The following is a 144,179-nucleotide window of genomic DNA, read 5'->3' on the forward strand; positions in this document are numbered from 1 at the left end:
AAGTTGGCAGGAATTATGCCCTGCTAGGCTTGTGTAATCCAGGTATACTGCTATCCATTTCGGTGTTCCAGATTCTGGTGGAGGTCTTGATTTATTTTTGGGAGCCTCCTGAATTCAAGAGGACAGAAATCCATTTTCGATCTGGGAAGCCGAAAGATTCATTTTTTATCCAGCCCATTATTGGGGGAGGGGGAGACTTCCCAGACTCCCCTTCCAGTCATTTTAGGCATTGTTTGTTCTTATATCATTCCTTAAGACCTAGAATAAAAGCACTAGTTAAGATACCACTCTTTCTGTGATCCTTTCCCTTCTGTCTGTAATGGAGACCTGAGAAAGTGGTCCAGAAATGAAAATTGTTATTATTACTATTATTACTACTATTATTATAGAGGGATCAACCTGGAGGTATCTTACCCTGGGCTTCCTTAAGAAAAGGAAGCCCGGGGTAGGATTTGGAGGTACTAGAAGGGAGAACTACTGGCTCTTTAGAATGTCTCCCCCCCTTGATGCTTTAATCTCCTTTCTGCTCCCACATAAAGAGAGAAGGGAGGCTTAAGAAATCCTGCTTTCTGGGATCCTTTCCCTTTTGTCTTTAGAGACGACCTGGGTTTAATGCTTCATTGAAGCTGTTTTTACTGTAGAGGAGACAGGAGCTGCACATGTGCTCAACTCTCTTGCTGCAGGAGGCAGTTTTTCAAGACATTTTAAGGGTGCTTCCCATTTCCCAGGGAAGGAAGAGGGATCGACCTGTAGGTATCCTACCATAGGCTTCCTTAAGAAAAGTCCTTGCTTCTCTCTTGATTTGGAGGCCACAGAAAGGAGAAGTGGTGCCTTAGCATCTCACGCTTCTATCTTCTTTCTGCTTCCAAATCAAGAGAGAAGAGAGAAACCTCACTTACTCAGATCCTTTTCCTTCTAGTGGCTGCCCCCCTCCCCTCACTCCACATGTAACCAAAAGAAACTGAAAGCAGTCGGTTTTCGACAGCCACTGTCCTGTTGTGGCCAGTAAAAAAAATGTCTACGGAGCCCATGCCATTATAGACTTCCAAACAAGCTGAGCAAGTCAAACAAGCTGAAGGCAAACATCCAAAATGAATATAACTACAAGACAGAAAATGTAAATCCTTTAGATTAAATAATGTAGATTGTTGTTGTTTTTTTATGACTAGTATGTAGTAGTATTATTCTAGAAAAACTTTCTCCTCTTTTGTTGTTGATGTTATTTTGTTTTTTGGGGGGTTGCATGCTTGTATTTATGTTTTGTTTTAATCTGTCTAAAGAAAAATAATCAAGAAAAAAGAAAACAGAGAGAATTCTCTGAGACACTACTAGTAAGATTCCTAGGACAAGAAAACATGTTGGAAAACAAGAAAGAGCTAAAGAATTGCTGCTACAATTTCTCAATCTTTTTAAAGGCATGTAAAGAGGAGAGAGCTCACTGAAGTATTACAGGTAGGGTTCCTGATATTGAAATCAGGACAGGATCCCTTCTACCCTGGCCATCTACCTGGTGATTGTGGATGACTGTTAATGTCAATAATGCTGGCACAAGAATATTCTGATCAACAGCATAACTCTGAATATCGCAAAAGCAGATATACCCTCACTCAGGACCTGTTCTAATGGCAGCTCAGGACTGTAACATGAAACAACTTTTTTTTTGGATGATATCATCCATACATACTGTAATGAACTCATACCTTTTCCGTAGGCCGCAGCCTGGAAGTCAGTGAGCTGGCCTCCATGTCGGGAAGGCAGCTCAGGATGGCTGACATGATGGTATAGGCAGAGAGGCAAGGGGAGGAGTCAGCTAACTCCTGATTGGTACAGGCCCAAGGGGAGGAGTTGAAGGAGAGTGTAAATAGGCTGTCATTTCTGACAGAAGGGAGAGAGAAGGATTTGATCTAGCAGATAAAAGATTAGGATTTCAGACAGGGAGAAGAGAGTTTATTAGTGAGCCAGGAGTTAGCCTGTTAGGGAATAATTAAAGAGCAAGTGCTTCTGTATAGTTTGACTAGGGCAGTCAAGTGAAGGCTTGTTTACTTGTATTAGGACAGAATACAAGTGGGTTTATTTCCCTAAAGTTCAGAGTAGTCCAGGGGAAACCTAGATACTCTGGAAGGCAGCCAGGGGCAGCTGCTCAAAGAAACGCACTGTTACATATTACAGGACAGTATGAGGAAAGTAGCTCATGTTAAGGAAAAGTTACTCCTTCTAAAGAAACCATTTGCTTAATAAGTCTGTGCTTCAGAAACAAACAATGTGTGTGTACCTCTCAGTAGTCAGTTGTTTGCTTCAAATATTTCAATAAACCTGTTCTCTAGTTTACTGTTAATCTGCCTCAGCCTTGTTTCATCATATAAGGTTAGATCCAGCAATCCTCCACATCTCTACAGTTCAGTCACCAGAAAGGGAGCCAAAAGGAAGAGCCGGTGTATAGGAACATTTTACCTCAAGTACAACAACAAGACAATTCCTCAAACTGTAATTTGGGGTGGTGGCGGCAAACCTACCATTACACACTCATGTTATAACAACAACACTCGTGTTGAAGCGCTTTGGGTCTGACAGGAGGGATAAGAGACTGTGTGTTGTCTCTCCTGCCTGTAAGAATGCACGATCTTCTTTACAGTGGTGGCAGCGGTGGGATTGAAAAGAAAAGTTCCCCCCTGTCACGTGCAATAAGACCCTTATTTTCATTGCACATACTTTTCTATTTTATTTTTAACTTTGCTCATTTCAATATCAGAGATATCAGGCCTTGTGTGGTTGAATGTTTAAGTTTACACTTCAGTGGTAGAACCTATGCTTCACACAGAGATGCTAATACAGGCAGTCCCCAGGTTACAAGCATTCCCCTTACAAATGAATCATAGTTAAGAATGGGGATGTGAAGACAGGAAGCGAGATAAATCTACCCCTAGGAATGGAAAATCACTTCTGAAAAAGTTATCATAGGAAAAAGGTGTCCCAAACAAAGTTTTCTCACCAATCCTTGTTTCCACAACATGCCAAATTTTTCAAAATCCAATTCTCACATGGATAGAAAGTGAGGTGAAATCTGTATCTTCTATATATGTTTGGCTTACTAAATGTGCCTGTTCCAACTTACATACAAATTCAACTTAAGAACACACCTACATAACCTATCTTGTTTGTAACTTGGCGATTGCCTGTATAGTAAAATGCCCTATATGTAAAGCTATATCTACATATGATTGCTTCTGCATAAGGTACCACCCTCTTGTTTCTGTGGTGAGAAGATACACTTGAATTGTTTCTTTTAAGACAAGATACACTTGATTTTTTTTAAAAAAAAACTTTTTGCTTTTAAATATCCTATCTTTTATGAGATAAAATGACCCAGTTTTCAAAATGGTTGTGGTGTAAAAGATGAAAGTCTCTTGGAAAAGTCTGAAGATTAAACATGTACAGGCAGCCTTCCAAGTTCACTGAGGTTGGGGTCATCGAAACCTCACAAAAGCAAAAAACAAAAACAAAAACAAAAAAACCTGCAAATAAAAATGCTTTTTTAAATTTGGGATAAACTGTGCTAGGTCCTTAGCACAGTTTTGAGGTCAACTGACCACAGACCACACTAGGAGAGCTAGGGATTCTTTAAGAGGTGTTCTCCTTAGAAATCTTGTCACATGGACCAGTTGGGCTGTTCCGTCCTGCTGGCTTTTGCAAGCAAAAGGGAAGGTGCGATGGGCGAATTATGGTGCCCCGTGCACCCTCCCTCCTCTTCTCATCACACATGAAAGGATGGCACCCTTTCCCACTCCCCATCACATGTGCATTGCCCCACCACCCTTTTTACCATCACACAGACTTTTGGGGCCAAAAGTGTGGGTATCTCCATCAGAGCTACTTGCATGACATTTTCCTTCCTGCAATGGAGGGCTTCCATTTGGGAGGAAAGAGGTTGCGGCCTGCCATGTGCAGGCCCGTAGCCAGGATTTCATTTCGGGGGGGGGGGGCTGATTTTTTTTCAGGGGGGGGGGTTCAGGGGGGTCTGAGTTTTGGGGGGGGCTGAGTCCGGGTGAAAGAGTGTCTAGCCTAGCAAACCTTTTGTATTGTTACCCCAATACCCCCATGCACATGGGATATATTGAGTATGGTGATCAGATCTTAATATGAATAAACATAACAGTTTAAATAATGCACCAGTAAGGCCTTTTCGCGAACCACCATGAGAATTTCGGGGGGGGGGGGGCTGAAGCCCCTCAAGCCCCCCCCCCCCCCCCGGCTAAATGCCTGGCCATGTGTCATGTAATGGCACATGGTAGGCCCCATCAAAACCACACATGAAGGCAGCAAAATGGGGCATTTTTGTCCCTTGTGAAGAGGTCCCAGGATGTCCTAGATCAGTGCTTCTCAACCTTGGGTCCCCAGATGTTTTTGGCCTACAACTCCCAGAAATCCCAGCCAGTTTACCAGCTGTTAGGATTTCTGGGAATTGTAGGCCAAAAACACCTGGGGACCCCAGGTTGAGAACCACTGTCCTAGATTGTTGGTCAACCTGTGGCAGAAAATGACTACAGAGTCACACTTGAGGAACTAGAAATTCCTAGAGATAACATTTTAGTCAAATCCATGAATATTGAAATTTGCAAAAGTCAAAGTCACAAATGTTGAGGGCCAATCATAATATGAAATATGAATAACAGCTCAAAGAATCAGGGATGTATAACTTTTTGGCAGCCACTTTGTCCTTTTGTGGCGGTAACTTTCAAGCAGCCCTTACTTGCCCTACTCCCAGGAACAGTAGTTTCTCCTTCCCCTGGAAATATTGGGCAAAAAAGTGCTGTTTGGCCTTGAGAATATAAAACAACAGACTTGTGGGTCACTGAAGGAGGTCAAGGAGCAAAACTGCTTGCCTCTCCAAAGGCTCGACAGCTGTTCAGCCAATTTCCCCTGCACACAAAATACTTTCCTGACAGTGGCAGCAGTAGCAGCTGCAAATGACAGCCACAACATCCCCTATCTCCCACTGTGATAATTAATGTTCTGTCAAAATAGGGAAACTCGCCATCAAGGCTACAGGAAGTTTTCCGTGTGGCTGAAGGTGCTCAAAATATTGTTGAGTTTTAGCAGAAACAAGAAAGAAACATACATTCAAATGTGCCAAATTAAAGGGGGTTTTTTTTACATGTATAGGAGATGTGATATTACCAATTTTAAATCACATTGTAAAACCTACTTTTGCTCATAAAAAGAAAAGGAGTAGAAAAAGAAGACAGAATAAGAGAAGATGAAGGAGGAGGGGAGGAGAAAGACAGGAAAAGAAGAAATTGTCTGCCTTTTACTTTTATATGCAAAGAATAATGTAGGCTGTGGAAAATTAGGGTTTGTCTTCACTCCCTCCTTTAATCCAAAGCTGCTTTTGTGGTATATTTTATCTGTCCTGTAGAATGGCAGGCAGAGTAAAGCTGTTTAACCACTTTTACCACTCAGTATTTTCTCCTGCTCAAAAATTATCTGCTTTTTTTTCAGCCAAAGAGAAAGGAGGTAGCTCAAAAGTGGCATACTCACCTTCCTTTCAAAAAGCCCATGTGAAATCTGGCATCTCCAGGCACATTTACGAAATACCCTGAAGAAAATTGTGGAGACCCACTGTCAGTAAGTTTAGAACAACACTGAGCTAGATAACAAGTGTTATATGGTATGCATCAGCTTCCTATGAGCCCCATCTCTTGACATGGATACAAAATATAATGAAAAAGTGTGATATTAAGACTATTCCAAATGTTTTGACATGAGCAACATTGACAGTTTTCACATTGTCTGAAAAATAAACTTTGAAAAATATTTATAATTCTAATATTTATCATATTATTTACTTAATTTTCTCTATTACATTTCTCTCTCTCTCATACACACACAAAAGCACTGTGCATATCTTTTCTTTCAGAGAGATTATGATTATTTAGTAGGGCTGGGCGTTTTCGTTTCGTTAATTCGTAATTTGTTAATAATTCGTTAATTTTTTAAATTACAAAACGATAACGAACCATTCTGGAGCAATTTAAAAAAACGAATTTTTAAACACGTTTTGTAAATGCTTCGTATTTTGTTATTGTATTCGTTTCGTTATTGTTCTGAGGTCGTTTCGTTATTATTTCCGCATGTCTGGGGCAGGTTTTTTGTTTAATTAGTGAAAAAAAAATATAATATCACACCAACAGTCAACAACAGAGGGAGAGGGAAGCTTCAGAAGTTTTTGGAGGTTTTTTAGCGTATTTCGCGGTCGCGTCCGCCATTAACGAATCAATTCGTTATTGTTTCGGAAATCGATTAGTTAATGTTTTGTAATTTTTTCACATTTACGAAATTTCGTAAATATCGAACTTTTTAAAAGGAAAATTTTGTAATTATTTTAAATAACGAAATGCAAAAACCCCCAAAAAACGAATTGATTTTAGAGACAATTTTTTCCGTTGTTACCCAGGCCTATTATTTAGTAATGTCTGAATATATGACTGAACTCTTTGTCTCTCTTTACATATTTGAAAACAGAAAGGCAAGGAGAATCTTATGTAGTCTTGAGACAAAGGCCTAGACTTTATAAATAACAGCTTTCATAAGAAACCTATTTCTCCATTGCTTCTCCAGCACACTCCAAGGCAGAGAGTTCAACTGTTGAACACCATCTCCTTCAGTCTGGAAGTTCTACCTAATGCTCAGATGGAATTTACTTTTCTGTAATTTGAAGCCATTGCTCCAAGTCCTAGTCTCCAGGGCCACAGAAAAGCATGCTCTCTCTTCTTTATGACATCTTCTCAAATATTTAAACATGGTGATCATGACTAATAACAGATTCAGCCAAGAAAGAAAATCTTGCCAATCTGCATGTGCCATTAGGTTAGTATACTAAAAAGAGAGTTCTATTTACCAAAAGAAAATCATGTAGGTCAACAAGAGAAATGTACCAAATAGCATTACTTCAACTGGCTCCCATATCCCCTCTGTTTTGTACATTTTTTCATTTTGTGATGGCATCCTGCTTGCCTTGTTTTTCCTGTCAGAAGCCGCCAAAAAAATAGAGTGAGAAGACATGTCATCTTGTGAATGACAACTCAACATGCAGCTAATTGTACAAGAACGAAGAGGAAATTAGTTTCATGAGTGTCATTTGAAGTGACAGCTGCATACAAAAGCTGGAGTTCTATTGCAACCCTTTGCTATTGCAACTCCAAGTTTTGGCAGAGGTTATATTTTTAATGTTTGTCTAAGGAGGTATACAGTACCCACTAACACAAGCAGTTTGCTAATCAGTTGTAATGAAATGTGTGAGATTAAAAGCCCATGTCTCATATGGCATATTTCTCTGCTATGGTCTGAAATGGTCATCAAAAGAACTTTTGCAGTGACACTATCATTGAACAGAACATTGGTGATATCAGTATGTGGATCTTGCCAGGACAATTACTACATATTCCTCAGGCCCATGCCTTAAACACTGAAAACTGGCAAGACTAAACTTCACAGGACAGCAGCAATTATTGTCTTATGGAAGTGTAAGTCTACTTTCTTCTTTTGTGTGCTTTTTTGGTCATTGTGAAAGTTTGTATTCTCATTCACCTTCTGCAGCAATAAGAGATACCACCCCAGGAATCATGGTTTGGTTGTGATTGCCCTCCCCCCTCCACAGCCATTCCCCATCTGATTAAGAACATGGAAGATTGAATAAGTGTCTGTGTCCCGTAGCTAAATGCAAACCAGTGATATCATCTGGCAAGATCCTGCTGGATCTCTGTGTCTGGTGATAAGACATAGCAGCAAAGCTTTTCTTCAATCCCTCTTCCTCCACCATCCACAGAATGGGCAATTAGAGAAGTTCTCACAGCAAAACTGCCAAGTTCTAAAGATAGAGAGTTGTGGTCCATAATAGAGTTCCTCCATTCTTGCCATATAGCCTTTTGACCATAGTTTGTGTTGTGGTTAATACAAAAACTTGTCCATCAAAGACACAGTAGCAGCATACAAAAGAGGACATGTAGATTTACTCTTGTTCAGCAGAGTTGAAAACAGTAAAGTAGGCTTGTGGCATTGCATCAAAATAACAGTCCTTTAGAGTAACAGAACTCCCCTAGTCTTTGAATGGAATCATACCAACACAGAGGATATGGCTTCTCCAACTTCCATCCCCAGAGAGCAAGTGAGGGAGAACAAGCCAGCATGTACCCCAAAAAATACCCCACTGGGAGTGGCCCAAATTTACTGGTGTTAAAGAGCATATTCATGTAATCTGCGTACAATAACCATCAGAATGAGTCCTTTCTCTCTTAATCCTCCTGGTGCAGGGAAGGTAGTAATCCCATACAAAACTTACTGCGAGTTGTACAGTAACGTTAACCATTTGTACGCAACTTAGAACTTTTTAATGCATCTTTAACAGAATGTAGCAGGCAAGGTGAGTCCCCTTTCCCATTCCATATGCAGAAATTGACTGGACAGATAGTTCTTCCTCAATATTGTCAGTGGAGCAGAAACTTCCAATAGCTATGAGATAAACAGGCTAGTTTAGGGGATCGGGGCTGCTATTACAAACATTTCATAGTTATTTGCAAACATCATGAATATAATCCACTTTTTATTATTTGCACCAAGGATCCTTTTGCACATTCTCCTCCCTAGAAGGTTAGCATTTGCTCTTGCTCATGTGTACTTGCCTATGATTCCTGCTGAATACAGAAGCCCTTTTTGCTTGTCTTGCTTGTTTAAGGAGTGAGCAGGATTGAAGAAAAGAATCCTTTGCATCCTTTTCCTTCACCTTGAGTTAAACAGGGGAATTGGAGACTTGATGGCATCAGCAGCAATGTGGTCAACAGAAAGACAGCATGTATTTCACATTTTTATAACCAAAAATTATATTTTTATAACCTAAAAATAATCAGGCCATGAATCATATGTCAGGCCACAAGGGGCTCCATCATATTTCTGTATTTTGCTGGTTTTTTACAACTCCAAACAAAAAGAGTTGTTAAGTAATTGAAAGGTCACAATATAAAGGGCTTGCTGAGATCCCTTCATCTTGGTAGATTCATATTTTTTTGTTTGCACATCACCTGTCAGCCCAAAAGTTGTACCCAAGGCAATTAAAAACAGTAAAATAATACTTTCTGAAAAGGGCTTGTAGTTCCTCTAAAAGGTTCAGTTCATAGTCTGGCAATACACTTTGCCTCTGTTGACTATAACCTTTACAGTTCTAACTAGTTTTGACCTGCATTACCTGAAGGACCACTTGTCTCATTATACATCTGTATGGTAGTTGAGATTCTCAAGAGATATATCCAAAATGTGCACATTTTTCTACTCTATCACTCCTAGACTGTTGTCATCTGATACATTCTCACTACTTTTATGAAGAAAGTAAACACACATCACTGAAGACTGCCTTTCTAAAACTGTTTTGATATTAAATAATTATTATTAAGAATTGTAATGATTTTTACAGTAATTTATTTTACTGCTCAAATTGATTTTAGTAACATCATCTATTTTAAACACTATCTTTAGATGGAATAATTTAATAATTTAATAAATAAATAAATAAATAAATAAGAAAATTAAAATAGAATCATAGAGTTGGAAGAGACCTCATGGGCCATCCAGTCCAACCCCCTGCCAAGATGCAGGAAAATTGCATTCAAAGCGCCCCCGGCAGATGGCCATCCAGCCTCTGTTTAAAAGCTTCCAAAGAACGAGCCTCCACCACAAAATAAGAATAAGCATAATTAAAACATAAAAGGAGATTAAAAATACAATTAGAAAATACAATTAGAAAAAAAATGAAGTAACGTTCCCCTTCAATAAAGGTCCAGTTTAAATGCCAAAAGTTAGTCTAAATAAAGGGAATAATCAGTTTTCATAAACTCAGATTTTAAAGGTATTTTTCTAAATCAGTTTTATACAATGTTTTGTGAGTAAATAAAGAATCCTTAAAAAGATTTATTAGAGCAGAGGCCCAGTTAGGTAGGCTTGAACTTATGGTGATCCTGTTATTGAGATACATCTAAGAGTCCCTGTTATTAAGTCAGGTCTTGTAAACTCAAAGCCGTGAATTTCACAATTAAGTAAATTATTCAATTATTCATTGTTTATTTTGAGAATTAATTTAGAAAATAATTGCATTCCTAATTGCTGATATTCTGACCATTATGTTGCACTGGTTCTCATACCCTTTTTCCAATCTTTATTTATTTATTTATTTATTTATTTTATTTATTTGCTGCATTTGTTAACCGCCGCTCTCAGCCCTAGGGCGACTTGCGGCGGTGTACAACATATAACAACATATTTTACAATATACTAACGGCAAAAAACAACATATCACTAATACACTATCATCTAATTACACTAAAATAATCCGCTTCGTCTTATCATAGAATCATAACCAATCTCGTAGTCTATATTCCGTTCCAGTTGTCATTTCCAGTTACTGTAGCATTTAGTTAAATGCCTTCTCGAATAGCCATGTCTTCAGGCTCTTCCGGAAGGACATAAGAGAGGGCGCCTGTCTGATGTCAACAGGGAGGGTGTTCCACAGCCGGGGGGCCACCACTGAGAAGGCCCTATCCCTCGTCCCCGCCAGGCGTGCCTGTGAGGCAGGCGGGATCGAGAGAAGGGCCTCCCCAGACGATCTCAAGGTCCTTGTGGGCTCATAGGCCGAGATGCGGTCCGAAAGGTATTTTGGGCCGGAACCGTTTAGGGCTTTGTAGGATAGCACCAGCACCTTAAATTGGGCCCGGTAGCAGATCGGCAGCCAGTGGAGCTGGAACAACAAGGGCGTTGTATGCTCCCTGCGTCCTGCTCCTGTTAGTAACATGGCTGCCGCGCGCTGGATTAGCTGAAGCTTCCGGGCCGTCTTCAAGGGCAGCCCCACGTAGAGAGCGTTGCAGTAGTCAAGGCGGGATGTGACCAGAGCGTGTACCACCGTGGCCAAGTCAGACTTCCCAAGGTACGGGCGCAGCTGGCGCACGAGCCTAAGCTGTGCAAATGCTCCCCTGGTCACCGCTGAAACCTGGGGATCCAGGCTCAACGATGAATCCAGGATCACACCCAAGCTGCAAACCTGCGCCTTCAAGGGGAGTGCGACTCCATCCAGCACAGGCTGTAACCCTATACCCTGCTCGGCCTTGCGACTGACCAGGAGTACCTCTGTCTTGTCTGGATTTAATTTCAGTTTGTTTGCCCTCATCCAGTCCATTACAATCTTTATTAACATTTTTCAAGAGACTGTGACTATTTGATAAAATCCTTTCTATCATAAGTTTTCTTTGTTTTCTTGTTTTCCCATTTCGACCATCCATGAGTTACTTCTTTGTTTTGCAGTAGTTTCCATGAAAAATATCTGTGTGAAGATTGGAGGTGAAGACCTAATTTCCTTATGTCTACCTTAAAGTCTCATTGATAAATATCCATGGGATAGGCTTCTGCAGATTTCCTGTAGAAGCCACGTTTGATTCCATTTCAGAGTAATTATGTATGGAGAGCACCTGTTAATCAACCATGGGCTAATTTACAAGGAAAATTTTCAATCTGACTCTGCTATGTTTTTTCTCAATCAGAGAATATGACAAGATTTAATTAACATCTTAATTAGATGTCATCACTCAATGTGCCATTCCATTAACTCAACACAGTACTTTGTCATAGTGTTCCTTAACATCATATATTTTGTCCTTTAATAATATCTTCTCACATGGAACTTAAAGCAAATCTAGTTTCATATTAACTGTCATGCAAATGTAAAACCAGTGTTGGTCTGCATTGTCATTAGCACTACACATGTGAGTGTATCCTGCATACACACACTTTTAACACTGATTGTACAAACACAAGAGGCTAAATAAAACAGAATTTAAATGTATACTAACAAACATACATACAAAGTCAGGTGAGACTGGCAGATGAGTCCATAAATTTTTTTAGCAAGATTTCTCCTTACCACATCATTATAGCATTCCCATGTTTTTCCCAGTATCTTTTTCTAACCCACAACTGTGTTGTTTTCATTTTCAAAAATTGCAGCACAGAGAAATGTGTGCTGGTGGAGCAGTTAAGGTAAAAATAGTTTCATTTGGGGCTAAGAGCACCACATTTGCTATAGATATACAACCATTAAGCACAAACCTCTCATAGATATAGCTTTGTTTTGAAAGAAATTAATTATTCATTTGTAAAGCACAAGATGGAGTCTTTGAAAACTGCTCTACAGCTTGATCAGAAACTACATGTTTATTATCAAGGCCTATTTGCTTTGCTAGAATAAAAGTTCTGATAGAATCAGAGATCAAGGTTGCTATATTGTTAGTGTAAAAATACTTGGCCAGTAAGTGGAGCAAATGGGTGGAAATATTGATTGGTTGTGGGACAGAACTGGATCATTTTTGGTCTGGCCTAGTTATGACTGTGCTTTCCAATCTGGGGCAGAGACTGGCCAATGGAAAGGGGAAGATTTAACATGCACACACAATGCATCATATTTCAGCATTTCTGATTCACTTGACAAATATCTAATGTTCAACAGAAAACAAAAAATAACTAATGGCCTGGGAAAGCATCATATAACTGCCATCCTCTTTAATGTTCTCCAGTGCTGAGATTCTTCAGCTTGACACAACAGCTTTTCTTTGAGAGACAGAGCTTCATTTCACACTGGCTCCATGTGTGTGTAAAATATAAGCAGAAGAACATGCATTAAAAGCTCATTATGGGTAAGAACCCATGAGGTTTAATCTGCCCGTTCAATATTAGCTTCACCACCACCCCTCTTGTACTGATGTAGAAATAATAAGCAATAAAAGAAAGAATTGATTTCTTTCGCTTCAGCCTTTGAGAGCCATCAACCAGTACTGCTAGGCTGACATCCAAGTGGGAAAAGCTGAGCTCTGAAGTTTCCAAACCTCCTCGCCCTGTTGCTTGTCACTCTTCCAGCTTTGTTCACACAAATAGCGCTGCCAGTCACAACAGAAGCTGAAAATCCTCTGCAGAATTAAGCCAGCCGGTGTTAGTTTTTCTGACCTCGCTCTGAGGAAACGGAGACAACGTGCATATTCCCCTTGGGAAGTACATGTAAGCTGGTATTTGGCTTCTTTCCAGGAGCTTAATGTTACTGAACGAAGAGCTTTTAAAGCACTTGGGAACAGACTGAATAATTAGAGACTGTAATATTTCCAAGAAGTTCAACTCGGGGGGAGGAAGTGAGAGGAACATGGCATAGCATTGACAAACTGCTGTCTTTGTTTCAACTGATTAGATACTAAGCTGGCATTTAGTACATCATAAGTAAACATCATGCATTGCTTTGGAATGGCAGTTAACGAGGGAGCCCATCTTGCTCACAAACAAAAGGAATTTCTTATTTGGGATGAGAAGCAACAATTTAGACATGGAAAAACAGGCTTACTGGCAAGGTAATTCCATATAGCTTGAAATCAGAAACATTGCAGATATGTGGCACCATCTTAAATCAAAAGAATGTTGTCTTTTGGGTTGTTGTAGGTTTTTTTGGGCTATATGGCCGTGTTCTAGAGGCATTCTCTCCTGATGTTTCACCTGCATCTATGGCAAGCATCCTCAGGTTGTGAGGTCTGTCTTTTGCTTAAGATCAAACATAGCAAAGGGAAAGCCAGGGGATTGAGTAATGCTGAAACTAAACCAAGAATAGGAGGTAAAAATGGGGAGAGGGAAATCACGCACACATATGTTGGTGATTATGTATTATTTAAAATATGAGAAAATGGTTGAAACAGGCAATAAAATACCAGAAACAGTCCAATATTTTTCTTCCCATAATATGTTTATAATAAGGTTTAAATTACAACACAATAAATATCCTTTGAAACCTTTTTTGTAAGCAAGTGTAGTTCAGTGGCACAGAACATGTTTGGTACAGAAAGCCACAGCCAGTCAGAGTAGTACTAAGCCAGAGAAATCAGTTTCTTGTTCTGTTATAAAACAGATTATTATGTCATTATGTCCCTGCAGTCTAAGAACACTGCCATAGAATGGTCACTCCATAAGCAATAACCATGTTACGTCCAAAGTACACATTGAAAGGCATAAATAACTCCCACTTTTCTCAGCAGGCTCAATCTGTTCGATTTCCTTAGATACAAAGTTTTTCAATCTCAATCACATAAAGGACCTGCTACTTTATAAAGAAAGTCCAAACAGTTTGCTACATTTCCATTTTCGAAAAAGCCAGAAATATTCATGAGAAAGTCATTGTGCTTGCAAGAGACCCTGATCAACCATCAATTGGGACCTGATGCTCATAGATACATCATCTATAAAGAAATACAGACTGTACAGAGCATGACTGTCTAACTAAGTTGCCAAACCATTCCCATGGAATTGGTGATCATAGTAAACAAAGGCTAAAACAATGGTTTAGTAGCCAAAGACAGGAGATGTAATAAAATAGGTGGCACTGAAGTACCACTGGACTATGAAACAAGATTAGTTTCTGGTGAAAAAAAGCATTATTGATTTTTGTCTCCAAAGGCTGGGGGGAGGGTGGGGAGCAATGGGGAGCCTAGCTTAGAGCAGTATATTCCTCTTTTATTGCCATGGCAACATTTCATGAAATTCTGGGATTGGCAATTTAGGGAGGAGGGCATTAAGAATTCTCAGCCAGGGAGCTCCTCTTGAGGCCATCAGGCTACAATATGAATATCCCAGGTCATACAGCAGTTAAAGTGGAATCACAGCAGTACAACTGTGTAGTGTGGAATAGACTCCAGTTATGCCTTTAACGACTCCATTTTGGGGTTGGTTAAGACACTTGTTTCCATTTAGTCCAGAAAACATTATTGGTGGCCATTATTTTCTAAGACTATGGCACAAAGAATACATACCTATTGTATGTGTTCATACACACACTGCCTATCAAAATAAATATGAGACACTTCTACAAATGGAGCTAGAGTTGAGGCAGAAAGTGCTTTAGAATGGACCATGAAAGAATATAAGGTAGTAGAACTATACTGATAGGTTAAGTAGGAAAAATAGTATCTCCACTCTGTAAGGCCTGATGTAGTATCCCAAAAAATGCAAAACAATTTCAAAGATTCAAACTGTCTACCTCATCACATTGACTTCTGGCTCTGTCCTAGGACACATCCAGGATGGAGCCAGAACGGAGCCCACCAGAGCTCTTCACACAACACAGTGCTACTTCAGGTGGGGTTCCATCCTGGAAGCATCCTAGGATGGAGCCCTGAGAACACGAGTAGCTACCCATGTTCTCATAGCCCACAACAGGGCTAGCGTTGGGAAATGCCAGGTGGTGATGCTTTCCCCTGTGTGATGGGGAAGGCAGTGATGTGGGTTGCAGGGTGATGATTTCCCCTGCTGTCCCATGGATTCAGCATGCTGCCCAGAGAATTCCCCCACAGTTGCTCACATTAGAGGTCTATAGTGAGTCAGACCCTAGTATTGCCTGTTCCATCTGACAGAGATTTTATAAGACATGAAATTTTCTCATCCCTGCTCAATCAGGTAGCCTTTGAAATTGGGCTGGACCAGACTGGGAGAGAAATGTGAAAGATATACTCAATCATTTTGGCCCTTCACTTCACTTTATTTCTTAATTAGTCGCTCTTCACCAAGGTGCTCCGAGCAACTTACAGTTTAAAATAGCACTTCACAAAATAAAAACATTCAACATAAAAACATACAACAGTGACTATTTGGCAAATTAGATCTGATTAAAACCAAACAGCCAAGTCTTGAGCACTTTTACAAAAGGTTGCAACTCCGACATTGCTCTAACATATGGAGGCAATGAGTTCCACAGAATTGGAGCATAGATCGAAAAACTACGCCTTATTGTTTCCAGGTGTACCTCCCTAGGGCCCAGTATGTATAGGAGATTTTCCTGGGTGGATCGAGGTGACCATTGATGGAAAAAAGGAATGAGGAATGTATAGCAGACCCTAAGATATGAAGGTCCTTGGCCATTTTGAGCTCTAAATGTCAGGATCAGTATCTTGTAAGAGATCCGATGTTCTATTGGTAGCCAATGCAGTTGTTGCAGAATCGGTGTAATATGGGATCTTACAGATGATCCTGCTAGCAGCCTGGCCATCGCATTTGTGACCATACGAATCTTCTGGGTTGTTGACTTCAGAAGGCCAGCATATAAGGCATTACAATAATCCAACCTAGTGGTGACTGTTGTGTGGATTATCGTTGCCAATGCTTCTACCGAAATGTAGGATGCCAATTTCCTTGCCTGGCGAAGATGAAAAAAGAGATGGATACTCTGTACTTCATTTAGAAGTCTTTGAAATTTACTTACTTGTTTGCCTACTCACATACCCATCATTCTGCTGACATTAAATCTAAGGCAGCTTCCAGGAAAACTGAAACAAAATAAAGTTCCATCATTGGCTCATGGGGCTGAAAGTTAAAGGAAATTATGTAGGGGAAAATCAGCTCCCATGTCTGCTTCTGTATAGCAGACCCTACACATCAGAATGTATATTGTTAATCCCATAATTTCCTCCTTTCCCCCCTTGTGTTCTATTGTGATTGAGCCTCTACAAACATTTTCACAGTAATTTTGAGAAAGATCTGAAGAAACAGAGCGTACCCTTCACACATCCCTGGCAGATTCCATTTCTCTCACACTTCCCTCTGTTCTCCCATCAGTTTGCAAACTACTTCTCTGAAATCCACTCTCACATTGTTTCTTGGGTTTAGGCACAGCCCCCACTTACATCATTATCCAACTTCTGAGGGTGTTATCTTCTTTTATCTGCTGGAGAAGGGATAAGAGGAATCAAACTACAATCTCCGAAGATGTGCCCATGGATTTCTTCACTCAATTACTTAGCAGCAGCAACCTGACTGAGCATAAGTAACTCACACATCTCTGCAATGTTTCTTTTCTTTTCTTTTTTAATCTCTTACAAAAAGGCACAGAGGTTTTAAGGACAAGAGCAGGAAAGTCTGGCCTAATTATGTAGCTACCAGTCTTGAAAAGGAAAGCTTTTGACAAAAGATGCCCTAGCTAAAAGTTCAGAGTTTGCAATTTGAGAAGCCTATGAATTTCTAGATCATACTTTCCCCCTTCCTCCAAGTAAATCCCAGTCACACTATGACATGAATGCAAAGCTGTTGTTTGAGCTTTTAATATCATTTGTTCATAATTTCTTACACTCTTACAAGCACTGCTGAGATGGGACATCCTGGATGAAGCCATAGCTATAGTAATGTACTCTGAATACAAATGGATTTTGTAGCACCTCTGGCTGATGTCAAACATGTCTAGTCTCTCAACCTCAGGGAGAGGCAAATAATTAATAATAATAATAATAATAATAATAATAATAATAATAATAAGCAAAAGCAATGCCCTTCTGAACAAAGCTTGCGAAGGTTTGCCTTCTGACACCATGAGTCAGAAATGATTTCAATACACACAACAACAACAACAACAACAGCAGCAGCAGCAGCAGCAACAGCAGCAACAACAACAACAATTTGAGGTACTTGCAAGGGAAAGTCAATTACTTTTCCTATCCATTATCATTAAAACATTTGTAAATAAGATACTCACAAGAACAGTGTGTACTTAAGCCCAAGTACACGTGGATGGGCTAGATAGTAGTTAACCTGTATTACTACATTTGCATATGATCGATTGTATGCAATGACAACAGTTGCTTTAGCATTAGTGCTAGGAGCCTCCGGTGGTGCATTAGGTTAAACCCTTATGCCTGCAGGACTGAAGACTGACAGGTTTCAGGCTTGAATCCAGGGAGAGTGTGGATGAGCTCCCTCTGTCAGCTACGGCTCCCTATTCTAGGACACGAGAGAAGCCTCCCACAAAGATGGTAAAACATTAAAACATCTGGGCATTCTCTGAGCAACATCCTTGCAGACAGCAAATTCTCTCACACCAGAAGTGACTTGCAGTTTCTCAAGTCACTCCTGACATGAAAAATTAAGCATTAGTGTTTTTATGATGGCCGAAAGCGAGGAGGAGTTGAGGAGCCTTTTAATCAAGGTGAAAGAAGAAAGCGCAAAAGCCGGGTTGCAGCTAAACTTCAAAAAAACCAAGATTATGGCAACAAGAATGATTGACAACTGGAAAATAGAGGGAGAAACCGTGGAGGCCGTGACAGACTTTGTATTTCTAGGTGCAAAGATTACTGCAGATGCAGACTGTGGCCAGGAAATCAGAAGACTCTTACTTCTTGGGAGGAGAGCAATGTCCAGTCTCGATAAAATAGTAAAGAGTAGAGACATCAGACTGGCAACAAAGATCCGCCTAGTCAAAACCATGGTCTTCCCTGTAGTAACCTACGGATGTGAGAGCTGGACCTTAGGGAAGGCTGAGCGAAGGAAGATCGATGCTTTTGAGCTGTGGTGTTGGAGGAAAGTTCTGAGAGTGCCTTGGACTGTGAGAAGATCCAACCAGTCCATCCTCCAGGAAATAAAGCCCGACTGCTCACTGGAGGGAAAGATACTAGAGACAAAGTTGAAGTACTTTGGCCACATCATGAGGAGACAGGAAAGCCTAGAGAAGACAATTATGCTGGGGAAAGTGGAAGGCAAAAGGAAGAGGGGCCGACCAAGGGCAAGATGGATGGCATCCTTGAAGTGACTGGACTGACCTTGAGGGAGCTGGGGGTGGTAACGGCCGACAGGGAGCTCTGGCGTGGGCTGGTCCATGAGGTCACGAAGAGTCGGAGACGACTGAACGAATGAACAACAAGTGTTTTATCCATGGGGGAGGGCATTCTCTCCAGCCCAGTTTTAGACATTGCTCACGCCTCTGTTTACTGTTCCATGCTTCATGTCATCCCAGAAATAATGAAATCAATGATTATATGTCGAGGCGGGATCCTCCATTGTGTTTCATATTAGCTGGTGAATGAAGTCATGGCATCAATGATAATATGACTTCAGTGGAATGACAGATTTGTGAAATAAAGCCCTTGGACCCTGGATATATAGTGATGTAAACTATTTTTTAACCAGAGAAAGCTCTGCCAAACATGAGATGATTAGCAACATTTATTATAGCTATTCTGCATTTCAAAACTATAAGATTGCCACCGTTGTTATCTTTCATGGTATCCCAAAACTCTAAAATGACATTAATAAACCATACATAAACAATATTATATTTCACACTTCACAACCCAAATGTGAGTTTCATCAGCATAATCCTTTAGAATTAGGATATCTATGCCAACATTTACTAGAGTATCTAATATATGTTTGTCTCTGATCTCAGCATTACTTTTATCCTCCCTCTTGAGATATCTGGGGGATTTTCTTCTTCTTCAAGTATTCTATTCTCTTTTGCATAAGCTTCTGTATCCTGCTGAGGTTTGCAAAACTGGTTATTACCTAATATTTCTGCAATAGAACAGTCACCAGAAAGTGACATCAAAGCAGTTTTGAAATGTTTTCCACTACCTGTATTCAAGATGCATTTATGAGAAAAAATACTATGACTTCTTGAGACAGTGAAGCTGATGCCATCTACTGTGATCAGCTGGATAACGCTAGCTTTTTAACAGATGAAAATTCCTATACACTGCACTAGTGGTGACAACCTTTGTCACTTAGGATTGACTATATGTCGTATTTACCTGTCACAACTAGTTATACGTGAATTCATACTTAGAGGCTTCACTTAGGCATTGTAGGAATATAAGACAGAAATTGTTCTGAACTGTGTTTTCAACTTGTAAATAATAGATCCGAATAATTTTGTATCACAGCTATTTTTCCCCCACATTTGTGATAAAAGGGTCCTAAAGAAGAAAACATGGAGATGGACAATATCAGACATGTTGAGATAGGAGATATTAACAACTGTTTGCAGTAAACTTAATCAGGTGGATACTGTTAATTAGTTTATGTATGAGGTCATCAGAACCTTTACAACCTTTGGCTTACATAAAGAAATGAGAAGCTTTGCCACGTGGGAGAAAGAACACAGGATAATTAAATAAGAAAGGGACCGGTGTGCCAAGAAATAGAAAATAATGCTTCTTTGTTGTCATTTGTTTGTTTGTTTCTTCACATGTGAGCACTCTGATCTAAATACATAAACCTTCTATCTGTAGGCATCACTGAATCACACCATCTTCTTGACTTTTGGGCATTTGGTCAGCGACAACATAAATGTGTTGAATGCAATTAATATAATAATTAAATCAATTGCTGCCTCAGATAAATTTTGTCTCAAAAAAAGGGACCAGCATAGTTTTAAGAAATAGAAATCTAAGATACAGAATGAAGAATATGTCATATCCGGACATTAGGAAAACAGGAGGGTTAGTTATCATAGCATAGAGAATTTACAGTACAAAAATGTTTTCTTTTAAGTATTTTAAATGAATATTGATTATTTATATATTTTGTCCATAATAATGTATTTTTATAGCACTGGATTGTTATCCTAAAAATGTGAAGTCTGTGACTGGTATGACAAAAAAAGTAATAAAAATACCATTAAGGAATTGCATGCTGCATTCTGCCATGAGGTGATACATTACCCAATAAGTGATTCTCTGTAGCATCAGGCTATATCTGATTACAAAATGATATTTGAGTTTTGGAAACAAATCCCCATCTTCTCCAAGCCACAAACAGCATGCGAGATTCCTATATTCTGGTTTTAATTGTATCATGACACCTGAGGTTCTGTTTATTGGCCCAGTTGCACAAAACTAGGTTATATTTTCAAATGCAATAACAGAATGGTCACACTTGTGTTATGCTGCTGACTGTGCTTGACTTTATCTTTCATTTTGAATATTACAAAAGCCTGTGTGAGCTCATGAGGCTAGGCTTGTGAAAGAGACAGAAAGAATACACCCAATAACAGCAAAAGAGGCTTTAGGAGATGCTAACTAATTTTCAACATGGCAAATGGACAGTAGCCAGCTAGCACACCATTTACCATGAACATGGACAAGGTTTATAGCATGGATATGTATTCTGCATGGAAAGCAAATGGCCTTTGATTGTCACAAATACAGTTACCAGTTTTGATTCAGGATAAATGGATTTAAGGGATGGTGAGCTGAAGAAAGAGGGAGAAATTAGGAAAGAGAACACCTCATTTCTAAAGAGATGAGCCACCTTTAGACTTATGTCAAATTGCTAAATGCCCCTGATAGTGCTCAAATGTTAAGAGCACTTGATGTCCATCATAGCAGTCAACTAGTCAACTAAGCAAGTGAAATGGAAGATAAAGGGTGAAAGAGGAAGGGAAAGGAAGGAAGGAAGGAAGGAAGGAAGGAAGGAAGGAAGGAAGGAGGGAAGGAGGGAGGGAGGGAGGGAGGGAAAGATGATAGGGGATAGAAAATAGATGGATGGATGGACAGATGGACTGACTGACTTTGGCCTTGTTGTTGTTATATATTATATTGTTATATATGTCAAGAAATACAGAAAAGTGTGTATTTTTCTTTAAAACAGAACATTTGTTCTGTTGAATGCTCATGTGCACACTACACACAATCCCCCAAAGTCATTTGTCTGATCTTTGTAAGAATAATTCCCTCCAAAGGGTTCTCTAAGTCTGCAAATTTCTACCAGCTCTACCAAAAAATAAAAATCTATTGGCAGTTCATTTACCTAAGGTACCAAAGTCCCATCCTAAGGTGCAACTAAGATTTCAAGGTTCAAACAAATGTGTCAAGTAATTCATCTTCTTACACATTGTATTTATTCTTATCTTTCTCCCTCTTCCTCCATTTTTTGTTTAGAAAATCAGAGGGGGGGGGGGAGAGAGAGAGAGAGATTTACATCACATTATGTATTCCCAGTGGTAGTCAGTAGGAGGCACAAGCTTTTGAATTTTTGAATTTCGAACCAAGGCAAATGCAGTAGCTTCAAATCAGGCTATGCAGAAGCTGTCCAGATGCAGTAGTAACTAAATAGCAATGTATAAATATTTGAAAGGACGGCATAAGGAAGAGGGAGCAGGCCTGTTTTCTGCTGCCCTGGAAACCAGGACTCGGAGCAATGGGTTCAAATTACAGAAAAGTAAATTACAACTGTTCAAAGGTGGAACTCACTACCTCGGAGTGTAGTGAAGGGAGGCTCCTTTTTTGAGGCTTTTAAACGGAGGCTGAACAGCCATCTGTTGCAGGTATTTTGATTGTGCTTTCCTGAATGTCAGGGGGTTGGACTGGATGGCCCCATGTGGTCTCTTCCAGCTCTCTGTTTCTATTGGCCCCTAATCCGAATTCTGTCCCGAAAATGAAATTTTAATTCCGTTCCCACATTTCTAGCATTGCAAATTGAAACAGTAACAGATTTAGATTGAGTGAAACAGTAACAGATTTAGAACTCTTCCATTTGATAAGTTTGCATTCTATTCCTAATTCTGTCTCCCCCTTTTCTTTGAATGCTTAAACTCTACTGCTAAATTAGACTGAAGAATATAGGAAGATTTCATTTGGAAGACAATGTCTTCATTATGCTGCCTTTTGTGCCATCCATGTTCTGAAACAAATCTGGAGCCCTGTGACAATAATTGGCATTATTAATTGCTGCTTAGCCTACCTTTATTTAACTTCAGGCAGTATATTTCAGGCTATTTGGTCCGTTGTGATTCAGGTACTGTCCAGACCTGCTTTTCATCAGCAAGGCCACCACTTCATGTATCTTGAGCCTACATCTCTGCAACCAAAGCAGATTCTTCATATTAATTCCTGTTAGTGGAGTTCACCTTATGGCACAGCTTTCAAAGTAAGCTGACAGACCAAAGAGTAGCACCATTTGCAAGTGAATGTGGAACCTATTTGTATTCAATTTCTGATAACCTTGTAACAAATCACCATCAAAGGGAATTGGCTCCCTCTCAGGAGAGCAGTTTCATCCCTGATTTGTATAGGAAACATGAATGTACCATAACAGAAACAGACTGCCTTAAGACAGCCACATGCTTCTTCCTCCTTTCTGTGAGTTTTCCCCTCCTTTATGATACATTGGTGAATTAGAGCTTGCTTCCCCCTTCCCCTGCTCCATTTGTAATTAGAAGCAAGAACAGATGGTGATGGCTTAGTTCAAAATGTTTTTGTCAAAATAACTCTTCAGCAAGCTGCCAAATGGCCCTGCCCTCCAACTGAGGGCTTGTCCTAGCAATGGGTAAAACTCACAAGGATTTTCCAATCTTTTGTCCTCTTAGACCAAGGCAATGCACCAAAGCTCAGCATTTAGATGGAATAGGAATATCCAGAATTGAAAGTTTAAACTTCCAAGGGACTTCCATGGACTAATATAAGCCTTTCAAGAAAAGATTTAGGTTAGTCATAAATAATTAAGTAATTCTCATGTTCATGGGCTTGTTAAATTCATAATTATTTTACCTCATCTGCTTCATAAAACTTCTAATCTACTTCATGCTGTAGATTGCAATCCTTCCTAGAAAGTAAAAAAAAATGTTCTAGGGCTCATATTCACTGGTTACTTAATCCAGGGCCGGTCCAGAGCAGGATATAGCGCCCTTCCAGACAGGACCCAAAATGTGGGCCCTGTCAGACTTTTACCTGAGGCATCCAAATGACACCTAAGGTAAAAGTGGATTAATTTGGGAAAAAGCAGGAAAACCCTGCTTTGTCCTGAATTAAACAGATACCCCATTAGACCCAGGCCTTCCACAGTCCCAGGAGTCTTTCCCCAAAGCCTAATTTGCTTCTTCAGGCCCCATGAGCCTGGAAAAGGCGAAGAGGGCACCCACCCCCTTCCCAAGACCCCCTCCCCCTCTCTAAAAAGTCTTAAAATTAAGAAAACAGTCCTGGTGCATAAAGATGGCATGCCAAAAGGTTGGAGGGAATAGCTCACCTCACCTCCTGGTGCATCTTTTCCAGAGCAGCCTCATGGCGACCCTGTAAGGATTTTAAAATTTTAAGACTTTTGGAGGGGGGCATTCCAGCACAGTAGTTACCGTGCTGAAATGGAGACAGCCCCCCAGGAAACTCTGGGTCTTTGGGAAGGGCACGGGTTTAAGACTTGTCTGGAAGTGCCCATAATTGCCCCACCATGGGGTGCCCATGATGACCAGGATCTCTTACAGAGCTCTATGCCTGTCTGGCAGTGATGACAATGGAAATATGGGCCCAATCCATCCTCTTTTCCCTATTCTGATGAATGCAAGAAAAAGAAGATGGAGGCAGTTCTCATGTGGACAGCAGGGCAGTCTGATTCAGACCTGACCCTGCTGTCCACAGTGTGCCTGAAGCTGTGAGGCTTGCCCACAATAAGCTCTGAATTTGACAGAACACCAGCCAGGAACAGATGGACTATTAGTCCCATAGAATTAAGCCCCTAGGAAGCAAATTCAAACAGACTTAGGTTACACTTCCCTAAAAATAAATCTAATTTATGTTGATGGGGCTTACTTCCTGAACTACACTGATAAATAACTTTGTACTGAAATATATATTGCCCTGTTGTGGTGGTACATGAACCCCTACTTGGGCTCACTCAAAAGATGGTAATTATCCCTTCTCACCTAACCCAAAATCAGTAATGCCCTATTTCCAATTTGGAATCAGCCACACAACGAATTAAAAACTTAAATAAAGATTTTAAAAGTGGATATGGGAAAAAGATAAACGTAGCAAAGTAAATTATGGGGGTGAGTTATAGAAAATAGAAAAGTAAAGAGAGCAAAAAATATAATGCTGCAGCAAACTACATTTCAACCCCTTATCCAAACTCAATAACCACAGTTTCACTTACACTCCAAAAAATATCCCCCATCCCCCAAAATATTTGTACACCTCTCTAAGTCCTCTAGTGCTAAACTATGATATCCATCATCTACATATGGTGACTTGAAATGTACCCCCTTCAGAAATTGAGATCATACTGTAACACATTTACCAAAAGAGCAAGGTATGTTGAACTGAGTTGTGTTTTATATTTCAGTAGAGATCTATAATGCTGTGTGGTTAACAAGGCTCATATCGTAAACACATTTACTAGAGAGCATGCTAATTGAATACAGTAAATATGAAGACAAAATTGTATGCAAACCATGGCTTCCACTGTTACAAATGTGAATCCAAGACTTACATTTATTTTGTTACATTTTATATTCAGCTGTCCTTGATGGATTATTTCTTTTAGCTGTACCTACCTACAACATAGGTTCCCCTGGTGGTGTAGTATGTTAGACCGCTGAGCTGCTGAACTTGCTGGCCAAAGCTGTTAGCCTTAGCTTCTGCCAACCTAGCAATTTGAAAACATGCAAATGTGAGTAGATCAATAGGTACTGCTTCTGCAGGAAGGTAACGGTGCTCCATGCAATTGTGTCTACAGACAACAGTGGCTCTACGGCTTAGAAATGGAAATGAGCACCAGCCCCCAGAGTCAGATACAACTAGACTTAATGTCATGGGAAACCTTTACCTTTAGTACCTACAACAAGGGGTGCATCCAAACAGCACCTAAAATGCATGCCCTCTCACATTTAATCCTGGGGCATCCAAATGAAGCCTCAAGTATAAACACATTCCTTTGGGACAAAGCAGGAAAAACTTGCTTTGTGCTGAAGTAATTTGACAGCTGAAAAGAACCGGGTCTTTCAGAAGACCCGGGTCTTTCCAGCTGTGGGTGCTGTGGGGATGTGGCCTTGGGATCACATCATGCAACTTCCAATGCCCATACACACAGCTGTCTTGGGTTTCTTGAGCTCCTGGAGCCCAACGAACCCAAAACAACAGCTACCCCCCTCACCCCCCCCCCCTTTAAAGCCTCAAAAAAGAAAATAACTTACCTGGCTGCCATTCCCCCTTCTATGGAGCTCTCTTTGCATGTAGAAATAACACACAAGAAGAAGGAAGAAAGAGGAAATTTGTCTCTGCCCCCCCCCCCCCCCCCCCCCCCCGCTCCTGGAACATCATTTCTATGTGCCAGGAGAGCTTTGGAGAAAGGGGAATGGCCACCTTTTCTTTTCTCCAGAAGGCTTTTCTGGGGCGGTGGGTTGTTTTGTTTCCAGGTACCCTGCTGGAAGGCCCAGCAGTGCATCTGGTAACCCCCCCCCCCCCCCACACACACACACACACAGGGAAGTACAGATGTTGGGGGTAGGTGTGTGAAATTTAACCTGGACCCAATAGGGTTTAAGAAACGGGATTGTACCTGGGTTAAAGCCCTCTGTGGAACCACCCAAGAAAGGAAGAAAAAAAATCATGATTCTGGCAATTTCTAATTGCTGGTATGTGCTAGGAGATTACAATAAGGATACTACTGCTGTGGTAAAAAGAAAGCAGATATTATTGTTTAACCAACTACAGCTCTAGCACCAAAGCATATATTGTGCACATCTGTAGAAATGCTTAGAGAATAATTTGGTTTGTTTAAAGGTAAATTGTGCAGTAGCATATACCCACATCCACTTTGCTGCCAAATAACAGTGCACCGACATCATTGCCAATACACTTGCTAAAATTGATAGCCTGTATTCCAAACACCTGCATTCTGGTGGTGGTAAGGATTTTTATTTTATGCAAAACATTAATTTTGAGGTTTTATTTTATTTTACTTACAGCTTGTGTGATCATCACATGTAATTTGTTTCTTATTCTTATTGCAGAGCAGGCTTATTATTGTACAGCTTTTTTGTTCCTTTGTTTTGGAAAGAAGCCACAAATTAAAATGTGAATGCTGAGTACCAATGGAGGGATACACAAAACATTCGAGATAAATGCATAATAATGAGGCCCCAGAATTGCTTCTGTGGATATGCATCCAAATTAAATTACTGAGCATTTCCAGAATATTGGGATGTTAAATGACTAAAATGGAACCACTCCAACTAATATTTTTGTTTTCAAAAGGGTCCCCTTGATGAAACATTAGCACACAGACAAAATGGTTGGATTTCAGACTTGATTTTCTATGCAGAGCTGGTTTTGTGACTTTTTTTGCTATTGATTGTGCTGTTTGTTTAAGGTTGGGGAAAGCAATTTATTGAGGGTTAAAGTAGAATTTGGAGGGGGGGGGGTATAATGGCATTTCCAGACAGCAGCAAATTAGGGATTTTAATCAGGGGGGAAAAATCCCAGGACTTCAGAAGAGGTCTACATACAGACCTGTTGGTACCAGAATTTCTGCCTCTGTTGTCCACATCTGCTGTTTTATTGTGGGATTTAGAGGCTCCTAAAATGGCTGCTGTGGAACTTCTGCCAGAAATTTCAGCAGTTTTTTTTTTAAAAAAAATCTTAAGGTGTGAACATGCAAAGATTTGAATAATTGTATAAGTTCTGTTCCTGGGTTATATAAGCTGCAGGGCCATCTGTGCAGACAGGGCATTGTTCCTGGGTTATACTGGTCTGTTCCTGATTGCTCTTATTGTGACAAGATGTACAACATTGATTGGGGGGGGGGGCACAACTTTGTCCTGGCCCTCCACGTGTTTCATGAAATTTCTGGCACACAAACAAAGTTTTTGTATTCTACTTCACTGTCACCTTCTTTCTAGGAACTTACCAATTAGGAACAAACACCTAAAACCCGGGAACAAACCTTGATAAAAAAAAATCCCATGGTTTCTGAGTGCAGGGATATACAGACATTCAAAGATGTTGATTTTCTGCTCAGAACCAGGATATTCCCACATCTGAAAATCTTGTGTTTTTTGCTCCTTTGTAGCTATTGCTTCTTCATTTACAGGGAACAGCATCTGTCCACCCTCCTGTCTGCTGCAGAATATAGGTCCTGTCTGGCTGGACCATAAGCCTCTTAATACTTCCCCTGCCATGATAGCCTACCCCAGATACAAAATCACAACTCAGCACACTTTCCTTGCTACAGGGAGAAATCTAGAACACCATCACCCAATATAATGGCATTTTAAGAGAGGGCGTGAACATGCCACAGAGCAAGTTACTGAGCTCTTTTGCAGGAAGGAAGTGCAAAGGCAGGTGGGAAGTGAAACCTTCTAGGCGTTGGGGAAGCCATGCAAATTTTCATCAACTTCCAATTCATTAGCAATGGGGATACGAAGCAGAAAAGAAGATACTCAGCAGATATATGCACCCCACAGCGGATGTGTTGCCCACTGCTGGGTTTAAAGGTTTGATTTCCAAAATAAATGTTTATTTTTCAAATGATAGCTCAGTCTTGTTTTTAGATCTGTTCCCAACCCACAAGAGTCATGGCAGCTTGTACAATCTTACATTTGACTTATTCCATTTCAAGGATATGCATACTCATTCCTCAAGATGAGATTTAACATAAATTAGCCCAGCTCAGATATGTAATTGATTTTATCCAGTCCTGCCCTTCTGTAAACTTGGAGTCCTTCCAGACAGGCAAAAAAGATCCAAGAAGAATTGAAATTTTAAATCCTAGCTCCTCTTGGGATAGAGGCCACACAGCTGCCCTAAACTCAATGGTTTTGCAGGGGTGGTGTCCAGGTACTCACTCCTGCTGATCCAAGATCAGCAAGGGTGGGCATTAGGACTGCCAGCTTCCCTATCCCTGCCATCCATTTTCCCCAGCACAAACTGGCAGAATACTCTGACAAGGCCTGAAGCCTGCCTCCCTCTATCCCATCTCCCTTGGAAGAGCTTTGGGTAGGGGAGGGGGAATTTCTGTTGGATCTTCTGTTGGAGGAAGAGAGGCAAACATTGCATGCCTGCATGGGAGGCTACCTTCAGTAAGTTGAGAGAGGGTGATCCACACAGGGAAGAACATGTGCACCCTTTCACATTTTTACCTGGGACATCCACGCGACACATCAGGTAAAAACGAATTCCCTGGTTTTGCTGAAGTAAACCCTGGTTTGTGCTGAAGTAATTTGACAACTGGAAAGACCCGGGTCTTTCAGAAAACCCAGGTCTTTCCAGCAGTGGGCACTATGTGAATTAGTCCCCGGGAATGCGTTGCACAATTTCCAGTCCCAATTCGCAAAGCTGTCTCGGGATTTTTGGGCTCATGGATCCTGAAAAATCCAAGACAGCCCCTACCCCCTCCCAAAACTCATTTAAAAAATCTTTAAAATAAAATAAATAACTTACTCGGCTGGCATTTCCCTGCTGCCAACCCTCTCCAGGCATATAGAAATGAAGCACCAGGAGAAGGGGGAGGAAGAAAATCACTCCTGCCCTGTCTTTCTCTGGCTCATCATTTCTACATGCCAGCTGAGGGCTGGCAGCAAGGAAATGCAACACAAGTAAATTATTTTTTTCTTTATAAGGCTTTTCTGGGGATTTTCTTTTGTGTCCAAGTGCCCTGCCAAAAGGTCTGGCACTCACCCCCCACCCCAGAAAAGCACAAGTTTTCTGGGGCGTGTGTGGACTGTAATGCAGGCCCTGGAACTGCCCAGGGAAATGGGGAGCAGGAGGGAGTCTAGACAAGGGGGAGGGAAGGAAAACATGTGTCTTCCATGCCTGCAGGTTTACACAAGCATAGAAGGGTGCATGTTTCTCAGGAGGAATCGAGTTTAAAAGACTGCTTTTAAACACATGTTTTCCATCCTCCAGATTCCTCATGCATTTTGGCTAAATGCTGTTTAGCAACTCTCCTTTTTGACCTGATTCAACCCGAGTTATAATGCATGTGTAGAAGGGCCCTTGGAGTTCCCTTCCTTTCCCTTCTGTTCTTTTATTATTATTACTTAATTCAAAATCCTTTATGATAGGGGTACATGATATCCAAGAAGTGTGCTGCCTTTCACTCAAAACCTTTTCCAGTCTTTTACACTTCAATGCATTCTTTTACACAACCCAATATTTTATGCAAGCCTAAAGAAGATGCAATTTAGCAAAATATACACAATTGCTAAAACACTTTTACAACATTATGTTGTTGTTGTTGTTGCTTCTGTTGCTGTTATTTATTTATAGTCTGACTTTTTCCCAGCCCTAGGACTCAAGGCAGCTTATAAAATAGATAGAAATATAAGTTCATATTACTAAAACAAGCCCTCGGGAGAACAATATGCTATTGGCTTGGACAACTATACGAACTGCAAAATGGCTTTGGGGTGCTTCCTCACTGGCATGGTATTCCCATGATGTATCCAGGGCAGACTAAAGCAGACTACTTTGGACTTTGTCTGGTGTAGGCCCCATCTATGCTTACCATTTAATGCAAGCCCAAGCCTAGTCACATGCCAGATAGGTGAACCAAAAAAAAAAAGAATAGAACCATAATGCTATTAACTTAGATCTCGCTGAAACAGATGACTGTTTAGTAGTGCCTTTGTTCATCTCTCAACAGTTTTCTGTGAAATGCCATTGCTCTAGGCTTGCACTGTTAATGGAGAGATTTTAGGCGATCAATATCTCCATCACTATTTGTCATTGGAAAATAATCTATCCTCCAAATAGGGTATGGCTCTGCTGAGAAGTGGATGAGTGGGTAGAGATAAATAGCTAGTTTCCATGCTCATAAATAAGGTTTTTAAAACATGAAGCAAAAGCTGCTGCTTTTGTATTGATCCAGATGCTTCTCTGTTCTTTTCTACTGCTTTCATTTTGACTTTAACATTAGGGTGAAACTTCCCTGTTTTTACAAAAACTTGGTTTGCAGAAGTTATGCCAGTGTGTTATCTCCTGCTGCAGTTTTAAATAACACATCTATCCAAGAAATTACTTGGTGAGATGACTAGGAACTCATGCCATTGTTGAAAATTAAAACCAGTGCTTCTGATGGGTTTCCTTACATGATCATGATTGATTTGTACTGGATGGAGGTATCCATCTGGAAATATAAGTAGTAGAAATAGATGAATATAGCAATTTCAGCTTCACCACATTTACTCCTCTTCAACTGGAAGTTGGCAAACAAATAAAATCAAGTTCATATCAATTTAGTAGGTCACATTTTGGTAAATTTGGTAAGCTAGTGTACTTTCCACGCTGTTATTTATCCTATATCCCTGATAAGTAGCCCATATAACCAACATATGAGTCTGCTCTGGTGCTTAAGATATTCAAATAAGGCATTCCTCTGTAATCAATGGCATTCACAGTTGAGAACATTAGAGATGGCCTTCTTCTCTATGGCTGACCCCAGACTTTAGAAGCAAAGATGGTTCCTTCTTTGCTGTTTGAGAAAATATGAATAGTAAATGCAACATACTACAATCTGATTCTTAAAATAACCCTTCCACACCTGCTATATAAATCATGTCAAATTAGTGATATTCACTTGGGACATTATGTCAAAGAATAATTTGTTCCAAATCCTGAAAAAAAAAACAGGCTTTGCCCTTTGGCTGTCCACATGCCATCTGAAGGAATGACATGTGGCCATGCAAAAAATCCTCCAAAAATCTTTAAAATGAAAAAGAAACTCACCATGAACCATTTGATTTCTCCTCCTGTCAGAAGGAACATACCAATGACACGCAAAAAACTAGGGGGAGACAAGAGCAATTTGGACACCCCCAATGGGTGTCATTGGTATGTTCCTTCAGACAGGAGGAGAAACCAAATGGCTTCTGGTGAGTTTCCTTTTTTATTTTTGAGGGTTTTGTAGGGGTGGGCTGGGGAGGGAGCTCCTGGTGGTGCAGTGGGTTAACTTGCTGACCGAAAGGTCACTGGTTCGAATCCAGGGAGTGGGGTAAGCTCTGGCTGTTAGACTCAGTTTCTGCCAACCTAGCAGTTCAAAAATATGCAAATGTGAGTAGATTAATAGGTACCACTACAGTGGGAAGGTAACAACACTTCATGCAGTCATGCAGTGTCTATGGGCAATGCTGGCTCCTCTGCTTAGAAATAGATGAGCACCAATCCCCAGAGTCAGACACAAATGGACTTAATGTCAGGGGAAAACCTTTACCTTTACTTACTAGGCTTGGGTAACCACAGAAAATTTGGTTCTAAACTCGTTTCGTTTTTAGGGGGCCCTTGCATTTTGTTTTTTTAAAGAATTCCGAAATTTTCCTTTAAAAAAGTTTGAAATATACGAAATTTCGTAAAATTACGAATCGATTCGTTAATGGCGGACGCGATTGCGCAATATGCTAAAAAACCCTCCATATGGGACAGGGGGAACTTCTGAAGCTTCCCTCTCCCTCTGTTGTTGACTGTTGGTGTGATAATTTATTTTTTATCACTGATAAAACAAACAACAACTATAAAACTTGCACCAGACATACGGAAATAATTACGAAACAATTTCGAAAAAAATTCGAAACAATTTTGAAACAATTACGAAACAATTACGAAACAATATGAAATAAATTGGAAAAATTGTTTCAATTTTTAATTACTCCTCACAGTAGTCCTGCATGGCTCAATATTGGATCGTAAGCTAATTTAAATACGAATTAATAATGAATTACGAAATTAACGAACGAAACCGCCCAAGCCTATTACTTACCTTGGGGAGGGAATTGCTTAACTCAGTCTGGAAAAAATGTGATCAGTCTGGAAAAACGTGAGAGAACTGTCTGGACTTCCCTCTCTGAAGTCCAGAACTTCTGAGGGAGCAGTCCAGACAGTGGAAATAGTGGATTCCAATTGCATCTTTCAAGAAGGCATGCATTGAACCCACTATCAGATTAATTTGGGACAAAGCAGAATTTTTCTGTTTTGTCCTGGATTAATTTGTTTTGGCTTCCAAAACAAGAGTCTTGTAGTTTTTTTAAATTGTTTTTAAAAATGTCATTAGTTAGCTATTATTTTGTTCATTATTTTGGTTTTTGTAGTTGATTAATAATTTGCTAGTTTATTACTTATACAAGATATTTTAAATATATGTAAATCTCAATACAAATTATTTTATAAATCTGGTTATATGCAATATCTATTAATGTACTTAACAAAATCATATCCAAATCTTAAGATTAAACCAATTACAAAATCCTGATTCATCTACAAACAAAATAGCACTTATTATTCCTTAAAGCTTTGCAGAACATGTGTTCCCACTTTTTCTAAAGCTTAACCAAAATCATTGAGATTTTCTTTTATACTAGGAGCATTCTGTGTCTGCAAGAAGATACAACCCTAAATCCCATTGAGTGCATGTGTTTAATAGCAAGAGGGACAAGCAATATTTTTGAGGGAGAATAATTCTACTGAATAAGTTCATATCAGAGAAGCTGGTTCTGACTAAAAGAGCCCCAGTTAATCTAGGGGGTGGGTTACATCAGTCTTGATTTACTATTTAGCAACTGAATCAGGAATCAACTCTAGTGGGGGAAAATCTTCAAGGTTCAGATCTTAAGTAATATTGCTTAATTGAATTGTCTAGTGGGAACCAATATGTGGATATGATTATCATCAATGTGTTTGATCATAATCAATTCTATCTTGTCGCAAACTGTTATCTACTTTGAATTCAGCACATCTTTGACCAGCCCACTATTTTCTGCAAGGATACAGAAGAAAAAGATAGTCTTATGGCGTCTTCGAGGATAACAGATTTATTGTGGCATCACTTTTGCAGACTCTAGTCCATGAAAACTGATGCCACAATAAATCTGTTATTATTTAAGGTTGCTCAAGGATTTGTTTTCCACTGTGTTTTCTGCAATAGACAGACCCAGGCACTTCCCTTCATTTAGTTGCAGGAACTCCCAGAGTTATCAAAACCTTTTTCAAAAAGTGTGTGGTCCCATTTCTATATAGTGTTCAACAGTCCTCCCACATTTTAAGTGTTTATTTGGGTAAAAATTTCCTAGAGATTTTGAACTTTGGGAGATGTGGGCCAAACACTTGGGGAGCCACAGACTGAGAACTAGCACCTTTGACATTTCACAACTTTGGAACAGCGGAAAATGGTTAAAAAAATAAAGAAAAAATATCTATCTTGCTTGAAGTCTCTTTATATTCCATAAATCTTTGTAGAGGGAAGTGCAGTGGCTCGACAACAATTCTATGAATCTAGGCAATCAAGATTAGAGAATAACATGATGAACAATCCAGGATGATGACATTAGGAAATGATCCCACTAGATGTATCTTAAGTTACATTAAATATGTGCAGCAAAACTTTACTTTATTTTTTTATTAACTTGCAAGTATGTATGTGAGGCCCACTCCATATATGGACCACTACATCCATTTCCCTATTAATTTGAACTTTCTTCATAAATACATTTATTGACCCCTAGTGCGGCTATTTTATTTCTGCGGATGGATCTTAGTGAGGAGAAATTCTGAAGGAAGTAAGGTGTTGATGGTGATTATATCCCAAATTCTTCATAATAGTATTCTCCTGGACTAGAGTTCAGTATGTCCATTAATAAAGAAAGCAAGGCTTTCCTAGATGTTATGTATTTCCATCATCTAATGTCTATTTTAACCCCAAGACTTCTGTTTCACAAGAACTATATTTATCACAAATCTTTGCAACATGATAGCTTGGGAAAGTATTTGCTCTAAAACCTCTGTGATTCATAGAATGCTTAAGACATGGAAGCAGTGGAATGAAGGAAATGTCATCTTCAGTGAACTATCAGAGGAATAAGATGCTGTACCAAACAGACTTCTGAGGAGGAAGATTATGGGTCTCAGAAATCAGGGAGGAAAAAGTATGAGGTTTAAATGGTCAAGTGCCAATGATAACTTTGAAGAACAACATCAAGGACAATGTTCTCAAACAGTTTGCTTAGAATTGGAAGAAGCCTAATTGTTCTTAATTTACTCTTTGACTAACCTATCTTTTAATGTGTAGGGAAAGTTTTCATGTCACCTCTACTGGCTTCCTGACTTATACTCCAAAATCCTTATGGCCAATATATTTATTTCTTCCTTCATGACAATAAATTGAAATTACAAAGCTTAGCAACTTATAAATTAATAGACAAACATCTTGTGGAAGGCAAGACATGATCTACATGCTTCAAGCTTGAGTTCCCTTTGCAACCTCAAACTAATGCATAAAGTTTCTGTTAATTTGTTGACTGGAAAAAAGATTAAGAGTGCTGAGTCTGTAATAAGTGAAGCCAGTGATTTGTGACTGCTACAAAGACTGCTGAGTAGCTTGGAAAACATTTTCCTTGCAAATATATCACAAGTAAGTTTGGCCTGAACACCATTTGTTATGTATTACATTTCTGATCCATATAAAACTTACTAAAAAGAAACTTGTACTGCAGTACAAAAGAGGGGTTGTATCTGGACTAGGGCTAAACAAAAGCTATTTACAATACTTCACAAAATATTTTTAGATTTATTAATGACATCCTACTTTGTACCATTTTTAAAAAAGAAAAACAGTTTTGGGGTGCATTTATTGACTTATCTTGTTCCCTCTCCCAACTGATTTCACTTGTGTTCACTGATGTCATCATGCAACCCAATCTCATTTGCTACATAAGACCTTGATGGCATCATTTTTACTACATTCTACATTATCTCTGATGGGTTTGGATCATGCTTGTGTCTAATATAGAAAAAAGAATTAAATGGGGAAATGATACAGAGCAGAAAGAGTATGCTAAAGCCATGTCTACACAGACCAAATAAAACTGGTTCCTGATGGTACTGCCGCCAGCAGTCAACATGACATCTGGTTGATTTCACAACAGAAGAGGTGTTCTCAGCCATTAATCTTGCAGGAGATAATCTTCGATTTACTCCAGAATTTCCAGGTAGCTCTGGAGTGTTTTGGGGGTGTGAACAGCTGGATCAGGGTGCATCCAGCCCAATGCAGCATCCACATGTCAAACTGACCCACTGCTGTTCTAGAAGCACTGCTCTACTAGGAGCGCCTTGCTAGCAGAGCCATGTGGGTGGCATTGTTTCTGGTGATCACATGACTGGACAACCTTTTGTGACCTCACCATCAAGGCTCTAACAAGAAGGAGTGGCAATTGCTCCAGTGGATTTTCACCAAGGCCATTCATCTGTACTCAAAAAGAGCTCTGCGCTGTATTCAGGGCAGCTCCAGAGCACAGTACTATGGGATATTTTGGTAGATGTTACAGACATCAAACAAAACTGGAAAAAATAATGAAGATGTTTGTTTGTTTTCATGAAACTCATATCACATCAAAATAACTATTGTTGTCACGCAAATATAAGCTACTTCTTAGACATAACAATTTCACATTAGTCAGATATGCTATTTTGCTTGTGCAGCTAAATGTTAATCCAAAGAATTAACTTCCAGAATTGCTCGTGACATTTGAAAAGATGAGTTTTGCTCTATGGGTATAAAATCAACTATAAGTTATGGATATTTTTGCATGTAGGGTACACACTCTCTAGTAATTTCACATGTTGTTGTTGTTTTTACAGGTGTAAGACTATGTGTGTAGGTGATCACATGGCTGGACACTCCATTAATCTGGGGAGGGGAGAGAGAGAGAGAGAGAGAGAAGAAAAAAAGACAGAGCCAGCCAGACCAGTCAAATTTTGTGACCATGAATGATCTAAAGTCCTGAAATTAACTCTTCTCTATCAGTCTTGCTCTGACTAGATGTGCTACTGACTACATTTTTAAACTCTGGTCATTTGCTATGGCTTTGAGTCATTTATCAGTTTTTGACATCATTGTAACTAATGAAGACTTTATCTGTAATCCTAATCCCTTGTGGCTTTTTGAGGGATGGTCATCATCTACCATTTCCAAATTATATAACCAAACAGATTTTTAAGTAGGTGGCAATCTTCATGCCCTGCACATTAATCATTGCTCAAATTCCCAGCTCACAGATGGCTTCAGATCAGTGCTCTGAAGCAATCTGTGAAGCAATTACTGATGTTCCTAAACATTATCTTTTAAAATTCATTCTGTAATGTTAAGTGAATAAGGACCCTATATTTTGTTATCTTCTTAATCATGTTTGTATCAGTTCAAATAATTAAAGAAATTAGTCACCAAATTTTCAGCCGCCCTGTATACAGTAGGTTCATGGACAACAAATTGCAGATTGCAACATTTAACTCTATGTCATCAAGATACTAAGGACTTTATCATGTGAACCAGGCAGACTGGCAGATGGACTGTCATCCTATTGCATGATCCTATGCGTATCCTACTGCCAGTCTTCCCATGGTTATCCTGTCCCTCACTATTGATGAATAACCCATCAATAGTTCACAATCTGATAATGTTCTAATTAGCAGAGTTGATATGATTGGTCTATTCTGCTACTGTGCCAGCATGTCAGGAGGTTGGATTCTCCTCCTCTCCCAAGCTGTTCATTTTTCACTAGCATATATACCCAGCATTGCATGAGTTAGGCATTTCGTATTGCTATTTATCAAAAATACTCATTGCTCATTTTTCACTGTTATAAATTGTTACATTAGAAAATGCATATCATTCTCAACTTCTGGAAAGATTCCATCAGCATTGCCTCCAAAAACATCTTGCAAATCTCTTGGGAAGACAAGCAGACAAATATCAACATTCTGGAAGAAGCAAGGACCATCAGGATTGATGTGATGCTTCTTCGCCTTCCTCTTTGCTGGACTGGCCACATGGTCCCAATGTCTGATCACCATCTCCCAAAGCAATTGCTTTATTCTCAACTTAGGAATGGGAAATGGAATGTCAGTTTATAAAGAGATTTAAAGATGGGCTTAAAGCTAACCTTGAAAAACTGGGAAGCCCTGGCCCTCAAGCGCTCTTACTGAAGGTCAGCTATTATCAATAGTGCTGTGGACTGTTGCACAACTAGAGGGCAAAAGGGAAAAACATGCCAAGAGGAAGGCATGTAAAAAAAAAAAAAGCCTGGCTGGGCCGCAACACCCATCAGCTCCAGATCTGACTGGCTGCAATGCCCAGTAGCCCCAGATCTGAGCTACTAGAACTCCAGCAGCCCCAAATCTGTCCAAGCTGCAACTCCTAACTAGCCAGACAGCCTGGATTTTTTGTTGGGTCTGCATCTCCCAACCATCCCTATCCTGCCTTGCAAAGGGGTAAGGGTGCTGGGAAATGCAACCTTGCAAGTAGCCTGAGTTGTCTGACCATTTAAGTGGGGAGTCACTCCTTTGATCATAGGTGAGAATCAGGTGGCTCTCCAGATGAGGCTGGACTCCAACTGACATCATCATCTATCAGTCCCCAGAAACTCCACCAGTATTTTAAGTTGCATCATGATGAATATGTGTGCCAAGTTTAGTTCAATTCATCCAGCCATGTTGAAGCCTTTGTGTTACAAACAAACATACATACATAGAGGCAGTCCCTGAATTACAAACATCTAGCTTACAAATGACTCCTAGTTGCAAATGGGGATGAGACAAGAGGAAGTGAGAGGAAATCTAGTCCTAGAAATGAAAATTCACTTTTGGAAGAGTTATCATGGAAAAAGCTTTATCTGAAGCTTTATCACCAATCCTGGATTACACAACAACAATTACAGGGGTATTAACCCTTCCCTATGCTATCCACAATACACATACACATATTGCATATACATATTCACGTTATATATATGGCTGGAGGTACTCTTGAAATGTACCTGTTCTAACTTATATACAAATTCAACTTAAGAACAAACCTACAGAACCTATCTTGTTTGTAACCTAGGAACTGCCTGTACATTCCTTTATACTCTGACTTCTATATAGAGAGATTTTAAAATTATATCTGCCTTTTTGTTTGTTTTTCAAAACTGAAATTACAGAATCCCCCCTCCCTCTTTCTCCCTCCCTCCCTCCCTCCCTCCTCTCTCTCTCTCTCTCTCTCTCTCTCTCTCTCTCTCTATATATATATATATATATAATGGAGCAGTGGAAGGGTGTTAAAATTATTCAGAAGTATCATTTCAGAAGCAGAAACTGTTGAATTAGTATGATCTGTTGCATGGTTGAAGAGAGATATGATATTGAAAGTGCTCGACCTGGTATACAGTAGCTATCAATAGTAATGGAATTTCAGTGGAATAATGTCTTTGTACAATAAAGCACTAAGTTTTTCCTGCTAAGTTACTGAAGGTACTGCTACAGATATCAACTAAAATACTGACTGGAACAGAAACAATTGCCTTTATGTGTGTATAAGAGCAAGAGAGAGAGAAGTAAACAAAAGGTATTCAAAACCATATGTTTAAACCTTAATGTGTTGCAATATTAATTCCCATGAGCATAAATAATTCAACACATGTTTTGCTGTATATTTCTTTATTAGTTGCTATTTTCTGATCCTTACTTTTTCCCTTTTTTCGAGAAGGGTATTATTGTATGCATGCATCTATATCCCAGAACATGTAAATCATTTTTGCCTGGATTCTGTGTGGAACTGATTTAAAATTAATTGGTTATTGTTGCAGTTAGAGCAAGAAAATAAGAGAAGATACTTTCCAAACAAGTTCAGTTTTACTCTGTGAAAATTCAAGAACAACAACATCTCCTCTCATCTCCAAACTGCAAAGCTCTAGCCAGAAACTGGTCAGGTTTCTGGCTAAGAGTTCATGATGTATGGAAGTTTATGAAAAGGAGTTAACGATGTATGGAAGTTTATGAAAAGTGAGATACCGGAGGCACAATTTCAAACAATTCTAATGGGGGAGGGGACAAGAGATGTCTAAAGAAATCACAATGGGTGTCTAAGGAGTATTCAAATGAGCTAAGATATAAAAGGGACATGTACAAGAAATGCAAAAAAGGAGTAATCACCAAATAGGAATTCAAATGAATAGCTAGGTGTAGGGATAAAATTAGAAAAGCCAAAACACAGAATGAAATCAGGCTTGCTGGAAAGGGTAAAAACAGTTGAAATGATTTTTTTTTGTTATGTCCATAGCAAAAGGAAGAACAAGGAAATGGTAGGGTTGCTGTGTACAGGTGATGTTGAAATGGTAACCAGGGGGCAGAGAAGAGACAGAACTACTCAATCCCTTATTTGCCTCAGTCTTATCTCAAAAGGTCAACAGTGCTCAGTTTGGGGATAATAGAGCAGAGGACACAGTAGGAGAAATGTAGCACAAAATAGATAAAGAGGCAGTCCAGGATTTTTTTTTTTTCACGAAGACAGGTGAATCTAACTAAATCCAGTTCTCCAGAGCCAGATGAATTACATTTAATGGTATTAAAAGAACTTGCAGAAATACTTTCGGAACTAATGGCAATCATCTTGGAGAATTCCTGGAGAACAGGAGAAGTTCCTGAAGACTGGAGGAAGGCAAATTATGCCCCCCCCCTCTTCAAAAAGGGGGTAAACAATTATGTCCCAGACAGCCTGACATAAAAACAGTGAAAAGTGTAGAGCGGATCATTAAACAGACAACCTGTAATACTTAAAAAGAATGCTGTGATCACAAAAAGCAAACACAAGTTTCTCAAAAACACATAATGTGAAACAAACCTTAGCCCCCTTTTTATAGAGTTAAAAGCTTGCTAGATTAAGGGAATGCTGTGGATGTAGCATATCTTGATTTCAACAAGATGTTTGATAAGATCCCCCAGGATGTTGTTGCAAACAATAAAATGTGGGCTAGACAATGCTACTGTTAAGTGGATTGGGAATTGTTTAAGTGTTGAACCCAAGAGTGTTCACCAATGGTTCATCTTCATACAAGAAAGAAGTGACTACAGATTAGTGGAGTGTCACAGGGTTCTCTCCTAAACATTTGTATTAATGACTTGGATGAAGGGCATGCTTATCATATTTGCAGATGACACCAAATTAGGAGGAATAGCTAATACTCCAAAAGACAGAATCAGAACCCAAAGTGACCTTAATAGATCAGAGACTAGAGCTGGACCAAAAGTAACAAAATAAATTTCAACAGGAATAAATATAAGGTACTACACTTTATAATAAAAATGAAATACACAGATATAGGAGGAGTGACACCTGGCTTGATCAATAGAAATATAGTGCTGAGATCAAGGGAAATCATAGTTCCACTGTATTCTGCTCTGGTCAGATCTCAACTAGGATACTGTGTCCATTTCTGACCACCCTAATTCAAAAAGAATATTGACAAGCAGGAATGTATCCAGAGAAGGGTGACTAAAACGATCAAATGTTTGGAAATCAAGCCCTATGAGGCACTGCTTAGGGAGCTGGATATGTTTAGCTTGGAGAAAAGAAGGCTGAGAGGGGACATGACAGCCATGCTTAAATATTTGAAATGATGTCACATTGAGGAAGGGGCAAACTTGTTTCTGCTCTTCTGGAAACTAGGATATGCACCAACTGATTCACTTGCAGAAAAAGAGATTCAATTTAAACATTAGGAAGAATGGTGTCATGGTAAGAGATGTTAGGCAGTGGAATATGCTGCCTCACAGAGTGGTGGGGTCTCCTTCTCTTGAGGTTTGTAAGCAGAGGCTAGATAACCATCTGTTGGGAATGCTTTGATTCTATTCTATATTATTCTATTATTTTAGTCATCCCTCCAATACATGCACATCTGCTATTATTTGGCTACTGAATGGTTATGGGGCTGTTCTCCCCAACTGCAGATATTGACGTCTTCATGATCAGAAGGGTGATGTATGGCAGGAAAAAAATGTAAGGCAAATATATGCTTCTCATATAGTTACTAACAGAATGAGAGCCTTGCAAGAAAAATAATGATAAATACTAGGCCTGGGTAACAACGGAAAAATTTGTTTCTAAAATCGATTTGTATTTGGGGTTTTTTTTGTTTCGATATATAAAATAATTACAAAATTTTCCTTTTAAAAAGTTCGATATTTACGAAATTTCGTAAATGGTAAAAAATTAACGAATCGATTTCTGAAACAATAACGAATCGATTCGTTAATGGCGGACGTGACCGCGAAATACGCTAAAAAACCTCCAAAACCTTCTGAAGCTTCCCTCTCCCTCTGTTGTTGACTGTTGGTGTGATATTATAATTTTTTTTCACTAATTAAACCATAAAACTGGCCCAGACATGTGGAAATAATAACGAAACGACCTCAAAACAATAACGAAACGAATACAATATCGAAATACGAAGCATTTACAAAACGTTTTTGAAAATTCTTTTTTTAATAATTGCTCCAGAATGGTTCGTTATCGTTTTGTAATTGAAAAAATTAACGAATTATTAACGAATTACGAATTAACGAAACGAAACCGCCCAGCCCTAATAAATACTAAAAACACATTTAAACAATTGTTCCATTGTTTGTTAGATTTGTATCCTACTCTTCCTAAGAATCTCACAATAGCATACTGTTTCTTAGTCCATTATATTCTCATGACAGTGATGTATTAAATCATGTTTTAAAAATAAAAACACATAATTTACATTTCCTCCAAGTGAAAATTAGCAGTGAACAAAATTACAAAAATCCTTGTCACAGACTTGTTTGCTCCTAAATGTGGGACAAGAAAAACCCTCCTCTTTGTACTCTGATCAGCAACTTGATTTTGGGGCTGCAGGATCAAGGCAGGAAATATTAGAAAGTCACCAAGGTAGAATGCAGGTGTTCATCTTCTCATGTCTTCTTTATATTCTTTGCATTTTTAGCCATAGCCCTGCTCTCAAAAACCTGAAACATAAAGAAGGAGGTGGAACAATGTAATCAATGAAAGACACATCTCCTTCTCCTCAGAATTATATTAAATTTAATTTGGCATAAAGTATTTTTTTTCAAAATGATTTAACACAATTGATATTTGTGGAAGTTACACTCTCAAACTAAAAACAACAACAAAGATGCAGAGAATGAAGATCGTTTATTAAAATTTATTATGCTCAAAGACTTTTTCCAACTTGGTCACATCACACATCTACTAGATTCTATGGGGAATGCTTGGTGAGAATACTCCTGCATACTTCCGTTAATTTTGTTTTGGTAACACTGTGTCTGTAGTATACAAGAATCATCACAGTGAGTTTTCCCCACTCCACAAGTACTCAGATGGAGAGGACTGTCAGCTGTCAGCAGCTAGTCCCCATGCACTGATCTGGTGACATATAATTAGAAGCTAGCTAATTACCAGGTAATATTCTATCAGATGGCTTGGCTACTCCAGCTGCTCTAAGCACCTGCTAATAGCTCAGTTTTCCCTTTGAACCCCCTGTTTCTTGAAACCTGACAACTGTGCTTGAAAGAGTAGCAAGAGGAGGACATTGCTTACTGATGTTTTGGGAGCAGACATGAAATAACATACACACACAGTGGTCCCATCTACATTGCCATATAATGCAGTTTGAAATTGCATTATATGCTCAGTGTGTAAGGAACTGAACTATGGGTTTTCATTTGTTAAATTTGAGTGGGCAGCACATGGTCTATGAATGACATGTGCACATGTACCCTGTCTCTTTTACATCTTCTCACAGCCTTGATGCCCTGGCAGATGCTGAATTTGCCACCATGGTAATTGCAAAAGCAAAAAGTAGTGGCCACAATCTTCTATCTGGATATGCTACAAAACACAGCTACAGTAGTCTCCAATCTAGCCCTCTCCACCACTTTTTCTCAGTTGCAACCTCTTGAACCCAGTTATTTGATTGTGCTTTTCCTGCATGGCAGGAGATTGGACTGGATAGCCTGTGTGGTCTCTTCCAAATCTATGATTCTATTATCTGATGGTAAGTGGAGGACAGGGAGAGCAGAAGACAAGCATCAGATGTTCTGTGAGAGTTGGATAGATTGTGTCAGACAAATGTAGAAAGTTGTCTGCCCATGTTTAGATACACCAGGATTACCCTTGTAGCCTGAATAAACAAAATGAAAGGCAAACCAGTACACAGCTGATCACATTGAATCTGACAGAAATTGGCTGAACCAATAATGTACACGCACACATTACAGTATCAGTCCCACCATTAAGCTCTTGTCCATCAGGTTTGGGCAAGAAGTGGTTCTTTAGTGTGTGTGTGAAAGTAAAATTGAATTTGAATACAATTTTTCTGGGATCACAGGTTCCCAACTACAACAAAATACAAAATTCACAAAAGAATGATGCCTTTATTGGCCAACCAAAATGCATAAAACACATAATAGCGTCTGCGAGCTCATACCCAGTGCAATTATTTAAGATTATTAGATCCCTGACAACAATCCCTTCTGTCCCAAACAATAATGATCTGGCCCCTTTTGCTGAGGTTTTCCAGAGCTATTTCGCAGATAAGATCTCGCTTCTCCACCAGGATCTCCCTGCCACGATTGATACAGTAAGTGAACTTGAGACTCTGTGGCCATTCGCTGGGCCCATCCTCGACCGGTTCACCCCGCTGGATGCAGAGGCTGTCGACAGGATCATGACTGCAACTAGGCCGACCATCTGCTCCCTTGATCCGTGTCCCTCCTGGCAAGTAAAATCTTGCCTGGAGGGATTACGTGAACCTCTGTTGAATATAATAAATAGCTCCCTTGAGCAAGGAGTTTTTCCAGAGGGTTTAAAAGAGGCGATGGTATCTCCGCTGCTGAAAAAACCAGACTTATACCGTTCGGTTCCCTCTAGCTACCGCCTGGTCTTGAACCTTCTGTTTCTGGGCAAGGTGGTTGAGAGGGCAGCAGCGGAACAGTTGCAGCAGTTCCTTAATGACACAGCCGGGCTCGATCCTTTCCAGTCTGGCTTCCTTAGGGGGCACGGGACGGAGACTGTGCTGGCGGCCATCACAGATCAGCTTCGCTGCCAGATGGATCAAGGCAGATCAGTGCTGCTTGTGTTATTGGACCTCACAGCAGCATTTGATACGGTCGATCACAATCTATTGACCTACCGCCTAGCCATGACTGGGGTTAGGGGGATACCCTTTAAATGGGTGTCCTCCTTCCTCCAGAATCGGGGACAGCGTGTGGTGAGGGGAGGAATGGTTTCCGAGAGATCTCCACTAACTTGTGGGGTCTTGCAGGGAGCTATTCTCTCTCCTCTATTATTTAACATCTATATGCGACCGCTTGCCCGACTGGTGCAGAGCTTTGGGCTTGAGTGCCACCAGTACGCTAATGACACTCAGCTCATTCTGAGGATGGAGGGTCAGCCGGACTCTGTAACCAAAAATTTCCATCAATGCCTTGAGGCCGTTACTGGATGGTTGCGTGCCAGCAGGTTGAGGGTGAATCCAGCGAAGACGGAGATCCTTTGGCTGGGCCGTCTGGGTGGGAGAGAGGTCCAGCTGCCTACCCTGGATGGTGAGACACTACGTCCATCGTCTTCTGTAAAAAGCCTTGTTGTCTTATTGGACCCTCTGCTCACAATGGAGGCCCAGGTCTCTGCTGTGAGCCGATCTGCGTTTTTCCTCCTACGTCAGGCTAGGCGACTGGCTCCCTTCCTATCTAGGAACAACCTGGCTACGGTGATCCAGGCGATGGTCATCTCGAGGACTACTGTAACGCCCTCTACATTGGCCTTCCTTTGTCAGTGATCCGGAAACTGAAGGTGGTGCAAAATACGACGCCAGCGAGGTGTCGTATCACCCCAATTCTACAACAGCTGCACTGGCTTCCGATTGAGTACCAGATTACTTTCAAGGTGCTGGTACTAACCTTTAAGGCCTTATATGGTCTGGGGCCGGCGTACCTGAGGGCCCGCTTATCCCCCTACCAACCCCAGAGATTACTTCAGTCCGAAGACCAAAATTTGCTTGCATCCGGACTTATCATTTGTCCTCTACTAGGCAGAGAGCCTTCTCGATTGTGGCCCCTTATTTATGGAATGCCTTGCCAGTTGAAACCCGAACCATCTGAGAGCTACATGCTTTTCAGAAAGCCTGTAAAACCTTTCTTTTCCGACAAGCTTTCGGTGGGTGAATAACTCGGTACTATGTCTGTTCTCGTTTTTATTGTATTTTAAAGTTGGTTGTATTGTTTTAATCTACTGCTGTAAACCGCTCCAAGCCAAATTGGGAGTGGTGGTATACAAGTCAAATAAGTAAATAAATAAATAAATAAATAATGCAACCTTTTAAAGCTATGTTGGCTTTTTAATGAGACAAAGATGTTAAAAATCCCACAAGAGAAGAAAAGTGACAGTGTTAGAGTCACAGACCTACATTTGTTTCAGATGTTCTTTTGTTGTTTGTTCTAGCTTCCAACAGACTCCCAAAGGGCTCTGTGACCCCAGAAAGTTAAAAAAGTAAAACAGAAAAACACATTCAAAATCTGCTGTTGCTTCATGATGTCCAAAATCTGTTCCCTTGAGCAGCTGTCTCATTCTGCCATGTACAGCAGATTTTGGATGTTATAAAAGGGCAGTGACTTATTACTCATTTATTTTGTTGTTAATTTTTTACTACTTGGGATGTGGAAAGTTGCTTGAGGGATGCTGTGCCCTAAGGTTGGCTTTGTATGATATGTATCTTGATTTTGATGGGTCATGGGGAAAGCCATTTGCTACTCTTCCTAACACAGTAAAACACTTTCAGTCAGTTCTGTCAGATACAAATCTTTGCTTGTTTTTAGAACAGAAGTCTTACACAGTCACAGGCACATGTGCTTTTATGCATTTTTGGTAGCCATGTGAGATCCTTTGTGACAAAACCTGCTATGTACTTCATTCTAATTGTGAATCATAATGAGGAAGAATGTGCTAATCCTTATTTGTGCTTCTAGGCTCCTCTTCTGAAATATACACAAGGGAGATATTAGCATGACTAGGCTGTGTTTACATTCTAGTGTTAAAAGAGCTTTGTTTAACTACATCTCCACAGCTGCTCATGAGCAAAGGCAGTAAAAGCAATTCACGGCAAACAAATATTTCAGAACTGCTTTTCCCCTCCTCCACCTCAATAAGCTAGAGACCTGTTCACCTTATTGTAAAGAGCAAAGCAGACATCTGGAAAGCTTTGGGTACTTTGTATCATTCAAGAATTCCTCTCCAGGTTTGGAACAGAGGTCTGAGAATTGTCTTTCATGTGGGAGGGTTCAACAATGGCAAACAAGTTATAATTCATTTTTGTTCTTTGAAGGGACATCTTTACAAAACAATGAAAATGCAGAATACATGGCATCATAATCATCAAATTAAAAGAAACAGGCAATTGAACTAGCAACGGCAAACCAACAGATAACATTTTACAAAAGTGAGTTAATAAAAACAAATGCAATTGCTATACTAAGCAAAAGGGAAAATATATGTAAGTAAAAGGTGTCTCCTAATATAATATGGAATAAAAGTTGTGGAGATGTTTGAAGACAGAGATTGCAGGCAAAATACTGCATGACTCTATAGCTATGGTGGATATTTTCCAATAATACTAGAAGCATGGATAGTAGTGAATCTTACATTAAGGGTAGATCTTGACAGTCCCTTTAATGTGGAAACTTCCACAATAAAAAGGGGGCTGTCCAGACAACATCCTGGACAAACTCGCATTAACCCGCTACAAACCAGGAAAAACTAAGATCAAGTTCTATTAAGTATAAATTTTGCTTGCAGATTTAAGCTGTTCTTGTGATTTTTAGCTATCCCTGAACTGTGGTACCCTTGAATCTGTATGAGACATTTGGATTCCTGTTGGATTATCACTTATTGCTAAATCTGTCAAGACCCAGAAGCCTCAGTAAAGCCAAACACAAAGTTAAAGGTCCAAACACAAATTTATTGTTCACAACAGAGTCTTTGGAGCACTTCATTTCAGTGCCCCAAGCTCAGCCAACAATTTGGCACAAAAATAAGACGATATAAGTAACTGAAATATAATCAGGATTATACTGGCGTTTAATCCGGTTCAACACAAAAATACAGCAATCCGCTTGAAATTCTCACAGTTCAAAAAGCACAGTACAAGGAAGCAAAAACAGAGTCCAGAAAACGTTCAAAGGTCGAAACACGTGGTAGGCAAGTAGTCCAAATCTGAGTGGCAAAAAAGTGTTGGTCAAAACAGTCCGGAGTCAAACAGCAGAGTAGAAGTAAACACAGGAACACAGGAATGCAGGAACACAGGAACACAGGAATCTGTAGTCCAAGGACTCAAACTCGAAAATTGGCAGCAACAAAGATTCACACCCCAAAAGAGACACTTTGCCTTCTGCAAAGATCCATACAACAAAACCCCACTTTTATCCTAATGCTCCTCATCGGAAGCTGAGGAGCTCCCCACCCTTTCATCATCGCTCTCAGCTGCCCCATTCCTTGCAGCTAAACCCGAGCGCCCATCCCTCGACCTCTGCCAGTGTCTGTCAAGACTTAGATCTTGCCAAGTGCTTCCCGGTTGCCATTCCCCAGTAAACCCCTCAAGGTCCTCGCTAGAGGTGGGTTGATTACAGATATCCCTAATTTCTTGTACATGGGTCCAATCCATCTCATCCTCCTCCCCCGTGTCACTCCCAGAACCATCACTCCCTTCAAACCCCATGAAGTCCTCGTCCTCTGTAGGAGCGCTAACTATATCACGGATACACTTCCTTTGAATCTCCTCATCGGACTCTTGTTTGCGAGTAGCCCGCTTGACTCACCTGCTTTCCTCCCCAGCTCCCATTTCACTGTCGGAGAAACCCTCAAAGGTTTCAGAATCACTCGGAGCCATGATTATCTCCCTAATCCACTTTCACTGCTGCTCCTCTTCCAACACCTGCGGAGCCCTCTTCTCCCTTCTACCAGTAGTAGCAACTAGGCCTGGGTAACAACGGAAAAATTTGTTTCTAAAATTGATTTGTAATTGGGGGTTTTTTTTGTTTCGATATTTAAAATAATTACAAAATTTTCCCTTAAAAAAGTTCGGTATTTATGAAATTTCGTAAATATTTACGAATTGATTCGTTAAAATGGCGCCCGCGTTAGCGCATGCGCAAAGCGTTTACGAAATTTCGTAATTTTGCCGGGAATAACGAATCGATTTGTTAAGATGGTGCCCGCATCAGCGCATGCGCAAAAAGCATTTACAAAATTTCGTTATTCGTAAAATCGTTAATAACGAATCGATTCGTTGAGATGACGCCCGTGTTAGCGCATGCGCAAAGCGTTTACAAAATTTCGTTATTCGTAAAACTCGTTAATAACGAATCGATTCATTGAGATGGCGCCCGCGTCAGCGCAATGCAAAACAAAAAACCATGCAAACAAAAACATTTACAACATATACAGCTTCATAATGGACATGAGGTGGATCTGTAATTGGTTAAGTGGACGAACACAGAGAGTGCTCACTAATGCTTCCTCTTCATCTTGGAAAGAAGTGACAAGTGGAGTGCCGCAGGGTTCCGTTCTGGGCCCGGTCCTGTTCAACATCTTTATTAATGACTTAGATGAAGGGCTAGAAGGCATGATCATCAAGTTTGCAGATGACACCAAATTGGGAGGGATAGCCAATAGTCCAGAGGACAGGAGCAGAATTCAAAACGATCTTGACAGATTAGAGAGATGGGCCAAAACTAACAAAATGAAGTTCAACAGTGACAAATGCAAGATACTCTACTTTGGCAGAAAAAATGAAATGCAAAGATACAGAATGGGGGACGCCTGGCTCGAGAGCAGTACGTGTGAAAAAGATCTTGGAGTCCTCGTGGACAGCAAGTTAAACATGAGCCAACAATGTGATGTGGCGGCAAAAAAAGCCAATGGGATTTTGGCATGCATCAATAGGAGCATAGTGTCTAGATCTAAGGAAGTAATGCTACCCCTCTATTCTGCTTTAGTTAGACCACATCTGGAATATTGTGTCCAGTTCTGGGCACCACAATTCAAGAGAGATATTGACAAGCTGGAATGTGTCCAGAGGAGGGTGACTAAAATGATCAAGGGTCTGGAGAACAAGCCCTATGAGGAGCGGCTTGGGGAACTGGGCATGTTTAGCCTGAAGAAGAGAAGGCTGAGAGGAGATATGATAGCCATGTATAAATATGTGAGAGGAAGCCACAGGGAGGAGGGAGCAAGCTTGTTTTCTGCTTCCTTGGAGACTAGGACGTGGAACAATGGCTTCAAACTACAAGAGAGGAGATTACATCTGAACATTAGGAAGAACTTCCTGACTGTGAGAGCCGTTCAGCAGTGGAACTCTCTGCCCCGGAGTGTGGTGGAGGCTCCTTCTTTGGAAGCTTTTAAACAGAGGCTGGATGGCCATCTGTCAGGGGTGATTTGAATGCAATATTCCTGCGTCTTGGCAGGGGGTTGGACTGGATGGCCCATGAGGTCTCTTCCAACTCTTTGATTCTATGATTCTATGATTTAGATGGGACATGGAACTCATTTTCTGTTTTTTTTTTTTCATATCTATAATATAAATCTGTAAGGGGCGTCGTACGGAGCCGTATAACTCCACAACCCCCCAACGAAACTGAACCACAATTGCCATGCCCCTAGGACAACCCACTCGGTACAAACTAATGTACTCCAAATTAAAAAAAAAACACCACAACAACGACAAAAACACCGCAAAACAACTGAACATGCGCACTGGCGCAAACTCCCCGGCACGCGCGCACGCACGGCCCCTCCCCCCCTCCCCCCGCGCGGCACACACACACGTGCGCGGTGCAAACTCCCCGCCACGCGCGCACGCGCCGCCCCTCACCCCCCCCCCCGCGTGGCACACACAAAGGGGTGGGGTGAAGGGAGGGGGCGTGTCTAACAGGAGAGGGAGGGAGGAGGGAAGGAGTGAGTCACGGAGGAAAGGGGTGGGGCGAAGGGAGGAGGCGTGTCTTCAAATTCGCCCCCTCCGTTCTCCCCACCCCTTCCCTCCCTGAGTCACTCCTTCCCTCCTCCCCCCCCCTCCGGAAAGACACGCCCCCTCCCTTCGCCCCACCCCTTCCCTCCCTGATTGACTCCTGGAAGGAAAGGGGTGGGGCGAAGGGAGGGGGCGTGTCTTTCCGGAGGGGGTGGGAGGAGGGAAGGAGTGACTCAGGGAGGGAAGGGGTGGGGAGAACGGAGGAGGCGTGTCTTCAAATTCGCCCCCTCCCTTCTCCCCACCCCTTCCCTCCCTGAGTCACTCCTTCCCTCCTCCCATCCCCTCCGGAAAGACACGCCCCCTCCCTTCGCCCCACCCCTTTCCTTCCAGGAGTCAATCAGGAAGAGAAGAGGTGGGGCGAAGGGAGGGGGCGTGTTTTTCCGGAGGGGGGGAGGAGGGAAGGAGTGACTCAGGGAGGGAAGGGGTGGGGAGAAGGGAGGGGGCGACTTGGAAGACAACAATGATGGATCCGGACCAAAGCATTCAATACGCCCTAATATCCACACAGATGGAGTTTGAGGGAAATAGACCTTGACATTTGGGAGTTGTAGTCACTGGGATTCAGAGTTTACCAAAACTCAAAGAGCATCCTGAACCCCACCAACGACAGAATTGGGGCAAACATGCCACACTGAACCCCCATGACCAACAGAAGATACTCAAGTTTACACACAAGCATAAAGAAGGGGGAGGACGGAGGGATGCCAGAGAGAGAGAGAGAGGGAGAGAGAGGGAGAGAGAGAAAGAGGGGAAAGGAAGGAGTGTGAGAGAGAGAAAGAGGGAAAGAGGGCGAGTGAAGGAAGGAAGAGAGGCCAGGCACAGACTTCAAAACTCTTACTAAAAGCCACAGCAACGCGTGGCAGGGCACAGCTAGTACATTACAAAATGAAAGATATTGCATGAGCAGAATAGAAGGGAATAGAAGGGAGCGCACTGGTTGGAACTACACAAATAATGAGCGAGCACTGTATTATATAGCACTTTGTGTTGGCAAAAGGAGCGCACTGGTTGGAACTACACAAATAATGAGCGAGCACTGTATTATATAGCACTTTGTGTTGGCAAAAGGAGCGCACTGGTTGGAACTACACAAATAATGAGCGAGTACTGTATTATAGCACTTTGTGTTGGCAAAAGGAGCGCACTGGTTGGAACTACACAAATAATGAGCGAGCACTGTATTATATAGCACTTTGTGTTGGCAAAAGGAGCGCACTGGTTGGAACTACACAAATAATGAGCGAGCACTGTATTATATAGCACTTTGTGTTGGCAAAAGGAGCGCACTGGTTGGAACTACACAAATAATGAGCGAGTACTGTATTATAGCACTTTCTGTTGGCAAAAGGAGCGCACTGGTTGGAACTACACAAATGACAAACGCACACACAGGCACACAAGATTCTTTCCTTTTTTTAGAATATTTTTTGATTCTTTTTAAGAATAAAAGAAAAGCTATTTTTCAAAAATATTTTAAAATGGAAAATTAGCAAAATGCTCTCCCCGCTGTGGAGCCAACAGCCACAAGACAGGAGGAAACGCACACACAGGCACACAAGATTCTTTTCTTTTTTTAGAATATTTTTTGATTTTTTTTTTAAGAATAAAAGAAAGGTATTTTTCAAAAATATTTAAAAATGGAAAATTAACAAATTAACAAAAACCGCCCTCGCTCTCCCAACAACAGAATTAAGGAATTAAGGAATCAATGCAAGGAAATCCAGCTTAGCCAACCAAGCCAAGCCAATGCAAGCCAATGCAAGCCAATGCAAGCCGCCCTCCCGGACCTCCCTTCTCCCTCACCTCCGCAACAATGAGCAATGCGGCCACGCGGAGCCGCTTTTAAAGGGCTTCCCGGCCAATCAAAATCAGCCACGGTGCACTGCTTGGGTGCTTGGGAGCGCCGGATTGGCTCCCAGGCACCAGCATCCTCCATCCCATTTCCGAAACGGGCGGAAGCTCGTAAAAAGGATGGAGGATGCCGTTTCGTTATTGAAAAACCCTTCCGGGTTTGAAAAAATGTTATGTATTACAAAATTAACGAACGAAACCGCCCAGGCCTAGTAGCAACGTTACCATCACACTGAACTACAACAAAATCTTTTTGGATATACATCTTCTTTCTTTATTCCTGATTTATTCCTACACTTTTGATATGTTTTTACAAGAAACTGTTTGCTTATATTCTGGACTCATGCATGGCGCTGTGGTCATAGGTGTTTCCAAGCAGTTTAGATGCAATTTAGAGATGCAATCCTTTCTAATTTTGCCTAAGAGGCTAAATTCTGCACAAAATTTAAAATGCAAATTATATACAGAAATGTTATTTATGTGCATAAATGTGAATATACATATTTGCTCAGAAAATTTCCCATAAACAACTTTTAGGCTACCATGTGAACAGAAATGTTGGATTCCATTTTATCTGGTATGAGTCTTTCTTATACCCTTAAATAAAACCTAGTCTTGAAGAATAATGCCCCAAAAATCTATGAGGATTTAAAAGAAATATTTAAAATACATAAAATAATAAAGATAATAGAAAAAAATAGCTTTTGTAGAAGCATATTTTTGGGAAGAAATAGGGCCTCTACTTGGCCTTGGTAAAGAGATGCCCTTCTCATTTCTAATGAGAAATTCTGTAATCCTAACTAAGGCCCTTTCAACACCGCTCTATAACATCCACATTGAACTAGATTATATGCAACGTGGACTCAGATAATCCAGTTCAAAGCAGATATTGTCGATTATCTGTCTTGATATTCTGGGTTATATGGCTGTGTGGAAAGGTCCTAAAAGCCCTTCTACACCGCTCTAAAACCTGAGAGGAACTGTGTTATTTTAACCCAGTTCCTCCTGAGTTTCTGTCCTCACCCAACCCTAAACCCCAGGCTTCCTGTAAGTGGGTGGCTAGATGTCATCCAGCCACCCATTTTCCCCTCCAAAAATTATCTCTCCCCCTCCCAACTTCCTGACACATCATTTTTGCACATCAAGAGTATATTTCGTAGGGGCCTGCACTGGCAGGAGATCCCTTGGGAAAGTTTTTGAAGGAATAACAGGAGTTGTGGGGAGGCTATCCCATTCCTTCAGGTTCTAAGAACCCAAAGAACTGGAATGGCTGAGGGGATTGACCCACCAGGACTGTGGAAGCAGTCCCAGGAGGAAATCTCCACAGGCCTGGCACTTGCAAAGATCCAGACTTTAGTGTAAGGTCCAGATCTTTGCAGGAGACAAATTAATCCAGAGAAAATGGGGATATTCCAGTTTTCTCCAGATTATCTGAGTTTACCTGAGGTGTTGTTTAGATGCCTCAGGTAAACCCATGATCTATCATGGGGTTTGGACCTGTGCAGAAGGGCCATAAAAAGAAAAGGAAATCTTTTAATTGGCTAAAATAAGAAATAGGGGAAGGTAACCCTTTGTTTGGGTTCCAATCACAACCTACTTGCCAGTGTTTCTCCTTCCAGTGCTGACAATTACCAAAGTAGAGGAGAAATATAATGCTCACCTGCATTTTGCCAGCCTTAATTATTTGGAAAATATGTGAAATCTGGGATATCTTGGAGATGATTGAGAAGTAATCTATGCATTGTGATTTATTTGGTATTGCGGAACAACTGCTTGTCAGTTAGAAGAAAGACATTATTTGAAAACATATCCCTTGACTTTAGTTCTACATTTAATGTACATTATTTCAGCACAAGGAAAATTGTGTTTCTAGTGATTAAATCTTGACTGAGACAGCATACCCGAATCAATATATAGAAGATTTAATCTTATAAGCTGTCAGGATCACAAACAGAGACAGCACATTTTAATGACAGGGAGACAAACATATTCATTGTGAGAAAGGTTACCACTGAAAGGACTAATCTGACTTCTCTGAATCGCATGGAAGAGATATTGCATGCTGACCTTAAAAGATGTCAATGATTGTTCTTTCACTCCAAAATGTATGGAGTCCAAACCTTCTCAGCCATAAAACACTTTGTTTCTCAGAACATCCAGCGTCTCACCTCTTCTACTCTGGCCTTTGCACAGAAAACATAGAGGTAAAACATAGCCTCACCTGCATCAAGCCTACCAAAGGAATGCAGTTACATTTCTGACAAGATACCTTCATCTTCCAAATTATCTACATTTTGAGCTGCCTTTATATCTTGATACTCCTGAAGGAAGCCAGATTTTTCTCTTTCCCAGCAGATTTGGAGCTGCACAGAAGAGAATGTAAACAGGACTTACTGAGGAGTGGGGGACATCATAGGCCGAGTTAAGGTTTGGGTTCCTCTCTATTCCACTCTTGTATCTTCTTTGTGACAGTTTGATCCATTGGACTCATATGTTATGCACCCATCTTTCTTGATGAACTGAAAAATACAGCAATTCACAATTCATAAAATATACAAAGCAGGTAACAAGCAAGAGAGAGAGGAAGAGAGCAGGAGGCAGGGAGACATATGGAAGATAGATTATTTCTCTTTGTAGACATCTCTGGTTTTTTTTTTTAAAAAAATGCAAATCAGGCACCATAACAGAGACTTTGCTTTATCTACATGCAGAAAACTAGATGAATTATTGTGTAAAGTGTGCAAAAAGTTATTTATTCTGGTCCAAGCAAGAGGAGTTGGAAGAGTGTATTGGCTTTCTTGCCCGAAGTGAGGAAATGGAGAAATCTACATTGTAGTCTTTAAAAAGCTAATTAAAGTTCAGCCAAAACATTAAAAGAGCTTCTCCTGCCAACACAAAACTACTGTGTGCAAAAGCCTATTACTGCCTATAAACAAATATAGTCATCAAATTTCAGATATCAGCTTTTGGGTACATATATGCTTGAAACATGCTTTGCCTGGGATGCATATTAATGGGATGCAATTGAAAACATTAGCCAGGACTCTTCTGAATGAGGGAGATTTTTATCACACTTTGTTTGCACCATGAGTATTCCCAGCAAGTGGTTTACCACGTTTGTTATTTAAAGACTTAGCCATATAACATCATTGTGCAAAGGGATCTTGTAGCAAAAGGACCTTACAGACTAACTGAAGTTAAGAAGTTGGTAGCATAACTCAGGGCTTGTTCACACCAACAAGAAAACCTGGACAGTTGGATTGGGCCCATTTCAGTTCCAAATGGATATTACTGCGACCATATTTTCTTTGTGCTTATAAACCCCTCATTCTTCCTTGTCACACAGACACTCTGTTCTGAAATCAGCAAATGTGACCATGATGGTGCATGGACAGAGCTTTGTGATTGGTGAGCAAAGGCAGCAGTAAGATCGGGATGAGGTAATGGCCCATCGGGGCCATGGCACATCTGGACCTCAGACCTGGATTCAGCATGTCCATGCCGGATCTGGGGCTGTTCTCAGTCGGATATATATCAGAATAATCCTGCCCAGTTTAAGTGTATCTTAAATCTACTTCCTTGGGTTTGTTATTATAGACAAGTAACTGTGCCCATTTTTTCACTTGTAACTCAATTGCTTTCATATTCATTTGTTTTGTCTCCAATGAATTACCCCACAGATCCTCTGAAGACATTAGTATTGCTGAATTGAAGAGTCTTGCTGCATTGAGGAGTTTGCCCAGATACTCCAGTTCTGTCTGTGGGAAATGCAGCAAGTTGTAGGGTTCTCATACTATGCAGCTGGCCAAGTTTTACTTAGTTTTAGACAGGCCACTCACTACAGGTTTGGACTATCATCTGAACTGAGAGCCCTTCTACTGGGATAGAAGAGGGGTGGATAAATGCGAGACAGTTTAATTTGCCATGTAAAATGGCACAAATGAAAACTAAACTGTGTTGTCTTGAACAAGAGATAGACACATGCACAGGGAGCAATTTGAGAGTTAGTGGTCATTGAATTCCCACCATGGAATAAAGAGATGAAATACAAGAAAATTGATCTAAATAGCCATTTCCTGACCTATTTATTAGAACTTCTGGAATAATCTAAGAAGAAAAAAAAACACAATTAAAAAGATTTAATCTGTTAGATTTAACATGTGGTGTATTAGCCACTAGGTATGTGTGGTCGATTAAAATTGTTCCAAAAATCATTACAAAATTAGGGGGCACTTGTGTTTCTAAAGTATTGTTAGCAAACATTTTGTTACTACAATGAAAGTAATGAAATGTAACTTTTTCATTATAGTAATTGCGCAAGTGGGGAAACTTCAGGGACTCCTTTCTACCTTATTTTTGCAAATATCAGGATAAATCTTGCTACAACGGTAGAACACATTTACAATAAACATTTAAAACAGAATTATAAAGTACATACAATAAAACATTTTAAAACATATAAAAATACTATCTTCAATATTAGCCTCGTTGTCCAAAAAATCATCTAAGCCATTCCAGTATTTGATTTCACATAGTTCCTTTTTTATCTATTGCACTAGGTTTCCAAAGGCTTGTTCAAAAAAACATGTTTTAACTTTTCTGTGGAAGGGCAGGAGGGAAGGGGCTGATCTAATATCTCTAGGGAGAGAGTTCCACAGCTGAGGGACCACCACTGAGAGGCCCTGTCTCTCATCCCTTCCAGTTGTACCTGCGAAGAAAGCGGGACCAAGAGCAGGGCCTCTCCAGATTATCTTAAACTCCCTAGTTCATAGTGAGAGATACATTTGGACAGGTAAGCTGGGATAGGACCATTTAGGGCTTCATAGGCTAAAGCCAGCACTTTGAATTATACTCAGTAGCAAACTGGCAGCCAGTGGAGCTGGCGTAACAAGGGAATTGCATGCTTCTTGAAGATGCTCTGGTGAGCAATCTGACTGTTGCCCATTGGACCATTTGAAGCTTCTGAACAGTGTTCAAAGGCAACCCCACATAGAGCACATTGGAGTATATATGGGATGTAACCAGAGCATAGACTACCATGGCCAAGTCAGACTTCCCAATGTATGGGCATAGCTGGCACACAAGTTTTAATTGTGTGAATGTTCCCCTGGCCACCACCGAGACCTGGTGTTCCAGGCTCAGCAATGTGTCCAGGAGAACTCCCAAGCTGCGAACCTGCATCTTCTGGGGGAATGTCAACCCATCCAACACAGGCTGTAACTCTATGCCCTGTTTGGCCATGTGACTGACCAATGGCTCACGGTTATGGAATCCCGAGAGCTGTAGTTTGGTAAAGCACCAGCACTTTTTGGCAGAGAAGGGGAAAGTACAATTACAACCCCTATAAATCCACAACATTGAGCCATGGCAGATGAATGATGCCAAATTACATTAATTCTACAGTGTAGATGCACACTAAAATTCCCTATCCTGAAAAGGTAACTCTGAATAGTTTGAATAGATGAGTGATACAAATTTTCTCTGGTGTTTTTCTTCCTATGCCATCAATCTACCTATAAACAGTCATAGTACACAACAGCATCAACAGCAAAATCAGTGGCTGTGAGTTTACTCACCAATGAGTTTACTCACCCTGCAATGAACCTCAGGGTACTGCAGAATATGAAAGTGCCCAATACCTCACTGTTGGAGCTGCCACACACAGGCTGATTAAGCCAGCCAGCATGAGATCTCACAACAAGCATCACTGTTGTGCCAAGCAATTGCAGTAGGGCCTTGACAATTGTCTAAAGATGCCAGATTCAGACGCCAGCCCTGCCTACTGCTTTTCAGTTCCTTTCCCTTCCCAGCAATATAGACCCGTAGGATCTCATAGAAGCTGTTCACTTGCAAGGACCATCTAGTCCACTCACCTGACCTGCAGGAATATATAGCTACAGTACTTCTGAAAGCTGTTTATCCAGCACCCATTTAAAGACCTTAAAGGAAGAAGAATCTGAGGAAATCTAGTCCATTGTCGAACAGTCCTTACATAAAAGAGGTCATTTTTAATATTTCAGTGGATTTTTTTCTTGTAATTTCTAAATTACTGCTTGGATTTTTTTTAATCAGAAAAAGGACTGCTTTGGGATTCTATCCTGGACCTGTTACAGAAGAATTATATTGAGAAATTGGACTATATATGAGGCCAAAGCCTCCTGTACATCACTAACTTGTGATCAAACACAACAATCAACTAGCAATAGGAGAACTTGTGATTTCACCTGAGGAAAAGTGCCAATGCTTCAGGAGGTAAAAGCAGTTGCTCCATCTACCCAGTTGAATACTGACACATAATGGGAAGAGGCTTGTTAAAAATGCTCTCATACGTTTCCATGACCAGATAGTGCCCGGAGGCATGAAAAGGCAGTAATTCAACCTCAGTGGGTAAAGTTATAAATGTTACTAGCTATCATAAAATTACCCAGCACTTTTAAAATGCAGGTATGGTATTTGACATCTTGACCTCCTCTACAGTGTGAATAAATGCTAAACGAGGAAGTATTTCATTTCATTTGTTTTAAATTTGCCTGCCATTAACTTTGAGTAACCTCTTGTTCTCTAATTAGGGAAAGAGCATGAAATGCAAGGACTGGATGAATCATTTCCCCATTTGAGGCATTCAGCATTTCAACCAAGGTCCCTTCTGCACTGCCATATAAAATCCAGATTATCTGCTTTGAACTAGATTATATGGCAGTGTAGACTCATATGTTGCTGTTGTTCTTATAGCCCACTTTTATCTCCCCAGAGGGGCCTCAAAGCAGCTAAGGAGACTCAAATTCAGTTCAAAGCAGATAATATGGATTATCTGCTTTGGTAATCAGAATTATATGGCAATGTAGAAGCGGTTCTGGTCACTTCTTTGTGGGGCAAAATAATCCTTAATTTTATAAAATGTCAGTAGGTACTCCATTTTTTATTTAACATTACAACAGACATTCAAATCTTCACAGCAACTTTGCAATATTGGTATAAATATATTGTACATAGCATTCCAAGATGCACATTGAATTCTACATTTCTGAAAGAGTTTGCTGAAGAGGGCAACAAAATTAAATTAAAATTGTTGTTTTGCATGCAAACCACAAACAATTTACAGAGTGACTTCCGATTTCCATTGTTGTTGTTTTTTAAGTGTTATTTTTGATTAAACCTGGAGCAGGACATGCTTCCAAAAACTTTCTAAACTCATGTTGAGGGGGTCACCTCAACATGAGGAATTGTATTAAGGGGTTGTGGCATTAGGAAGGTTGAGAACCACTGCCTTAGATTGTGGTGGAGTCTCCTTCTCTGGAGGTTTTTAAACAACGGTGTAATGGCCATCTGTCATGAGTACTTTGTGTATTCCAGCATGGCAGAATGCAGTTGGATTGCTTAGAATCAGGCTCTTCTGATTCCCTAGTTCAAGCTGGACAGTTAATGAGAGACCAGTCTACTGCAATCAGGCTTCAATCCCTTTGTTCATCCAAATTGTCTTTGACCCTCTGTAGAAAGAGGGATACTTTCAGTATGGAATGTGAGGAAGACAAGGGTTTTTTTTTAATTAAAAAAAAGTCAGGGAAAGTGTAACTTGTTGTGGTCCTAGCCAAGAAGAGTTCTCCCTTGTCCACTGTCTCAATGGCATCCCAAAGTGTGTATGTGTTCTCCCCATACACATATACGTTCTCAGGAAGCTCACATAGCTAAATAGACAGTGCCTCAACCTAGAATGACAACTTTACCAATCACCATGTTGTAGTTAAATTATAATTACAGTGTCTTATCCCAAACAGAGAATCCAATTCACTTATGTGAGCAGGCCCAAAGGAAAGCTCTGAGGTCCAGCAAAAATAAAAACACCACTTATATTACATTGGCATTCTCCCCAAAGCAATGATCCTTACATTGCAAAATATTTCCACTCTTATATTTTTATCTCAGCAATCTTGTAGCATTACAAATTGAAGCTCTATATTTGGATAATTTCTATGGGAAAAGTGGGTTTAGATGTGATTGACTGTTCCTTTCCATGTCCAATTAAAATTCAGTATAGAATCTTATTATAAAGTGTAGTTTCCAGCAGAGGAAGCACTTGGCCTATTCCATATACTTATTGAATGGAAATATATGGATTTAAACAGTGGGAACATTCACAGAAAGAGGCCGTGTGAGTGTTGAACCAGAACTCCAAGAGATAAGAGTTCAAATTCCAACACAGCCATGCAAATACACTGAGTTACAATGAACAAGTAATACTTTCTTGTCCTCATAGAGGAGGAATGGAAAACATCCTCTGAATAAACCTTGGCAAAATAAACCTACAGTAAGATCATCCTAAGTTAGAACTGATTGGGGGCCATTTACATTGTAGAATTAATGCAGGCTGATACCACTTTAACTGCCAAGTCTCAGTGCTATGGAATCCTGGAAGTTGTTATTTGGAGAGATGCCAGCACTTTTGCACAGAAGGCTAAACACTGTGTCAAACTACAACTCCCAGAATTACATATCACTGAGTCATGGCAGTTAAAGTGGTATCAACTGCATTAATTCTACAGTAAGAGTTTTTTTTTCTTTATAAGACAAATATTACTAAATGCATCTGTGAGTAAAACACGCACAACTGCCAGTGTCTGGCACTTGCACCTGAATTCCTAATATTGGAAAAAATATGTCAAGAATACAACCAATTAAAAGGACATCTCCTGCTTTAGGACTTGGCATTATATTAGTGATAGAATTTTGCTGTCAAACACAGATCTAAAATGCATAGAAGAATCCTGAGCATGCAAACATCTACCTAACCTATACATAGTGAAAAATACAAATCCATCATAAAGTACATGTTCATACAGAGATAAATCATTCTATACTTTGCCATATTGATACTTTCTCTACTTGTCACAAGTAGATGCCAAACTATGAAATAGGAATAACTTGGTAGTGACATTCATAGAAGAAACATGGGGAGCTCAGCTGCCTTACATTTAGAGACCATTGTTCTATCTAACTGAGAACTGCAGGAAGCAGACAGAAGACAACTCCACAAAAACAGGCTGCTCACTTGCTTGGTTAACCTTTTATGCCACTTAAGAGTAAAGGTCTAATGGGATTCCAGCAGAACTATGAATAAAGAATTTTCCCTCTTTGTTAACAGAGCAGGCAAGAGATAATCTGAGGCATATTTGTCAAGGACTAACTGAAAGACAGGAGACATGCTGGAACATCATCTAAAAGTGGACAATAATTCGCACTATCCTATTGCTCCTTTCCTTCATGCATCATCTAATAAGATGACATTTAAAAGAAAATAAGAATGATGAAGGTTGCTTGAATTTGCACAATTTATTATTGGTGTCAAGCCATATTAGTTTTGCCAAAAGTTGACTTAAATTTTGCTTAGGATAACTGTCTACCAGAATCAAAAGTTATTATTACCTAATGGTATTTCATTTTGCACTGCAACTAATACAATTAACATGGAGCTAACTGTAGATTTGTCTCTGAGCCTTAAATGCAGAATGGATCATTTCTTGGGAGGTATCCCTTGCATTTTATGCACCCTAATATAATTGTGGTGGCTGGAGATTTATTTTAATAAGAAAGCACAGGCAATGCAACCACCAAGATCCCTGCTGTACCTGCCAGTGCTAGGATAGGATGTCTTGCTGTGTGAGATGAACAGCCAGCCATACTTCACACACATTATTGTCACTGTTCTGCTCTACCTGACAGTGCAGTCACCACCAATGCAGCTCAGTGTTCCTTCTTTAGACAGGATTGTGAACAAAGTATTCCAGAAAAATCAGCTGTGGTGCCAGAATATAGGTTTTAAATTATGCAAGTGTCCTAGCTAGTCCAGTCTAAGGTAATATTAGTATCCATATAAACAGACACATTCTGTAAGCAGTCTAAAGTTAAACAAAATGAACAGTCTTAAGTTAAGTCCAAAACCAAGAAATAACTTGCCAGAAAGATTAGTCTAAATTCAAGCCAAGGGTCAAAGACACAGGAGAGGAAATCATACTTATGACCCGACTGGAGACCATCACCAAGAGAACCCTTTCATCGGTCACCCCAAGACTGTGGAATGACCTGCTACTCTCTCTCTCTCTCTCTCTCTCTCTGTGTGTGTGTGTGTGTGTGTGTGTATAGTATAAATGGTTTTTAACATGTATATTTTATATAATAATAATGCATTTTTAGCTATGCTGTAACTTGCATTGAGCCACGAGTAGAGGAGGGTAAGAAAATAAAATGACAATGATGATGATGATGATTAAAATGATTATACAAAATTGTCAGAAAGCTCATTGTTTTCCTTGGTTGAGTTAATTTCTATTGATATAGCTGGCACTATAAACTTAGCAGACTTTACTTATGGTGGAGGAGAGCATGTGGCCACTCTAAACAAATTGAAGTCCCCAGGACTGGTTCAACTACATCCAAGAATATTGAAGGAACTAGAGGAAGTCATTTCGGAACCACTGGCAATCATCTTTGAGAGTTCTTGGAGAACGGGACAAGTGCCAGCAGATTGGAGGAGAGCAAATGTGGTCCCTATTTTTAAGAAGGGAAGAAAGGACAACCCAAACAATTGCTGTCTGGTCAGCCTGACATCAATACCAGGCAAGATTCTGGAAAAGATAATTAAGGAAGTAGTCTGCAAACACTTAGAAATAAATGTAGTTATCGCTAATAGTCAACATGGATTTATCAAAAACAAGTCATGCCAGACTAATCAGATCTCTTTTTTTCGATAGAGTTACAAGCTGGGTAGATGCAGGGAATGGAGGCTAGGATGCAGAACAATGGTTTCAAACACTAGAATATGAGATTCCACCTGAACATTAGGAAGAACTTCCTGACTGTGGGAGCTGTTCAGCAGTGGTACTCTCTGCCCCGGAGTGTCTTGGAGGCTCCTTCTTTGGAGGCTTTTAAATAGAGGCTGTCAGGGGTGCTTTGAATGCAATGTTCCTGCTTTTTGGCAGAGGGTTGAACTGGATGGCCCACTATGTCTCTTCCAACTTTATGATTCTATGATTTCTGGTGTTTCAGGTCTTATGATTTCATCACATTTACTTTTGGAAGCATCCTATGGAGCTTTCACTCCAGCTGAATGATGGATTGGCCTGCCACTCCTCCAACTTGGAAAGAAAGTGTCATACAATGTTTTCCTCTCAGCATGGAGGCTTCACCAGGAGGGTGATGTTTCCCCAATGTGATGGAGAAAGAGAGGTAGTAGCATGCGGCATTAACCCCAGCTGCCCCCCATTTCAGCAGTGACGTCAGGCAAAGCTTGGCTAATATGATAAAGTCCACAAGTGTTTGGCCTGTCAAATTTTAGAAAAAGTGCAGAGATTGTTTCTACCTCCAAATCTGCAAATACAGCCTGAAATGGACCTGATTCTCCTTCTGTCGGGACTGCCAGACTCTTCTGGCTCTGGCTGGGACGTATTCTCCTGGCACTCCTCATTTCCTTCTAAAGAGGCCTCCTCCATCAAGGTAGAATATATAACTTCCATGGTAATCTCATCAACAATGCCGCAGGCTGAAAAAGGATCATCTCATCTCAGATCAAGACATTGGTGGACCTCACTTTCTCTGCAGACAGGGACACATTGGATGGGCTATCTCTAGAGAGAATGCTTATCTCAGGTCTTTCCTCTCAGAAGCATCAGGCATCTCTCTTTGCCACAGCAAAATAATGTCTAGAGCAGCTTCCTAAAGCAACTGGCCATTCTTCTGTCTTTCAGAGTGAGATTCACCAGCCTGATCAGACAAACAACAGAAGCAGGGGATATAACACACTTCATGGAGAGCCAGTATTTTTTTATATCTTATGTCTATCTCGCTCTCTAACAACCTCATCACAAAGGCTGCCAGAATTGCCATGAATTGTGGTAATTCTGGTGGTGCCCATCCATGGGTGAGGGGAACCTGTTGCTCCATGCCACACATCACCCGACTTACTAGTATCCCCATGTCACAGGAGGAAGCCTCAACCACCTGGCTTCTGCCTACTAATCTATGGCAACACGGGAAGCCTCCCGTGTTGCTGTGGTGGTTGCATGTGCTGTTTCACCTTCCCTTTTATGATGGAGCCCCACCAGAAGTTGCAGTGTATCATGGGATAAGAACTTCATCATAAAAGGGTAGGTGAAGCAGTGCATGCTGCCACATTCTCCCTAATGTGATGAGGTAATTAGTCAGACAAACTAGCCTCAATCTTTCTCCAGAATTCTAATGGAGTTACAGCACCATGTCTTGCTTTTGGAGGACCATTGTAAGTATTATTTATTTATCGTGTCATCAGCAACCATTGTATTACAATTCTAACAGAGCAAAACAAACACAGAGATTAAAAAGAAAAAGGAAAAAAAACACACAGATTTTGCAAATTTGGTATTTGGTTAAATGTCCTTTGACCAGTATCTGACCACTTGGAGTGCTTCTGGTGTTGCCGCAAGAAGGTCCTCCATTGTGCATGTGGCAGGGCTCAGGGTGCATTGCAGCAGGTGGTCAGTGGTTTGTTCTTCTCCGCACTCGCATGCCGAGGATTCCACCCTGTAGCCCCATTTCTCGCAGTCTGTTCATCTCGTGGTGCCAGAGCGCAGTCTGTTCAGCGCCTTCCAAGTCGCCCAGTCTTCTGAGTGCCCAGAGGGGAGTCTCTCATCTGGTATCACCCATGAATTGAGGTGCTGGGTTTGGGCCTGCCACTTTTGGACTCTCGCTTGCTGGGGTGTTCCAGGCAGTGTCTCTGTAGATCTAACAAAACTATGTCTTGATTTAAGTCGTTGACGTGCTGGCTGATACCCAAACAGGGGATGGGCTGGAGATGTCTCTGCCTTGGTCCTTTCACTATTGGCTGCTACTTCCCGGCGGATGTCAGGTGGTGCAATACCGGCTAAGCAGTGTAATTTCTCCAGTGGTGTGGGGCGCAGACACCCTGTGATAATGTGGCATGTCTCATTAAGAGCCACATCTACTGCTTTAGTGTGGTGAGATGTGTTCCACACTGGGCATGCATACTTAGCAGCAGAGTAGCATAGCGCAAGGGCAGATGTCTTCACTGTGTCTGGTTGTGATCCCCAGGTTGTGCCAGTCAGCTTTCGTATGATGTTGTTTCTAGCACCCATTTTTTGTTTGATGTCCAGGCAGTGCTTCTTGTAGGTCAGAGCACGGTCCAAAGTGACTCCCAGGTATTTGGGTGTGTTGCAATGCTCCAATGGGATTCCTTCCCAGGTAATCCTCAGAGCTCGGGATGCTTGTCTGTTCTTAAGGTGAAAGGTGCATGTCTGTGTTTTAGATGGATTAGGAATCAGTTGGTTTTCCCTGTAATAGGCAGTAAGAGCACCTAGAGCTTCGGAGAGCTTCTGTTCAACCATCTCAAAGCTCCCTGCTTGAGTAGTAATGGCACAATCATCAGCATAGATGAAACTCACTGTCCCTTCTGGCAGTGGCTGGTCATTTGTGTAGATGTTGAACATGGATGGAGCAAGCACGCTCCCCTGAGGCAGGCCGTTCTTCTGTTTCCGCCATCTGCTTCTCTGGCCCTGGAACTCAACAAAAAAGCTCCTGTTTTGTAGCAGGTTTCCTATGAGGCGGGTGAGGTGGTAGTCCTTAGTGATATTATACATTTTTCTCAGGAGGAGGCGGTGGTTCACAGTATCATAGGCTGCCTTGTTGGAAAACTATTACAGGCTCCACAACGAAGACCCATTTAGTGAGCAGACTCTTCAGGCAGCGCAGAACATTGTGTCCTCCATCTCTGAAGCCAAGAAAGAACAGTGGATCAAGCTGATCACAGAGGTCGACATGGGCAGGAGCAGTCAGAAGGCGTGGAGGTTGCTAAGACGGCTGAGCAGTGACCCCTCACAAACTAATACCCATGCCAACATAAAGGCAGATCAGATAGCACACCAACTCTTGAAGAATGGGAAACCCAACCTTGCCACCAAAGTAGGAAAGAAACCAATAGCCAGACAACAAGAGATTGAGAACAACAACCTTCATGAACCCTTTACATCTACTGAATTGGACACGGCTCCCAACAAATGTAAGAATGGCAAAGCAGCTGGCTTGGATGATCTATGGATGGAACAAATCAAGACCTTTGTCCAAAAGCAAGGCACTGGCTGCTGGAGCTGATGAACAACTGCACTGCATCCTGTAAGATACCCAAAATCTGGAGGAAAGCAAGAGTCATCGCCATCTTGAAGCCAGGCAAAGACCATAATGACACAAAAAGCTACAGACCAATCTCCTTGTTGTGCCACCTCTACAAAGTTCTGGAGAGACTTATTTTGCATAGAATTATGGAAAATATAGACCCCTGTCTGATCCCACAGCAAGCTGGCTTCAGAAAAGGCAAAAGCTGCACATCGCAAGTGCTGAACCATTGTAAGTATTAGGGAGATAATACTTCCCACAAAGTAGCCTTTAAGTGCTGGGCAGGGGATTACCAAGGAGTAATTATTGAAGCCTATGAAATGCCTGTGAAGGGCTGAATTTTTACCCCTGCCTGTTCCAATGGCGCTATACAATTCAGGTTTTCTAAAGAAAACTGATGAAGATAAAAAGAAGTGTACTATACTCTTTAGAGAGCCACCGGTTGAGTTTGCAGAAGACTACAAGCACATGCCAGAAGTGAGACAGAGACACTTGTATAATTCATTTTACAGATCGAGGAAAGATGTAACCCAGAGGAGCAAAGCATTTTCAAATCACTCCTGAGAAAAGGACACATCAATTTTGAGACTGCCAAGAGCCTCTTGAGTTCAGATATTTCCAGGCTATTTTCCCTAGACAACCCCTCCTACCCCCACTGTGTCAAAATGAATCAGGATTCAGCTGGTTTATGCATGTCATGCTGTCAAGCCACAAATGCATTAGAAAAGAAGTGGAGTAACTGTTAGAAAATGCCATTGAAAAGAGAGAAATCTGTCTGGTTTGGGTGGAATGTAGCAGGTGGATCATCCAAGTGTCACTGTGAGTGGGGATGATAAGAAATGTTCCAGGCAGAGTCACCCTTAAAAGATCTTAGATATTTCCTATACAGCACATAATGAACAAAGAAGGAAGATTTTCTGTACGAAAACTGTCTATTCCCATAGAAACCTGCCTGTGTTTTAAGACCATCTTAGGTATGGTAATTAACAATCACAGAATAGACATTTGTAACATGAGACCTCATAAATGGAATTCCCTCTTCTGGAAAGCTTGCCTTACCCTAACACAATTTCCTTTCAGGATCAGTAGATTTTTTAAAGTCTTTTGAATATCCTTTACTGTATTTCTCTAATGCCATTTACTACTATCTATTTTACTTTCTCATATTATAAAATATCATACAAATGCAGTTCCCAAATTTTGGTCCTCCAGACTTTGGACATCGGATCCCCAAATTCCTGACTGTTGGTCAAGCTGGCTGGGGCTTCTGGGAAGTGAAGTCCAAACACCTGGAGGGCCAAGGTTTGGGAACCACTGTCATAAAAGATAAATATCTGTATAGATGTGTGCAGGCACACACAAACACAAAACCCTATCATCTCTTCCTCTCTTTCTATCAACTACAATATTGTCATTGACAGTACTATCCTTGCTCCTCCATATAATATGTTCTATGCATGTAGTATTTTTTTCTGTGGATCATTCCAGACATATTTCATCTCTCTCTTAACTAAAAAACTGTTATTTGAAGAACAGGCCCAATTAATACATTTGTTTCTTTAATTTATATCACACTTTTCTTCCAGTACGGTTCTTAAGGCAGTTAATGAGGAGTTGAGTAAATGATGAGGTGTCACATACAGAATTATTGTTTTTCTCTTTGTCATATTATTAACTTTTACCTTAATATGTCATTCATGTCAGAAAATTCAGATAAGGTGATCATAAATCAGCTGGCTTTATCTTCTCTTCTCAACCTTTGAAGACTATGTCCTTAAAGGCACGAGGTATTGGAAATCACTTCAAACAGACTCTAAAAATCTGTTCTGGAAAAGAGTGGCTCTTTTGCTTTATTTACAAAGTATATACAGCACAACCTGAAATGCATGTCCAATCTCAGTCACATCATGGCATCTTCATTTCCATTTCGTCTTCTCTTCCCAGAAATTACATAGCTTGCATTCCCTCAATGGTGCTCCCCTCTATTGCATTAACTCATGAACTATTTATTTATTTACTGCATTTCAATGCCGTCCTTCTCAGCCTGAAGGCAACTCAAGGCAGCTTATACTGGCACGATTCGATGCCACAATGAACATAAACAAAATTAAAACAAAATTAAAACATTTAACATACATTATAAAAACGCTGTAAACTACTGTAACTTCTCTTTTATTTTATTTTATTTCATTTCCAACTAAATGCTGTTTTCACTCAAAGATCAAAAACACAGACAATTCAGACCACATCTCCTTCTGCCTGAGTATCAGGAAAGGTCACACAAGATACTTGTTTCAGAGTAGGGAACCAAATACTGTTTTTTTTTTCTTTTTTAGGTAGACCGCTATCCAAACAATCCTATTTTTACCTGTCATTTTTCCTCTAGGAAGAAGGAGGAGGGAGGGGAGGAGTTTATTTTCACTTTTAGAAGTCATATCATTTCCTTCCAATTAGTATTCTTGTTGTTTTCCATTTTTAAGCCACTGGAATTGGCTGCTGTTCTAATTTATAAAGAGACAGCATCTTTAATTGATTTCATTCCTTGGTCTTTCAAGAATATCCATTGCCAGGCATTGATTCCTGTTAACATATTCAAACACAGGTCCACGGCATTAACAAGACATTGTTAGAATACACTTCCTATTTTATTGTAACTCCTGCCCATGGGCATCTTTTATTATGAGACTACTGTTAAGATGTTTCACTAGGATTGCTGTCCACCCACTGAATTAAACCTGCAAGGCATGTAGCAAAAATAACATTTCCCTCATTCTTTCCCTGGAGGGTGCCAACAGGATACAAGATAATTATGTATATGTGATTGGCATTAAATATTGGTATTGAAATACCTATATGGACTAAGGAAAATTGGTTATTCTTTTCCAGGGTTACCCAAACTGAATATAGCATTTAGTTTCATTATAGCCTTGGGCTCATAGCTGATTGAGAAAAGGGATATTGTACAACCCTTTTGAGAATTTAACATGTCACAGTTCAGATGAGGGTTTCCTCATGTAAATTTTCCTCCATTTACAATTGAATACAAGCTAAATTAGTTAAACTCTGTTTCCAATGTAACCAATATACCAAAATAGTCAGCTTTTAGCTTAAACCTGATTTATATATAAATTGAAACAAAGTGAAACTATTATTATTTTGTTATTTATTATTTACCATATTTGTATACCGCCTTTCTCAGCCAGAGGTGACTTAGATTCTGGATGTAGTAAAGGTAAATGTTTTCCCTTACATTAAGTCTAGCTGTGTCTGACTCTAGAGAGTGGTGCTCATCTCCATTTCTAAGCCAAAGAGCCAGTTTTGGAGCATCATTGCCTTCCTGCAGAAGTGGTACCTATTGATCTACTCACATTTGCATGTTTTTGAACTGCTAAGTTGGCAGAAGCTGGGGCTAACAGCAGGAGCTCACCCTATTCTCCGGTTTCAAATAACCAACATTTTGGTCAGCAAGTTCAGCAGCTCAGCGGTTCAACCCAATGCACCACAAAGGGCTCCTATTGTGGATGTAACTCATAGAAAATTGGTGCATCAAGAGAAAAGCTGGAATAATTTTCATATGCATGCTAGTTTTCTAGAAGCAAGACATTCTTGATAATTCTTCGAACATATTTATAATATATTTTACACTCCAAAGCATCAAAGGGATATAAAATCAAGATATCAATCTAAATATAATAAAATAATTAAAACATTATGCATCTTGGAAAAATTACTTTTGAAGACTACAGTTTCTTGAATGCCAGTTGAAATATTCTGAGCGTTGTACCATTGAAAAGGAACTTTTCCCAATTCTTGTTAATGGAAAACAGCAAACGCAATTAAAATTATACCTCTGGAAACAAAGTTTTTCCTTTAATAAATAAATACATGCTATAATATTAATATAAAAGCTAGTAATTAAATTTTAATTCAAAGGTGGGAATTGTGAAGCCATGCAGATGTTGTTAAATTATTCCTTGCAGTGTTCCTCATCAAATGCTATCTAGTAGACATGTGCAATGGATTAAACAGATGTTTCAAAAGTCATTACAAAATTAGGGGGCATTGGAGTTTTGTTTCTAAAGTATTTCTAAAGTGTAGTTAATAAACAATTCATTACTATAATGAGAGTAACAAAATTCTGTTACTTTTTCATTATAGTAATTACGCAAAATTAGAATTATTGGGGAAACTCCAGGGGCTCCTTTCTCCCTCATGTTTACAGCTATTGGGGTGAAACTTGCTGCAATGGTAGAACACATATACCACCGTTAGCCCATCATATTTAAGAACATTTCATTTATTCACAGATTTTTGGGGAATTTTCAAAATAATTATAAACAACTTTTTAAAAAAGCTACAAGAGATATCTCCCTGAATTTTCTATATAATGACACAAGATAACAGGGGATCATTTCACCCAACTTTCAGAAATATTCATACATCTACTGATTATAGGGAATTTTTAAAAGTTTTCACAAAAACATTTTTTTAAAAGCCACAACAGCTATGGCACAGCTATTTAGTAACCAGCTGCATTAAATCACTACTTACCAAGAAGTCATTATTTGAACATCCAGCCTGGGTCGGAGTAAGCTCCCAACCATTAATAGTAACTTGTTGTCGACCTATGCAACCCAAAAGACAGTTGCATCTGTCAAGTAGGAAATTTAGGTACCGCTTTATGAGGGAAAGCTAATTTAACTAATTTACAACACCATAAAACCTTCCAGCAGCATATGTAAGTCTCCGGTTGCTTCTGGGTTGAGAGAATCGGCCGTCTACGAAGACGTTGCCCAGGGGACGCCCGGATGTCTTGCAATCCTGCGAGGAGGCTTCTCTCATGTGCCCCTCTGCACTGCATCCTGTCAGATCCCCAAAATCTGGAGGAAAGCAAGAGTCATCGCCATCTTGAAGCCAGGCAAAGACCGTAATGACCCAAAAAGCTACAGACCAATCTCCCTGTTGTGCCACCTCTACAAAGTTCTGGAGAGACTTATTCTGCATAGAATTATGGAAAATATAGACCCCTGTCTGATCCCACAGCAAGCTGGCTTCAGAAAAGGCAAAAGCTGCACATCGCAAGTGCTGAACCTGACCCAGCACATAGAAGATGGCTTTGAAAGGCAGCAGATCACAGGAGCTGTCTTCATAGACTTGTCAGCAGCCTATGATACTGTGAACCACCGCCTCCTCCTGAGAAAAATGTATAATATCACAAAGGACTACCACCTCACCCGCCTCATAGGAAACCTGCTACAAAACAGGAGCTTTTTTGTTGAGTTCCAGGGCCAGAGAAGCAGATGGCGGAAACAGAAGAACGGCCTGCCTCAGGGGAGCGTGCTTGCTCCATCCATGTTCAACATCTACACAAATGACCAGCCACTGCCAGAAGGGACAGAAAGTTTCATCTATGCTGACGATCGTGCCATTACTGCTCAAGCAGGGAGCTTTGAGATGGTAGAACAGAAGCTCTCCGAAGCTCTAGGTGTTCTTACTGCCTATTACAGGGAAAACCATCTGATCCCTAATCCATCTAAAACACAGACATGCGCCTTTCACCTTAAGAACAGACAAGCATCCCGAGCTCTGAGGATTACCTGGGAAGGAATCCCACTGGAGCATTGCAGCGCACCCAAATACCTGGGAGTCACTTTGGACCGTGCTCTGACCTACAAGAAGCACTGCCTGAACATCAAACAAAAAGTGGGCGCTAGAAACAACATCATACGAAAGCTGACTGGCACAACCTGGGGATCACAACCAGACACAGTGAAGACATCTGCCCTTGCGCTATGCTACTCTGCTGCTGAGTATGCATGCCCAGTGTGGAACACATCTCATCACACTAAAACAGTGGATGTGGCTCTTAATGAGACATGCCGCATTATCACGGGGTGTCTGCGACCCACACCACTGGAGAAATTACACTGCTTAGCCGGTATTGCACCACCTGACATCCGCCGGGAAGTAGCAGCCAATAGTGAAAGGACCAAGGCAGAGACATCTCCAGCTCATCCCCTGTTTGGGTATCAGCCAGCACGTCAACGACTTAAATCAAGACATAGTTTTCTTAGAACTACAGAGACACTCGCTGGAACACCCCAGCAAGCGAGAGTCCAAAAGTGGCAGGCCCAAATCCAGCACCTCAATTCATGGGTGATACCAGATGAGAGACTCCCCCCTGGGCACTCAGAAGACTGGGCGACTTGGAAGGCGCTGAACAGATTGCGCTCTGGCACCACGAGATGCAGAGCCAATCTTAAGAAATGGGGCTACAGGGTGGAATCCTCGGCATGCGAGTGCGGAGAAGAACAAACCACTGACCACCTGCTGCAATGCACCCTGAGCCCTGCCACATGCACGATGGAGGACCTTCTTGCGGCAACCCCAGAGGCACTCCAAGTGGCCAGATACTGGTCAAAGGACATTTAACCAAATACCAAATTTACAAAATCTGTGTGGTTTTTTTTTCTTTCTTTTTTTTTCTTTTTCTTTTTAATCTCTGTGTTTGTTTTGCTCTGTTGGAATTGTAATACAATGGTTGCTGATGACACGATAAATAAATAAGCATATGTAAGAATGTAAGTACTCCATCAAGCACTTGGTGTCACAAGTGTACAATGAAGTGGCAGCTCCCCCTGTGGCCATAATAGAACATACCCTCATGAAACTGGAAAGCTGGAATGTTAAATTGACTCTGTGTCGGTCTATATATGTTGTATGTCTACGGCATTGAATGTTTGGCATGTATATGTATTATAATCCGTCCTGAGTCACCTGCGGGGTGAGAACAGAATATAAATAATACTATAAATAAATAAATATTTCATTGAATGTTTTTCATATTAACCAATAGAAACCAATATTAACCAATTCTACGTTTTCATAGAATCCTAGAGTTGGAGGGGACCCTACAGGCCATCTAGTCCAACCCCCTTCCTCCAGGCAGAAGGGCACCATCAAAACTCTCCTGCCAGATGGCCATCCAGCCTCTAAAGTATATGCTTTTCCTATTGAGTTGGAAGGGACCCTCAAGGGCTATCAATTTAGGACAGTGGTTCTCAAGCTGTGAGTCCCCAGATGTTTTGGCCTTCAACTCCCAGAAATCCTAATAGCTGGTAAACTGGCTGGGATTTCTGGGAGTTGTAGGCCAAAACACCTGGGGACCTGTAGGTTGAGAACCACTGATTTAGGGATTTCTTCTCAGTCCAGCATAGAGATTTACTTACTAGAAGTATCAGTCAGTCCTCCTCTTTGCAGTTTCAACAATTTATTGGAACTCTGGCTAGCTTCTGCTATGGTGGGACAAATCTCTTCCCTATCCTGATTGAGGCTTTCTGAGGTGATCAGAATTCTGGGAAATGTAATTTAGTGCAGGGCCTTTTGAATGCTCTGACATTGGGCTCCTTGCCTTCCCAAACATTTCCTAGAGTTCTGTGCTTTCTTTCCCAGAAAACTCAGCTCCCCGTTTTCCCTCACCTAATGGTGAGAGGCTATTAATTTAAAGAGAAAAGGCAGCCTTTTTGGCTTTTCCTTTTTTAAAAAAATTAATTTTTTAATTAAAAGTGGAACTCTTTGCTCCAGAGTGTGGTAGAGGCTCCTTCTTTGGAGATTTTTAAACAGAGGCTAGATGGCCATCTGTCAGGAGTGCTTTGAATGCAATTTTCCTGCTTCTTGGCAGGGGGTTGGACTGGATGGCCCATGAGGTCTCTATGATTCTAAGGTTCTATGATCAGCTGTCACCCTTTGATCTCTATATAGGGTAATAAGTAAAGAAGCCAGTTCATTAAAAGGTAGGTTTGAGGAACAGCACATGGATGTTGCTGTGCACACATGCTTGTTTGCACAAACAGAGAGACAATGTGAGAAACGAAGGGAAATCAAGTTGAAAATTATTTTTCATTTTGTGATGACCTTGGACATTGAATGTCATTGAAAATCCTTTCCCCTTTCTGCTTAAATTTGAATTGGATTGTTCCACCTGGTAAACACAAGAGCTAGGAAATTCTCCACAGGGAGCTAAGTATTAGCTATGCTGTATCTGCCCTGAGCACAAGCAAAGAATTTCAGTTTCTAACTGTTGTCGGCTTGGCACATTTTTATTTTTTTTTCTTCATTTTTCCTTCCACAAACACAACAAGCTGCTTGTGTTCCTGCTTCCTGAATTTTGTAGAAATCACTGTCTCCTCACAGAAACCACTGCCACCTTTTCAATAATCCAGTGGATGAAATAACCTAGCTCAGAAGACTTCAGAGTATTTTGGTCCTCAGAGCCTGCTACCCCATTTCTAAGTAATGCAGTGGTAGAGGAAAATAAAATACTACAGCAACCTAAGACAGGGCTTTTGGATTTGAGCCAAAGTAGTCAATTAAGGCAAGAACGCCTGTAGTCTCCTAGGATTCATTTTCAATGTTCTGCAAAGGTGTCTTGCAGAGAGATCTCTCTACAGAGGAAGGGCTGATGGCTGTAAAGATACAGAATTGCCTTTCTCTATGGGAGCGGCAATTGGGCATAACCTCAGATGGCACAGAAGCCTCAGTTTTGGACAGCATTGTCTGACTTTCTTTCTAACAAACTATAATCATTTGTGGGATTGAGGTGTATTTGCACCTGAGGTTCACGCAACTGCTTTCAGGAAATACAAAGTGACATGCATAACATTTCTGGTTATATGGTTATATGGCTGATGATAACGTTTTAAACTGTTTTTAACTTACTGTTTTGTTTACTGTTTTAAATTGTTGCTCTATACCTGTTATAATTGTATTGTACGTTGTGGCATCAAATTGTTGCCTGTGTAAGCCACTCTGAGTCCCCCCCCCCCCCCCCAGGGGTTGAAAAGAGCGGGGTAGAAATTTTGGAAATAAATAATAAATTAATTCTTGTTACAATAGCTAAAGAATCGGCTTGCTGTATTCAACAGCAATTTGGGATTAAACTCAGAATGCTGTCCAGCACATTCTCTCTTCCTCTTCTGACATCACCAAATGGGCTAAATTGCCCATCGTACACCAGATCCTCATTCCTTTTGAGACTAATCCCATTGGCCCCATCCCACACACCTATACTTCTGGTAGAACTTTGTCGCAACAGTGGCAACATGGGAGGCTTCCCACGTTACATAGAAATCAATGGGGGGAAGCCGGGTGGTGGCACTTCCACCAGTGGAATGAGGTTAGGGGAGGAGTTAGATGATAGGGAGCATGGGACGATGTAATAAGATCCTTAATCTCCCTTTTCTCATCCTTTATTGCAGAAATTTTTAGCAATCTGGAATGAAGGAGAAAATATTAAGGATTGTTTCTACCGTTTTTTTAATTAATCATCTTTGTTGTTGTTCATTCATTCAGTCATCTCCGACTCTTCGTGACCTCATGGACCAGCCCATGCCAGAGCTCCCTGTCAGCCGTCACCACCACCAGCTCCTTCAAGGTCAGTCCAGTCACTTCAAGGATGCCATCCATCCATCTTGCCCTTGGTCAGCCCCTCTTCCTCTTTATTGTCTTTATTGTCATCTTTATTGTCTACTATTTCCAAGTTCAATAAAAGAGGGGGAACAATTAGGTTGAAAGAAAAGTGGGAAATTGGGGAAAAGTTGGGGGAATGAGTAGGGGGAGAGAAAGGGGTGGGTAGGGAATAAGGTTGGGGTGGGAGAGGTAAAAGTTGGAGGTTCTTCCAATTTGATCCACAGAGAGAGTCTTCAAAATAATTTGAATTAAGTTTTTCTTCTTTGTATTTGCTAACTAATTGCTTCTGATTCCTATTTTTCCCTCTTAAATTATTGGATTTGGAGTTTCATTTCTTCCTGCAAGATTGTTTCTACTGTTTTAAGGAATTTGGCACCTTGGTAGTTATGACTGCAGAAGCAGCTGCAAACATAGCATATGGGAGACTCATGAGCTCTGTGTGGAGAAAGGGAGATGCTAAACTGTGATAAAAGGTATTCCTAGGCAAGCACATGAAACACTTTGAAGGCAAATGTGACCCATGTCCTAATAGATTGTGGATCCAAATGTTATATGCAAGAAATCCAAGAAAATATCATCTGCTGCTTTCTATGTTTAAAGGAACAATAAAAGAAATGTTTTATTAAGAGAAGCTAAGCAAAGGATGGCAGAACCCATTTGAATAATGAAAAAATAATTTTATAGCATAGAAATGAGATTTGGAGAAATAGAATTTGGCAAATCTGCTAAAAGTGATGTCTAATTGCAATCATTATCATCGTCATCATCATCATCATCGTCGTCATCATCATCATCTGTATATATATCCCCCCTTTCTCTCTTTCATAAGGAACCAAAGTGGCATCCAACATATAAAATACAAAGAAATACAATACAAAAATCAGCAGCAATCAAAATATAAATACAAAACATACTAAGCAATCAATAAAACAAACATAAATAAACATTTGTGCAACTTGTGAAAAGAGTAGCTGGGGAAAAGAAAACTGCTTCTCTATCAGTGCATATAATGTAAAGTCCAGTCATTGAAACAAGGAATCAGAAGGATACTTCCTTTCTCCTTGATGGAATATGGAATACATTGGAAGTCTTTGCAAGCAAGTAGAGCTTTTATAGTTATAATAAATGCTGCTCTGATAACTTGTGACAGTTTCACTTAACACAGAGAAAAATATATAGAACAAAATGGTTAGAAAGGGAGAAGAGAATCCATTTTAAAAGACTTGTGACTCTAAAGGCATTTCATTGCACTACTAGACAATACCCACCAACTCTTTAGAGTATTTTTCATAAAAAATTCTTTTACCTAGGTTGACATTAAGTTACTCCTTTACGAAAACACCCAGATTTTCAGGACTCACTTGAACAAACACCTTGCACCTATCTGTTTGAAATGTGTCAGCTTCACTCCCTCAGAACTAGCAACTATGCCCACAATTTTCATTCAAGTCTGGTGAGAACTAGAAAGGCTAAATGCACTTCCCTTTAAAAAAAATCAACATTTCAAAGATACTTCCAAAAAGAAGCCTGTGTCTATTTTTGTGAAATGTGGTGTGCTGCAACTATTCAGAAGGTCCTGCAAACTTCATCTAGATATATATATAAAGGGTATAGGGATCCCTTTGCTTGATTATATGAGAAGACATAGAAAGTTTTGAGTTCTCAGAAGCAAGGTCAGTAGTGAGCCAAAGAAAGTGCCTGATAAATGAATCCTTCTTCAGGGATTCACCACAGGGGACTTTATTGTTACTGGGTGATAGAACCACAGTTGTGTGCTCCTGCTCTATCTCTTCTGCTCACAATATTTTCTGGTTCATGGAGAAGGTCTACTGGAGGTTCTCTAATGTGATCTTCATCAATATTATAAGGATGTTAGGAGTAGAGGCAGATTGAGAAGACACATCCCTTCCTGTGTCCATAGTTACATGAAAGCCAAGTTTGGCAATTGCATTGGGCTGAGGCCAACATTGTTCCCCAATCCACCCCAGAGCACCTATGTTAAACATTCTGCAAAAGAAAAATACTGGTATGATTTTTCTTCTTCCAAATTATTACTCTGATCCAGCCATTTTAGGTCATGGAGAGGTCTTTTTACTGAAAGAAATGACCTGAAGTCAAATTCTGGGTCACCTTTGGTATTAGAATTCTAATATTTTTTCTAATTCTGATATTTTTTCCCCAGGTTAAAATGCCTCCTGGGACCATTGCAAAATTCCCCTTGCATCTGCTAGAGCAGTGGTTCTCAACCTGTGGGTCCCCAGATGTTTTGACCTTCAACTCCCAGAAATCCTATCAGCTGATAAAATGGCTGGGATCTCTGGGAGTTGTAGGCCAAAAGATCTGGAAACCCACAGGTTGAGAACCACTGTGCTAGAGGATATCTGAATAAAGATGGAATACCTGAAAAGAGTTTTAAAACACACAAGTAAGTCTTCACTAAATCCACAGGCATATAGAGTCCTACAGAGAACCCACATATTGACATGTAACTATGGTAATAAAACAAATTGTAGGATGATACCTGTATGTCAAGAGTCAGAGTGGTGTAGTGCTTTGAGCATGGGATTATGATGTTGGAGATCAGGGTTCGGCTCCCCACTCAGCAATGGAAACCACTGGATGACTGTAGTGACTCCCACATTCTCAGCCCAGAAAATTCCAGAATCTGTTTGCCTTAGGATCATAAAAAGTTCTGACACAACACCTATATATATGAGAGACACCTAAGGTTTATTGACATCCTCTCTAATAGATCCCATTATTGAAAATTTAAAACTTCTTTCCCATAAATATTCCCAATTATTTAATTCAATATTTTTCCTAAAATCTTTAGCCCATGAAATCTTTCCTGGTTTCATTTGATTATCTTCTAGATTGCATTCATAATCTGGAAATTAATCCTTTATTCCTCTTCTCAAAAATTTTCTCCAATTCTGATTTTCTAAGGTTGACATTTTCTTAAACCATTTGATGTCTTTCCATCTTAGATTGCATGAGACCAGTGAAGGGAATGGTTGTTTTCTTTTTTTAAAAAATGTTGGCATAAATAATAAGTGAAAGATGTCCATGAAATATGGAAAACATAATAGCTAATTATATAGAGTGGGTGGGAAAAATCTCTAGGGAATTAGCATTCCTCGTGCAAAAGGACATTTTTAAAGCAGCTGTAAGATTGCTCAGTTTGCAAATATCCTGTCTTTGTAATATACAAACACTTTTTTTAAAGGGAAAGATTAGCTTGGATTACTTCTCAGGTCCTATATTTGGACATGACTGGATTATGGCCAAGAGCAGATGGTCTGGTTGAATGAATACATTTCCCACAGTCCACAATGTGCCTGGGAGAAAACAAAAATGCCTTTGAATATGTACTGTATCCATAGAATATGTTACTTGATAGCAACAACAGAGCTGAAAAGACAGTGTAGTTTCGCCCCAAATATTTGTATTGTTGATTCTTATAAAAATTATTTTTAGATTTTTTGGAAAAAGCTTGTTGTTTAGAATAGATCTAAATGTAAAGTTCCTCCAAGTCTTGTTCAATAAAATAAATCTACATACACTTGCGTAGAGGTATCACTTTAGGATGGCAGAGAGATGAAACCTCCACAGAAAGAGCAAAATTAATTATTCCTGTGGATGATAACAACATCATCAACAACAATAACATTTGCCTACACCAAAAACCAATCAAATTCTAATAGCATTAATTGACTTTAAAATGTACTTCCTGCAGTCTGGATCTTGTAGTTTGGATCCTACAGTTTGGATACACAAATTGTGAATGAACAAATCAATTCATTTATGATATCTATTAATTTAGCTTATTCATAAGTTTACTCTTTCCCATTCTAACATATTTTTTTAACCAGTGTATATACCGGACATTAGGGGTGTACAGAATTCAATTTGGTGATTTGAGATTTAGGAAAAATGGATCGGGCAGGATCCAGCCAAAGCCTTGACCAGAATCGATCATGAGCAGTAAGATCTTTTGACTAATGGGGGTGATGGGGCTGGTGACACTCTATCTGAAGCAGAGGCTGTGGCTTGTAGGTGGCCTCACAAATCAGGCAAGAGCAGGTGCCATTGGTAACTCCTGCTCCTCTTCTTCCAAAGAGGGAAAGAAAGAAAAAAGAGAAAATGTGAGAAAGGCTTCCCTAGGTCTCTCTTCCAGAGAGGGCCCCATCGGGAAATGACTTTCCCAGTAGTGGCACAGGCATTGAAACAGCCTCTGTGCTCCCTCCTAAGGTATATGGGAGTTGAGGATTTTTCTCTCTGTGTTTCTCAAGTTTCTTTCTCAGCCAATCAGAAGCCTAGTTGACTACGTCCATTTTCCTCCCCTCTTGTGAACTTCAATTCCAAGAACTTCCTTTTGTGTTTTTTTAAATGTTATGATAAAACTTTAAAGATTTCCCCAAAATCAGTATATTAGTGAAACATTCTGAAAATTGGCAAGTTTGCAGTTGTAAATATGGCATTCTAGTGAGACAAATTTCATACTTATAGGCCTAAAAATGACAGAGAAACAAGCCTCTACATTTCCCCCATTGGCATCAATGGGTCAAACCTTACTGGAATGAAAATGGCATCCCTTTCTTGGGAATTTCCTGGAAAACGGAAGGGGGGGGGGGCAGCTGAAAACAGAACTAATAATGGTACAGTTTTGGGCATTCTGCATACCCCATCCACCATTGCCTAGGTTTGTGTTTTCTTTGTGGCTTTTTCATTTCTTCCTCCATTTCTCTCATATACATTGTCCCTCTCTTTTCTTCCTTCCTTTCCCCTTTCTCTTGCTTACATCACACACCTTCCCTCTTGCCTTTCTTTTCTCTTCCTTTCTGTATCTTCCCTTCTTTCTCTTTTCTCTTTTTTCCTTCCTCATATCTTTCTCCTTTCCTTTTTCCCCTTCATCCAGCCTATTCGTGGAAGGCACAGTTTATCTGACTCACAGTAAGATGTAGGCATGCAAACACACACCTTCCAAAATATAAATCTTCATTAAATTATTTACATCCTTATGGGGTAGTGCCTTCATGACTATGTTGCATGTCATATCATGTCCATTTTGTCTTCCAGTAGCTAATCCTTTCTGTCTATATTCCCCTCTTGTGGTTGCATCTGAGTGCTATATACCTACTATAGGCCAGTGACTAATCCCTTCTATCTTACTTTCATTTTTTTATTTTTGAGGGCCCTTACCATAAAACATGGTTGATTTTGTAACAAACCCCTACACTTAGTTTATATTGGATGATGAAGGGTGTGTGCGCCAAGTTTCCATCAAACCATATGGTAAACTTTGTGGTACAAATCAACAAACCAACTAACATACATTGACTTTGATAGAGAAAATAATATTCTCTCCTGATACTCATGACTTTGTGTCTCTTCTGTCTCAATAAAGATTTATAAATATACTTATTTTGTCTAAATATATGGTTTTGTGCATTTTGATGATTTTGTGGTGACAGCTGTTTCAGAATCTTCATGAAGTGAGAAAGCTGACAGACACATGTGTGTTCAGATTTGCACATTTGTCTAGTATGGGTAGACCACATCAGTTCACACTGGAATTCACAAAGATAAAATTCTATCAGTGTTTATAGTTTCTGCTTCTGCATATATGCAAAAGACTGGATACTTGAATGATGGTGGTGTTATTGTGTGCCTTCAGGTCATTTCCAACCTACAGTGACCGGAAAGCAAACCTATTGTAGAGTTTTCTTAACAAGATTTGTTCAGAGGAGAATTCTCTTTGTCTTCCCCTAATGTTGAGAGAGTGTGACTTGTCCACGCTCACTAAGTTAGTTTCCATAAACGAATGCAGATTCGAACCCTGGCCTCCAGAGTCATTGTTCAAAACTAAGATCACTAGACCATGCTGCTTCTTTGATGGTACTGATGGCAACTGATTTATCTACCTCATTCAGCGTTCTTCATAAATTGAATTCATATATAAAGTGAGAAAAAAATGTGTTTCTTCCCTTTCCCACATGTCCTACCTTTGACATTTCTAGACATCCACATGGAGGTATAACATACAAATCAGAGACATTATATATACATATATATATATATATATATATATATTGATTATATGGCTGCGTCCTGAATTTTATTTTTGTAATGAAGACATAAAATAAACACTTTTGGTTGGATCTGATATTATTTTCCCCAATCTCAATTGAATTAAACATGCACATGCACACACATGAATCAAAACTCTCTATTCCCTTCTTGCTGTAATTTTCCTTCTCAGAGCTCCCCATCCGCATCTCTTTTGTTCTGTCAACATCTTTTTATTTTCTCTTTTTCCCCCAAAACAATTTCCTTGCATCTTGCTAATCTCTTCTTCCCCCTACCATCTCTTAGGTAAGCATGACATCTCTCAACCTCTCACACCGATCTGTACGACCTTAGTGATGTTTTAGTAACATCTTAGCAACCTTATCTTCCTCACATTTCTTGCTCGTTCCTTGCTCCCTCCTCCTTTTTCCTCTTTCCTCTTAACCCATTCTAACTTTGTGAAATTCACTTTACATATACTAAGGTGTTTCCCTATACTTGGACTGAAAGATAAGCTTAAGACGATATACAGGATGCTTTAAATTGATAGATTCAATTTCAAAGCAGTATATTTCACAAAATCAAAATGTTACATTATATGAAAAGTTACAAAGTGTAATGAGTTGTGAACTTATCAAGTTTTATTAATCATTTTGAGCCAGAAACAAATCTTTAAAAACAAAAAAACAAACAAAAACAAATTGAGAGTATCTCTTTAGGCCTTATATTGTGATGCCATCATCTTTCAAATGACTGAGTCTAGGGGCTGTTTTTGTGCTGGGAGAGGCATCTAGCAGCCATCTTTTGAAACTCTATGTCCCACCCTTTCAGAGGTATATTGGGACTATTTTTTGGAAACAACCTGTATGTGAGTGAAAAGGGATAAGAGGGCTTCATGTTTTGATGTCATAAGCAATGTCTGACATATAAAACAAATCCGATCTTAAGCCCATGCAATGTTTTTAGGCCATTTGATAGAAATGAAAGCCAGACTGTATTCATCATGATAGCATACTAGAAGAAGAACAAATAAATGTTGGTGCAATAATTTTACAAATCAGTTAACTGGGAGTCCCATCTTATATATTATCGTGCTGATACCTTTTGCTGATATTTGTAAACAGATATTTGTCCTCAGGACTGTCAATGGAAATAATACTCTTCACCCTGTGTTTACTATACTTTAATTTTAAATAGTTATAGGCAAGGCTACATCAGATTAAAAGTAAATAAATAAAAAAGTGCCAAAGTGAAACAGCAAGCTGAGTGGAAAATTGGTAGGAAATTGGAAATAAAATTGCATCTGGTAATGGTTTATAAAGGCAAATAGTAGGGGTGTCTTCATTTTTTCCATCTCTATCAATTACATAGATGGAAGAATAACAAGTTACCTTATCGAAATTTACCGGTGATAACAATGCAACAAGCAGAGGAAACTGAGTTCCAGCTGCCAGCAGGGAAGACAGCAAGCCAGGAATCCTGACCCAGAAACAGAGCAAATAGAATTTTAGCACAGACAAGTGGTCTTTGCATAATGAAAGTCAAATATTAATTGTAACTGTGAAAGAGCAAGTGGTGTGAGCAACAAATACTGAAAGAATTAATGAACTGTAATAGAGTCTTCATTCAAACTTACATTGTGTAGCAACAGGGGAAAATTGAGTGCTTCGTTATTTAGTTTTAACACAGATCTATATAAATAAAAATGTAGTGTTCATTTGTGGGATTAACATAACTCAAAAACCACTGAATTGCCACCAAATTTGGCCACAAGACACCTACTAACCCAAGGAGTGACCATCACTCAAAAAATCGATTTTGTCATTTGGTAGTTGTAGGTGCTGGGATTTATAGTTAACCTACAATCAAAGAATATTCTGAACTCCACCAATGATGGAATTGAACCAAACATGGCATACAGGACACCCATGACCAACAGAAAACACTAGAAGGGTTTGGTGGGCATTGACCTTGAGTTTGGGAGTTGTAGTTCACATCCAGAGTGCACTGTGGACTCAAACAATGATGGATCTGAACCAAACTTGGTATGAATATTCCATATGCCCAAATATGAATTCAGATGGAGTTTGAGGAAAATAGACCTCAACATCTGGGAGTTGTAGTTACTGGGATTTATAGTTCACTTACAAGCAAAGAGCATTCTGAACCCCACATACGACAAAATTGGGGCAAACTTCCCACACAGAACCCTCATGACCAACAGAAAATACTTCAGGCCATCGAGTCCAACTCCCTTCACCTAGGTAATAAAACGTATTCAAAGCCCTCCTGACAAAGAGACACCCAGCCATAGATATAGATAGATAGATATTATTCACACACACACACACACATCACAGATATAGTATCATAGATTTGAAAGGGACTCCTAAAGAAGGACAATTGTATGTTGCATGTTCCAGAGTAAACAAATGAGACAACCTACACATCAACACTGACAAGAAAACACAACAAGAAATACTGTTTAAATACAAGCATAAAGAAATTACATATATTAGAAATCAACACTTTCACATTACTTTATTTTCCAGATCACCAGGCTGGGCCACAGCAATGCGTGGCAAAGGATGGCTAGTCCTAAATAAATGTCTAGGGCAGGGGTCCTCAAACTAAGGCCCGGGGGCCGGATACGGCCCCCCAAGGTCATTTACCTGGCCCTCGCTCAGGGTCAACCTAAGTCCGAAATGACTTGAAAGCACACAAAAACAACAACAACCCAATCTCATCAGCCAAAAGCAGGCCCAGACTTCCCACTGAAATACTAATAAGTTTATATTTGTTAAAATTGTTCTTCATTTTAATTATTGTATATATATATTTGCACTACAAATAAGATATGTGCAGTGTGCATAAGAATTCATTCATGCTTTTTCAAATTATAATCCGGCCCTCCAACAAATTGAGGGACTATGACCTGGCCCTCTGTTTAAGAAGTTTGAGGACCCCTAGACTCTAGGGGGATAATGAAATTCCATATCTAGCTTGCTACTTGAGGTTAAGTATTTAGAAAGACGTTATTTATACACAAATAGCTAAAAATGAATGTGCTACTAATAATTGCTCCTGGAAATAATTCCTGTGGCATACAGAAAGCTGTCAAGCTTTTGGTTGATTTTTACATGTATAAGTCCTGAAACAAAGAATTTTAGTAATGTTTTTAATAACTACAACATTTAGGGATATTTCGTTTGCAAGGAATATTTATAAACATGATGGCAGTTTTTTTTTTAAATGTACATTTCCATTCAGGAAAAAATGATTTCATTATATAATCATTATTTACTATTTTATTTTAATTTGGCCCAAATGCTAGCAGATTTATAACAGGGGTGTGAATCAGGTGGCCCTCCTTATCTTGGTGAATTGCTACTTCCATCGGTCCTAGCCAGCATAGCCAATTGTGTTGTTGTCAAACACAGCACCCCCATCCCTATGAATTATAGTTTCCCAAAAGGCATCAAAATAAAATAAAGAATTTCTGTTTCCTTATCCATTTGATTTAGGTGACTCCTACATTGGACTAAGCTGGCAGACAGACCAGCAGCCTTCTTTCAAGTGTTCGTTTTTCAGTTTTAATCTTTTTATTAAAGGTCCACAGATATGCACTGATACCTATCAGTGCATGCACAGATCAGAGCTATAATAGCAATTCTCATATAAAGACTCTATCTGTTCCCAACCCTTTGACAAGATGCATCCTTTTATGATAACCTTTTGCCTATCTAGTATCCTTACTGGATCAGAATGGACACAATTGAATATTATTATATGCTTGTAAAGGGACTATTCTCATTATTATTAGATAAAATACCCATGGATGAGAATGATGTTTATGGAGATTTCAGATTGAGCTACAAATGTTGCAGTGTGACTTTGAGGAAAATATTCTGCCAGTAGATTCAGGATGTACTTAAAACTCTATTGCTTGGTACTAGGAAACGAAAGCTGATCACAGATTTTTCTCCTGTGGGTTCACACATGACTATTCAAAAAGGAAAACTATTAAATGTACAATGCCGAGCACATACTGAACACCTCTATGGCTTCCCCTCACAGCTAGTTATTTATATGTGGGGAAACAAAGCATATCATTTAGCCTACATTTCTTTTAAATTACTTCTCGATGTGAGTGGTTAGTACTGATGAGGGAAATATTATGTGCAATAACAGTATGGAATTGAGGTTGTAACGATACAATGAGTTTGGTAAGTGGATATTTTGCATGTGTGTGTGGATTCATGCACACATGCACAAAAATAGAAACAGTATTTAAACTTGCAGCTAAGAGACACATGGCTTTAGTGTTCCCATTGTTCACTAGCACACTGGGGTCATGACAGCTGAAATATACATTTGTGAAACTCATTCGGCTACCTGGCCTCTGTCTCTTCAGACAGTATTAACAGTGCTCTAGTAACAGTCTCAATGTAATATGAATGTAGCAATCCATTCCACTCGCTGTGGTCCATTTTCATTTTTAATAGAGACAGCTCGGTCATCCCAGGAAAGGCATTTTCCTGTCAGCCTATTTATTTTCCTTACCCCCTTGTCTGTGGACCTATTTGTTGTAAGGGATTATTTTGTCCCCCCCCCCCTTTTTTTTTTTTTAGCTATCTTGGAAGCTATCCCTTTTGATTCCAGCTACTTTTCTTCTGCTTATGCACAAAATTGAGATGGTATATTTTTTAGCACTAAGTCATAGGCAAAATTGCACACTGCATACTGGGTAGATGGGAAGGACAAGTGGCATTTTTTCCTTTATTTATGCCTCTACTCCTATAAACTTCCAGAGGTACAATTTATCTTACATCAGAATGCCATTGTGGGAAATTTGTTTATGGGGCAATAGTTTCTTCTAGAAAAGCATAAGAACCTTACCATCCTGTCTTTTACCAAGCAGAAGATGCTATTTTCAGTTGACAGGAAAAATGCGTCACAAAGGGTACTACTGTGCAGGACACACACGGGACACTGTAGTTATGGGACACAGCAACATTGTCCCAAGAGTTGTTGCTGCTGTCTTTGTTAAAACCTAGTCCATAACAACGAAGATATTCTCTAGGACCTCCTGGTGGTCTTCCAAGAGATTGCAAAAAGATATTCATTTTGTGTCTGGTTGTAGACATGTAGTCAGATGCTTCTAAACCAAACCTGATCTCCCACAGCAAGGGGTAGTGGAGGTGTGTGTGCAGGAACAAAGTGAGATCTGCAAAAAGTGATCAGAGAGATGGAGCATAACTATCCCTGGACACGGTACATCTCTGCATATTACAGTAGTCTCTACATTCAAGATCTCGTCATATAAGTCAAGGGGAACAATGAAAATAGTATGCAAGAGTAGATTAGTTAGGAGTAAAGGCTAGTAGTACCCACTTGAACATTGGATCTGATGTCCCATAGGACCCCTTCCAGCTCTATGATTCCATGACACATGACTGGACAGAGAACAAATATTTATTTATTTATTTATTTGCTTTATTTCTATACAGCTATGCCTCCTGCCTTAAGGACAGACTCCAATGGGCATCAGCAACTCATTGGGCAGAAAAAGCTGTCAGCCCTCAACTAAACCCCTAGATTCACTTTGAGATCTTATTCCTTCTCCATGGAAGAAGATCTAAACTTGAGAATAATGAGAAAAATGAGAGAAAATGAGAAAAATGAAAGAAAATTCTACTGAACTACTGTTTCAAAACACCTTTATCACTGATATTACTGTGTCTATTTCCTTTTCAATTTATTGTCCGATCTGCTGTGATGTCACTGAAGGGACTCTCCACACCAAGTTGCAGTTACGTTATGGGTTAAGGCCTTTGCTAATTCAATAGTTCATTTTTGGTGTGATAACCTTGCCACAGTGCAGGTTATCAACACTTTGACATCGAAATCCACTAGGGTTATGGGGGCACTTAGGCAGTTCACATTACACTGCTTAAGATATAACATCATGTTTAGAGCCTTTCACATAGCAGGAATTGATAATTCTTTGGCTGACGCTCTATCTCGCATGCAGATGGAGCGCTTCAGGCAACTCGCACCCAACGCCGACGTTCATCCACAGCGCATGCCAGGCCATCTTTGGCAGGTTGGAGGGACGAGGCGGTGATGGGTATGGCTCTAGCATTGGCCCCGAGTTCACGAAATTCTTACATGAGGGTGGTTAGGGAGTTTCACGAGTTTAGGCAGTTTTACGAGTTACCATCCAAAGTACCGATTCCTTATGAACATTTGGCGCAATTCTGTGTGTACTCACGCAGAAGGGGCCTAGCGCCGCATACTATTAAGTCACAGCTGTCGGCGCTGGCCTACTGGTCAAAAGCGCAGGGCCTTCCGGACCCAACGAACGATTTCCGCCTACATAAAATTATTACAGGTTGGTCCCGTCAACAGGGACCATCGCAGGATAAGAGGGAACCCCTGTCACCCAGGATTCTGAAGGGTTTGAAAGCGACATGGCCCAAAGTGTGCCGGTCTGAATACGAGCAGCTGTTATTTCATGCGGCGGCCTTAACGGCCTTTTTCGCTACTCTTAGGATAAGCGAGTTACTCGCCATGTCAAAGAGAGATACTTTTCAGCGGGCATTGGTGTTTTCGGATGTAAAACTGACGCATGACGCCTTGCAAATTTTGGTACGATCGTCCAAGATGGACCAGCAAGCCAAGGGCACTGTGATTAATTTAGCCAGATGCAGTGACCCTGACCTCTGCCCTGTTGCGGCTATGGCACAATTCATACGAATAAGGGGTGAGTCACGGGGATATTTGTTCTGCCATCAAGATTCCGTCCCCCTTACGAAATACCAGTTTTGGACCATCATGGATAGAGCACTGAAGATGCTCGGATTGGGTTGTCACAAATTTGGCACTCATTCTTTTCGTATTGGGGCGGCATCTTCGGCAGCACACTTGGGTTACAATGATGAGGCCATTAAATAAATTGGCAGGTGGAAATCGGAAGCTTACAGGCGATATGTTCGCTCAGTACTTGTTTGAATGTGTTGTTTATCATTTCAGAGACTGCCAGGCTGGTGCATAGATGGAGGATCCTTGTTTGTGGGCATAGTTATGTCCACTGGGCGGAGAGATACGCCAGGAACTCGTCCTTTGGCCAGCATCTGGGTTTTGCTTCCACTGCATTGGTCGAGTGGAAGGGTGTTTGGGGCCTTCGTTGGGACGGTTTGGTCCCCTTGTTGTTCCATGACAGGAGCAGGGCCCCTCCTGACATTTTGGTGCTCCATATCAGAGGTAACGACCTTGGCCTGCTTAATGGTAGGGCCCTGTATCTACAAGCCCGTGCTGACATTCTGAAGATCAGGCAGGCATGGCCCCAGGTTCACATTGCTTGGTCGGCTATCATTCCACGCCTTCGGTGGCCAGGAGGCAGTGACGTCAGGAAGCTCGAGAAGGCCAGAAAGCGTGTGAACCGGGCCATGCGCACGGCTTTGGCGCGGGGCAGAGGATCTTACATACATCATAGAAGTATTACGCATGACAAAACACAGTTTTACCATTATGATGGTATACACCTCACAGATTTGGGTAACGCACAATTTTTGGCTGATCTGCAGTTAGTCATTCAGGAGGTTTTAAGGGGCTTGGTGGGGGATGGGGGCGAAATAGACATTTGCCCCCAATCCGTGGCATAAATAGGTCAGGAAAACACAGACATGGAGGTATACGCAAGGCACCCCTTAAACGTGGGGGTCAGTCTACAACAAACACTCACCTAGAAGTCAGCAAATGGGTGAGGGGACATCAATTGGCACAATAACAAGAGAAGCTGATATCAATAATCTGAGACAGGCTTCTCCAGACTTTTACCTTCAGGTTGCCCGGTTGGGGATCCAGGGCACACAGATATTACACACTAGATAGCCGAGGACGCTGCCTCGGTTAGCCACCAAGTTCCTAGACACATAGTTTAGTTCAGTTAAAGTTAAATAGGTAACATTCAATAAAAGTTGCCCAATTTGAATCCATACCATTGTTGTCTGTCTCGTTATTTCAGGGGTTAAGGGGCAATGATCTATGTTTTCAGAAGTTATACATTTTATATCAAAGAGAGTTTGATTATTAGACTACAGCTGTGGAGACCAGGGTTCCAAACCCCACTTATTCATGGAAACCCACTGGGTGGCCTTGGGTGAGTCACACTCTCTTAGCCTCAGATGACTGGAAAGACACCCCCCCCCCCAACAAAACTTCCCATAAAAACCATAATAGTTTTGGGTTGCTCTAAGTTTTTTGGACTGTATGGCCATGTTCTAGAAGCATTCTCTCCTGATGTTTCACCTGCATCTATGGCAGGCATCCTCAGAGGTTGTAAGGTCTGAGGATGACTGCCATAGATGTAGGTGAAACGTCAGGAGATAATGCTTCTGGAACATGGCCTTACAGCCCAAAAAACTTACAGTGACCCAGTAATTTCAGCCATGAAAGCCTTCAACAACATAATAGGTTTGTCTTAAGTTTGCCATAAGTACAAAATTATCTGAAGGGACTCAACACAGAACATAGCAACAGAGGGTCAACATTAGGTTCTTTCTACCTAAATTGTGTTCCATGCGACATGGACCAAAATCCTGTGGTTTAGGTCCAGTAGAGTAGACCTGCTGGAACAGGTCTACTCTACTGGGCTTAAACCACAGGACTTTGCTGTTGGAATAGTGGATCAACATAAAGACAAATCCCATATATTCACTTATTTACTGTAGCTGGAAGTAACAATAGGATTTAGAGTGCATTCTTTCTTGTTGTCTTTCTTTAGCTGTTCTAAGAGGAATTGCAATTGCTAACACATGAAGAATCTTTGATTTAGAAGTCAGGAATCTTTGCAATAAATAAGAAACACAGTGCTAGAGTCTATTTATATCAGTATGTTTTCCACAATGCCTTATAACACAGATTGGTTGAATGGTCAGTAACTCCAATAGGTAGCCAAATCCTGATAATGTTTTTCTATTTACAAAATAAATTGGAATTTTTTCCACAGGGACTGAGATATTTTTAAAGTTAATCCCTTAGCATTTGATTAATTCAGTCTGATGCCAGACCCTTCAATTACAGTACAATTAGCAACATGGGGCAGTCAGTCTAAAATGGGAGGTGATACTTGAGCTGTAGCAATTTTCATTTCTCATGCTGACAAGTTAAGGGATTAAGAGTATAAAATCTTCCTACTTGGATAAAAAAGGAGCAAGATGTGTCATATCCTTACATACTAATTTAAACAGAATTAAGTAAAGTTCATCGTTCTATAGAGGTGGCCTTGCCTCGTATCTATCTTTTGTTTGGTCTTCTGCACCAGAATCTTGATCTTGGTAGTGTCCTGTGTGTTGATCTAGAATGCTGAGATATCCAAGTTAAATTCCTTGTCAGTCATAGAGATTTGCCGGCTGACTAGGGCACATCACACACTCTCAAAGGAAGGCAATGACAAACCTATTTTGAATAAAACTTGTCTATGATATGGCCTCCCTATCCTGGAACTGATTTGAAAACACACAACAGCAACAACTTGACTTCTGAACATAGTGCTAGTGGATTGTCTTCTTTATGATAACATCCTACAGTGTTAAACATTCCTATAGTACTTCAGAGTATCCTTGAAAGCACTTTCTAAGGGTAGGTAAAGCTTCCAGTTTTGGTCATATTCTAACTCATCCATAATGTAATGTTATTTATTCATCTCTTATATGAACACTTTTAATTTGCAATGGGAGTTACAACTTGTTTTGCTTTCATTCTCACAATAGCTTTTTAAGATTAGTCAGTATTATTTCAATTTTCTTCCTGAAAAAAACAAAAAGTAGTTACTTGTCCAACAATCTGCAATTAGTCTAGAGGAGCGTTTAAACTTGAATTCATCACTGGATCACGCAGTCATTTCATTTATATCATGATAGCAAATCTTCATTTCCAACTGGAAATTTCCAACTGGGTGTACACTTCAAATAGAAATGTATCTAATTACATTTACTTGTTATTTAATTATTAAAATTAATAGAAATTGAGGGGAATGAGTCAGCTGGCTTTCTGGTAATTAATAAATCATGTTCCTCAAAACATATTTGTTTCACAAATGATTGCAGGCTGAATAGATTGTAATTCTTCACTTGAGCATATAATGTCTTACATATTTGTGAAATGTCACCTCTTCTCTTTCCTTGAGCCAGTGGCAAGAAATAGTTTTCATGCTAAGGTTGCAGTGAATGTGGTCTCAGCTTTATTTTATAGGTGAAAGGAGCTAACTAAGTTGCTGAACCATGTCGACAAAATAGGGTCTGTATCTTGGATAGCTACTTTAATGCCTGGAATAAAATCCAGGGTGAATTCAATGCACACTAACACAGAAGTCACTGGCCACCACAGATCCTGAAAACTCGCATGTTTTAGCAAAAGACTTGATATTACTTACTCTTTCCCACAGCTCTGGATTTCCCTTCTGGATGAGTTGAACTATATGATTTCCATTCTGCCTTGCCAGCTTAAGATGATGAGATATGTACTTTACTTACTTAGGCGATCCCTCGTTTTCCAAGGAGGATTGTCTTGTGGGTCTGTATGTGGCTGTGGAACCCTATTCTTGCTCTGCATCTTCTTTCGCAGTGAGGGCATTGGTTTCCAGGTGGAAGGCGGTCTCGGTCAGGGTTGGCTTGATGCGCCTTTCTTTTGGCACGCTTCTCACTTTCACCATCCATTCGTGCCTCTTCAAATTCTGCAGCACGGCTGGTCACAGCTGACAGCTGGAGCGGTCAAGGGCCAGGGCTTCCCAGTTCTCAGTGTTTATGCCAGAGTTTTTAAGGTTGGCTTTGAGGCCATCTTTAAATCTCTTTTCCTATCCACCAACATTCCGTTTTCCATTCTTGAGTTCAGAGTAGAGCAACTGCTTTGGGAGACGGTGGTCGGGCATCCGGACAACGTGGCCGGTCCAGTGGAGTTGGTGGCGGAGGACCATCACTTCAATGCTGGTGGTCTTTGCTTCTTCCAGCACACTGATGTTTGTCCACCTGTCTTCCCAAGAGATTTGCAGGATTTTCCGGAGGCAGCACTGATGGAATCGTTCCAGGAGTTGCATGTGACGTCTGTAGACAGTCCACGTCTCACAGGCATATAGCAGGGTTGGGAGGACGATAGCTCTATAAACAAGCACCTTGGTATCCCTACGGATGTCCCGGTCCTCAATATATAGTCCAAAACATCTAAGAGGGTAGGGAAAGCATCATTATTGTAATGAAGCCTAACTACACATAAATACAGTAGTTGGCCTACGTGCTACATTTCTTAATTAGTTAAAAATATATAAATAATGTCTCTTTGCCTGAGTCTTTAAATCCCATTTTATCAGGCAACTGCTACACTGTGAGATGGAGGCAAATTCTGCTGTTGATCGACATGCAGGTAGATGATGAGGCATCCCCTTGCTGAGGAGGAAGCCTCATTGGCAGAGGAGTTGAATCACTTTTATTTATTTATTTATTTATTTGGGGTTCTTTTACCCCGCCCTTCTCACCCCGAAGGGGACTCAGGGCGGCTTACAAAAGCAAAGGCACAATTTGATGCCTGCATCATAAAGACAATCAAACACAGAATTACATCAATACACAGTTAACAACAAATATACATTATAACCATAAAATCAATAAAATCAATAAAACCAAATACAAACCCAATTTCTCCTCTTACATAGTCAGCGTTCGCTACTCATGGATCTAGTTTTACATTCCACTTCATCAATCCTGCTGGTCTTACTCGCCTGGTTGTCTGATTTAGTTGCCGGAGTGCCCAAAGGCCTGGTCCCATAACCAAGTCTTCACCCTTCTCCTAAAGGCGAGGAGGGATGATGATGCCCTGATTTCCCCCGGGAGCGAGTTCCACAGGTGAGGGAACTTTTTCACCCATTTTGAAGTAAGCCCACCAGAGAAGGCTGGAATTCAGCCACCAGACAGATGCAGCAGCTCCCACCTCACCATGGAGGAACATGAGGTAAAGCATGTTTTGAGAGCTATGCATCCTAGGAAGGGGACTGGACTGGATGGCATTTCTGTCCAGGTGCTTAAAGACTGTGCTGACCAATGTTTTCACTATGACTTTTAACTGGTCTTTTTATTTTAGTCTATTACTCCATTTTGTTTGAAGGTCTCCATCATTGTTTCGGTTCCAAAGAAGTTCCCTACTGGTAATTTTCAGAACTACAGACCAGTGGCACTCACTTCCACCATCATGAAGTACCTTGAGAAACTGGACTGTAGACATATCATTTCTTGCCTTCCATTGGGCAAACATCAGTTTGCATATAAGCTAACAGATTGACAGAGGAGACCACAGCTATCACACTCTGCACTTCTCTTACTTACCTGGAATGATGGGGAAACTATTTGAGGATGCTTTTTGCAGACTTTCGTTCCATGTTTAATACTCCTCCCACATAGACTGGTGTCTAAACCCATGTATCTTGGATTGTCATATTCAACCTATTCCCAGATTATGGACTTCTTGTCTGGAGGTTAGATAAAGTAATCACACCTTTTCAGCTCACACTCTCAACGCTGGAATGCCACAGATCTGTGTGTCAAGTCTTCTGCTTAACCCTTTGTACACATATAATTGTACCCCCACCCACCATAGCAATATCATTACCAAAATCACAGATGATACAACTGTGGTGAGGCATATCGCTGAAAGGGATGAGTCTGCCTATCAGGATGAGGTGAATTGGCTGCTCTTGTGGTGCAGGGACAATAAACTGCTTCTTAACATAAATGAGACCAATTACAAACTGAACAGACCTCCACCTCTTGGTGCAGCTACTGCTTGGTAAAGGAGGTTTAGATGGGAATTTACAATCATGGCAATAGTTCCATAGCCACATAGTGTTATTGAGTATTGGGCAGTTATCAGTCCATAACTCTAGGTTACAAACCCCTAACTGTATTAGAGAATACCAGTCATTATAGTCTCTCTCCCCCCCCCCCCCCGGTCTTCTTTTCCTTCCAGCCAACCTTCTAGTGTCACCCATGTTTTCACATCTAAATGTAAGCTCCTTGGGGTTGGGGCATTATGTCCTGTGAAGCAACATCAACATTACCAGTCTTATTATTAGCAGTAGCAGTAATGCTAGGAGTAATAGAAAGCTGCCCCTTGGATGGTAGACCACAGTGTTCCTTATTGGAAGTCATCTTGCCCAGAATGTCTTTTAACTTTTAAGCTGGGATGGGGAAAAGGACCTTCTCCAAGGATCTATATTATAGTATGCATAAAAAATGTGCTTCAATAATGCAGGTGAGAGCTGGCAAATGCTGTCTTCTGCTTCATAGTACTGCAAACTCACTTCCAGAAATTGTAGTGATTGTTATAATCAGTTGAATTAGAGGGGTTTTTTTCAAAAAAAAAGCTGGGATGGGAATGAATGTCTTCTGCATTACTCACCCGCTTATTGGTTCCTGAACTTTCTTCTTAGAAACCTTTGGAAATCTTTGCCATTTCCATTCAAAGCACTTGTCAGAAAGATTATCATTTCAAAAGAAACCCTCAACCCAGTGACTCTACTTTGGAAATAATGTTTATTCATAAAGAGAATAATGAGCAATGTTTATTTATAAGTGTGAGGTGACATGATGATATATTATGCAAATCGTCATCTAAACATTATCACTACATTTTGAGTAAAATGGTTTAGAGCATCAGTTTATGAACTTGCTCTTCAAATGGGTTCTGCCCTCAGGTACCAAACAACAAAATGAAGGACAAGAAGGCAGACTTGCCAAGTAAAATAAGCTAAATGAGCATCCCACTTACTGCATGACTTCAACACTGAAGCATGTCTCATTGACTTGAATGGGGCATACTCCCAAGGAAATGTGTCTAAGACTCAAATATGTGCCTACTTCTCAACTACGTATAGCCACTGAATTGTTACATAGTCAACACTTACAGAAATCTCTTTTATTCATTGAGTGAATAGAATCATCAATATGGTTCAAAGATATAATAATATACAAGAATAAAATAATGTCTAAATGTTAAAGCACACCATCAACAGAAAGAAAAACAGAAATAACGTAAATAAATTCAGCATAGCTTGGAAACAACTTGTTGAAAATAGCTGCTGTGTATAGTTGTGTAAGTTGACCTCATGTATGAATCAAGGCCAAGTTTTGAGGTCAAATTTATGGATTCTGATATGACTCATGGGTAAGTCAAGGGTCATTCCACAGAGATGATAAAGAGGCAGTGCCATCTGAGTTGTCTAGCTACTCCTGACCACTACTGCTTGCATTTTCTCCCAGGCATTCAAAAAGGCCAGAAGTGGTAACAAGAGTGGAAAGGCTTCATTTATGTTCTCCCAGGATTGATTAAGCTCTCACTTTTCACCACTCTACTCAAATGTGGTTTCTCTTTTATCATAAGAGTCCCAAGCTTTTTGCATAATTTTTGACTAAAATTTCTAGACTCATGTATAATTTCTAGACTCATGAGTACAGGCAATCCCCAAGTGATGAATAAGGTTTTGTAGGTTTGTTCTTAAGTTGTACGTTAGTCAGAACAGGTACATTTTTAAGTGAAACTACATATTTTGTAGGTTTGGATAGCACAGGGAAAGATTAATACCCCTGTGGTGTTTGTTTTGTTTCCTGTGCCCCTGATCAGAAGATTTTGCCGCACTTTCTGCCCTTGTGATAAATGAATTTTGAAAAATGTGGCTTGTTGTGGATACAAGGATTGGTGATATGCAGTATTTACTTGAAATTAATCTCTTTAGCTTACTTTTCTTGGTATGTAACTGTAAATTTTAGTTACTTTAATAGTTATAGTTGTGCAACCTCACTAAGATAACCATGAGATATTTTGTAGAGAAGTGCTCACTCATGCCATGTCTTTTGACATTCTCTCCTATACTGATTTGTGTGCCAAGATAAGAACAAGATACATGAGAGAACAGTATGTTTTGTAATACTGGGGCCAATGGATTGTAGCTTTCTGATTTTTAAAAGCACAACTTTTATTTAGGTTTTTTTTTTAGAAAATCATTATTAGAATGTTCATTAATCACTGGGGGGGGGGGCTTTGGAATTATAACATCAAGCAATTAATGTTTAAAATTTACTTCTTTGGACATGAAAATCTATCACAAAAAATTACAGATCTACCCATCTCCTCCCCAAAACAAAATATCAACAGTAAGGAAAGCCATCAACAGAATAAAGAACAGTTTACCTTACACAATTTACAGAACAGAAAATTTTTAGCTTGTCCACTAAATGAAAATTATGGCATTAAAACTGAAAAAATCCCACTCTTGGTGAATTTCTCCTAAACTTCATTGAGTAGGAACGTCTTGCAAAGCCTCTGTTTTGAGTAAAAAGGACAGGGATAAATATTTACAGAAAAAAATGGACTCTGAACTGCAGATCTGAAGCCACGTAGATCTTCAAAGTGAACTCATGGCTCTGTTTTGGGAACACCTGCCATTTTTGGGTCTGCCATGGGTGAATATATGGCTAAAGCAGTGATATTTCGTGTGTATTGCCCTATGAAGAACCAATACAGAAGCAAAAAGCATCATTGCTCCTGCCTTTCTTTAGTGGTACTTTGAATAAGGTAATTCCCTGACTATGGAATGCACAATTCCATCAATACTGCATTAAAAAGAATCTGTTTGTCTTGGGAATACGAAGCCACTAGGTTTCCAGGACCTTGTTTTAAAAAGTGCTATTTCAATGCTTTCATTAGTGGATGTGGATTGAAAGTCAAAAATTGTGCAAAGAATTAGTGCTCATGTAGAAGTGAATTGTCTAAAGGAACAGAAAACACGGCATTTACTTACTTATGTCATTTCTACCTCGCCTTTCTTACCCAAAGGGACATAAGGCGGCTTACATTTCTGACAAAAATTAGAAACAGGGATTATAGCATTTTTACCAAACAAGGATTTTTGCAGCTCACCAAAAGAACAAGAGAGGCACAGAGGCCCCCTGGCATGAAGCTTTCCTATTTGATGAATGCCAGCTTCACCATACACTGGAGGCTAATGTTTCAGCATGTCGACTTGAGATAAAGATTTGAGTCATTTCTGTGACTGCCTCTGGATTTCCAGCATGCCAGCCTAAAATACAATATGAGTGACCTAAATAAACTGAGGCTTTCTCCACCCCTTCACAATTTGCTAAATCTGACCTAGATTCTTGATACCTGGAATGCCAGCTATCTAACTCTGGTACAAGAGCCTGTGGCTGTGTTAATAACATGCCCTGAATGTTATAACCCACAAAATTATATTAGCTGGGAGGAAAGTGCAATAACAATACTCTGCACTCATCTGCTATGAATGTAAAATGATGTAAGAGAAGAGAACATGTGTGCATTACCTGCTGTAATCCTCCCTCTCTCCCCCCAAAATCCGCTCCCTCTTCCATCTGAACCAGAAGCCAGATATGGCAGAAGTCAGCAACAGGTCGCCTTAGACAGGGACTGTAATTAAAAGTCAGATTCTTTCTGCATGTGTACACAGGCACGAAGCATTAATTACTGATTAACAAGAGCTAAGATGAGTTTGGGCATCAAGCGAGACTGCCTTGTCTAGCCTAATACTGTAGCACATTTTTCACCAAGGAAGTGCAGAGAAATAGGCTGCAGCTTTTGACACTCCAGGCCAAATAGAATAGTTTGCAAATTTCTTTGTGAACTAATTTCTGCATTTTGTGGGGCATTTTGCAAATCCAGCAACCCTGTAATCTCTCCTGTCTCAAAAGGAGCCACCTACTATGAGCCTCCTTGGGATGGGGGAGGGGGTAGCGTTGTGTCTGCCTCAGGTCTGCATAAAGAAATTCAAGAGGGATGCTCGTGTAAGAAAACATCCTTTATACACCACTGCACCACTCTTGATTTTTGCTCTTTCAATTACATACTCCTTTCAGCTTCTATTCTACTCAGTGCAGTGCCATGTTTTATCTTGTACTGTCACACATTTATGGGATATGAGTAGAATTATGTAGAATGACTATTGGGTGGTCATGCACCACTGGTTCTGCAGATCCTCCTCAAGTCTGGTTTTCAGGAAATTAAGGACAAGTTAGTCTCCCAGGGTCATTTTCCAGTATTAGAAAGAGGTGGTGGTGGAGGAGAAGAAGAAGATGATGATGAAGAAGAAGCTGCAGTGGCAGTAGTAGTAGTGGCAGCTCCATCAATTATATCCAATGTGATTTGAGGGGAAAGTGTTGCTTATGAAACGGATTTTGGGTTGTAAGACACAGGCTACTCCCACTTTTCCTTCCCTTTAGTCTGGTTTACCTTAAAAACTGATCCATAGCAATGTCACCTGGTAGTTTCCATGTACATTCAGTGATGACTCTACTCTGGGTTTAATCCAAACTGTAAAGGCACTATCGCAGATGCCAAACTTATTTGGGGGATAGCATTCAGGGCCTTGGATCACTTCTTTAACAATCAGAATAAACCCTGAAACAGATTCACCATCCCACTCATGTGAACAATGAATCCCATAATTGATATTTGGCAGCTACTACAGATAGCAACATGTGAGGTAATTTCATGTCGGTTTTGTATAACATGTGGTGATGCCTAGAGTCTCAAAGTTTTTCTAATCCACCTACTATTGGAGATGTAACAGATTTCCCCATGTCAGAAGACTGACTGGTCTTGTGAAAGTGTTAATCCAATGATGCCTAATGTAGACATCATTTCTGGTTGAAGCCATACTGTGGTGCTCTTCAGTCCTGTTTATACAATATCGTGGATATGTTCACCTAGCCTTTCATATGCTGGATGAAATCAGCATAATGCACACTGATATATTATCTCTTTGGACTTTCTTTTCAGGGCTGATGTGTCAATACACGTTGATCAATAAGACAGAGCAGGACCTTCTAAAGAGTGTGAGATGAAGATCAAATAGACAGTGTGTGTGGCTCTCCCTACCACTTTTGACTACTCCCTAGCAGTTCTCTCCACCATTGAAAAGTGGAGGGGAATCATGATGGATGGATGACACTTGATGGATAACACCTCTAGACAATGTGATGTAAACATTTCAACTACAAGGTTCTGAGGTTTACCTGTTTCAAACAGTGCTAAACTGCCCCATTCCGACTCCATTTTAAGAAACTCCAAATGTAAAGAGAGGGTTTTATTGTCTCTTTCCCTCTCATTTTAAATATATTCATCACCAAACAGCATTTGTCTTAATATTTGTCAGATTCACCATTGTATTTTAGAAACAGAGCAGACACACAATTTGCCAAAAATGAGACATGCACATTCTTTTCTGAATTAACTTTTTTCTCCTTTTTCATTGCTATCATCTCATTTCAGATAGACATGGAAAATAAATGCCCTACCCCCTACCCCCCCCCCCCCGATTTCCTTTTCAAGTTACATGTTTTAACCTACTAGTGGCCACATTTATTGACTGATGGTTTTCATATGTTCATGACCATATCGGTTCTCATTCCTGATTCTGACAAATGGCCTGTGCTCACAAAAAAATTCAGTGTTCAGAGTTTACCTGAACAATTAATTGAAATTATTTATATTGAGCTATATGAGGCCAGAGAAAGTTTGCAATATTTTTGTCTTTGGAGTGTAGAAAGTCTATCACATTTTAGATTGAGTTTCAGAGGAACCATGCAATCTGCTAAACTTATTTTGGGAATAGAGTTTGGCATCTTGGATAGTTCTCTTAATGTTTTAATGGGGCTATCCATATTGTTAAGCCCTGTTTTGGGGATAAAGCTAATCACCCTGGATAGTGGCTTTAAAATTGAGATTAAAACCCAGATTTAATATCTTGCCTCTGAAATACAGAACACCTATCACCACTAGTTGGAACAAAGCCACTTAGGGTTGCTGCTGGCATGAATACATGAATTTCTTTAAGAAATTCCCATACAGTTGTATGGTTTAAAGGCAGTACAGGGTCAATTTACATTTATGTGTTATCTGGTGGCACTGGAATGAATATTTTCATTTAAAGTTAGCACTCTCTCTTCCTACCTAGAATCAGTACTGTGTGAACCTGTAAGATTCTCGGGGAAGGGCTTTTCTCATGAGCCTGTCTGGATGTGGACGTGGAAAATAAGATACTTGGTGGTTGTTCATGGGATTTCATGGGAGATTAAGCTGGCTCCCTCTCTTTTTTTCCCAAAAGGCAGAGATCTTTTTGTTTAAATAGCATTTAATAAGCAATTTGTTGCAAGCAGTCTTTTATATGGGGTGTGTTCTGAATTTTACCACCAATGTTATTTTTATGTTTGTTGTTTTATCTTGTATAAAACTTTTTTATTATTATTATGAGGTTTGTTGGTTTGTTCTTTTAGCCTTGTTGTAGGCCACTATGAGTCCCAAGTAGGAGACGGGCGAGATATTTATTAAGTAAGTAAGTGGGTAAGTAAGTAAATAAGTAAATAATGCTTACACTTGCCGGGCACTACTACAGCAAAGGCAAAATGTCACCCAAAAAGATGTCTGAAGAAAAAACACATTTGCATAATATCTGCAAATGTTAATATGTAACTGTAGATATAAATTCACAAAGAATTAATACAATGTGACAGATTTCTTTTAACAAAGTGTTTAAGACTAAACATGTGGGTGATTTTTACTGGCACAATAGCGCATAGTGGTGCTTCCTTCCCCAGCCATACTCCAAGTGATAAATCATAGAATCCTAGAATAATAGAGGTTGAAGAGACCACATGGACCATTCAGTCTAACCCCCTGCCATGCAGGAAAAACACAATCAACATACCTCGAACAAATTTTCATCCAGCCTCTGTTTAAAAGCTTCCAAGGAAGGAGTTTTCACCAAACTCCAAGGCAGAGAGTTCCACTACTGAACAGCAGATACAGACAGGAAGTTCTTCCTAATGTTCAGATGGAATCTCCTTTAACCTAATTTGACCCCAATGCTCTGAGTCCTAGTTTCCAGGACACCAGAAAACAAAGCTGCTCCCTTTTTCTTATGGCATTCTTTCACGTATTTATACATGGCTATCATGTCTCCTCTCAACCTTTTCTTCTTCAAGCTAAACAGACCCAGCTCTTTAAGACACTCCTCCTAGGGCATTGTTTCTGGACCTTTGATCATTTTAGTTGCTCTCCTCTGGACACAGAAACAAACCATTAATAGAACTGAACAAATGTCTTGAATATTTCATGCTTCAGGGTTAATTCAGATAAATGTTTCATCACACAATGAAGGTGAAACAGTGCCCAGATTTTAGGAGTAAAAGTGACAGGGAACCAAGTAATCCCACACTCAATCTCATAAATGCAAGTACTCTTTTCCCTCCGACTTGTATGGACTGTGTGAACCTTTACCACTGTGTGGACCACATACGTTCAAACTGAGGCAGGTTTCCAAATGACATGTACATACTAAGATCTCAAACTTCTGTTATGTAGATAGGGACACCAAGTGTTATGCATGACACAGTGGGTGGGATTACTCAATTTGGGATGTAGAAATGAAATATAAAAGGTTTTGTAGTAAGACTGGTCTTTCTTGATTTTATTTGCCCAAATTTCAGGAGATGCTTTCTGCGAAATGAAAAGAAAGAGGAGACTTGAAGCTTGGGGCTTAAAATTTCAAGATTCCTAAAACAGAAAAGAAAATCAGAAAAAAGTAAAATAAAGCAATTCAAACATTAAAATGAATGAAAATCAGTAAAAGAGGGAAACAAGAGCCTCAGTTCCAGGGTATAGATGTTTCTTATTCAGCAAGGATACATTTTTTTCCTGTGTGTCTCCTCATCACTAAGATTTCCTTCTCTATTGGTGTATTGCAAGTCAAGAGCATGGAGTTTTTAGAAGTAGCTTCTCAATATCTATATTGTTCCATTGTCTTTTGGTGTACTAAATCCTTGTTACCACAGCAACCATTTCTGAGTCGTTTTTGCTCATTCAAGGATCAAAAAGTTCCAGGCTAAGCTGCCAAATGCAAACAGCCATTCATGCTGCATATGAAGCAAACCATAGTGTTCCTCCTTTCCATTTGATAGGTCAATAGTGTCAAGTTCATTGTTTCTGGGATCCTAAACCCCCAAAATACAACTTTAAAAATGCCCTTATTTTTGCTCATTTGTAAATAAAGGATATGGTTATGTGTTTTATATTGATATTTGATAACTAGGATTTGGGAAAGCTACTTTTTAAGGCTACTGTTCCCAGCATCCTGCAGCCAGCATATATCTGGTGGTTAGGTTGCAACTAGATTTGGGGTGACTTTAGCCTAAAAAGTACATTTTTCTGAATTCTGTGGAGAACCAGTGCAAAATGCTTTGCTTATTTCCCATCATGAGAAAACTGTTAAAAGCTTCATGTACTAACTCATATAAATGTGCTGTCTCCACATCAGCAACAGTGAGGAATACACAGCTGGCATGGACTGGTACACAGGGTAAGTGACTTTTTAAATGTGTCACTCAGTGTGAAAAGTGACAACCTGGGGAAGTGCATTTGGCAGCCTCTCCATAGAGAGTGGTATGTAACATTTAAACCAGCCATAGACCATACTGAAGGGAAACAAAGGGATTAGGGAGTAATGCAAGAATGGTTAACTTCAGAAAGGGATAAAGTGTCAAATGGTAAGTTAGCCTGCTGAGAAGTTAAAGCAAGGAATAAAATTGTTCCACAGCAGTGTTGTAACCTCTTCTACCTTATTGTCAGAGCAGGTCCACAAGGAAAAGGGAATGGCAGTAGACTGTGAATTCGAATCCAAGCAAGTAGCCTAAGATCAGTACTATCTGAGAGGGATTCGAGTGATCCAGACATACCTCCCCATATCTACTTAGCAGTAAGACCCATTGAATCCAACATATATTATTACCATATTACTGTATCTAAGACTGTACCATAATTTCCTGGTGAGATAACCTGAGGACAAATTTATGCAATCCCTTCTCTCACATAACAGATTGCTCATATGGTGGGATTTTATTTCTACAAGGGGGAGGTAGGAAAGATGGGGGAATATGTCTCTATGTGAGGTTCACATACTCTTAGTGCAACATTTTATAACATGGATGAATGTCCAGCCTGGTGTGGTCCAGAGACTAATTTCTTGCTCTTGTGATCCTCTGACTGTCATAAAATTTCTCATTTGCATTGAGAAATACAATCTTTGGCAGCATTCAGAAGCTGAATTGATGCTTCTTACTTCTGCAAAAGAGGCAATTTACTCTGTTTTGGGATGTAAAAAAAGGTTGAATTCTAAGAGTTGGGCGAAGCTAAGGGCTGAATGAGCAGATCTGGAGGCTATATACATTCCAACATTGCACATCCCTTCTTTAGATTATTTACAATTAGTTATTTCCAAACCTTATATTCTTTGCTCATCTCTTTCTCCAGCCATCCATAACAGGTATATTTAATTCAATACAAAAAGTTTTAAACTTCTGTTGATTGAATGAGTCCACTCTAACAATTGGTACTAACAACTGGATCTATGCAGGCAAACGCACGCACACATACACACCTAACTACTTTATATCACTATGATCAGACATTTCAATCTTCCTTTTTTTCTGTCCTAATAGTGAATTGCCTGTCCTCAAATCTCTGGATGTTAAGACGATTTACTCTTTAAACAAATTTCACATGATTCACCTTGTATAGTTTTGCTTAAAAAAACCCCAATTTGCACACATTTTTGACATCTTTGGCAGAAAATTGGCCAGCTATAGGCATACAATGCCTGCTCCCCCTTATTACATAATGATTATTTACTTTGAAGGAGCCCCTGGTGGTGCAGTGGGTTAATCCACTGAGCTGCTGAACTTACTGACTGGCAGGTCAGCAGTTCGAATCCGGGGAGTAGAGTGAGCTCCTGCTGTAAGCCCCAATTTCTGCCAACCTAGCAGTTCGAAAACATGCCAATGTGAATAGGTAACGCTTCTGCGGGAAGGTAGCAAAACAGAGGTCACCATTTGTCAAATAAAAGAGCAAAGTTAAGAATCTATTCATTTGTTAAGTATCCAAATTTTAAATTTGTGCGTTTAGAGATCCTCTCATGCACTTGATTAGGCTTGGCCACACAGCCTATAAGACAGATTTGTTAGAACCAGGCATTTCATTATCTCATTACAACACCCAATAATTGTATGTCTTCAATAGTCAAGAGCCATTGATTCCTCCACTCTCTATCTGTCCCGTACTGCAGAGCCCTTTGCCATGCATTCAATCAGGAGTGCATTTATTTATGCATATGGCTTGTATATCTCAAGGCTAGAGGCATACATTTTTAACAGCTGAAATACTCTTGAGAAAGAAGGAAGGGAAAGTTCCTTTTCCAGCCACTCCAAAGCTCTTCATATGCTATCCCTTGTTTATCTGCTCATTACTGTGACCAAAAATGGATTTGTCAGGAGAAATTTAATTTAAGAAATGGAAACATGAACATATAAAAGGTATCTTGATAACTCAGCAATATAGACCCATTTCCCATTACATTGTTTTGTTAATGAGATAAACATTTCTTTCTCTAGTGTTCTTTGAAAAAGCACAAGGAATCTTGAATGACAGTTATAGAAGGAACTAGAGTAAACAGTAGGGCACCAAGTTTGTCCTATATGTGGGGCATATTCACCCATGAGCAAAGTAGAATAAATAGACATTTATCTCTTTCAGTGGTCAGCTTTCTATGAAACATGGATTATGAATTTTCAATCATCCTTAATCGTGGCTGGATCTGTACTCTCATGAGATCTTCCAAGTACTGGGAGGTCTCAACTGATGTTTCTTTGGATTCATGGATTATTTGCATACTTTACATATAGTTCTGAAGGCATGGCATTATTATTCATGTATGGTGTTGAGGATATCAGGCAAAAATATCCTGAAAAACTCAAGATGCCATCTGATCTTGATTTGGTTAGTACTTGGATGGCAGACTGACAAAGAATATCATGTGCCTTAGGATACATTTAAAAGGAAAGCAAAGACAAACCACCTGTGGATATTTCCTGATTAAGGAAGTCCTATTAAATTCATGCAGTTACTGTTGACCCATGAATATATAGAATAATAACCTGAATTCCATGATGGTATCACCTGAAAAAGTTGATAAGAATCAATTCATTTGTCAAGTATTCAAATCCTTTTTGGTAAAGGAATTCATTTAGAAGGGGGGGATTCTAGCATCACACATAGGAGAGCAATAAAGGAGAGTCCATGCAGCTTTGGAATGGGGACTTGTGCAAGTAAAAGGAAAGTGCCATGCAACTGCCATGGGGAGCACTAGATTATGGATTTTATTAGATTCTGTCATTATACATTTTTTTCTGAAACCTTTTCTACTGTATCTTATTTCAAGAAGAATGTTCCTTTCCTCTAGTGCAGCCTTTTGTTCTGGATCATTGGAGGGCACGTGTGCATACCAACCTCAAATTTGCTTACAAAAGATATCTCAGTGGGAAGGAATAAGAGGGAGAGGACAGAGGTAACTACTCAATAGTCAAACTGTGAAACACACAAATGACTTTTTGATCTTATCTTCCTGGTTCAGTTATCACCCTCATTCTCTCCACATCAAGGAGGCATGTATAATTTTCACACCAAGGTATATGGAATTTCAAAGCATTATAAAAACATTTACATATCTTTTCAAAGATTGGCAGCTTCATTTCTACAAGTGCTCCTCTGTCTCCGCTTATATGGCTTCTACATTATTAGAACACTGGCAACTTGATGCCACATAGAGTCTGTTTAGATTTCTTTAGCATTCAGATAGCTAGGTACTGTGTGGGTTGAAAAGGTTTTGCACAATTCCTGAACATTAGAAAAAGAAAGAGAGAGAGAGAGAGAGAGAGAGAGAGAGAGAGAGAGGAGACCAGACAGCTGGTTTGTCCTTTTCATAATGTTGCTATTATGGTAATGTAATAATTTCTTAACTAGCATACAGGTAAGGAATATGATATTTATTATTTTCATTATCTGAAAGTTTGGGGAATTGTCTACAGCATAGTTATCTTGCTCATATTGTTTGTCTTATTATGTTGGAAGAAATCAGTAACCTAATATATGGTGGAAAATACATAAATGTTAAAAAATTTGTTTCAAATTTCTTGTGTGTGGTATTTTGTTTATTTTCACAGAGATTTCAGAAATGGAAGTACTATCATGTAGATATAGGACCTGGAGACAATTGATTACAAAAACTCATTGATTATTTAATCAGCTCTCTTCCCATATTGAGATTGTGAACATATTATACTTTTGTTATAACCAGATGAACAATAACCTTTTGTGTTTGCACAAGCCCTTGCCCTGCTCTATCAAATCTGAACATGCCCACTTTCCTGGCTACTGGTTTACATGCCTTGAATAACAGTTTAGCACCTGATTAGGACTTTCCAATCCTAGCTTATGGTTTTGATTTCCCAGCACTTTACTTCCAGTCAGGCCCTACAGTTCTGCATTGCACAAACCTTTGCCCTGCCCAATCAATCCTGAACATGTCCACTTTTCTGGCTACTGGATACAATGTCAGTTGAGGTTTTTAAATATGTTTTTTTATTGTTTCGGTTTTATTGTTTTAGTTATATTTTACTGTTTTATGTTATATGTTTATAAGTATTTTACTTTGTAACTCTTGTTTATGTTGGGCTTGGTCCCCATGTAAGCCGCCCCAAGTCCCTTTGGGGAGATGGTAGCAGGACATAAAAATATAGATGCTGTTATTTATTATTATTTAAAACTCATCCACCTCCCCAAAGCCAACTCCTTAGCATTCCCCAAATAAAAAGGTCTTGCGGAAGGCAGTAGGGATGGGGCCATCCTGGTCTCTCTTGGGAGGGAGTTCCACAGTCTGGGAGCAGCCACTGAAAAGACCCTCTCCCATGTTCCCACCAAGCGTGCATGAGCGGGTGATGGGAGCAAGAGAAGGCCCTGTCCAATAGATCGTAGATGTATTCCAGGTTCAAAGAAAGATACAGTCCTTTAGATAACCTAAACCAACGCCATATAGGGCTTAGCAGGTCAAAACCAGCACTTTGAATTGTGCTCGTAAATGTGTTGGCCAGTAGTGGAGCTGTCTCAACAAAGGAGTTGTCTGCCCCCTGTAGCCAGCCCCAGTTAGCATTCTGGCTGCTGCCCTTTGGACCAGCTGAAGTTTCTGAGAAGTTTTCAAAGGCAGCCACTGTAAAGGCTTCATCTTCATTATCTGATATTCTATTCAATCTAACATGCTGCCACCATCTGTGAAGTACTAGGCTATGCTGCCACCCATTAATAAGGGTTTCCTATTTAGTTTATTAATAGATTCCCCTATTTTCAAATAGATTCACTCCTACCAATCTGTAGTGTTTCTTTTGGTGTGTAGCGAAGTTTTTTTATATATATATAGTACGCTGAGACTTGAGTTACTAAAACAAAAACAAGTTTATTCGGAGTATGGAAGGGTCTTAATGGTTTCAGAGTTCTCTTCTCCTGAGGTATGAAGCTTTATGAGTTACAGTTACAACTTTAGGATGTCTTTTACTTCACCAACTAGTTCTTTAGTTGTTACACTTCTAAATATGTTTCCTTATTTGACAGATTAACTAAGGTCAGCTAATGCCCTTGTCTCCCTTCAGCTATCTGCTGAAGTAAAGATTCCCAGTGGGATTTATTCTCCTATTAGCACACAGCTAAACTACAAACCTAAATAAGTCCCCTTGACTTATTTAAATCACTTAGGCTAAAAGCTTTCCCTAAGTTTGGTTACCACACGTTTGAACCACCTTCCCTTTGGCTCAATGATCAAAGGACTGAAGCCTCAAAATGTCTGCTTCTGGTAAGTGCAGTTGGCTCCACCCCTTTCTCCATGGCAACCTAACTCAGAGTGCTGAGCTTGGTCCCATCCCCCTAGTTCTGCCATTTCTAAATGGTTAACCCTTTATGTACATCCATAACTATCTTTTACCTCCTGAACACATACATATAATAATATTAAACCATCTAAGCATATATACACACACACACAATCATATTTAACTGTAAAGACACATATACATAACTTTGCTTAACTTACAATTAAAAATCAATGCTTCGACACAGCCACACATAGAGTACATTACAGTAACCCAACTGGAATGTAACCAAGGCATATACCACCATGGCCAGACCTGACTTCTCCAGGAATGGGCACAGTTGGCACACTAGATTTAATGGTGCAAAAACACTCCTTGTCACTGCTGATACCTAGGCCTCCAGGTTCAAAGTTGAATCTAGTAGTACTCTCAAATTGTTGACCTGCCTTTTCAGGAGGAGTGTAACCCCATCTAACACAGGCTGAATCCTGTGACCAAGAATATATCTGTCTTGTCTGGATTAAGTTTCAATTTGTTTGCCCTCATCCATTCCATTACTGATGACAGGCACTGATTTAGGGTCAGGACAGCTTCCTTCACATTCGGTAGAAAGGAGTAGAATCACTGGGTATCATCCTCATACAGGTGGCACTGTACTCCAAAACTCCAGATGACCTCTCCCTGCAGTTTCATGTATATGTTCAACAACATGGGGGACAGCACAGAGCCCTTAGGAACTCCACAGGCCAGCAGCCAAACAGGAGTCCCCCAGCACCACCTTCTGAGCATGACCCTAAAGAGAGGAAGGAACAGAGCCACCGGAAAACAGTACCTCCAAGCCCCAACCCAGAAAGGCGACCCAGAAGTATACCATGGTTGGTGGTATCGAAAGCCACTGAAGGGTCGAGAAGAACAAACAGGGGCACACACACCCTGTACTATTCTCTGTGTAGGTTATCCACCATGCAACCAAAGCTGTCTCAGTCCCATAAACAGGCCTGAAATCAGACTGAAATTGATCCAAAAACTTTGCTTCATCTAGAAATCCTTGGAGTTGTGAAGCCACCACATGCTCCAGAAAACATCTTTTAGCATTCACATTTTTGGAAGTAATGTTTGATAGGGGCAAACTCTTAATCTCAATAAAAACAGTTTAAAAAAGAAAAAAAGAAAGGTGGGGAAATGCAGTTACTTTCAAAAGTTTAACTATAATACTAACTATTACTAATCTCCTTTTGTTTCCGAAGTATAAATAACTACTGTAAAAGTAACTTCATAAGAAAAAAAATCATGCCCGATTTCTGTACCTTTCTGGTGTCTTGTTGTTCAGTCCTTGTGCATCTATGCTGCAGTAATAGTTTTAGCTGCAAGCTATGATTTTCAAGGAAAAGTTACAAGATAATTTGTCAGTGATGATTGACACCAGAAAAGTGTCCAAGATGTTTAAGGCACTCATCAATAGGTTTTGAAAGTATAAACAAAAAAGAAGGAACTTTTTGTGACATGTGATGGACTTATGCAAAGGTAAAAAAAAGTATTGGACTTGGATTTATAGTCTAAGGGAGAACATTTTGACATTAAAATTTCAGTTGACACCAGAACTTTTTGTGTTGGATTTGGTGGGAAAACAAATGAAGAAAATGCATAGGAAAATTATCCAGTATATAATTACAAATATTACACTGTTTATGGAAGGTCATGACTGTTCAGGGATGAGATAATTAAATTGTATGATCTTGCTGAGATGGATAAACTGAAAATTTTGGTCAGGGAAAAGTTGTTAAATTTTAATAAGAATAGGGAAATAACAATTGCTTTTTAAAGGTTTTATTGGGGAAAATTAGTAGGATTTTAATTATAGTAGGATTAAGTAATATGTAAAAGTATGTCTAAGAAGAATTATGAGATTTTTGTGCCTATAGTCATTAGATGGAAAGTTGGATGACAATTTATCTCTCCCCCACCCCTTTTTGGGGGTGGTGACTTTGTCAAAGTTCTGTCTTAATATAGCATGTTAATGTAGTTTGGTACAAGGGAAAGCAAAGGACCATACATTTTGTTGTTACCTTACAACTGGCATGACTGTCACACTATGGGAAAAACATATTTCCTTTAATCAACATGAGAGACTCTTTGAACTTTACGAAACACAGCCATAATATTGCCTCTATTAAATGTTTTAGAAGTGCAGAGAAATGGGGAAACTGGAGCCAGGAAGAAATTGTCTTCTGAGCTCCTGGTGCACTTGAAAATTGGAGAAAACACTTTCTTACACATGGAATGTGATCTGTTAGATTCACCAATGTTGAATCATTCCAGTGATGTGGAGGAATGGGTGTTCCTAAGCTTCATTAAATTACAAACCTAAGAAATCAACAGTAAGCAGCCAAAGGAATACCATTAGCCATCTTTAACAGTGAAGTGTGACAATCCCCTAATCCTGCTCAAACAACAGTATTACAGACTAGGCTACATTTTCTATACATGTGCAAAGATCTCTTAAACAAATAAAAAAATCTGGTTTGAACTTCAGAAAGTTATATTGGTTGACTAGAATTCCAAGATAATTAGTTTCCCAAGTTTATGTATTGAAGATCCTGAAAATATCATGGTCAGAATAAGCAAAACCTTCAATATTGTTTCTGGTTAGGCACTTCTTCTCTTTCTTGAGGCTAGCCAAAGAAACCTAAATTATGCAAAATAAGCCTATAAATCAGAATCAGCATGGTTGTAATACTAATCAATATGTTTATAGTGCTAGCCAAAGGCCATGATGAGGAGATGTAAGATGTACTGAACAGAACATTCAAGATAAAAAATACAAAGTTATCAACAATGCATAAGAAATGAAAACATTTCAAGATACAGATACATTTCTGATATAAAAATCAAATTAATACGTTGGTCTCCATGGCAATATGTGGCAATTTTATCTAGTATTCTTTTTCTGATATTTTTGCAACCAATGCAGAAAGAGCCACTTTGTAGTTTAAAATAGAAAAAGCAGCTTCTGTTGCAACAGAAAACATCTGTTTTGGAACACAATGTGTTTTTGTTTTGAAGTCCTGTATAAGCAGCTTGCACCAATATTTAAGGTGTGTGCACTTTGTTGTAGTGCCAGCATAGTGTAAGGGTTTGAATGGTAGACTATGGACTTTCCCGCACAGCTCCCCCCCCCCCCCCCACAATTTCTAAACATTTTAAAAACAGTAAGGTAACAAAGTACAACAGAGCCCATCCCATGACACAGGAAAATTCCCCCTCCCCTGTGTGCATCATACTTCATCAGATAAGCATTTTAAAGGAGTTAAGAAAGGGGGGGGGAGGTGGGCAGTAATTGTATTCTGAGCTCAGGAATCACTACGGAACTGGAGAAAATGGCAAAAAACACATGAGATGGGATCTGTCAGATTTGCTCACATTTAATAGATTTGATGACATGAGGGCCTTTGCACAATTAAAATTTGTGCGCCAACTGCACCTGTTCCTTAAGAAGCTGGATATGGCCATGGTGATACATGCCTTAGTTAGATCCCATCTGGATTATTGAAACACACTCTACATGGGACTGCCTTTGAAGTGTGTTCAGAAACTTCAGCTGCTCCAAAGGGTTGTGGACAGATTACTTACTGGGGCTGGCTACAGGAACCAGACAACCCCCCCCCCCCCTATTTCAACAGCTCCACTGGCTGCCAGTTTGTTTTCGGGTACATTTCAGAGTGCCAGCTATGACTTTTAAAGCCCTATATGGCTCAGGTTCAGGCTATTTGGCTGACTGCAACTCTTTGTATAAGCCAGCATGGGCCCTGAGGTTTTCAGAAGATTATGATTATTATTATTATTAACTTTATTTGTACCCCGCTAGCATCTCCCGGAGGACTCGATGCGGCTTACACAGGCCGAAGCCTCAGAACACAATACAATAAAAACATAACACAACAATAAGCAAAGCAAGATGCCATTCTTTTGGTCCCACTTCAACTGCAAGCTGCCCCTCAACTCTGGAATTCCTTTCTTTCAGAAGTCTAAGCATTATCATCATTATTATTTACACAAAAGCACAGTATGTCACAGCAAATGAGATCTATATGCTGGATTTCATATCACAAAAACACTTCCCAAGCGTCTAGGACTGTGTGATGTATTTTCTAATAATGCATGCAGATCCAAGTAAGGTGGCCTTTTGCATTTGACAGATCTTGATTTTGTCAATGTTTATTGTTTCCAAATGCCGGCTGAGATCTTTTGGCACAGCACTCAGTGTGCCGATGACCACTGGGACTACCTGTACTGGTTTATGCCAGAGCCTTTGCAGTTCGATTTTGTGGTCTTGATAGCGACTAAGTTTTTCTTGTTGTTTTTCCTCAATGCGACAGTCACCTGGAATAGCAACATCAATAATCCAGACTTTTTTCTTTTCCACAATCGTAATGTCTGGTGTACTGTGTTCCAAATAATACTACATTTATACCCCACCCTGGAGCCTCCGGTGGCGCAGTGGGTTAAACCCCTGTGACGGCAGGACTGAAGACCGACAGGTCGCAGGTTCGAATCCGGGGAGAGCACAGATGAGCTCCCTCTATCAACTCCAGCTCCTCATGTGGGGACATGAGAGAACTCTCCTACAAGGATGATAAAACATCAAATCACCCGGCATCCCCTGGGCAACATCCTTGCTGACTGCCAATTCTCTCACACCAGAAGCGACTTGCAGTTTCTCAAGTCGCTTCTGACACAACAACAAAAACCCCAAAAAACAAAAAAACCCACCCTTCTCACCCCAATGGGGGACTCAGGGTGACTTACAGACCATGGCATACAATGCCACACTACACATATAAAAATAAACATGATATATCAGTTTAAACATTAACATATCAATTTAAACATACAGTAATAAACACGACATATCAATTGAACACTTCAAATATAAATACAATAAAAAGCTTAAAAGCAAACATTCAATCCCAACCAAAGTGGGCTGATGACGTATCAATTAAACAATTCAATAAAAATACAATAAAGCATCTTAAAAGTAAACATAATGAGAAGACATCACTCCTTTTTCAGTGTATGTATAAGAAGGAATGGAAGAAGAATACAAAAAAATCAAATGGTTAAATGAGGTGATGAGCATAAAAAGACAGATAAAAAATAAGACCCTGAAAGTGGCAGGAGTCAAAGGCATAGAAAGAGTAAAACTGTTTGCTTATTTACTGCACAATATTGGTATGCAAACACTGACTCAAGATTTCAAGTCTGCTATGGTGAAAAGGGAAGTGTCCCAATTAGTATTTTGCCTCCTTCATACTGTTGGGCATACTATTTATTTCTGCTTATTTATTTTTGTATGTGTATGATTAAAATGGTGCCCTTTGCTTAGCAGACAATTGGAGCAATGGAACAATGCGCAATTACAACTACACAAAAAGTGGAAGGACAAATAAAGAGCAGTAAACATAAATATTACAATAATAACAGAAGGGGCCAGTATTTATTGTTCACTTGAAGCACAAGGAGGAAGATAATCTCGCTTCACTTGCTGAACCCACTAGGAGTCTAAAGGTTTTTGCTGGTTCTTAGAGTCTGTCCTCTGAGATCATTCTCAAGCAATTCTGAAGGGAAAGAAGGTTAGGTGGGGAGGAAAAAGGGTCTGAAGAGACTAAGAAATAAATCAGTTACAGAAGAGAATGGATATAAGAACTTCATTTCACTCCATCCACCACAGTCCCCATTCATGTATGTGAGCTATAAGCTGTGAACCTATACAGCTTGCAAGAAACTGTGATCTTGGAAGGTAACATGGAAACTTTCAGGGTACTGGTTATTGACTATGGGGGGGGGGGGGGGGGAGAAGGAATTAGACAACACCCAGAAGTGAACTTTGATAACTTTCACTGATCTCCAGATCAGGAAGAACGGTTTCAGCTCTCTTTCTTGGCTCTAGAAGTGCATTTTGAGCCAAGTACTATCTTGTTGTCTGTGCTCTTTCTTCTCACTACACCAGAAAATAGCTTTTGGCATGTCCACGTGAAAATTTTCCTTGGAAGGAGAGCTGTCCATATGTTGCACAAGGAGTTGCATAAGTTTTTACAGAGTGTCTAAACAAACCACTTCGTCACATGACTTGATTTTAGCATCCTAGGACACATTCAGCACACTTCTTCCTTGGAGTCTCATGCAGCCCATTACACAATGTTGTGTGACTTCCGGTGGAGACCCCACCCCCAATTGGAGTGGAAGCATCCTTGGATGCTTCTCAACCAACATGGGAGTACTGTTTGGCTGATGCTTCCCCTGTTTGATGGGGGAAGCACCATCATGACGGAGCAGTGCATAGGGCAACAGAGCCACACCTCATGTCTGCTGTTTCACTTGCTAGTCAAATGGCAGGGGGGACACTCCCCCATGTGATAAAGTCACATATGCACAACTTGAGTTATGTGCATATTTGCCACTGCTCATATTCCAGCCATAGTCTGACATTTGAGGTCACAATATCCAAATTAAATACACATTCCAGGACCCGCCCTTCACCACAAAAGTGGGCACCAAAGTGAACATGAATGACTGCTCCCCGCTTTCCTGACAGTGGCAACCAATAATAAAGACACCATCCTAACAAAAACTCTTGCTCCAACAGATAATATATGGGATAGACTGGGGTGGGGATCCTCAGGGTGAAAAAATTCAAACTTGGCCCTAAAGCATCCAGCATTCATTCATATTGCACTGAGGGCTGGAGGGTGGGTTGAGAAGGAAAGCAAGGGGTCACTGGAACTTGCCTTGCCCATCCCACATGCCAAGCCTGCCATAGAAATCCTACCCTCACATGATACTGGCCTCTATAATGGGGGCTACAAAGCCTTCCCTTGACTAAGCATGCTGACCTTTCACCATCAGAATAAATGTTTTTCAGGATCCTCAATTAGCTCATCTTTTCATTTACTCCACAAGATATCAAGGGTGTAGGAGGCAAGTGAAGATGTGGAGGTTATAGACTTACAGGATCCTTTCCTGGCTTTCATGTGCTATCAGCAAGCAAGCAAATTTAGTTGAGAAATTGTGGGAAAACAAAGAGGAAGAGGCTTGAAGATGATTCTCTATAATGGGATGTCTAGACATTCAAAAAAACTCTTTCTTGTCCTTGCGTAGCATTCAAATATTCTTTCTATCCCTATAGCAGATTGGCATCTCTCTCATGTGCCAGGGATTGGTGACATTTTTGGGTCCACTGGTTATAATTTTCTTGATTGTTGACAGACCACTGCTTCACAGACCAGCAGCTGTCTACGGAAAATAACTTTCAATAGCAACACTAATCATAAATTACTAATAAAAACAATATTAAAAATAATTCGCTAGCAATAACGCTTGATATTGTTGAGTTCATGGCTAACCATATAACAGACAACATAGACTTTAACAATATATATGTAAAGGCAGCAGAAAAAAATGAAGAAAATAATCAAAGGAAAGTATCAAACGAAAGAGAGAATCAAAAGAGTCAAGAAAGGAAGGGGAAACTTGGAGGAAAGAACTGGAGGAGCCTTTGGTGAACGTAAGCCTTTGAAGTTCTAGTATGTTTACTCATAAAGAAGCCTATATGACAGTTCCTGTCTTGTGTATATTGCTCTCTGAGCTCTGAGCCTGTCATTTTGCAAGCAGTCCTGCCATCCACTAACATAAAAATACCAAGTGTTAGCCCATCTCTATTCCTCACTAGTCATAAGGGCGAACACAGTTTGGAAGTGATCAGGATCCTGGATGTTCAGTCCATCTGCAAATGTTTTTGAAGGTGTTATACTAACAAGCAGAAACAACTCCCAGATTTCTTTGGCAAAGAAATACAAGTTCTGCTTCAGACCTCAAAATACTGTTGACTACGTGGATTTTATCCCAGACTAAGAATCTGATTCCCAATCTGTCACACACACCCTCTAAATGTAGTATACATTTAGTATAATCAATCACCAGGACAGCTCACTTTGTTGTCCTTCCATCAGCAGGGAAAAAAACATTTTGTATTCCAACAAAGTTTTAGAACTGCAGGCTTGTCAACACAAAGGGTGGAGAATCATTTTTTCTAGTACTGATTTTAACTGCTTTGTATTACAATAGGCCTTCTACCTTCCTGGGGATTAAGGCTGTAGAACTCCTGCAAAAGTAAGATTATTGCAAATTATGCAATTTACTTTGTTATCTGAGGAAACCAGCTATAAAGGAATTAAAGGAATATCTGAGGCAGGGGGGTCAAACAATCCCACCGCTGCCACCAATATAACGAAATTAGAGCATTCAGCCTGGGCAGGGTGGACACCACGATCACACCTCTGCCCTTGGATATAGCGGAGATCAAAGGCTGACCCTATGTTGTAAATGCAAGTGACCGAAGTACTTGGTAGAAATAGCTGCCACCACCTCAGAATTGCTGGCCTGAGGAACCAAAAGGGTGTGAATGTATTTTAGGTAAAAGGATATTTGGGCTCTTGGACTTCTATGGCTGACTGGACTTTAGAAATGTATTGAGAGAATGAGTTCTGAGGGAAACAAATGGATTGAGGCAAACACCAGTTAAAAGTAAACTAACAAAAAGTTTATTTTAACTTTAGAATAACAACAACTCATTGGAAATGAGTGGTACAGAATCTTGATGCAGTTGCAGTAACTTGGTTGCTTGAACAGACAGTTCCCCTGACAGAATAGCTTTTTCAGCTGTGAGTCTCTTTAACAAACTGTTCTACTTTTAGACACAGTTTCTCTTAGAGCACAGACTCCAGTCTGCCTCAGTCACTGGGCTATAAGGTATCTGTAAACCTCTCTTAAGTTTACTAAGACCCAGCTCTCTTTTACTAGTCCTCTCAACGTAGTAAAACTCTAGCCTAATGTCATCACCTTATTCCCAAACCTAGAGACTCTCTCAAAAGCTCTTCTTCTCCTGTCAGTTCCCTGCTGTAACTCCCTATCTAAAAAAATCACAACCTTCTCTCTCAGATGTTAAAACTCTTCTCCTCTTTGTGTCAAAACTGGCAGCTTCTTTTCCCTCTCTAAGCTGACTCCACCCCCAAATGCTACACCCAATCAGGAGTCAGCCTGACTCCTCCTCCTGCTCTCTTGAATACCAAGATGCCAGACACTGCTATGCAGGCTTCGGCCTAGCCGACTAAAAGGTAGATCTATTACATACCTCCCCACCTTAAGTTCTTTCTGTAAGACTCAGATTTCTAATCTAAGGCTGTAAGAAAGGGTTTCTCATGAAGAGAGCTTGCTTACATTAACTTCCCCTTCTTGCACCTAACTAATCCACTAACCTAATCTAATCTAACTAAGGCAAGGGCATTCTACCTATCTTCCTATCCTGCATGCTACCTAACCTATCTAAACATCCTATCTAACATATCTAAACATTCCTATCTAACAGGTTCACAATCCTAACTAACATTACATTGCATGCTAAACAACAGTTGTAAACAATACAATACTATACATGTTATCTAAGCATACCTGCAATGTAAACAATACAGTCAATACATTTATACATACCTGTAAGAGAAAAGCATGTTAGATAAAATACCTTACCTTATACAACATACTCTATAAATGCAATTATCTATACTATTATACCAATACCTGTATAATTATTCTCTATCACTGCATTTAATAACATCTATGTACATTCAAGGTATTGCTCTAACCTGCAAATAAATGTATTACAATGCAAATAATCAATTGTATTATCTGTAAAGAAACTTTCTAAAGTTATCCTGGGGTTTACTCTTGGTTTTGTTGGAACACTCAAAGTTAAACTAGGAACAACCCGGCCTGGCAAAATATAAAGGGTCTGAACCTTGTACTACTTCACCCAATGCCACAAATCCTATTCCCTTTGGCTCTTAACTTAGAATTACCAATGGCCAATTCCAACCCCATACTCCTATCTTTAGATGTTTCCTTCCAGGATGGAGCTGAGACAGTGTCATCTCCATATAACACTCTCTGGACCTTACGCACCAGCTCCACCTGCTGTTTTTCTTCAATATTACAATCATTACTTTTTCCCTCCAAATCTAACAAAGAACCAATTGAATACACTCTCCCCCATTTAGACAGAGCACCACTCCCCTCAGTCTTTGGAGAAAGTTTTCCTATAACTTTGGTTCCGTGAGAATTTGGTTCTCTGGGCAATGTCCAATGTCCTGAGCACAACGTCTCACAGCTTAATCTCAGTTCTGCTGGTACGGGACCAAAGGTATCAAACATTGTCCCTCTTTGCTGTCGTGAGGGCCTCTCCTCCGCTGTCCTCCTACTTGGATGGATGACTCGCTGGTCTCCTCGAGGGACGACCTCCCTCCTCTCCAGATGACCACGAGACCGCTCCGCCTCGCTCTCGCTCTCCAGCCGTTGCTTCTTTTCGAACACTACGGCGATCTCCGACCTCTCCGGGCTGTTGACCATCGCCTTTCTTCTCCTCTCTCCCTCCTGCACCGTCTGCTTTGATGTTGAGGCAGTCTCAGACCTCTCTGGGCCGCTGACCGCTGCCTCTCTCCTCCTCTCTCCCTCCTGCACCATCTGCTTTAATGCTGAGGCGATTTCAGACCTCGCAGGGCTGCTGACCATCAGCTTTCTCCTTCCCTCTCTCTCCTGCACTATCTTCTGTAACGCCGAGGTAGCTTTCGATATTTTCGGGCCGCTGACCGTTTCCCTTCCGGCTTCTCTGGAACACACGATCGGCTTCTCGGAGACTAACTCAACCGTGCTTCTGGTTGCTGACTTTTCGGCTTCCCCGGCCACCATGACGGGCCCCTTGGTCACCCTCGGTGCCATTCTCTCGACCACGCCATCCAGCCTAGGGTCAGCTCCATCACCTTTGTCTCCCTCATCTTCCTGGACCACCTTCCCGGCTACTGCAGCTAGCCTTGTGGCTCCTCTGATGACAGACAAACGGCTTGGAGTCCCTGGCTGAACTTTCTGGTGCCAGTCTGCCGCCTTCGCCACAACCTCCTTGGCACTGTTAATGTCTCTTCCATGCCTTAAATGTGTCTCCACTGCCAAAACTGGGTCTGAGCCACACTCCAGACCTCCTGCGCTTTTTACGGTCATATCTGCTTCAGTGACAAGACCCTGATCTACTGTCTGTCTTGTCACAGGCCCCTTGTCTTCTCCAAGTTGTTCTTTCACCACCTCATTCAGGGCTTCTCTTGATCTCACTACTTTCACTAGTTTAATCCCCCTGGTGTTATAGATGGCAGGTTTTTTCTCTGTGGGTCTGGCATTTTGGGACACAGCCATTTCCCACAGGGTCTTTAAATCTTCAGCCTGTCGCTGTTCCCTCAGGAACTCAGCTGGCTGACTAGATGGCAACATCACAGGGAACTCTTCGGCGTTGTTACATTCAGAGCTATGAGCCATTTCTGAGGCGATTTCTCCCTCCTCAGAAATTCCCGCTCTTTCTGCCTGGCTTCTAGTCACAGCATTGATCTTCAGTGTATGTTCTGACAGATCGTTTCCTATTAACACAGGGACCTCCAGGTCTGACAGGATTCCTACACTCCATTTACCACAAAAATCTTTCTATTTGACAGGGATTTCTGCCACCTCTACTTCAAAGCTGGGACCAGTTATTCCTTTCAGTGTCCACCTCTTTCCTGGCACTATCTGGTCCTTCTCAACTACATGAGGGTGCACTAGAGACACGTCAGCGCCTGTGTCCCTCAGTCCCATTAGCGTTTGGTCATTAACTTTGACCTCTTCTAAGTATTCTTTATTTACCCTACGGTCCATACTCCAAATCCTCATTATTTTGATGGGCTCTCCCTCAGGAGTAGGCTCTACAGCTTGTGGTTCAGTCTTCTTGACCACTTTAACAAATTTTGGCGGGCTTCTAGCTCTCTCCTTAGATAGCTTTGGGCATGAGGCTCTAACATGTCCCTCCTGGTTACAAAGGAAACACACGATCCTACGTGGCCCCGGCTTAGATATGGCATCCCCTTGCTTGGCTCCCTGACCTTCCTTGTCAGTTCTACCCTTCGGGACCCACTCCTTCTGCTTCTTGAACATTGGGGGGACCATCTCAAAGTCTCCCTCCATCCCATCCAACACTGAAGCGCATTCTGCCACTGTCTGGATCTTCTTATCCTTAATGAACCAACGTAACTGAGCTGGGACCAGTTTATAGAACTGTTCCATACAGATCAGATCTCTCAAAGCCTCAAAGGTGGTCACCTTACTCCCCTCCAGCCATCGTACCAGAGCTTTTTCAATCCTAGCCCCTACTTGGGAAAATGTCTCCCCAGGCTTCCTCTTAATTTCTCTGAAGGTCTTTCGGCTTTGCTCTGGGGTTAGCCCAAACCGAACCTTCACTCTTTCTTTAAAGACAGAGTAGTTAGACCATTCTGTAGTTGTCAAGTTGGCATAAACTTCACTCAGTTCACCACAGATTAATGGTCTCAAGTGTGCCATCCTTTTTTCCTCAGGCACCCCAAAATCTGCACACGCACATTCAAAACTAGAGAGGAAACTCTGCGCACAATCCCCCTTTGTGTATTTGGGAAAGTGTTTCACATAGGAAGCTACTGGTTCAGCAGGGATTGTACCAGGATTGGATGTGGGTTGTCTATCTCTCACTTGTAACTCCATCATCCTCTCCTCATGCTTCATTCTCTCTGCCTCGTGTTTCATTCTCTCTCTTTCTCTTTCTATTTCTAACTGTCGTTCCCTTTCTCTCTCTCTAGCCTCAAACTCCATTCTTTCTCTGTCCCTTTCTCTCTCACCTTCTAGTTGCATCTTTTTAAACTCCATTTCTATCCTCAACTTTTCGATTTCTAAAGAGGCAGCCACTAATCCTGGGCTTTCTCCTCTTTCTACATTCTCAGCCTCCATTTCGGCTCCCTCCTGTTCCTCTGATTGTGTGTGAACCACAGGAGCTTTTTTCTGCTTTGGAGGTGCCATACTGCTGTGTACTGGTGTAGTTAGGCAGTTTCTGAGGTAAAACTTCCTCAGAAACGCTTTGGCTCAAACTTTTACCTCACAAAATCACACCACCCCACTGGATTTAGGCTTACAGTCACGTATCCCGCCGCTGGTCACCAATATAAAGGAGTTGAAGGGATATCCAGGCACGGTGGTCAAACAATCCCACCGCTGCCACCAATATAACGAAATTAGAGCATTCAGCCTGGGCAGGGTGGACACCACGATCACACCTCTGCCCTTGGATATAGCGGAGATCAAAGGCTGACCCTATGTTGTAAATGCAAGTGACCGAAGTACTTGGTAGAAATAGCTGCCACCACCTCAGAATTGCTGGCCTGAGGAACCAAAAGGGTGTGAATGTATTTTAGGTAAAAGGATATTTGGGCTCTTGGACTTCTATGGCTGACTGGACTTTAGAAATGTATTGAGAGAATGAGTTCTGAGGGAAACGAATGGATTGAGGCAAACACCAATTAAAAGTAAACTAACAAAAAGTTTATTTTAACTTTAGAATAACAACAACTCGTTGGAAATGAGTGGTACAGAATCTTGATGCAGTTGCAGTAACTTGGTTGCTTGAACAGACAGTTCCCCTGACAGAATAGCTTTTTCAGCTGTGAGTCTCTTTAACAAAGTGTTCTACTTTTAGACACAGTTTCTCTTAGAGCACAGACTCCAGTCTGCCTCAGTCACTGGGCTATAAGGTATCTGTAAACCTCCCTTAAGTTTACTAAGACCCAGCTCTCTTTTACTAGTCCTCTCAACGTAGTAAAACTCTAGCCTAATGTCTTCACCTTATTCCCAAACCTAGAGACTCTCTCAAAAGCTCTTCTTCTCCTGTCAGTTCCCTGCTGTAACTCCCTATCTAAAAAAATCACAACCTTCTCTCTCAGATGTTAAAACTCTTCTCCCCTTTGTGTCAAAACTGGCAGCTTCTTTTCCCTCTCTAAGCTGACTCCACCCCCAAATGCTACACCCAATCAGGAGTCAGCCTGACTCCTCCTCCTGCTCTCTTGAATACCAAGATGCCAGACACTGCTATGCAGGCTTCGGCCTAGCCGACTAAAAGGTAGATCTATTACACCAGCTCTCTAGGAATTTCTAGTTCCTCCTAGGACACTCTATGGTCAACTGCCACCAAAAACAAATGGTGAGCTAATACCAGAATGTTTTAGCATCCATTTGTTTCAGTTTATGCAGTGGAATGAAAGATACAAAATGCATAACAAACTATATGGATTTGAATGTAAGAAAACAGAATCTGAGTTGTAAGCATGTGCAAATGAAGACCACCTGATTGGGAAAATGTGTAAGTTACTACTGAAAATAGAGGTGGAGGATGAGGAATATATGGTTAAATGATTATAAAGTGGGGGTATAATGTTGAATTAGAGAAATTAGAAAAATGTGGCAGCAGGGTTTAAAATGTACATGATCCAACAGCCTTAAAGAAAACTTTTGCAAAATAATGTTGAGATGGCCCTTGATGCCAGAAAAATTATCAAAAATGTATAAGATAGTTAGGAATAAATGTTGGAAATGTGAACTCAAGGATTGTACTGCTGCAAGTGGTGGTGTTGTATGAAAGCTTAAAATATTGGGAGAACATGTAGTTCAGAAAATTCCAAAGTTTATTATTTTTTCATTAGAAGTATTATTACATTTGGTGTATGACCAGATTAAGAGATAGCAGGATAGGATCCCGCAATATATGGTTACAATTGTAATTATTTTGGTTGCCTGGGCAGATGATGCATTCTTTTATCAGTATCCCTGTCAGTATTTTTTGGACTAAATCCAGTGTCATTCTCAACTACAATGGGAATTTATTTGTTGAATAATCTGGCCATTTTGGTTGGGAGTAACAATTACATTTGAGCTTCAATTAAATCTTATTGTCAAGTATGTGTACACCTGATTTTTTAAATATAATACTTTATGCATCTGGTGAAATTGGAAATAATCATGCTTTTCATTAAGATGCTGTAAGATGGTTATTTTTCAGATTTGGTATCCTGGTTGGTTGCTACAGTGGTAAAAGGAAAAAATTCAATATTTCAGCACTGACAAAATATTATCGGTGTTTATTTTAATTTTATGGATCTATATCTCTATCAAGTTCAAGTTTACTTTGTGAAACTCCCTGGCCACTCATCAATTATTCATGGTGATCTAGATGGCTAAATATAAACGCCCCACCACCATGAAATATATTTTCACTGCCTCCAAAACCATAGTAGTATAAGATGAATCACCCCTTAATACATTTTGCCTGTAAATCTGAGGTTTCATCACAGTAACAAGAACACAGAGGAAATCTAGGGGGTTCATTTATCCATAAAGAACCTGTTTCATAAAGTCTAATTTTTCTTGCTATGCCAAAAGTAATTGTTAATAAACACTTGTGATCTGATCTGTGCTTTCAAGGATATTTATGTGTATGCTCAGTATGTTGCCAAAAGAAAAAAAGTTCATTTCAGTGTCCATGAATAATACATAAAATCAGAAAGAGAATTTTAAAAAATAAATGGCAATTGCAGGGGGGGATGCACTGGTCCAAGACAAAGTAATCAGTAGAGCAAAGAAGAAAAGTTACTTTGCCTGCAAAGACAGGTTGTGGTGGGGGCCCAACAATACCCATACTTGACATCAGTTGCTATCTGTGGCTGTCAGTCTCAGGAGACTGATGCTCCTGGATGTAGGCAGTGATTTCATCTTCACTCTTCATTGCTCCATTCAACAAAGCTCTTTGAATTGGACAAGTCTGGCAGTTAATCATTGAAAGACCCTTAGAGCATCAATACTGCCCTGTCATTTGTATTGGTAGCAAGTATAACTTGTTGAAAATAAAATCAAATGGTGACTAGACAAAGGAGGGCTTTGGAATGACTACCCTTGATTAGGCTGTAAAGTAGACAGGACTGGGAGCCCTCTCCTCTGCCCCCACTTTCCCTTGTCCAATTTCTCTCACCCATTATGTTCACCCAGTATGATTGCCTTCCAAGTATAGAGTCTTGGTGGTGGGTCCGTAAATGATTGTAGAGACCTATTCTTGATCAGCATGTTCTTTCCCAGTGAGGACATTGATTTCTAGATGGATGCACCTTCTTCTTGACACATTTCCCCATTTTGCCTTCCATTCATGCCTCTTTGAATTCCACAGCACTGTTACTAACAGCTGACCTCCAGGTAAAGCGCTTGTGGGTCAGGGCTTCCCAGTACTCAGTATCTATGCCACAGTTTTTAAGGGTAGCTTTAAGCCCATCTTTAAATCTCTTTTCTTGTCCACTCTTGTTCTTGAGTTGGGAGTATAGTAACTACTTTGGGAGATGTTGATTGGGCATGTGGCCAGTTCAGCAAAGTTGATGGCAAAGGAGCATCACTTCAGTGCTGGTAGTCTTTGCTTCTTCCAGCATGCTGAAATTTGTCTGCCTGTCTTCCCAGAAGTTTTGCGGGAGTTTTTGGAGGCAACGGGGATGAAATAATTCCAAAAGTTGAGAGTAACATCTGTAGATGGGCCACACGTCGCAGGCATATTACACCATTAAGCTGAATTTCTGGCATTGCAGAAGGATTGGTTGGTGCCTGTTGGTTTCCTCAATGTTCAGTGAGAGGTCATGTTTTTGTATGCTTCTGCAAAGATGTTTAAAGTGGCTAGTAGATCTTCATTATGTTCAACAGCTACATACAAAGTAAGAGCTATACATATGGGATTGCTTGTGTGCAACACCACATTCTTGGCATAATTGCATTTTAATTCCCTTCACATGTTTAACTTAATTCATCCTGAAAGAGATTTGCCAAAGTCTTTTTGAAAGATAGAAGAGAAGTCATTTATATGAGGGTCGTTCAAAAAATACATGCGTGGGAGAAACATCAGATTTCAAGCATGCAAAACTGCACTTTTCTATCTTTAATGGCTGAGAAAACAAATGTGAGGCACTGTTTTTGGAACGACTCTCATATTACTACTACACAGGAAGAACAGGAAAAGGTGCTTCCTTGCCTGCATTCAGTAAAACTGCATAGTAGCCAAAATTGACAAGTTATTTTGCAACAGCAAATTCCCAAATACCTCCACCTAGGAGAAAACTGAAACAAAAACAACATATAAAATAAACAGTTTCTAGGAATGCTAGTCTGATTATCTCACAAGTAAGAACTTTCTGCTCTAGACTGATGCATTGCTCCTTTTTTTTTTTTTTTTTGCTTTTAATGTCTTACATGGTATGCATTTTGCAGTCAGTTTCATATTACATATATTTATTGGCAAGAATCATAGACTCAAAGAGTTGGAAGACATCTCATGAGCCTAGTCCAACCTCCTGCCATGCAGGAAAACCACAATCAAAGTATCCCTGACAGATAGTCATCCAGCCTCTGTTTAAAAGTTTCCAAGGAGTAGCATCCACCACACTGTGAGGCAGAGAGTTCCACTGTTGAACATCTCATATGGTCAGTAAGTTCTTCCTACTGCTTAGGTGGAATCTCCTTTCTTCTAATTTGAACCCATTACTCAAAGTCCCAGTTTCAAGGACAGCAGAAAACAAACCAGCTCCATCTTCCTTATGACAACCTTTCACATCTTTATACATGGCTATCATGTCTCCTCTCAACCTTCTCTTCTTCAGGCTAAACATACTCACTCAGCTCTTTAAGATGCTCCTCATAAGCACAGTCTCCAGACCTTTGATCATTTTAGTTGTCCTCCTCTGGAAATATTCCAGCTTGTCAATATCTCTTTTGAACTGTTATGCCCAGAATTGGTTACAGTATTCCAGGTGAGGTCTGACCAAAGCAGAATAGAGAGGCACCATGACGTCCCTCGATCTAGACATTATATTTCAGCCTAAAGGGTTGCAAAAGTTAAAATACCAAAATATTAGAGCTGAGAAATAAATGTGCAAATGTGATCATAGAGGATTTTGAACCTAAAAATCTCCTTGGTCCTTGGTGCCAGAAGCTAGAAATGTTTGGAAATTATTCTATGGATTTAAGGAGGAAAGTCATATAAAATAACAAAGGAGATGGATAAACAAGTTATAGACCTACACATTTCTAAGATAAATCTGTCCACTCGCAAAATCTAAGGCACTGCTTGGACCATAATGTAGCCATGATGGACTGTAAATGCCTCTTTTATTTGTATTTAACACCCTACCCAAACCCCCCACCTCCTGTTTTGTTCTTTGGTCCCTTTGCTTTGTTTATAAGCACTCCGCGTATTGCACAGTGTTATAGCACACTATCACTTTTAAACCATTAAATGTTAACTTCATTTTCTTGTATGAATTATGCCTTGCTCTTTTAGGTTTGTAATGAAAAATAAGTACAGGTTATGCAAGCAATAACCTTCGTGTAAGCAGCAGCTATCTTTTTTAAACGGTTTATTATGCCACAGTCTGGTACTCCATTAAATATAGATTACAGACTGTTGAATAAATGAATATCAACGAATCAGCCCCAGTCTTCTGTACATATCAATGCAAATAATGAATCATGGCATCTCATGAAAATGTATAACGGAGGGGAACAGGTCAAGAAGTAATTACACATTTGTCTAATCTCATGCTTCTTGCACTCAAAGCAGCCCAACAAAATGCATCACTGGTGTGGAAAGAAAAGCAAAAAAAGTAAAAATGCCACTGACCTCTCTTTGTGGGGTGACAATTACTTACAATGTGCTGGCCCTCCCATCTGTAGATTTTAGAATCTGTTCATCAGGAATGTACAGGTTGATAGACCTAGGGATGAAAGCTCCAGGGGAAAAAATCTACCATGTCTAAAAATGCTCATATGAAATATTGAAGGCTAGGCTAGGCTATGTGTGTTCAAAAAGTACCTTTCTCAAGACAAAGAACAGCCGTACTCAGATTTGAAGTACACATGGCCCTGTAGTGTATCTTCACAGTGAATAATTTCCATTGATGTATGGCTGTAAATCATATGTCTGCTTAGATGACACTGAGGATGTTCTACATTGATTAATCCAGATTAACATGTTCCAGGGTGCTTCAATCAGCCTTGAAGTGTCCCCAGAGCCCTTTGGACATCCGTACGGCCATGCAGACTGAGAGCAAATGAGGATCTCTGCTGGTGCCCGTACGATGTTGCATTTCTCATCACATTGCTGAGTGCCCTGGTGTTGTAGGATACAATTGAAATATCAGTCCTACAGTATCCTCGTAGGTGATGAAGCTAGGATGAGGTCTGAAACAGAGTAGGAAGGCCAGGTATGTAGCGGGGAGGGGAAGGGTTTCTATTAATTGTGGTCATTTAAACTCCAATTTGAACAAGTGCACATAACTTTACAATGAATTTTTTCAAGATACTGAAACACTGATTAAAGAATTTGACCTGTAGTGTAGAAAATGTAAAAATATTGCACCTGCCTAAAAACCATCAAATGCACTGAAAGCATATCTTGTTTCCAGTGCATTTTTTCCGAATGTTAAGAAACTTCTTCAGATTTTTGCAACATTCCCAGTGTCAACAGCTACAAATGAAAGGTGATTTTCAACTCTTAAACATTTGAAAACAAACATAAGGAGCACAATGGGGCAAGAAAGACAGAATGGACTTGCACTCTTGAGTGTCCACTGAAGTTTATCAATGGAGCCTGATTTCTGTCAAAGTCTATTGACACAGTTTTCAAGTGTTTCCAACAAATATTTTGGTATTCTTTTGTAACTATAAATTGCCAATTAAGAGTCATTTTCATTTTTAAGACTTGAAACTTTGTAACAAATATAGAAATTTGATTTAATTAAGTCTAAAATATAAACTGAGTCATATAATTTAAATTGTTTTGTGTCATGGACCTACTCTTCATGATTCAGTAAAAAAAAATGTTTCAACGCCCCCCTCTCCTAATTTTTTTTGTGTCTACGGCCCTGAAGAAGACGTATAGACAACAAACTCAATACCCCATTCAGTCTAATCTACTAACAGCACTGGCCAAGATACATTAACTTAATAACAAGCATAACGTTTTAGAGTTACCCAAACAAGGATAATATGTACATGAGCAATATCTAATGCATACATGGAAATCCTTATCTGAGAATTACCAGCACAGAATCTAGCCGCAGGAGTGAATGCTGTTTACATGGATGTTCTCCAGGCCTGGCACTCTAGCCATAGCATTAGATGAAGTGACCCTGGGCATATGAGATTGCAGTTAGAGCATTTCTAACATAACAGAAATGGCAAAGCTCAGCAAAACAATACAGGCCATGAGTGAGATGTCTGTTATGAAAAAATGGAGTTAACCAAGCCAATTACAACAGACCAGCTAAATCTGCGGACCGTGTTTTATCCCAGCAGTGTAACATCACCAGAAATGATCTGGCAGGGAGCCACTTGCTGGCAGTGATGCTACAATGGGCCTATTGGAAGCTCATTGGATTGAGCCCAATTCATGTGTTCCCATCTCTCTGAAACTCAAGGATCACTCTTGGCCAGCACTTACAGTTGGATGCAGCATTTTGCTGCAGATCCAGCTGTGGCCATGTGAACTCCCTGCAGTACAATGGGTTCACTTTATTTTATCCATGTAGTTGGCCTGGGTTTCAATTTCCCAGATCCTATTCGTGGTAGTGGCTAAAGATGCTGGGAATTGTAGTTACATAACATTTGGAATGCCACATGATTCCCCATCATAATTTTTGATATTTGTGGCAATCTTGTCTAGGCAGCATAAAAATCCAACAAACCAACACAATGTTGAAAAAATGCCTTTATGCAGTATTTATTTTATTATGTAATAGTTACATTTATATACTTCTGAATTTGGATTTGAATAACTTTATTGTCATTGTGCTACTGTACAACAAAATTAAATGCTTTCCCCAGCACACACAACAAAACAGCACACCCATCCCTCCACAGCTCAGCCATCCCCGCACAGCCCCCAATGCCACATCAATGTGAAACCATGGAGTTAAATATATTTACAACTAGTGAAGATGCATTTCCTCTTCTTTTAACAATACAAAAATAGACACTTTTATTCTCATCCTTAGGGGTACCTATGATGGCCATTTTGTTCCTGAAGAATTACCCAGCAATAGTCAATACACCTGTTGCTCTTTCCAATCCTTTCTACTTCTTTCATATTTATATTTTGGATTGATTCTGTCAAAGTTTATTTTATTATGCAAATTCCTAGACTGCTAATTACATTAGATGGCATTCGCTTTTGTAAAGCACCCCAGGCATCAACTAGAAGGGGATTTATTATTTATTGGGGACGTTGGGCAGAGTCTGGGACTCTGTGGTAGAACAGATGTTTTGCATATAGAAAAGTCCCAGGTTTACCCTTTAACTAAACCTCTGCCAGGCAGAGCAGACAGCACTGTACTAGATTCTCAGTGATCTGACTAAACAGAAAACATATGTTTATACTCATACAATTATTTCCCTATTCTCCCTGAAATCAAAAGGCAATTTGTGACCATGCTGACAGGAGATAATTATGAATTTTGAAACCAACCATAAAGTAACAAAAAACCAAACCATGAATCAAGGGCTACTATACAGAGGTTTTCATAACCATAGACATGTATTTATGTTTAACATTTGGCAACAAACTTCAGAAGTTTTTTTTTAAAAAAAAAACCACACCATTCAATGTATTAATTTAAACTGCTGGTTTATATGACTGTTTCTACTATTTAACATTCAGCTGATGAATTATCCCCCAAAGCAGTATGCAACAAATCTTGAGATAAATAAGGAAAAGCTGAAAGTAATGACTACATCGATAGGGTCTATGTCCTGAAGAATTTTTAGAGTGTCTTATGTGAAATATCAATAGTGGTTTACAAAGTTCAATGATTTATTCAACTTTCAAAGAGTATCCAGGAGAGATGCATGGAGGGAACTGAATCTTTCAGAGAAGCATGCAATTGCCCTTCTGAATTGTCTTACAAGAAGACCAAAGTAACCGATCAAAAAATCAAAATAACTGAGGTATTTGAGATGTCGCTGCTTCAGCCATACAAATTTAGAGAACCAAGACAAAATTGTGATATAACAGCAGGTACTGGATTCCTAACCATGTATCAAAATGAATTCAGTGTAATGACTAAAGTTTCTTCTATCCTGTAAAATTAATGCAATTTGACGCTACCTTAATTGCCATGGCTCAATGCTATGGAATCATGGAAATTGTAGTTTGGTGAGGCACCACCATTATCTAGCAGAGAAGCCTACAACTCCCATGATTCTGTAGCATTGACTCATGGTAATTAAAGTGTCAAATCACATTCTACAGTGTAGATGCACCCTAAGCTACCACATCCTAGCAATTTCACATGGTGAAATTGAGACATCATGAAATTGGGACATCAGTGTGCATACTTGAAGGAGCACCAATAAATAGTACATTATTTAAAGGAAAAGTGGTCCCATTGTAACTCCATTTCTGTTGGCTGAATTCAAAATATTTATTTATTTATTTATTTATTTACAACATTTCTACCCTGCTCTTCTCGGGGGGGGGGGGGGGGGGGGCTCAGAGTGGCTATGGTTCAGACAATCAAAAATCCAAAACCATCTTCAATTAAAAATTAGCTTACATTGGTTCCTTATTGTTTAGATGTTGAAATAGCAACATCATTTGAAATCAAAATAGTAATTTCAGAGAACCCTGGTAATCTTTATAGGATAGGAACGTTCTATATCACTGAGAGGAAAATGTGGTTAGTAGAACACTCTTTGTGAACTCCATATGGCTTGCAGAATCCCGAGGTAGGTCTAACAAGAAGAAAAAAATTCCTGCAAGAAGGTCAGGATGTATTGTACCATTTCATTAGAAGTCCCACTTGTGCTTTATAATCATGAATTTAGTGTAGCCAAAGATTTGAAAGTTTTAGCATTTATTATGGTGACGAAATGCAGAAGAGGACAGGGCTCTGGAAGTTTTTAAAAGGAAGAGTAAATGCCACCTGTAAGGGATACCTGCAAAAATTGCCTTTTATATATAATGCTAAAGATGCAAGGATCCTGCTCTCTTTTGCATTCGGTCAAAACATTCATGAATCTTGCTGTTGGACACAACTAGATTAGCCCATTTGAATAATGAGATTTCTCTAAGTGTTAGTTTACCATTTAACAATGGTTTCAATGGATCTATTCTTAACTGGGTGAAATCCAATAGGATTCTGGCCTCTGTCAGTTATCTCATTCTATTTCTCCCACAATTCACAGTGAAACTTCCCATATTCTTATGAGTAGCAAAGTTTATTAAATAGATAGATACTAGGCATCATTAGTTCCAGTCGAAAGTACCGTAATTCAGAATAAATTCAGAAAAATTAACTTTTTGAAGCCAGAAGTCCCTTGGCCCTTCTGAAGCTAGTCTTGCCCTTTTTCTTCCGACTCAGGAAGTGAGTTGGAAATGATTCAGCTTTTCCCCGCTTGTGGTCCCTGGCCTCGGCTCAAGCCAGAGAAACCAGTTATAAACCAGAGAAGTATGCATTTCCTCCCTTTGCTTTTTCCCCTTCTGGCCTAAGCCAGAGAAGCCAATTTTAAACCGGGGAAGGATGAATTTCCTCCTTTTGCTTTTCCCCCTTCTGGCTCAAGCCAGAGAAGCCAGTTTTAAACAGGGGAAGGATGAATTTCCTCCCTTTTGCTTTTCTCCCTTCTGGCTCAAGCCAGAGAAGCCAGTTTTAAACTGGAAAAGGAAAGAATTTCCCCCACTTGTTTTTCCCTGCTCCTGGAGTAAAACAACTACTTTCAAAATAATGACCACCCAATAAAACAGGAAATAACATTTTCAAACCATTAACAAAAGGATTTGGAAGTCTCAGAAGTTTCAAAAAGTTTTGAACATTTTTCTCCGTGAAAATTGGAATTGACTAGAATTGAACCACCAGCGCCCCCTACATCTGAAATGAGTTTTGAACCACTTTTTTTGCATCAAACAAGTCTAATAGATACATTAAAATGTTATGGGAGGGGTGTTGTATCTTAACACAAAGCTGTTTTGGCCACTGTGGTCCATACCTTAGTTACATCTAGAATGGATTACTGATATGCACTGTACATGGGGCTGCCTTTGAAGATGGCTTGGAAATTGCAATTGATACAAAGGTAGGCAGCCAGGTTACTAACTGGGACTAACTATGGGGAGCACATCATGCCCCTACTGAAGCAGCTTCTCTGGCTGCTGATAAGTTTCCTGGACCAATTCAAAATACTAGTTATCATCTATAAAGCCCTACACAGTGAGTCCAGCCTATCTTCATGATCGCATCTCCCCCTATGAACTGGCGCATGCTCTAAGATCTGCCATGGAGGCACTCCTCTCAGTCCCGCCTCTGTCTCTGGAGTGGTTGGTGGGGACAAGGGAGAGCACCTTCTCAGTAGTGCCCCCCCCCCCCCCCGGCTCTGGAATGCCCTTCCCAGGGAACTTAGGCAAGTCCCATATTACAGCACTTTCAGAACTTGGATCATTATGCAGGCCTTTGATAATGCTTATGAATGCAGTCAGATCACTATTTTGAGCCAGAGATGGTTAAATTGATTGTAGGATCTTTTAAGTAATGACTATTGCCATATTTTATTGATTTGTCTACTCTTGTTCATTTTATATGTTTGGTTCTAAATGTACTACTGGTTTTAATGTTGTTATATGGTATTTTATATGTTGTATGGCACCATTATATGCTGTAAGCTGCCCCAAATTCCTTTAGGAGATGATGGTGAGGTAAAAATAAATTATTATTATTATTATTATTATTATTATTATTATTATTATTTGCAGTGCAACATAGAAAGGTGGCTATTTGAATAAAGGCCATAATTGGTTTCAATTAATTTTTTTTAAGAAAATGATCATATTCTTTATTATCCAACTTCATTACTTCATTAGCCAACTCATTTGAATAGCATTTTTCAAATATTTACAGGTCTCTCTTATGGTTTTTTTTTAAGTTTGTCACAAGAACCATTTCACACCACAAAGTTGTCACATGTCATTTTTGTTTTCTTCGTGCAATGAGTACATCTGAAATAGAGCTAACACAAAATTTTACACCAATTCAACATTTGGTAACATCTCAAAATACCACTGACAGTTTAAATGTCAAACATTTCTAATTGCATTTTTTTAAAAAAAATTGTCTGATTTATGCTTTTTAAATCGATGGTGGGGGCAGGACTAGATGACCCATGTGGTCTCTTCCAACTCTATTATTCTATCATTCTATTTTCAAAAACAACTTTGATCATCCAGTACTTTCTCTGTTTATATACACACCTAAAACAAAAAATACAAAAGATTCTTCTTATAGGTTTTTCCAACATTTGGGAAACACATTTTTGACAATTTTCCAAACACTTTCCAAAACGAAGTATTTTGAATACTTTTGAATATTCTCTCCATCCCAAAAATCATGAACAATGTTTCCCATTATTGGAAATAAGGGCCTAATTCTGTCTGGGCATTTACTCATATGTCAGTGTCATAGCTATGGTGTGACCCCCCTTTGGGGGACATAAATGGAGGTATAAATAAATATAATAATAATAAATAATGCTGTGGTGCTTGACAGTAAATCCCGTTCTGACTCCTCCAATCCATGCTTATCAGAAAACAGCTGCTGTAACTAATGGGGATTTGTTCCTCTGAAACTCTGAAAGATCGGGGGACTTCCATGGACTCTATATAGCCTTGAACTAATATGAAACAGTCACAAGTTTGTAACTGTAAGTTTCACATTCATGACGGCCATAGGAAATCATGGCCAAGACTCTCAGAGAACTGTAGAGACAAATCCTAGAGCAAATAAAACCAATTATATATAATGAGTTTCTTTTGTTTATGCCAGGCCTAAATGTTTCTAAGTTTATGCAGTACTTTAATCACATACATAATGCAAGCTGGTAGTTTTAAAAGGCAGTGGTGATGTCCCCTCCCATTATTTGATGTCAGCTCATTATTTAAGACAGAAGCCAAGAATAATTCTAGAAAACAAGAGAAAGAAGGAAAGAAGGAAAGAAAGAAAGAAAGAAAGAAAGTGGCTTTTAAAAATGGGCCCAGATAATCACTATGCAAGATATTTTTGTTTACAAGAGAGAGGGGGAGAGGGAGGGAGCAGTAGATACTATAAAATATCATAGAATACTGGGTAGTGATATCCAAAGACAGATGAATGCTAAGGTAGAGTTGAGGCTACAATTGTTTGTTTTGGGATTTGAGAAAATGAGGGGGAGGGGGAGCTGCAAATGTAGGGGCATAGAAAAAGCACTATCAGTCAAACCCGGGATTCCATAGCATTGAGCCATGGCAGTTAAAATTGTGTTAAATTACATTAAGGGTGCATCTTTAACTATAGAATCTTGAGAGTTCTAGCTTGGTGAGACACCAGAACTCTTTGAAAAAGAAGGCTAAAGACCTTGTAAAACTACAACTCCTAGGATTACAACTCCTAGGATTCCATAGCATTGAGCAATGGCAGTGAAGGAAGTGTCAAACAGTGTCAAACAGTGAAGATTCATCCAAATTCAATGGATTTTTCTAAATAAATGTCAGTCTACTAGGTTTTTTGTGGAAGAACTTTGGTCAGCTATATGAAACACTTCTATAAAACTTCTATAGAATGCCAGTTATGCATACAGCTGGTGCACAATATTTGTTGTTTTATTTCTGTCTATCTTCTTTGTTCTCCACATAATGTTCATTGAGGCATCATGGTATGGTTAGAGTGAAGCCTGTATGCTAGCATCAAAAAGTGAATACCAACTTTGGTGCCAACTTCAAAGTGATATCATTGAGCACAGTTCATTTACACTAGCTGTTTATGGACTCTTATTCAAACTTTTGACCTATTTCTCATCTCATTTTTAGCCATATTATTAAAATCTAAATACTATACTAAATTCTCACTGGTTGTGAGTGGGGGGAAAGAAATGTGGGGTTATATTTTGAGCATGAGTTTGAATTTACTGGCCAAATGGTTGCCTGAAGTTCACGTGAAAGTAATAACCAAATCAGCATTTTGCTGTGAGGCTAACTTCTTACGCTTATTTTGCTCTGTTATTCTCCTCTTAAATATTTCAATACTCTATTTAAATTTAATACATTGAAAACAGAAATCTCATTACACACATATTCCTTACATATTTTAAGAGTAATTGCACCAAAACAACCATTACATGACTTTCATATTTCTGTAAATGCTGGGAGATAATATAATGCTGTTATTCGTTTGATCTATACAGAAAGAAAGCAACTTTTGAGATAGATTTAAATTATATTTTTGTGATGATATTTCAGAGATGCTGTATGGATGTTATGGATGTAAAAAAGGAGTACCAAAGAAAGAGGAACAACATCTTACTAGACTAGGCACTAGAGACTACAGAATTTGGCTAGCTTTTCCAATGACCCATCCCTCTCTAGGGGAAAAATTAGACTTGATTGGCATGTCATTTCAGATTTTATTGGGTTCCCTTGACACTTTCAAGACAAAAGACAGTGCAAGATTCCCAAAACTTAGGGTCTAGCTGAGATTCTGAGTCCGGTCCTTCCTATGTAATCCTAAAGATGAAGAAGAGGAATCTCAGAGCAAGAATGTTGCCTTTAAAAGGCTATGTATGTATATAAATTTTCTTTCTTTCTTTTCATCTAGGGTGTTATCTCACGAGACTTAAAAGCTATGCTAGAGGCTCCCTGATCATGAATGTAAAAACATATCACACATGACAACATCATAAACTCATGCAAACCAATCTTCAATTTGTATTGAAGCTGTTGTGGTTGAAAACAAGAAAATCCCATTTTAGGGCTGCAACCATCAGTCTTTCAAAGAATTCCAGCCATGAAGTAATGTGACTCTGGGGCAAGTGATGTGTGCATTCCTTCTCTCCACTTCTGGAGGACCTAAAGAAGATAGTGCTGGGCTTTAGCACAGCAGCAATAGCTCACACCAATCAAAAGGTTGGCAGTTCAAAGCCCAGGTCAGGGTTAGCACGCGACCTTCAACCCAGTTTGCTATCCACCTAAGTAATTTGAAAACAGCTGTAGGCTGTGAGTAGAGAAATTAGGCACCACTTAAGCGAGGAGATATTTTACAACACCATAAAAAAGGAAATACCAGAAAATTCTGGTGATCCAAGGAAGGAGGGTGATCAATGGCTCTTCATCATAGAGAATGGATCAAAAGCACCCCCTATGGCTGGAATCGAGCACAACCATTGAGAAAATTGCCAATATATACCTCTGTCTGTTGTCTGTCCTGTCTGTTTAACAGCAGTGAATGCTTGTCATATATGTGTTTTGTGATCTGCCCCGAGTCCCCTTCAGGGTGAGAAGGGCACCTAGAGGATCTTTTCATCGGCTACCTCAAGACTCTGGAATGGCCTGCCAGTCGGAATTTTAAAACCACCGAAAGACACATCTGTTCCAACAGGCCTTCCCAGACAGTTTTTAACTATGAATGTTAAACTCGTGTCTTTGGCTTGATGTCTGCTTTGTGTACTTTAATACATATTTTATAAAAAGGCAGTTTTAACATGGATCTTTTATAGAAATATGTATATTTGTTGAATTTTTCCAATGTTCATGTGTTTTAATTGAGTTGCAACCTGTCTTGAGCCACAGAGGCGGGTAAGAAATAAAATTATTATTATTATTATTATTATTATTATTATTATTATTATTATTATTTATTGCTATTGGGTCTTATTTGGGAAGGGGTACTTATGAAATAATGTCTATTTTTAAAATGGGTGGGTGTGGCTTGCATAAGTGCAACACTACTGGTGCAGAGCCCCACCAAAAGTAACTGCATCATGTGCTGTGCTCTGTGAAACTCTGTGCAGGCAGTGGAAAGAAGCGAGGAGAAGACACTTATCATAGAATCATAGGGATGGAAGAGACCTCATGGGCCATGCAGTCCAGCCCCCTGCCAAGAAGCAGGAATATTGCATTCAAAGCACCCCTGACAGAAGGCCATCCAGCCTCTGTTTAAAACCTTCCACAGAAGGAGCCTCCACCATACTCTGGGGCAGAGAGTTCCACTGCTGAACGGCTCTCACAGTCAAGAAGTTCTTCCTCATGTTCAGATGGAATCTCCTTTCTTGTAGTTTGAAGTCATTTTTCTGTGTCTCCAGGGAAGCAGAAAACAAGCTTGCTTCCTCCTCCCTGTGACTTCCTCTCACATATTTATTCATGGCTATCATATCTCGTCTCAGCCTTCTCTTCTTCAGGCTAAACATGCCCAGCTCCTTAAGCTGTTCCTCATAGGGCTTGTTCTCCAGACTCTTGATCATTTTAGTTGCCCTCCTCTGGACACATTCCAGCTTGTCAATATCTCTCTTCAATTGTGGTGCCCAGAATTGGACACAATATTCCAGGTGTGGTCTAACCGAAGCGGAATAGAGGGGTAGCATTACATCTCTCTAATCTGTCAAGATAGTTTTGAATCCTGCTCCTGTCCTCTGGAGTATTGGCTATCCCTCCCAATTTGGTGTCGTCTGCAAACTTGATGATCATGCCTTCTAACCCTTCATCTAAGTCATTAATGAAGATGTTGAACAGGACCGTGCCCAGGACGGAACCCTGCAGCACTCCGCTCGTCACTTCTTTCCAAGATGAAGAGGAAGCATTAGTGAGCACTCTCTGGGTTCGTCCATTTAACCAATTACAGATCTACCTCACTGTAGTTTTGCCTAGCCCACATTGGACTAGTTTGTTTGCCAGAAAGTCATGGGGGACCTTGTTGAAGGCCTTACTGAAATCCAGGTGCACTACATCCACGGCATTCTCTACCCAGCTTGTAACTCTATCAAAAAAAGAGATCAGCATGACTTGTTTTTGATAAATCCATGTTGACTATTAGCGATGACCACATTTGTATCTAAGTGTTTGCAGACTACTTCCTTGACAATCTTTTCCAGAATCTTGCCTGGAATTGACATGAGACTGACCGGAAGGTAATTGTTTGGGTCATCCTTTTTTCCCTTCTTGAAGATTGGGACCACATTGGCCCCCCTCCAATCTTCTGGAGCTTCTCCCGTTCTACAAGAACTCTCAAAGATGATTGCCAATGGATCCGAAATGACTTCCGCTAGTTCCTTCAATACTCTTGGGTGTAGTTGACCTGGCCTGGGGACTTTAACTCATTTAGAGTGGCCAGGTATTCCTGGATGACTTGTTTCCCAATTTGGGGTTGGATGACCTCTAATTCCTCATCCACTCCATCTTGCTGAGGTTGAAGATGACTTTCTTTTTGTGAGAAGACTGAGGCAAAGAAGGCATTAAGTAGTTCTGTCTTTTCCCTATCCCCTGTCAGCATTGCCCCATCTTCTCCTCAAAGAGGCCCTATCGCCTCCTTGTTCTTCCTTTTTCTACTGACATAAGAAAAGAAGCCCTTTTTATTGTTTTTCATGTCTCTGGCAAGCCTGAGCTTATTTTGTGCTTTAGCCTTGCCAACCTTTTCCCTGCAGGAGTTGGCTATTTGTTTGAATTCTTCTTTGATGATTTCTCCCTTTTTCCACTTCTTGTGCATGTCTCTATTGTGTCTTAGCACAGTTAGAAGTTCTTTGGACATCCATTCTGGTTTCTTTACACTTGTCCTATTTCTTTATCTTTCTTGGCACTGTGTGCAATTGTGCCTTGAGTATTTCACTCTTGAGAAACTCCCATCCATCCGTAACACCCTTGTCTTTTAGTATCTGTATCCACGGAATGCTGCTCAGTGTTTCCCTCATTTTTTGGAAATCAGCTCTCCTAAAGTCCAAAATGAAGGTTTGTCTTGTCTTAGTTTTGGCCTTTGTACCTCAAATTGCAGGAATACATGGTCACTTGCCCCTAAGGATCTGACCACTTCAACCTCATCGATCAGGTCCTCCGCATTTGTTAGAATGAGATCAAGAGTAGCCGGCCCCCTTGTTGCCTCTTCTACTTTCTGGACCATGAAATTGTCTGCAAGGCAAGCGAGGAATTTGTTGGACTTTGTACTCTTGGCTGAGTTTGTTTCCCAGCAAATATCGGGATAGTTGAAATCACTCATAACTACTACATCACTTCTCTGTGCCTGTTTGGTCAACTGTTGGCAGAAGGCTTCATCAAGTTCTTCCTCCCGGCTTGGGGGTCTGTAGTAGATACCTACAACGACATCTTTTTGAGTCCCAGTTCCCTTGATTCTTACCCAGATGCTTTCAAGCTGGTTTCCCAGATTCCTGTCCTGCATCTCTTCTGCAGCGTAACTGTTTTTGACATTTAAGGCTACTCCACCTCCTCTCCCCTTTGTTCAGTTTCTGTGAAAGAGATTATCGCCCTCCATGTCTACATTCCAGTGATAGGAGTCATTCTACCAGGTTTCAGTGATGCCTATGACATCATATTTGTAGTATTGTGCTAAATGTTGAGTTCGTCTTGTTTAATTCCCATGCTCTGTGCATTAGAGTAAAGACATGTGAGCCCCATGTTTTTTATGTTGTTGTCTGTACGCAGGGGTGAAAGTGTAGGTTAGTAAGTGTGTCAGTTCCCTCTACTGCCCTCTAAGACAAGACTTACCTGAAGCAGGAGGGAAGAAAATGGCTTCTTGCTTCCTCAGCTTCTGTGGGAGCACAGTTGCCACTTGAGCTCAGGCCCTGGCTTATATAGGTTAAACAGGAACAACTCACTGCCAGAACAATGAGTCACTAATTGCTGCCCTGCAACTGTCAATCACTACTGGCTAAAAGAATTTAGCCTCGCCCCGCCTCTCAAACAAAGCAAACACGCAAAGCAGCTAATCTTAAACACTCACTCAGATTCCTAGTGCCCTCTAAGACAAGGCTTACCTGAAGCAGGAGGGAACAAAATGGCTTCTTGCTTCCTCAACTTCTGTGGGAGCTTCTCTCCCTGCATATGATGTCCTTAATGAGGGATGAGCAAAGTACCATTCCCCAAGGATGATTTGGTAACCCTCAACTCCAGTAGAAAGAAAAGGGTGAGTTGCTCTTCCTGAAAGTCTCCAGGAACTAGTTTTTCAATAAATTGCAGATGTCCCCTATTCCCCAATATTGTTTAAATTAAGGAAAAAATATATAATCAGAACAAGAGATACACCCATGCATGTTAACATTTGGACAGTTTATGTGACCCAAAGAAGATCAGGAAATTGGGTTCTGGGCACTTCATGATTATCCATCTCTTCTCTAATGCAATTTTCAAAAGGATGATTTAGAACCAAGAATCATATATGGTGAGTAATGGGTTAAGCACTCTATTCCAAACAACCACCATACTTCTGTTTCCATTTCTGCTCAAACCCCATGACTCAATCCTCTCATCATACAACAGTGTGTGTAACATGTAGTTATCCCTTAAGAGAATTCTCTTCTTTGATCTTACAGATTGTACTAGAGTGCTGTCGATTTGTTTTACCTCTGACTTTGATCATTTCAAAACTTGACATTCCTAGTTAATGCTTGAACAAACAACAAGGTTTCACTCATTTTTGCCAATAAGTTTCAATCCTCAAAGGATCACAAAAGGCTGACATCTCTGCATAGACACCCTAATGATTTTTTTTTCCCTTTCAAAGCTTAATGTCTGTGTCTAATAGTTGACAGGAAAGCATTTTTTTAAAAAATCTCCCACTGATGAAAACATGCACCAACCTTGTCATGCTCAAATATGAATCACCTTGAGGTCAGATTGGAAGAATTAGTGCAAATGGATGCTTTGATCTTTCAGTACCCAAATTAGATGCCCGGAGTAAAGCGTAGAATAAAAGGCCGACCAGACCTTTTACTGTCAACAAAATATTAAGAATTTATATACAAGAAGTCCAGCATATTAGGTTGGGGGCGGGTGTTTGTTAATTATCTACTTATGGCAGAATTGTGTGTGTGTGTATATGTGTGTGTGTGTGTGTGTGTTTGTGTGTGTGTGTGTGTATATATATATATATATATATATATATATATATATATATATATATCTCAATGTAATTCCATTTGATTAGCAGCTAATTTGCTGCTGATATATTCACAGACAGAAGTTCCTTTTCACCCCCATGGTGCCTCCAGTTGGTCACTGCTAACCACCATTGTGTGCCAAATCTGTCACATTTAAAGTACTACCATGCACTGTAGTGGCATCAGTGGTAGTGCTTTAACAGCACTCATCAGCCTTATATACAGATGTCAGTTCAGCCATCCTTCCACCTCATAGTTTTTCTTTGTACATATAGCAGTTGTTAATCTTTTCATTTGCGATCTTTCTCAAGAAGATGGCATAACTGATTCACAATTCGTTTGAACTTAGCTGATCTTCCTTTTTGCCCATTGTCCTCAGATCTTCAAACCTACTTTCATACAGGAATCACTATTCCTGTCATTCAAGTGATTAAGCTGAAGTTCAACAGAAAGGCTCTTTTTAGGCATCTGTGAGATTTATCTTAGATTCAGTTGACAGGAAAAAGAAACACCTTCTCTCTTCCCCATTCCCATTGACCATTTGAAAGGCGGAAATCTTTCTTACTGATTTTTTTGAAGTGACAAGTATCAGGCTCCATTGTATAATCAGTCCTAAAGATTTGTCAGGAAGCAATCAGAGAAAATAAAATGCATTTGCCAGGCCAGTGCTTAAATCTGGAAGACTGGCAGTGAACACTGCTCATTTAAACCTGTTACAGTCTCTTCTCCATGCACTTTAATGCTAATACAGCTGTTGCTCACTAAGCACAGCTGGCAGCCGTGATCTTTCAAGTTTTTACTCAAGGGGGAGAGTCATGATTTGTCAATACCCAGCAAGCCTGGACAAGGCAAATCTGATAATGACTTCTTGCTCTCTAGTGGGATTGAAGTGACAGCAACTTACACTGCCTTCCAGTCCCTGCCTGCTTCTTTTGCAGCCTCCCATCTAAACTACTCTTGCACAGATTGACAGAAATAAGTCTTTGGGCAAAGACTGTACTAGTGCCTCCAAAATAAAATATAAACGGTGCCCCCTGGTGGTAAATACACACAAACATCATGGCTTGGTTCCCATCGTTAGTCCAACAGAGTAGAATAGGGGCATCGAATGAATGGGTTTCCCTGTGTATTGACTCACAATTCAAAAATGGTGAGGCTGTTCTAGCTGGGACTACCCAATGTGATTTAAGGCAGTGAAAGATATGCAGGTCTTTGAGATCACTCCAAACCTTTTGCATCAGGCATCCATTCTATTATATCTCACTGTTAAAAGGAGACCTCATTCTGGGTATAGTCAGTTCCCAGCAGCTAATGCAACAGTTTGCTATTATGTAGGGTTTAATTTGATATAAGTACTCAAAAACCACTTCCTAATGATGGGAGTTTATTTTCTCTTGCACTCTGAGTACTAAGTTTTGACAAATATATTTGTACTACAAGTTCCTAAGAATTAAAAACAACCCAGGAAATCATGACGGGGGCAAGATGTCTTCCCATATCATTCCTGTGCACCAGGTACATGTGATGGTGTTGACTGTGAGTTTGGATTGTGTTTTTTCTTAATTCCACAATTTTACAATGACCTATGGTTATTGTTGTTGCTATTATTATTATTATTATTATTATTATTATTATTATTATTATTAGAAACACAACAAGATGAGTTGTTGCTGGCTGTTGAATTAGATCACACGATGGACACTTCCCAAATGTCTAGGACTGTGTGATGTATGGGCGAATAATGCGTGCAGATCCCAGTAAGGTGGCCTTCTTCACCTTCTTCTTCTTCTTCTTCTTCTTCTTCTTCTTCTTATTATTATTATTATTATTATTATTATTATTATTTGATACACAACAAGATTAGTACACAGTAAACAAGATCACTATGCTGGCTTTTGTATTGGACCACACATCGGATACTTCCCAAGTGTGTAGGATTATGTGATGTATCAGCAAATAATGCATGCAAATCCGAGTAGGGTGGCCTTTTGCAGCTGACAGATGGTGATTTTGTCTGTGTCTATTGTTTTTAAGTGCAGGCCAAGGTCTTTAGGCACTGCACCCAGTGTGCTGATCACCACTGGGAACATCTTTACTGGCTTGTGCCAAAGTCTTTGCAGTTCTACCTTTAAACCCTTGCATTGGGTAAGCTTTTCCAGTTGCTTCTTGTCAATTCTGCTGTCGCCTGGGATTGCAACATCGACACTCCGTACTTTGTTTTTTTCCACAATTGTGAGGTCAGGAATATTGTGCTCCAAAACTCTGTCAGTCTGAATTCAGAAGTCCCATAGTAGGTTTATGTGTTCGTTTTCTGTAACTTTTTCCCACCAGTTTTTGTTTTTGCAAGTAGATGGTATTTGTGGCACAAGTTCCAGTGGATCATCTGACCAACTGTATTATGCCTCTGTGTTTATTCCACCTGCGTGATCTTCTTGCAGCAGCTGAGCATGTGATTCATCTGCTTCCTTGCAGAGTCTACACTT

Source organism: Anolis sagrei, chromosome 1, assembly GCF_037176765.1.
Source record: "Anolis sagrei isolate rAnoSag1 chromosome 1, rAnoSag1.mat, whole genome shotgun sequence".
Taxonomy (NCBI): domain Eukaryota; kingdom Metazoa; phylum Chordata; class Lepidosauria; order Squamata; family Dactyloidae; genus Anolis; species Anolis sagrei.